General features: G+C 34.8%; 12 protein-coding genes and 2 long non-coding RNA genes across 38 annotated transcripts; 7 read left to right on the forward strand and 7 right to left on the reverse strand.

Moving 5' to 3' along the window:
- Positions 1–8,568: 8,568 nt before the first annotated feature.
- LOC112289348 (protein LURP-one-related 10) lies at positions 8,569–10,965 on the reverse strand. 2 transcript variants are annotated; one of them, XM_024534501.3, is made up of 4 exons: positions 10,072–10,390; positions 9,775–9,825; positions 9,426–9,511; positions 8,569–9,062 (listed from the first exon to the last, which is right to left on the reverse strand). In XM_024534501.3, the coding sequence occupies exons 1-4, from the start codon at positions 10,196–10,198 to the stop codon at positions 8,925–8,927; spliced, it is 402 nt and encodes a 133-aa protein (XP_024390269.1). In that variant the 5' UTR covers positions 10,199–10,390; the 3' UTR covers positions 8,569–8,924. The 2 variants fall into 2 exon arrangements, with proteins under 2 accessions (XP_024390269.1, XP_024390268.1); XM_024534500.3 differs by lacking the exon at positions 9,775–9,825 and having other exon boundaries at positions 9,426–9,638; positions 10,072–10,965.
- Positions 10,966–17,709: 6,744 nt separating this feature from the next.
- LOC112289559 (UDP-glucuronate 4-epimerase 1) lies at positions 17,710–22,914 on the forward strand. 3 transcript variants are annotated; one of them, XM_024534820.3, is made up of 4 exons: positions 17,710–18,471; positions 20,155–20,327; positions 21,078–21,752; positions 21,891–22,914. In XM_024534820.3, the coding sequence occupies exons 2-4, from the start codon at positions 20,283–20,285 to the stop codon at positions 22,509–22,511; spliced, it is 1,341 nt and encodes a 446-aa protein (XP_024390588.1). In that variant the 5' UTR covers positions 17,710–18,471; positions 20,155–20,282; the 3' UTR covers positions 22,512–22,914. The 3 variants fall into 3 exon arrangements, with proteins under 3 accessions (XP_024390588.1, XP_024390591.1, XP_024390590.1); XM_024534823.3 differs by having other exon boundaries at positions 17,853–18,471; positions 20,155–20,230; XM_024534822.3 differs by having other exon boundaries at positions 17,860–18,471; positions 20,155–20,905.
- A 371-nt stretch (positions 22,915–23,285) lies between these two features.
- LOC112289558 (guanine nucleotide-binding protein-like NSN1) lies at positions 23,286–27,410 on the reverse strand. Its single transcript, XM_024534819.3, has 9 exons — positions 27,213–27,410; positions 26,757–27,010; positions 26,448–26,565; positions 26,141–26,314; positions 25,631–25,845; positions 25,192–25,459; positions 24,734–24,913; positions 24,181–24,383; positions 23,286–24,056 (listed from the first exon to the last, which is right to left on the reverse strand). Exons 1-9 carry the CDS (start codon positions 27,229–27,231, stop codon positions 23,688–23,690), a joined length of 1,800 nt encoding a protein of 599 aa, XP_024390587.1. The 5' UTR covers positions 27,232–27,410; the 3' UTR covers positions 23,286–23,687.
- Positions 27,411–31,471: 4,061 nt separating this feature from the next.
- Positions 31,472–32,969, forward strand: LOC112289297 (nicotinamidase 2). The gene is made up of 2 exons (XM_024534415.3): positions 31,472–32,369; positions 32,498–32,969. The coding sequence occupies exons 1-2, from the start codon at positions 32,076–32,078 to the stop codon at positions 32,783–32,785; spliced, it is 582 nt and encodes a 193-aa protein (XP_024390183.1). The 5' UTR covers positions 31,472–32,075; the 3' UTR covers positions 32,786–32,969.
- Positions 32,970–34,381: 1,412 nt separating this feature from the next.
- On the reverse strand, positions 34,382–35,217 carry LOC112289298 (uncharacterized). Its single transcript, XM_024534416.3, has 2 exons — positions 34,713–35,217; positions 34,382–34,575 (listed from the first exon to the last, which is right to left on the reverse strand). Exons 1-2 carry the CDS (start codon positions 35,044–35,046, stop codon positions 34,523–34,525), a joined length of 387 nt encoding a protein of 128 aa, XP_024390184.1. The 5' UTR covers positions 35,047–35,217; the 3' UTR covers positions 34,382–34,522.
- Positions 35,218–39,226: 4,009 nt separating this feature from the next.
- LOC112289595 (xyloglucan 6-xylosyltransferase 1) lies at positions 39,227–43,268 on the forward strand. 9 transcript variants are annotated; one of them, XM_073537893.2, is made up of 4 exons: positions 39,227–39,244; positions 40,279–40,392; positions 40,676–40,773; positions 41,466–43,268. In XM_073537893.2, exon 4 carries the CDS (start codon positions 41,497–41,499, stop codon positions 42,796–42,798), a length of 1,302 nt encoding a protein of 433 aa, XP_073393994.1. In that variant the 5' UTR covers positions 39,227–39,244; positions 40,279–40,392; positions 40,676–40,773; positions 41,466–41,496; the 3' UTR covers positions 42,799–43,268. The 9 variants fall into 9 exon arrangements, 7 of the variants coding, with proteins under 7 accessions (XP_073393994.1, XP_073393993.1, XP_073393992.1 ...); XM_073537892.2 differs by lacking the exon at positions 39,227–39,244 and adding an exon at positions 39,657–39,770; XR_012218727.2 differs by lacking the exons at positions 39,227–39,244; positions 41,466–43,268 and adding exons at positions 39,691–39,827; positions 41,362–41,403.
- A 768-nt stretch (positions 43,269–44,036) lies between these two features.
- On the reverse strand, positions 44,037–46,506 carry LOC112289596 (monooxygenase AgnR1). 3 transcript variants are annotated; one of them, XR_016505747.1, is made up of 3 exons: positions 46,178–46,495; positions 44,664–45,889; positions 44,037–44,494 (listed from the first exon to the last, which is right to left on the reverse strand). XR_016505747.1 is itself a non-coding variant. In XM_024534930.3 (2 exons), the coding sequence occupies exons 1-2, from the start codon at positions 46,365–46,367 to the stop codon at positions 44,811–44,813; spliced, it is 1,272 nt and encodes a 423-aa protein (XP_024390698.1). In that variant the 5' UTR covers positions 46,368–46,506; the 3' UTR covers positions 44,524–44,810. The 3 variants fall into 3 exon arrangements, 1 of the variants encoding a protein (XP_024390698.1); XR_016505746.1 differs by having other exon boundaries at positions 44,037–44,457; positions 44,664–45,892; XM_024534930.3 differs by lacking the exon at positions 44,037–44,494 and having other exon boundaries at positions 44,524–45,892; positions 46,178–46,506.
- A 425-nt stretch (positions 46,507–46,931) lies between these two features.
- On the reverse strand, positions 46,932–50,754 carry LOC112289597 (nudix hydrolase 20, chloroplastic-like). Of its 2 annotated transcripts, none has more exons than XM_024534932.3 (9): positions 49,843–50,754; positions 49,408–49,472; positions 49,012–49,198; positions 48,646–48,726; positions 48,346–48,471; positions 48,086–48,165; positions 47,569–47,684; positions 47,355–47,475; positions 46,932–47,155 (listed from the first exon to the last, which is right to left on the reverse strand). In XM_024534932.3, the coding sequence occupies exons 1-9, from the start codon at positions 50,071–50,073 to the stop codon at positions 47,086–47,088; spliced, it is 1,077 nt and encodes a 358-aa protein (XP_024390700.1). In that variant the 5' UTR covers positions 50,074–50,754; the 3' UTR covers positions 46,932–47,085. The 2 variants fall into 2 exon arrangements, with proteins under 2 accessions (XP_024390700.1, XP_073393998.1); XM_073537897.2 differs by having other exon boundaries at positions 48,086–48,169; positions 48,346–48,437; positions 49,843–50,428.
- Positions 50,755–50,810: 56 nt separating this feature from the next.
- On the reverse strand, positions 50,811–57,978 carry LOC112289594 (potassium transporter 1). Of its 3 annotated transcripts, none has more exons than XM_090254700.1 (12): positions 57,258–57,978; positions 56,311–56,678; positions 55,487–55,724; positions 54,986–55,231; positions 54,783–54,833; positions 54,201–54,449; positions 53,901–53,953; positions 53,318–53,432; positions 52,920–53,174; positions 52,189–52,699; positions 51,677–51,935; positions 50,811–51,476 (listed from the first exon to the last, which is right to left on the reverse strand). In XM_090254700.1, exons 2-12 carry the CDS (start codon positions 56,359–56,361, stop codon positions 51,168–51,170), a joined length of 2,337 nt encoding a protein of 778 aa, XP_090110826.1. In that variant the 5' UTR covers positions 56,362–56,678; positions 57,258–57,978; the 3' UTR covers positions 50,811–51,167. The 3 variants fall into 3 exon arrangements, with proteins under 3 accessions (XP_090110826.1, XP_024390681.1, XP_024390683.1); XM_024534913.3 differs by having other exon boundaries at positions 54,201–54,464; XM_024534915.3 differs by having other exon boundaries at positions 54,201–54,464; positions 55,607–55,724; positions 56,311–57,813.
- Positions 57,979–60,727: 2,749 nt separating this feature from the next.
- Positions 60,728–62,133, reverse strand: LOC149988020 (uncharacterized). Its single transcript, XR_016505748.1, has 2 exons — positions 62,016–62,133; positions 60,728–61,391 (listed from the first exon to the last, which is right to left on the reverse strand). It is a non-coding gene; the product is annotated as an uncharacterized LOC149988020 (long non-coding RNA).
- A 20,119-nt stretch (positions 62,134–82,252) lies between these two features.
- Positions 82,253–102,403, forward strand: LOC112289839 (uncharacterized). 2 transcript variants are annotated; one of them, XM_024535485.3, is made up of 30 exons: positions 82,253–83,078; positions 83,623–83,855; positions 84,098–84,239; positions 84,726–84,860; positions 84,995–85,333; positions 85,625–85,807; positions 85,969–86,100; positions 86,204–86,404; positions 86,812–87,033; positions 87,223–87,632; positions 87,920–88,135; positions 88,637–88,807; positions 89,307–89,649; positions 89,925–90,113; positions 90,388–90,504; positions 90,690–90,825; positions 91,002–91,783; positions 92,002–92,097; positions 92,304–92,390; positions 92,670–96,200; positions 96,407–96,478; positions 96,693–97,208; positions 97,529–98,396; positions 98,699–98,849; positions 99,096–99,305; positions 99,572–99,683; positions 99,880–100,634; positions 100,841–101,187; positions 101,398–101,510; positions 101,774–102,403. In XM_024535485.3, the coding sequence occupies exons 2-30, from the start codon at positions 83,671–83,673 to the stop codon at positions 102,122–102,124; spliced, it is 11,112 nt and encodes a 3,703-aa protein (XP_024391253.1). In that variant the 5' UTR covers positions 82,253–83,078; positions 83,623–83,670; the 3' UTR covers positions 102,125–102,403. The 2 variants fall into 2 exon arrangements, with proteins under 2 accessions (XP_024391253.1, XP_024391254.1); XM_024535486.3 differs by having other exon boundaries at positions 82,774–83,078; positions 85,653–85,807.
- A 1,660-nt stretch (positions 102,404–104,063) lies between these two features.
- LOC149988021 (uncharacterized) lies at positions 104,064–106,734 on the forward strand. The gene is made up of 2 exons (XR_016505749.1): positions 104,064–104,204; positions 106,566–106,734. It is a non-coding gene; the product is annotated as an uncharacterized LOC149988021 (long non-coding RNA).
- Positions 106,735–111,810: 5,076 nt separating this feature from the next.
- Positions 111,811–120,362, forward strand: LOC112289175 (LRR receptor-like serine/threonine-protein kinase FEI 1). Of its 8 annotated transcripts, none has more exons than XM_090254704.1 (16): positions 112,437–112,558; positions 113,853–114,040; positions 114,377–114,512; positions 114,722–114,793; positions 115,175–115,246; positions 115,641–115,712; positions 115,840–115,911; positions 116,090–116,161; positions 116,283–116,452; positions 116,680–116,871; positions 117,106–117,447; positions 117,758–118,012; positions 118,241–118,374; positions 118,566–119,674; positions 119,803–119,919; positions 120,041–120,362. In XM_090254704.1, exons 1-14 carry the CDS (start codon positions 112,458–112,460, stop codon positions 118,815–118,817), a joined length of 2,130 nt encoding a protein of 709 aa, XP_090110830.1. In that variant the 5' UTR covers positions 112,437–112,457; the 3' UTR covers positions 118,818–119,674; positions 119,803–119,919; positions 120,041–120,362. The 8 variants fall into 8 exon arrangements, with proteins under 8 accessions (XP_024389934.1, XP_024389933.1, XP_024389935.1 ...); XM_090254705.1 differs by having other exon boundaries at positions 118,566–118,930; XM_090254706.1 differs by having other exon boundaries at positions 118,566–118,930; positions 120,081–120,263.
- A 19,708-nt stretch (positions 120,363–140,070) lies between these two features.
- On the forward strand, positions 140,071–141,437 carry LOC112289623 (40S ribosomal protein S15-like). The gene is made up of 4 exons (NM_001378883.1): positions 140,071–140,179; positions 140,316–140,458; positions 140,859–141,051; positions 141,206–141,437. The coding sequence occupies exons 1-4, from the start codon at positions 140,177–140,179 to the stop codon at positions 141,317–141,319; spliced, it is 453 nt and encodes a 150-aa protein (NP_001365812.1). The 5' UTR covers positions 140,071–140,176; the 3' UTR covers positions 141,320–141,437.
- Positions 141,438–142,460: the final 1,023 nt, after the last annotated feature.

Genomic DNA, 142,460 nt, shown 5'->3' on the forward strand with positions numbered 1-142,460 from the left:
TGCATTCAAAGTGTATGGAAATAATTGACATGTTTTTTTTAATAAAAGAAAATTATAAAAAAATATATGAAATCATATAATATCCCAAGTATGGAAGTTGGATTAGTAATGCATGTCTTTGTAGTTCACAAAAGGTAAGATTGTAGCTAATGTGTTGCAATTGGTACATGTAAATCTTAGATTTGTATATCACATACAAAATTCTTTTTTTATAATAAAGGTTTTAGCTTAGTTTCCAAAGTGTTTTTAGATCTAAGTAACGACACTCCTTTCTTCTTTTTAATAAAGGCATAGATGAACAATCCATAGAAAACCAATTTCTATATTATCAAAAAAGTGTATTTTTAAAATTAAGCAAGTTTAAGATTTTATAAAAACTTATGGATATTACGTCTATGTAAGCTTGTAGAGAAGCAAGGAGAGAAATAATGATACAATGTTGGTGTATAAAGCACTAAATAACCTAAATCTAACTAAATCTAAGAGAAGATGAAGACTTGTTTGCTACTCTCTAGTCACCTAAAATCAAAACTTGATATATGTTATAATTAAGTATCTCTTTAGCCATGTTAGAATTATTGGTTTTGTGGAAGGGTCAACTAGAAAAAAAAATTTAAAGAGTAAATTCAAATTGGAAAAAATAAATAAATAAATAAATAAAAAATGCTTTGATTTGCAATCAAATTTTTAAAATAGAATTAGAAATGTCTTAATACTATCACCATATAGAACTTTAATAGTTGGACACAATCCTATTGAAGTTCTATAGGATTGTACTTCTAAGGTTGTGACTCTAACATTGATTTCAAATCCAATTAAAATCTTAATTGACCAAATGGTTTAAGAGCTATTAAGATCATCACATGTATTATTATCAAAAAAATTATCAAATAAGATTCAAAAAGTGGACTCTTAAGTAGCAACCTACTTAGAACAAGTTTTGGAAGTTGATTCAAACAACCACAAAATTTATAAACTAAAATTTTATGTAGTCCTATAGAAGGGTGGAAATTAGAGGTACAAGTGCTAAATCCAATTATTTGAAATATATATATATATATATATATATATATATATATATTATGTTGATTTTGCATGGATAAAAAATATAAAATCAAAGAATGTACCATAATACAACAAATTAAAAAATAAAAAAAATAAAAAAATAAAAAATAATAATTAGAGTCAAAATAATCAAAGAGGTGTTAGAAGATTAATTAACTATTGAATATTAAGATCACTCATCAATGCCAACAAAAAATATGATAGTATTACAACACGCCTAATACAATTATGATTTTATCCTAATATATAAGTCTTGTAGTAATAAAAATCATTTGAAATAGACTTAAAAAAAAATACAAAGTTTCACACAATAGAAGTTTTATCTATTAATGACATAAGTTGGGAGATTTATAGGAAGGTGTGTAGTATTTACATGAGTGCTCTTGGCCACAAATCATAAAATTAAGGCTAATTGTAGACTCATTAGTGCTCTTTAAAAGATACGGTTTGGATTTGATATGTAAAGTGTGTAGTGTGATTACAATACAAGATTTATCTTCTAGTCTTAAGCTTGTAAAACATGCTAATATCATAGCAACAGCAACAACAATTGTTGATGATAGAATCCAATATGCTACTAGTGCTCCTATAAATTCTTTTATCATTATCAACTATTCCTTCTCCTTATTCAATTTTAAGTACTACTTTTTGTATAGTGTGAAAAAAACTTGAGCCTTATTGGTATTTAATGTAGCTAAATTTAATATACATCTAATTTCTTAGATTATTATTAATCCTTACACATTCAAATCTAAACTCACTACTAATAGATTAGAATTGAATAATTTTTTTAATAAACAAAAGAGTATTCTTATAAGCTCACTATTCACTTTAAAAAATTAGAAATCTAAAGATAATTTGATTTGATTATATCACACCAAATACCTAAATACTTTGGTAAGTAAATTATGATCTAAATTCCTCTATTACAATATTGATAGATCTATAAATAAATAAATAAAATAAATAAAATAAACAAACAAACAAACAGAAATAAAAATAAAAATTACTAATATGAACTTAGAAGACTTAGATATATTACATCATCAGTTTAAACCTTATATTGGTTAACTCTCTATTCCTTCTCATCTCCCATCTTTCAAAATAAGTCATTTTATTCTTTGCAATAAGTATTAATAAGCATATAATCTTTAATTAATGAAATTCAATAAAAGCAATCCAAAGCTTGATTAATAAGTAGTGCTCTTATTGATTATTGGAGATATATTTCTTTGGCATGTAACTCTTCTAAAGTAAATTGATCACATGAAGAAATGACATTCCTTTCTAATAAAGAAAACTTCTTGTATTCATATTTGATGTCAAAATGGTAGCCTCTGATAATCCAAATTAGATAAAATGATCAATGTTCAATCTTTTAAAATACATAGAGATTCTCCAATGTCCAACAATAAAGCTTGGAAGTAGAGCCAGAAGCCAAATCATTTTGAATGCACCATCAAATATTAAACAAATAATCTTACTTTAGAATTCAAAAAGAGAAAGCAATCTTCTTCTACAACTTCTATAACCAATCAATTTGAGGAGTCTTAGGCCATAGAAAATCAAAAGAAATTTTATCCAATTAGAAGTAAATCAATATAAGAAGTTATATTCAAAGCATTTAATTTAGATATGGTATATTATTGATTCAAGAATATAAGCTTTGCAATTTAAGAGCCCAAATTCTAAGAAAGTAACTTTAGATGTTAGTTGATTTTTAAATACTTGAAATTTTATCAAAATCCACATGATATAAGAGTTGAGAGATGAGACTTGCACTCAGGAGTTTTTTAAAGCAATGATCTATGTAGAAAATAATTTTATGTATTGGAGATATATATATATATATATATATATATATATATATATATATATATATATATATATATATATTAAAAAAATAAAAAAATACATATTAATATTTTGGCTTGTCTTCATAGATTTTATATAAGAAAAAATATTTTTTTAAAAGCAACATTCTTCTACATAGTATTAAAAGAGATGTATACATATCAAATCATCTACTTATAGGATTATCTATTCAATTTATTTATACTCATAGCTAAAGATCTTCCTATAAGCTAAAAAATTTATATTTTAATATCAAAAGGATGAATTACAAACAACCAAAAAGTAAATAAATTCTTATGCTACTAAAAAAGAATAAATAGTCATTCAAAGATAGTATAATATTAAAACTAAAATGGCTATTACCAAAGACAAAAAGACTATAAATTCTTGAAACAAGATTAAGAATAAAAAAATGCCTTGATAAAAATAAAGAAAACTTCACTCTTGTCTCTATATATACTATCCAATTAGAAGCTATGTGTCAAAGACAAGAACTTGATTAAAGCAAATAAACAAGTGAGACTCTCTCAAAGAAATATGACAAAATAGAAATAGAGAAGTCTGTATATTAAAAAAGAAATTAGAATAGCTATTGCCAAAAGATAAAGAAACTAGAGATTCTTGAAACTAGACTAGAAGCAAGAAAGGAATTGACAAGAGTGAAGAAGGCTTCACTCTTGCTTCTATATATACTATCTATCTAGAATCTATGTGGCAACATTCTATAGGACGTCCAAAAATATATTGATTTTGTATGACACTTATCTTAACTTGCATGACACATAGTTAACTTATTCTGCAAGCTACCAACACATGTGGCATGTGGTTAGTTTGTTGATCAAGTTTCTAACCTATCAATCAACTACAAACACATGTAAAGTCAAAACAACATCTAAAAAAATTTTAGAAAACTTTTTTAGAAGGTATTATGAAATTAATCTATTTTTACTTATTTCTATCTATTCATATTACGAAGATAGCAATTACAGTAGACGTATATCTATAACACTATATATCAATATTCTATAGGACTTCCAACTTGTATCCAACTTCTAAGACAAATATCTAACTTATAAGATAAGTTTTACATGTATGCCAAATAATGAACTTCTACTATAATTGATTAACTTATTAACCAAATCAACTACAAATATGTTTAAAGTTAAATCTACATCTATAAAGTTTCTAAAATATTCTTCCAAAATATATTATTTAGTTCTTTCTATTTATTTCTATGTAATTTTTTTTAATTTAGATAAATATTTATGTCCGCAACACTTAAAGACTATAGAATGAGGAACTAAATAAATAAAACTTGGACATCTTCTAAGTATAATAGCACCTTCCAAAACAAGTTCAAATAATTCATTATATTTTTTGAAAAAAATTTCAAAGACCATATCTATTAAAATAAAAAAAAAAAAAAAAAAATTAAGATCAGATCCATTGAAGAAAAAGAATAGAAAAAGAATTTAATTACATCTAGTACAAGCCCTATTTTAGCTTCAACACAATTCATAAGTCTTAATACTCCAACAATATCTTATATAAGCTTAAAAAAATTTAAACAAATTTGATGAATGAAATTAAGAAGGCATTAAGATGAAAGCTTGAAACATTTGAAAAATATTGGTGAAAAATGAACTAAATAATTTTTTAAGGAAGTTAAGATGAAACACATAAGATTTAAAAATATTAAAATCAACAATAGCCAAGGATTCAAAATTCATAGGCAAAGCCAAATAAAAAATGTTTACTAAGTCTTTTATTCTAATCTTTTCTTTGTCATTTTTAGAAGATAAAATTAATGTCATGTCCAACATCTTTATTATCCAATTTAAGATATTTCAATAAATAAACTCAAATCTCTTTCAACTAATCACTAAAAGAATTTAATCTAGTTATAAATGGCATTGCATTAGAAATAAACACCATACGTAGATAGCATAGTAGTAGAATTATTCAAACACTATTAAAAAGAAATTATAAATGACTATACAAGAATGGAAAATATAGCAATATCTTATAGATAATTCTTTTAAATCCTAATTAAAAGGATTATTGTTTTTATTTCTAAAAAAAAAGTATTAAAATTTCTTCAACAACTAAAAATCTATAATTATATTAAATACTTGTTAAAAGATTTTTTTTAAAAAAATATATAAAAATATTCTAATTTTTTTTTATGAAAGTTATAAAATTAAATCATATAATCTTTCTTCTCTTGAGATATATTTTAGAAAAAAATTTGATGATCCAAAAAACAATCTATTTAATCAAGAAATTAAACTAACTTCTTTTATTTCTAAAAGTTGATTTTTCAAATACTTTTGATAGGGTTTCTTAGACCTTTTTATTTTTAATAATAGAAAAACTTAGGTCTTATCAAAAATTTATATAATTATTTAAATTATTATTTAAATAAATAATAATAATAGTTTATAGAAATTAGAACTTTAATAATTTATTTTCACTTTTTCAAAAGGATAAGACAAGAATGCTCCCTTATTTCTTATTTCTTCTTAATCCTAAATAAAAACTTTAAAGTAATAATTTTAAAAAAATTAGAAGAAACCTTCTTAGAAATAAGATATTTTTTTTGTAACAAAATGAGTAATTTTTTTAATTGACTTACACATCACTTCAGAATGAACAACAAAACTACATAAAAATAAAAATATAATATAAAGAATCAAAGATGTTTTTTGCTATAAAACCAAATACTTCCAAATATTGTTTAGCGAGGTTAGTCTAAGATTTGACCATGCACACAATAAAGTTGGCATAAGTGTTGACTTTGAACACAATAAGATTCCTTGATATTCATTCTTGACTCTAACTCACAATCTCTTTAGCTCAATGATTGAATTAGACTATTTAGCTCAAATAAAGATTTCTTGTTTGACAATGTCTTCCAACTAAGCAATTCCAACTTGAATATCATCTCCAAGAACATATTTAATATGTGTAGACTATCAAAAATTTATAAATTTATAATTAAGAATTAATCAATATTCTTTAAATTAGGCAAAAATCTCTCATCTATCCAAAAGACAAGACCTCATGTCTTGAAAGAATTAAGATTGAATGGCAAGAGGATATGCAAAAGTAGTAAGAATAGTCATTGAGGCAATAGATGCTTATTAAGTTAATAAAAATACTTGTCTTTTTTTGACATGGTTGCAAGAAGAAACTTTGATTCTATATATATTATTAACAATGAATAATTAATATCATGATATACACCACCAAACTAGGGAAACAATTCTTATAAAAAATACCACAAACTTTAAGACCTTGATACATTCAAATAGAGAAAAAAATTAAAAATAAATAAATAAATAAATAGAAGAATTTTTGATTTAAACAAAGAGCTTGAAAAGGAATAATATTTATTTAGCTCTTTTATTATACAAGAATAGGTTTAAATGAATGCAAAGCACAAAGATACAAAAAAATCTCACTATATGTAATAAATAGCCATATTAATTAGTATATTTATATAGAGAAGTAGAACTATGTAGAAATAAATAGAAATAGGTTAAAATATTCATATCTTGTTGAAAAGCTTTTCAAAAGCTTTATAGACTTTATATATGTTTATAAGTGATTGATAGGTTGACAATTTGGCCAATAAATTGGTTGCATGTTAAAAATTTAGTTACAAATTAGTCAAGTGGCACACATATCAAAAACTTATCTTACAAATTAAACACATATCTTGCAAGTTGAACATATGTCATATGGCTTATATGACATTGTTACATAGTTCTTTAGTAGATAATACATGTAGAAGCAAGAATAGGGCCTTCGTCACTCTTATCAATGTTTTTTATGTACTCTATCTTAGTTTAAAACTTCATAGTTTTTATGTAATTGGTAATAGTTATTCTAATTGAAATTCTATATCTATCTTTTAATTGTCTACTTTCTCTCTTTTGGTGATATAAGAATATATTGTCATTTAAAAAAAAAAAATCATGTTCTTTACACTACTATGTCAACTTTGTAACTTAGGCCTCTCCAAAATGGTGTTTCACTAATTTTAGGACTGCCTTCAAGCCAAAAAAAACCTATGACTATATTACATCAATCATGTAAAAATTGATTTCGAGTCTCCAAAGATCTTGCCTATAGCTAATCTTCTCATAGAAGTAAGCAATTTTTGTTGGACATTCCTTCATATTTATAAGATTCAAAACTATTTGGTCTTCACTATATGAAACTTGTCTTATCGTAATATGGATGCAACAAAATAACTTAATCTTTAACAAAGAAGTATGGTGTAATTAGAAAGTATATTTTGAAATTTAGTCAAGTATTTTAAATTATGGTCAAACACCATGAAAAATCACACATAACAAACTAAAAGAACAAGTCAATAATAACAGAATTGTATTCTATAGCTAGGATAGAATAAGAATGGTCAAAAAAATAATAGTCACTTCACACAAAAAATCCATAGTATAGAATCCATTATTTCTCCAATGCAACATTACTATGTGTAATAGTCCTATAGTCTAACTTGTTGTAACATATAATTAATTCTTCTAATTAACATTTCATTCCTTGTCTAATCATTTGAATTTTAGGTCCTTGAATGTCTATATTTCATCCCTCTAATGAATGGATTGAATAAACTCTAATTATGTCAAAATAAAATGATTCCAACTACAAATACATTGGATGTAACCAACCAATGTCAAAAAAAATTAAAAAATAATCCCAATTACAATTAAAAGCACTAACAACCTATTGTTGTTTATCTATAGTGGTTTAAGTCTTGCAAAAACATCAAGTCCACCACTAGAGAAGTTTCTATTGAGATCAAGGCCACCACTAGAGAAGCCTATTCCATTAAGGGGGTTCAAACTTGGCAATTTTGCAAAACCAAATAAGTGGAATTCAAAACTTGATATTTTGAGGATTACTTAAAATATCAAATCCAAACTATCATTGTTCAAACTTTTTCCTAAAACAGAGGCATGGCATTAGGTGGTGTGGTATGGAGTCGAAGAGAGAAGAGGGCTGGGAGGAGCAACTCTACCTTCTTTTGATATTTCCAAATCACCCACCTTGCAATCTGGGTGGTTTGGTGAAGTATTAAGTGATATTTCAAAATATCACATTATACTTTGAGATTTCATCATGACTGAACTATCACCCGTGTTTGTACCCCCTATTGGATGAGATCATCCTACCAAACATATGAAACTTAGCTAACTCTTGAGGAGGCAGCTGCCCATTTGCTGGACTTGTGTCAAAAGGCATCATACAGAATGGGTCAGGTCCTCCGAAATGTGCACTCATGTTACCCTACTGACTCATGACACCACAAAGTCTCTTCAAATATAAGCGGTATTTCTGTTCAACCAGGTGAAACGAAGTATCTATGAGTAGATTGAGCACTTGTTACAAAGCACAACGACAATTCGCTTTGCTGCACAGCAATGCCAACACTCTTTCTCAATCTTTTTAATGTATACCACAGTCTCTTTAGAAAACTAGTCTTGGTCAGAATCTGAAACGTGGTGCGCAAAGACACCGTCGGAGGTAAAACGCCAAGCCCTGGACACAGACAAGCCTCGAAGAAACTAAGAGGTACTGCTATTTGAGGTCAAAATTTATAAAATAAATCATCAGCGATGCTTTACAAAAAGGGAAGCATCAACGCCACATTTAATTTTACTCATACTGTACAGTTGACAAAGTTAACATTTGTGGCCGTTTGAGAAGCCGCGTGTCTTGTACCTAAAGAAGTGAGCAGACCGATCTGATATTCATGGTTTATTTCAGCGGAAGATTTTTCCCAAAGCTTCTAACCTCTCAAGCAAGGCTGTAATTAGATCAAAACCCACTCCAAGCCTTTCATACACAGAAGCGACAAGCTACAAGGGAATGCCACCAACCATCACAGTGCTAACGAGGCCATATTCGCTCGTTCAGCAACAAAGAACCTGTTGAAGCTCACCTTTACCGGCAAGCTAAATCATCTGGTTCCAGTATTAATCGTCATGAACATAAATTTTGTCCATAATAATTATGATGGAGAAGATGAAGGCTACATCCACTCCAGGATGTATAATTACATTGAAAATACTCTTTGTGATAAGGATGTTTTTCAAAGATGCTTCTCGAGTCACCTGCGGAAGAAACAATTACAGAGATGCACACAGTACATAAGGCATTGTCTGTAAGACATAGTCACTGAATTCAGCACTTGTCAACCTGGCTCTAAAAACGAAATCACTTTTCCCTGGTGACAATAATAGGTAGGTAACCTCGGGATATGCTTTAAAATATCATGAGTTCATATTAGTAGCTCAAAAGTGTGAATCAATGCATTGTCTTCGACAAATGAACATGTCAACTTGGAACGAAAGTTAGCAATTTCATGATTCTTCACTTCGTCCTGTTGGCTGATTGTGAAATCAAGAGACGAGCCCAAATCTGTAAATAGCTATGTCAGCATGGTCTGCAACAAACGCAATTCCAAGACCACGTACCTCTGTTACAAGCTCTTCGCCGAAGTATATGAGGCATTTCTTGGCAAGGAAACTCCCCTCAATGGTGTAATCCGGCTTCTTCTGAGCTGTGTTTGAAGCAAGGAAGATGTTAACTTTGGGCTTGCAAGTAAACGCAGATAATGACTTCAATGTAAACAGAGCTTCCGATTCACCAGGTGAGTACGCTTTCCAAACATTCTTTATTGTCCATGGCTGAGAGACGCATTATGTCAGACAAGAAAAGAAAAATTAGTCGAAGATACTCGCAGAAATGGCTGAAATCGAGATTACTAGGTTCCAGCTGGAAATCAAATATGTTAGAAGTATTTCTTATCAGTTCAACATAGACCTAATTCTCGTGCTGCTACACGAATTGAATTCCAGGACTGCGTCCTACTCCCTGTACATAAACATATAATGTTTAGTGTTTCAACTCTACAAATTTCAGAATTTACCTGCGTATATTCAACAATGCTGAATTCATCATGATGCTCACATTGTCACATGAACCTACGTTCTCTGTGATTCTATGGTGCCTCACTAAATGGCTGAGTACGAACATTACACTAATTCTCACATCTGAGAACTGGAATTCACAACTGAACCGGTCTTTCCGTTCTCTGCACTTGAAATGCGGTGGACATACCTTTTCTTCCATATACACAACAACTTTTCCATTTTCGTCCACCAGCTCCCGCTTGGACTTGTACCAGTCCACCTTTTTTCCCCGCACACGAAACACGACTTCCCCATTTGCTTCTGTGATAATCCATGATTTGGAGAGAATCTCGTTCTCAAGCCTGTACTGTGCGGAGTTCGGAAAGCAATATCGCTGCCCAACCACAGCTGCGAAACTTTGAGTAGGGGCGTGAAGTTCTTCAAGCTCTAGCCACGAAAACTCTGATTGAAAATCCATTGCTGCTTGCAACTTTTTAAATTCACTGATATAGATTGATTGATTGATATATAAAAATAAAGGTGAGTCCTGACAACTCAATAGCATAAATCAAGCCTACACAATAATCAACTAGTAGAAATGATGCCTGTAACAACCCGATTCTATTCCATAAACCTGGATTTGAATAATCTCTGCAATAGAATTTCAAGACGCAGATCTAAATAAACTATGCAATTCTGATGATAAATTCCCTTTTCTAAGTTGACCCCGAAATCCCACACGCCAAGGACGATGTGCGGATTCCGAGTGACGTCCTCGAGAAGCTCATCGGCAACCTAACTCAATGATTCCCAGGTTCTGGCAAACTCAATCTTTTAGTATTAAAGAAAGAGACAGGACCACCAACACAACTAGGACCCAGCAGCATGAACATCGAGGGGCGGATGCTAAGAATTTATCATCCAAATAACGGAGTTCTTAAACACACATCTAGACCATCACAAAAACAAAGCTTCCCTTACATCAACCTCTCTGGAAATCCGAACGCGCCGTGGAAACACTGGAGCTTGAAGAGGAGCCAAGGCTGGATCGCGGCAAACAAATCCTATCTGACGCCATCCAAGACAGACAAAAACAAAAGTTGGTTATAACGCTCAACAGTGTGTATTACAATAATAGCCTGGGAGCACGAATCCGGATGGTGCACGGACGGAAGTGACGGAGGTTGAGCTGGACCGTGGTTCCTTAGTCATAAAGTCATCGGCACCACGTGCAAGACATACCGCTTTCTAATAAAGCACCGAGCATTACTGCCTCTCATGTGAAAATTTAACATGCAAATTATGTTCTGGCGAATGGCGATGCACGAGGGACTCACGGCGGCCAAATTTAGTTGATCGTACTTAATGCTAAACCAGGGCGGTGGCCTCCGCTAAACTAAGGCAATAGAATCGAGAGGCCGTGGCCATCGCACCACGGATGTCCAGGATCTACCAATCACTTCAGCCAGACCCACTGAGCAGATTCCACGTATCGCTGATTCCTGCTGCATTCTTTCCAGCCCCGAAAAATGTCGAAGTCAACTTCATTGGAGGTCACGACCGAGATGAAAACCACCACTTGATAATAAAATGTGTGCAAGCAAGCAGGAAGAGGTCTTGTCCAGGCGTCCGAAACCCAAATTAGGGTTTAGCGCTTGACGTGCGCAGGACTTTCATATTTTTTTTTTTTTTTTTTTTTTTGCAGCAGTCATTTGATGAACAACTCTTTCGGCAACCGTCTGCTCTCCAAGTTTTTCGAAATCTTGCTTGAGAAAACTAGGTTTTGAAGTAATTTAACTTTTTTGCATTCAGAAAGTGTGTTGACCAAGGATGATAATGTTAGAATTGACGCATGTATGTGTGTGTTAAAAATACACTTATTTGTGGAAATGGGATCTCTCAGGGATTCCTCCATGGGCCATATCTAGGGGTCCATGTTTAGTGGGGGTCTATTGAAGGCTTCTGAAATGATATTGTTTGCTACTGCCTAAAACCCCAATTGCATGCAACATGGAAATATTCACAAACAATTATATTCACAAACATTCCCAAGCATCAAAATACTGAAGATGTGTGTTGGATAGCATGTGCTTGTTTATGGGTAAGAGCCAGAAACCCATGCCTTTCCTTTTCAATGATTGAGCCTTTTGAGGGAGCTTTCACAAAAAGAAGCTGCTTTTACTTTCACTTTTCTTGGATAATGCACACAAACCATGCAGTTTTCTGTTCCATCCTTTTGTTTCTTCTCATGTTTTTCATGTGGAGTAATTAAATGCTTCCATGCACAGAAATGTTTCCTTTTCCATCCTCTTGGCTTTAAATCTACTCACTCAAATCTGGGCTCATTCTTGTTAACCACACATTGGCAAGAGAAAGCCACAAGTATCAAAATATTCAGAAGTGAATTGTAAACACTACTTTGAATTGAAGATTTTACAGTTGATAGAGGCAGAGAGGAAAAAATTTGACAGTGTAAACACAGGGAGGGGAAATTAGTTTGTTACCACCAGAGATTTTTTTTAAAAATTTACATATTAAGATTGCTCAAGGAAACAAGTAGTGGCTCTCATTCACTACATGCATCCCTCTTGGTTTTCATCTAAAAACTTAACATTGTGTGGAGTTTGAAAGAAAGCAAAAGTTTAACTGAAACTCAAGTAGAGTTCACAAGGAGTTCATAAGGCTCATTTTTTTTCTGCAATTTTGTAATTGAATGCATTCAAGTAGAGTTCACAAGAAGTTTACAAGGCTCTCTTCTTTTTTTCTTTTTTTTTTTTCTTGCAGTTCTACAACTAAATGTGATTGAAAATACAATTGAAGCTGCATTTTTTTTTTGTGATTGAACACAATTGAAGGTGAAGTTCAATAATTCATAGAAAAGTGAGCAATTGAACAACAACAACAACAACAACAACAAGGCAAAACGCAAGCTGTGAAGGGTGATGGAATTTTGCCAAATACACATCTGACCCTGATCTCTGACTGTGCCAATGAGAAAACAAATGGCAATAAAGCATGGCCCAACACATAGGCTATTTAGTGTTGCGTTATTTCTAGCTCAATGGTGTTGGATATTGGTTGAGTGTGCGGGGTGATTACTTATTTTCATTGTTACATTTGAGTACAAGGTAAGAAAAATATGATGGTAAGTAATATTTGGAGTGAGGTGGATGTTCAACATGAATATGAAGGTTGTTTTTTGCAATTTTTAATTGTGCATTCTCTTGTGTGACAAGGCTAGAAACATTGTCTTGAGTCATATAAAATTTCATTTTGGAACCATTCTAGTTCAAATCAAACTTCAATGCAAACATGGTAGATTGGATTGACTGTCACCAATTCATTTCATCACATTTTAAATCACGCTTCAAATAAGCTAAAACTTTATCTACATTGTTGTCAATAATATTATAATGAATGACATTATATTAAGCACATTGATTATCATCAATGATATTATATTATTGTAGCAATTAACGACATAGGGAGTTCATAAGGCTCATTTTTTTTCTTGCAACTAAATGTGATTGAAGACAAATGTGGAATTGAATGTGAGGTGTAAGTTGAGAGAAAAGAGGGATGATATGCATGTTGTATAATAAAAATATATATATTCTAATTTATTCTAATAAGTTTATTTTTCAAGCTCAAGCGTGCTACATGTTGTGGATTTAATTGATTTACAATAAAGGTGAAGAATGAATATTTGTTGCTACATCATCTCCACTATTGCAGATTTTGCAACTTGTGTTGTTGTAACCTCATTGTTGAATCATATTGACTTGGTTCTAAGTCAACAATACATATTCATTCAACAATGGAGTTATCAATGACATTACATTATGATAGCAATCAATGACACAAAGAATTCATAGGGCTTAATTTTTTTTTCTATAACTATATATGATTGAAGGTAAATGCACAATTGAATGCGAGTCACAAGTTGTGAGAGAGGAGTGTCACGGATATATGTAGATATACTAGTAAATACCTATATGATTAAATAGAAGTAAATAAAAGTACATAAAAGTAGGATAATTTCACAATATCTTTTAGAGAAGCTTCATAGACATTGCTTTGACTTTATATATATTTGTAGTTGATTGATAGGTAAATCCATAGTTAAAAGCTTTGTTATATATATTTTTTATTTATATTTATATTGTATTATATTTATATTTAAAATATGTTATTTGGCTCAAAAAATGATTCATTTAAATCACACTTTCCATGTCAACAATATGAGTTCATCTAATCTATATATTAAGATTGCTCAAGGAGACAAGTAATAGTTTTTATTTACTACATACACTCTTCTTAGTTTTCATTAAAAAACTTAATGTTTCTAAAGTTTGAAAAGAAGTTTAATTGAATATGAACAAGTTCAAGAATATCTTGCATTGCATCTGATCGAGGACTATGGTAATACTTTCTTTATCCTTTTATCACTCATCAAAATAATCGAGCTCATATGTAATATCTCATGGTTCTATGAATATGAAATTTTTGTAATACTTGCAATGTGATGTTAAGTAAGAACCATTTCTAAGAGAAATTAAAAATAGATTTATTAGTGAGTATTGGAAGTTGTGATGAAATTGCTTAATCATCTTTATTTATATACCGCTTCAAACTTTTGTTATCAGCAATTATATTTGTATTTTTATTCTTTGACTTGGTGGCTTAAACCTCAATATCTATGTATCATATGTCAAGTATAGTGTATGTGTAATCTGGTCACCGTCTGCACCTATACTTATGAGCTCAAGGATATAAGTTGGTAGTAAGATTATTTTCTTAGGTCTTCATATTAGAGTACTCATTGGTATGATACACATATATTTTGCAAACTTGTCCTTTGTTGTAATTAGAATGGCCACCAAAAATTGGTGAGGAGAAATATACGTATTAAATCCATTACTACATGAGATCTATGCTACTGTTTGATTTGCTTTATTACATCATGTCTTATAGGGCACAAGCTCGGATGGTCCTTTCTTTTACTTCTAATTGGGCTATATTGATGTATTAAAAGTTTGATATGTTTGCGATCAAGTTTCATCCTATTACAAAATAGGAGAGTGAACAAAAGTATGTTTTTATTAAAGATGTGATTTAGTGCATGTCCTTAGAACCCAGATCTATTGAATGCCAATCCAATTGAAACAAAGTGTAGGATAGAGTACAATAGGGCAAAGAAGAACAATGCTTTGTTTTTGGAAGAGTACATCAAGATGGAACATCTTTGGTTGGTAAAGCACCTATACCCTTGCCTTCTCTTCTCCATGCCTTGCCATGCTTCTCCACTTCTTCTTTCTATCACACAATATCCAATTCTCTCACTCTTTAGCATATATATATATATATATATATATACATACATACATACATATTTGTTTTTATGTACAAGTGTGTTTTCTCACATTATCTCATTCACTTATATACATATGTATGTATGTGTATGAATATATACATATTTTTCTGTCTTTGTGTATGTTTTCTCACATTATTCCATTCATTTCCACACACACACACACTTATATACATATTTAATTATATTTTCTTTTCTCGGGTAGATAATATATGCTTCACCTCTCACAAGATTAAGATCTATAGAGGCTTTAGTTGATCAGATTTGCTCAAGTTTATACAATTCTTTGGAGAGAAGCCCACAGTCCCAGCAGAGTGGAACTCAGAGTGCAATAAAGATTGGTATTGGATATTAGGGCTTTGTTTTAAATTTCAAATTCCTGAGATTCCATGACAATGGCATGGGTTCAGCAAGTAAATAAATAAAACTAAACAAATACAAGTAAAAAACAGAAGACACTCTCAGTGATGTGACACAAACCAATTTTCATGTTAGAGAATAGTTTGAAAGCACACAAAGATTGATGGATCTTGAAATTGGACAGCTTTCCATAATTGCCATTCTCTCTGCACTAGTGAACAAAAATAAATAAAAATAAAAGTCATATGAAAATCATAATAATAATTTCAGTTTTTTTGTAAATGATGTCAACTACAAGAAAGTTTTTCAACCAGTCACTTCAGATGGGTTGGTTTGAATGTCCTTGGATGTACACGTGGGTACCCCTTCCAAGGACAGTTGGTAACAAAAAGCCCAACAAACTCACAGTCTGAGATTGACTTATATGAGTGGGTCCTCTGATGATGCATCATTTTTCATTCCAATTGTTATTGGAATTTACAGTCTCTTTCAGATTCTTCAATAAGTCCCCCCCTCCCCCCCTATGACTCCTTTGAAACTGCCTGAAAGACCAAAATTTTCAATTCATTGGGTCTAGGATCCACCTGCCACATTCATATTTTGTTACATGTTACTGATGCATTCTCATTCCATGCATGATAATGTTGAAAAATGAAGAAGGTTGTAATATCTTGGCTAGAATTTGTCCTACCCTGGATGAAAAACACATAGAGTGATTTATTTAATTAATACATTATGCTCTTGGTTTTTCTATGCTATTGAAGTTTAATATACTAGACATATAAGTATGTTTAGAATTTTACACTTATGTTATATAAGTGGGTTATTTCCATTAATACATTTACCTTCAACCCAGAAAAAACATTGTTTGTTTGAAGTGCATTGGCAAATATCTTGTATTGTGTTGCTCTTGAAGATGTTGTTATATATATGTAATTGTTTAGATTTTTAATAACCTATTTATACTGATCAGAGTTGAATGACTGAAATCAAAATCTATGGGTAGGTACCTAACACTTTAAGCTGGTAAAAGTTTAAATTATTATTGGTGAATATAAAAAATTCTGAAAATAAAATTTTGAATATCATGTCATTAAATGTTCAAGTTAAAAAAAAATGGAGAAAGATTTAGGGGTCATGCAAAAGGTCAAAATTGGGCAGCTTTGTGTAGCACATGGTCCATGCTTGACAATGTTTCTTCTACCACAAGCTAAAAATGACAATAACTAAATTCTTTATTTTATATATTTATGCTGAGTAAATTCATAAATAGTTCGACTATAAAAGTATCCACCCGTATATATATATATATATATATATATATATAATGGTGTTTCATAATTTTGTTCATAGTTGATAAGCTATTTCAAAGATTGGTTTTAACACTTGTTTTTAAAATTTTAAAACTTTCTTTTTTACTTTGCAATATCTCTTTGAATAAAATGTAAAAACCTAAAATGGATTAATTTTATTGTTGATTATTTATACATTGACTTGTAGTTTTTTATTTTTTGATTTTTTTATGATCTAGTATGAACTGATGAAAAACATCATGTGCAATTGCTAAATTTGATATACAAACCTACATGTAAAAGTTGAATTAAGTTTTTTCTTTTATGTTTTTTTTTTTCTTTATGTAATATAACAAAACCTTAGTAATAATAAATTTCAAAATTGACGTTTTGATTTCTTGAAACCATTGATAAATGTATGCCTGTGTAACAAAAATGAAAATTAAGCTCATTTGCCTAGTTATTGTTTTCTAATCAACCACAAAAAAGCGAATGTCTTTCTTCAATAAATAAATGAATAAATATATGTATATATTACAAAATTTCTTCCTAAGAATTCTTTCATATAAGTGTATTATTTCTTCCTAAGAAATAACGGCATGGCCGTGGGGACGCTGCTGGCAGTGGGGGGGGATGATTTTCGAGTATAATTTCGTGCGGAATCTTGTCACAGCAGCCTCTGACGTTTCCCGAAACGAAGTAGCAGGAATGATTCCTTTCGATGAAGGGCAACGTTCGTTTGTTTGTCTTCGCTCTGTTTGTTGGCCTTTGTTAGGTTCGTCACAGGAAGAGGGCACTGCGCATATCAACCACACAGTCAGTCTGCAACAGATCTTCTCTCAACTTCCCTGGTATTTTGGGCCACGGGGGGTGATCTGTCCCGGGAGTTCATTTACATTTTTGAATTGCTCACGTAAGTGATTGGAAATCTCAGCCCTTTAAGTTGGCTATTTATGTGTGCCGCTACACTGTATGAAGCGGGAAAGCGGGATCTCTTGTGGTAACCTGGCCGGACTTCGAAGGGAGGGAGGGACTTGGAGGTTTCGGAGTCTTGGAGAGAGAGGCTATCCAGAGACTGTAGGGACTGGGAAGGTGGTTTTATTTTCACTTGGTGTGGAACAGCGCAGTCGTTTGTCCTTTAACCTTCTTCGCGCCTGCGACGAGCGCTCGTGAACGGTGCCGGTTTTGATGTGCTGCTGCCTTTCATTGTGTCGCTGCATGTAGATTGTAGATCTTGTGTCACTCAGGAATTGCGCATATTTGTGTTGGTTTGAACTGCCGGTCTCGCGCGGGGAGGTGGAGAGGAGACTTTTTCTGATTTCTCAGAGTGTAGATGATGAGTTGGTTTGGTGATTGGTGAATGCTGGTGGATCTGTCGTTCGTGCGAGTTGGCGGGCGTTTCGGGTCCGAATGGCTTGGTGAGAGCCAGTGGATGCGCGTCTGGTGTGCACAAACAGATCTTTTGTCGATCGGCCGACGGGGTGATGCTGTGACCGCGTTTTTTGTGGAATTTTGGAGTTCTCGCGCGGCTCTGACGAACTTCACGTCGCGCGACTTGTTTTGGCACAACCGTATTGCGAACTAGGTTGGTTATTTCATCGCTGTTTCTTATGTTAATGCTGTGCCCGGTTCGTATATGAACAATTTCTGATATGCTGCACTGCTTACCATCGTTTTACATTTGGATGATTTATTGTCTTGTCCCTGGCCAACTAAGAGATAGATTCCTGAGACCACTTGTCGTGAATTCTTCATGGATTTTACTTTTTCTTTCAGTTGTTTCCATGTTTTTGGATTACGAACCGTTTAATGCATCACTAGGAGGTTATTACAAATTCATAGGTGGAAGTTTATTAGACTTCTAGCTTCCCCCACGGAAAGGTTCGACCATTGTCAGAGCATAACTTCCTTGTGCGTGCTGCATTAGAGGCTTTCATGAAGCCGCAAGTTCGTTTCTCGTTCTACCGTGCGGTTCTCATGATCTATTGAGGTTTTATTTTATTTCATTTTCTGTGAAGCACTACGACGTTGCAGCTACTCACTGCTGCAGCTTCGCAGTTATCCCTTAACATCCATACCATAGTCCATTTTTCCTCCGTCTCCCCGTCTCTGGATCAGATGCATTCAGGAAGAGCGTGTGTCTTGCGGTTGCGGCATATACGGCCCTGTACTATTGCCTCTTGAAATAACATCAAGCGTCGTCTACTATACCTGTACGAACTGCTTGTGAAGACACTCTTACTTAGAAGTCCTTAGGTTTCCCTGGTTATTGAGGAAAAAACATTCTGACATTTTCTTCAAGTATTGGATGAAGATATCTTTTGATACAGCTCGTTTGAATATTCATCATCTCTGGCATGTTATCTGTCCGCAGTCCGACGATGTTTAGCCGGTACGATAAGCTATATAAAGCAAAAGCAAGTGTGCTTCCGATCACGTCACTTAGGTAGTTGTAATGGTAAGTGCAGATTATTTTTCAACAATAACCACATATCACTGCTCCAAATTCTCTTGCGCCGTATGGATCGTGATCTGACTGAGGACTAGGCTTGCGAGTGTCTTCGCATTATTTTCCACGTATCTCTTTCTCTGGTCTCGTACACGTCAAGACACTCGTTTTGCTGAAGAGCATATATCTCATTTTCCTTTCGTGTGGAGCAGTTTAAAGACATTGACGGTTTTGTAGCACTGCCCTTTCAACTCCAGGTGTCTTGTGACTTCATTGTCATTCAGGTGCACTGAGAGAGCTCTCTTTGTTACTCCGACCGAAGACTTATATGCGAAGTAAACGAATAGTTTTGATGGTGGATGATGCTCTTTATTCGGAATTTATTGTATTTTACGAAGTTACTTTGTCGACATATAATTCATTTGATTCCAATTTTAATCGCACACAAGTCGCAATCTTAAACTTATTATGAATCCGGGGAAGCATGTGAACCTTTCTGATGAGTCAGAAGTTGTTGTGTACTTGTTATTGTGTTCCTTCGCTCCAACATCATATCTCTGCTGTGCTTCTTCTGAATGTCTTGAGCTTCTCCTGATTCTGGTTGTGCACCGATGCTCTAAGGACCTTCACTGTTGCGATTTAGGGTGGGATTTTAGCTCAATTACCTGCACTTGAGCTTACGTGGGAAAAAATTCTAAATACAAACTGATAATATGGTTAACGAGGTTCAATAAAGTTCATGTCATCTAAGAGTTTTACCAAGTATTATGATTTTTATGTATCTATATACTTGTGTGTGTGTGTGTGTGTGTGGCGCAGTGTCTAAAGCGTTTCGGAAGACTTACTTCAGAGCTTTTTGGAGTGTGACGATCTGTAGAGAAAGTCTGTTTGAAAGGTAAGCGAGCTCCTGAAGTTCTGAGCATGCATTATAAAACCAGACTCTGAACATGGCTCCTTCGATACAAGATAATTTTCCGTCAACACCTGGCAAGGTTAGCACTCTTATAACTGTAACATGAACTGAGTATCGTACCTAGATGTTGCAAGGAGAGGGGGATAAATCAAAGGCCTAAAATGACGCTCTGATTTGAGATGCGGTTGTTGCTCGGAAGAGAATTGAAGTAAGTCCGTACATAGTAGTTCACACAAGTCCTAGACTTATCAATGTCTCAACCCTTTAGTCTTGTGTTGATCATCATAATACCACGACATGTGTTACCATATAGCGCGTTTGTCAGATTTTTTTCATTTAGAATAGCATGACAGCTGATGCTTGATATGTGTGTCCTCCTGATATCTACATACTTGCTTCAAGTGAAATATTCAACTTGTTGATCTACCGATGCCACCTGCTGCCACTTGTTTAAGTGTAGGACGGTGTGGAATAATTATCAGGTGATCTCGGGTGATTTGTAGCCCCGAGTTTTAGCTTAATTCTATTTCATGGTCAGCAATCAAGATCCTTCTCAATCGTGTGCTTGCATATGAGTCAGAGTCTCGGGAACAATTTCAGATCGAAATTTTGACTCGATGGTTTTTTCGGATGGATGGCTTGGCCAATCTTAACCTGGTCGGTATTATCATATTATCATATGATGGTAACAATCTAGGAAGTTACATTTCTTGAAAGGTCTTGAGTATCCTCGAAATGACACTTGATATGGAACACTTTTGCTATTGTGCTCATTAGTCGGATACGATTTATTGAAAGGCTACTAAGTTGGCGGTGGTGAATCTTGCAGGTTAAAATGGAGCGCAGTAACTACTTCGGGAGGGTAACAAATCGCTGGCACACATCCGCATCAGCCAAATTATTTCTTTTTTCTGTGTTCCTCCTCGCCGTCACGATCTTTATCTGCTTCCGAATTACTGCAAATGGTATGGTAGAAGGGTATATGAGTACAGCATACACTAGCACCAACGGTGGCACGATCCGCTCAGCTTTTAAGAGCGACAAGGTTTGGGACCAAAAATTATTACAGTCTTGTACTCCAGAGCGAGATGATGGACTGGTAGTCCTTGTGACTGGAGCAGCAGGTTTTGTTGGCAGCCATGTGTCGCTTGCTTTGAAGAAACGAGGCGATGGTCTTGTAGGGATTGATAACTTCAATGATTACTACGAAGTTTCTCTAAAAAGAGCTCGACAAAAGTTGTTGCTAAAGCAAGGTATCTTTGTGATTGAGGGGGATATCAATGATGCTGCTCTTTTAAAACATCTATTTGACAGGATACAATTTACACACGTTATGCACCTAGCAGCGCAGGCTGGTGTGCGATATGCCATGCAGAACCCAATGTCGTACATCCACAGCAACATCGCTGGTCTGGTTACGCTCTTCGAGGCTTCTAAGAATGCAAATCCCCAGCCAGCAGTTGTTTGGGCGTCATCGAGTTCTGTCTACGGTTTAAACTCGAAGGTACTGCAGCTACTTCCATCATATTTTTCGTACTTATGAGAATTTATCGTCAACAATGAATTTCAGTTGTACACAGTGCTGTTGCCCTGTAGGCTTCTGACAATCTACACTTGCATGTATTTTGAATGCGTATTTCAGGTTCCTTTTTCAGAGGCTGATCGGACAGATCAACCCGCCAGTCTATATGCTGCCACGAAGAAAGCAGGAGAAGAACTTGCTCACACTTACAACCATATTTATGGACTTTCCGTCACAGGACTTCGTTTCTTTACAGTGTATGGTCCTTGGGGTCGACCAGATATGGCCTACTTTTCTTTCACGCGGGATATTCTTAAAGGGAAGGTAATTAACATCTACAAGGGTCCGCATGATCGGGATTTGGCGCGGGATTTTACCTTTATTGATGACATTGTCAAGGGATGTGTTGCATCATTAGACACCTCGGGAAGAAGCACCGGAAGTGGAGGCAAAAAGAGAGGTCCTGCGCCGTTTCGTACATTTAACCTCGGTAATACATCCCCAGTCACAGTACCGATCCTGGTTGAATACCTTGAAAGACATCTCAAGGTAAATGCCAAGAAGGAATTCATCAAGATGCCTCGAAATGGCGATGTTCCCTTCACACATGCAAATGTGTCCCTCGCGCAGACCCAACTGGGATACAAACCTACAACCAACTTGGATACAGGTCTTAAGAAATTCGTGAACTGGTATGTTAAATACTACGGGGTTCCGTCGACTAAAACGAGAAGCCTGTAATCTGTTGCAGAAGAGTGTAAGCAAACGCATTGATGGAATATTTCCTGCTACCTACCCTTCTCCCATGACTTCTGTGAACTCGGACTGTCAGAGGATCACAAAGACAAAGATGAGAAAAATATGCGGAACTTCACATGTGAAATGACGAATGCTGCCAGCATAATCACCAAGGACCTATGCTTGTAATGACAATGTTCTGGTGAGGAGTGTGTTCAGTATCTGAATACTTCATTTATTTTATCAAAAATGCACAGGAAGTAAACTTTGACCTGGAGTGAAGTTAGAGCCCATAACCAATCATTGAGTTGACCTTGTATTGTAATTTTGACATCAAATGTACTCATTTTTTGGGTGCCGAGTGGCGCTCTTATAAACAATTCAGATGCCTATTTACCTCTTCTAATACCCGCGCTTTATCATTCTCTAATATAATAGGCAGTAGAAACGCCGAATCATACTATTAACTTTAAGCATGCTCTAAATATACTATGGAAATAATAAACCAACATTGTTATTACAAATCCAATCCTGCAGACAAAACCATCCTCTCTTTATGTGCACATTCTGTTAACCACTTGTCGAAAACTTGTGGATCTTTATTAATTGTTAAACTTTGTACACTGAACATGACACAAAAATGCCACATTCCCCGGTTCAATTTTAACTATCTACCAAATGAGTATCTAAATTTCGTAACATTTTAATCAGATTCGATGGTTTGAGAATATTCACACAATCACTATTTTCTCAATCGAAGAAGTTGCGACAAAGATCTCGCTCGAAATAGCTCGAGGCACTTCAGACAATTGTCGTTGTCACCAATGTAGCCAAAAATAAATCGGTCGTAAATTGCGTGGTTGACACACTTGATCTAACCTATGCAAAACCTCTGGAACTACATTAATATGTCCGCATTTTGATGAGCAGATGCAGAAACTGCAAGTCCCAGCCCCGCGCAAAAGCAGACAACTCTGCAACAGTCTTGACAGACTTGAACACAATGCCATAGGACCTTTCCAGCACTAATACCAGGGCTTAAGCAAAAGACTTCCGTCATGCCTTCTCATATAAAGACCTCAAATAAGGAAAAAAAGATGAAGGGCGGAACAAAACGCTCTAAAAACTCAATGAACTCAACGCTAAGCTTAAATTGCGGCGCTTCTTTGAGAAACATAACTAGTCTTCCATCGACTCCTCATCATCGTCATCGTCGTCCTCATCCTCCTCATCATCATCTTCATCATCATCCTCAGCTTCTCCGTTCACTTTGTCATCAGTGTAATCTGTGTTGAAGTCATAGTCATCAGATGCCTTTGAATCTGTTTTAGATGTCTTCCCGTTGCCAACATCTCCTTTGCTTTTCTTCTTGGCCTTCATAGGTTCGTCCTTGGCTTTCTTCGCCACTATTTTACCATTTGCCTGTTTGCCCTTGTGCACTGCCACTTCAGCTGTGTCCATCTCGTCGTCGTCGTCGTCCTCCTCCTCATCTTCAACTCCATACTCATCGTCGTCACTATCATCCTCCTCTATAGATTCATCATTTATCTGCACGGAAACATGAATCCCAGTTTGAGAACTTAGATAGAAAACCTTCAGTTAATAGAATCCGCATAAACCTAAACTGAGCAGAATAGTCACAAATCTCGAGTTCGCGAGGTTAAAAGAGTACCACAGAATCATCGACATCCATCCCAAGTGGAGTCCTTGATTGTATTTGAGCATGACGGCTTTCGACCAAGGATTTTAGACAAGCTAGAACTGCAGATGCCTCGTTCTTCAACGCTTTCTCAGCTTCAAACTCCTTTGACCAATTTTGATCGTCTGAATACCCTTTAGGTCGCACAGGTGGTACTGTGAAATATGGTATTTTCCCTGCGTGTATATATGTTATTAAAACGCACGTGTGAAAACATTTCGTTACAATGACTTACTCTAGAATGAAAAACCATTAAGTTAATAGCGCTTCTAGATCTAATTACTAACATTTTTAAAATCTTATCAAACGGCAACAGTCAGAACCAAGAAGCTACTTGCTACCAAGCCTATAGAATACGATTCTTCTAGTATGACTAGCACGCATAAATGTCTTCATACAGAGGAATCATATTCTAGTGCAGGAAGTGAGTGAAGACCTTTGACCAGTTCAAGGATTCCATAAATATCTAGCGGAATAAACTTGTACTGGAAAGAACTACATACTGCAACGCTGACCACTGACATACCTCCATTCCAATCATGAATCACAGAGCGGGCAGTAGCCGATTTATCTACTTCGCCACCCTTTTTCAATTTCCCACGTAAGGTTCCAACACTGGTCAGAAACCCGTCCACGTCACTGAATTTGGCAATTTTGTAAATGGTCATCAACTTCTCAGCAGGGCATATCCGCAATATTTCCTTCACTGTTTGAACAAATGAATCACGTGTTAAACCAGAAGAGGCATTAATACTTCGCAAAGCCCATCATAAAACTCGAAAATTCCACTAGATCGACAAGTCGTTTCAAATTTATCACTTCGAGGAACACGCTACGGGTTATAATAATAAAGCAACCGAATTTTATTCCAAAAATTCCTGAAGCACCCTAGAAATAACTCAACATCAGTTTTATCCACAATAACTTTCACATAACGACATGCAGTAAACATGACAAATAATCTTCATATCTGACTTACTTTACCTGGAGAGATAGAATCTGAAAGCTGCTGATCAACATTGATTAAGTTCAGCAGTGCGGCAGATGCTTCATTTTCAGCTGATGCTGAGATAACAATTCCAGGACAATCAAGTATCTTCAAACGCTTATCCAAAGGAACCTCCTGCATTACCTTGGTTACACCAGGATGCGCTCCAACAGAGACCGCTTGTGTTCTCTTCAAACTATTAATTAAGCTACTTTTCCCGACATTTGGATACCCAACGACGCCAATTACAAGTTCTTCTTTCTTCTGCACATTCAAAAAATTATGTATACCACGAGCACATCAACTTACAACACCGCTAATTTAACACGAAGAGCAATTTAAATCAAAGACACGAACACAATGATAACTAGTAGGTACGGAAAAGATGAATACATTCCCGAAGTTTCCAGGCAGACTGCGATACAATTTACTTACTTTCTGATTTTTGTAATAATTCTTGAGAAGTTTCAATAGAGTCTCTCCGCCTAAGCAGTTGCTAGTTTGCAAAAGGTCGCCATTCGTAGAATCCTTACGTAATTTCTTTCCTGAATTCTTTTGTTGCTCCTGCAAGTTACATTTGAATGCAACTGTAGGAAGCTCCCCCCTAAAGTACTTAAGCCATTGCTCCACCACTTCTCTAGGTACATGGTCTGGGAAGCACAGATCGGCATAAAACATGATCAGAATATGTCACGCGCCAGTTCATACACTTCTTTGAAGATACAAAAAAAGTTGCACATACAGCCTAGCACATATTCAGAACACTTGAAACGTATGCACCTTTTTCACTCAAACATATGAAAGTCATTTTAGCATACTCGCGCATTCGAGGGCAGATATGTATGCGTGGAAAAGGGGGTGTATAACAGGACTAAAAGCTTGGGTTGCAGATGGAAATCTAAATCAATTGTCTTGGAGAGCAGGAATACAGTCGAAAAGTCTTACCAATTTTATTGAGGACGAGAACTATACGCTTAGAAGGCCCAGCTTCATGAACCATACGTTCAACCTCTACACAGCGAGTACCAATAGGATCCCTTGCGTCCAGTACTTGAATAATAACATCCGATGCTTCTATCACTTTCATGCACTCCTTGTAAAATGTCCTTCGCGCAGCCTCTGCAATTAAGTTCAATTTTAAAACACTGAAAATAGACATTGAACCCCAACCAAATATTTCAGGACTTGCAACAGCTTTTCAAGGTATTATTGTACGAAGAGGGGACATGTGGATAACAAGAGAATGACATACCTTTCGGGGAAAGATTCTTTACTTTCTTCGTTTTTTCAAGCTCAGCAGCCGTTTTCAAAGCTTCAGCAAGTTCAGCATCATCTTCCTCATCAAGCAGTCCTGCTTTCCGCTTCGCAGCCTGTCACGAAAACTTGTGTCAAAGTCTGCAGAATCCAAACACGGCAGATTCCCCCAACAACAACGGCCATAATCCTTGATAAGCATGCATATACTATGAAACTTGTTGAAATTGTGACTCATGTACCGACATTCGCATTTCAGAGGATTTAAGGAGTAAGTACGTTAGGAATTGCAGAAACTTAAGCTTACCCTTTCCTTTTTCGCAGCTTTCTTTTGCTCAAGCTCTTCGAGGATCCGAGAGCGCCGGGCTTCCAAAGCAGCTAACTCCTGCTCCTTGAAAGGCCAAGCGTTAGGAATCCCTGGATCCTTCTCGATTTTCGTCCTAGGTTTGATACCTAACTTTGCTTTCTTCTTTGCTTCCTTCGCCTGCTTTTTGTGGTGCTCCTTCACTTTTTTTATGATTTTGTGCTTCTTCCTTAAGGGAATACGCTTGGACTTACTCTCTGCAATAACACACATCCAAATTAACTATAACTCACCAAAATTGAAAACAGCCGCCACCTTCCACACAATACCAAATAAGAACGACCCCCATAAGCCGAAATTTCATTAGTCAAACTATCCCCTCTATCCACTGTCAGTCATCGCTATGAGATCTCTTGCAAAAATCCTCAAAAGACCACGATAACGGAAAAAACTCCTCACTTTTGCTACGCTTCACCATCTTGGCAGCTGTTTGCTTTCCCCCGCTTCAGAAGAAGCCCTCCACAGAAGTTCGTTCGAAGATAAGCTGCAAAACAAACCAGGGCCACGGCCAACAGGGCAAAAATCTGCAAATCCTCGGCGCTGAGGCGGACCCTCTAAAACCCTAAACCCTCGCTGAGAATGAGCAGCAAGTCGCCCAGCCCCTTCTCTCTGAAGCGCCCCCGATATGATCCATGCATTGGAATGCCGAGGCGCCATAGCCGTCGATCTTCCTGCCTCCATCCTGCGGTCGAGGTGTACGAGATGGCAGGGTTGGTGCCGGGTCCGGATATCATGCCGCTTGGCAAGGCTTTGGCGGGTATCAACAGGAGATCTTTGCTCGACTTCGGTGTTTAAAAACGTGTATCTTACAAGCCCAAAAATTGAAGTGATGAATAGACTTTGATGTTTTATATATGTATACCAGCAGAAATCTGTACCTTTGGGCACAAAAAAGTCATAAAATTTTAATTTCCAAAAAATTCTATAGAAACATCAAAATTATATAAAAAAAAAAAACAAAACAAAACAAAAAACAAAACCAAAAACAAAACAAAAAACAAAACAAAAAAAATAATAATAGAATAATTATGTCTCTTCAGAGTTATTGGAAACGATAATTCTGATTCACTTCATTAATTTAAATAGCTAGTTTAATAAAAAAATTAGAATAAAATATATTTATTGTGGTGTCTTTGGATTTATAATTTTAAGGATAAATAATATTGTTTGAATTTGGAGAATTGCATTGTGAAAAGTCAACATCAATTTGTATATTATAAAAGAACAACATATATTTTTGGCTAATAAGAACACTTCTTTGTCTCAACCAATTATCCAATGAGAAGGCTTCTTTATCTCTTTGTTTTATAACTAAGCTTTCTTATTATTTATATATTAAAATATAAATTTTTAATTTAATATTTTCGAATTTCAAAAATCCAATATATCATATTTTTCAAAAAATTATAATATATTAGATTTTATATAATCATAAAATATATATATTGAATATATTTATTTTTGTGAATAATTTTCAATTGAAAATGAGAATAAACATATAAAAATACTTTTATATTTACTAAAATTTGATAATTTTTTTCAAATAGCATAGATTTTGGAACTACATCTACATATTGATATAATATGGATCACTGTAAGGATATATATCACTATTCTAAAAAATGAACATTTATTTTATTTTATTTTTGTTAAAAAACACATGATATTATTCTTGATGGATTTAATAAATATTTATATTTTCTTGTAATATTTTATATATTTTAGATTTGATCTTTTTTAAAATTCAATGATTTTACCTATTTGTTTGTTGTATTGAATTATGTAAATTTTAGAATTTTAAAATGTGATACCAAATTACTGGTCTTAAGCATTATATGTATTTGATATTAAAACCTTCAAAAAATTAAAATAATAAAATCTAATCATATTTTTATAAAATTTATTGAATAGAATGATAATATATATATATATATATATATTATCAATGTAAAGTATTTAAATATCTATATGGTTTATAATTACAAGGACTATTTGGTTATATTATGTATACAATATGGCCAAATTTTAAAAATTAATTACTTTTTATATTTTTAAAACATATTTTTTGAACATTAATTATATTAATTTTTTAAATTAAAATATTCAGAATTAAAAAATTGTAATATATAAGATTATACAAGTTTTGCAAATCATAAATTAACTTAATCCACTGATGGATACTTAGGCTATTTCTACTCTTAGATTACCTTCTCTTAGGCTATTCTCATTCTTCTTCTAAGATCTTAGACTATTACCAATCTCAGATTACTTTCTCTTGAGCTATTCTCATTACTCTAGGCTTTTTTCAATATTAAATTAAGTAAGCAATCTAATTTTTTTGAATCTACCAAAGCTCTTTGTTTGAATGAACATTGATTTCAAATATTTATCTTCTCTAATGTATAATTTGAAAATTTATTCTTAGTGACCTTTTGAAGATATAGGCACAAGTATTTTGAATTATAACACATAATTTTTAAATTCACATTCTTCATTATATTATTACAAGTCCAATTTAATATTCAATTTCCATACTCTCAATTGAATGTTTTCTTATTATATTAATATTTTATTTTTTAACTATCTAAATATAAATATTGTATAAATTTTTATTTTTTGGTTTTCATTAAAATATTTTATTTATGCACTACTTTTATAAAAATAAAAAAATTGTTGAATGATATCAATAACTTTTTTAAACTAACATCTAAGTAGATAAGAAATTAAAAAATAATTTTAATGATAAAATAAAAGTATACAAAAATATAAAGCTCTATTTTACAATAGATTTTGTATTAGCTTTTAATTATGAAATACAATATTATTAATACAAAAATAATTAAATCCATAAGTTTTGTAAAAGCTCCAAAAGTTGACTAAATTTTATTAGAAAGTTATAATGTTTTAATTATATATTTTAAAAATATTTTATATATTATATATTTTAAAAATATTTTATATATTATATATTTTAAAAATGCCATTAAAAAACATATGAATTCCATGTTAAAAAATATTTTTTTATTTTTAAAATTAACTTATAATAATTAAATTAACAATAAATAACAAATAGTAACATTCATTGGTCTATTTACTTTGATAAGTAGAATTACACAAAGGAAAAATAGAAGTAGGTTAAATTATTGATATCTTATTGGAAAGCTTCCTAGAAACTTTGTAGACTTTATATATATATATATATATATATATATATAAGGGATTTGTAGGTTGACAATTTGATCAATAAATTGGTCGCATGTTGCATATTTAGCCACTTGTATTATAAGTTTGTCATGTGAGGCACATTTTGGAAACTTTCTGTACAAATTAGACACATGTCATATTGCCTATAGAACATTGCCTCATAATTCTTTAATATATAGTATATATAGAGGCAAGAGTGATGCCTCCTTCATTCTTGTCAATATCTTTCATATGGTCTTGTCTTGGTTCAAGAGTCTTCAGGAATTGGTAATAGCCATTCTAATTCTTATCTTATATCTATCTTTGATTAGTCTACTTTCTCTCTTGAGTGTTGTAAGAGTGTATTATTTCTTTAAAATTTTGTTATGATTTATGTCTTTGACACTATGTACATATGTTACGTATTTTTAAAAATAAAAAATAAAAACATAGATATTTTGCTACTATTTAAATTATTTAAATATCCCTTAAAGTTATCCATTGGTTTGTTTAAGAATATAAAATATTTTTTCACTATTAGTCCTCTTGTCCTCTACTCATCTATTTTCAAACAATCAATAAGCAACTCCAATGGATATCAAAATAATCAAAAGAGGGTACCAAAATATCTATAATCTCAAAAAAGTACATATGTGAAAGGAGACATCTCAAGAAAAAATTGAGAAGAAAAGTAAAAAAATAAAAGAAATAAAACATAAAAATAAAAAACAAATATTTACAAAAAAGAAGCAATCTTGTATTTCAAAAAGAAAACAAATAATTGAATACCCTCCCTTGACTATTTTTGTATCAAATAGATAACCTTAATAAAATATTATGTCACCACTAGTCCTTTTCTCCACTCATCTACTCTCAAACAATCAACAAGCAGTTTGAAAGGATACCAAAATTGCCAACAAATAACATTGTAATATTTATGCACTTCAAAAATTTCAAATGTCACTTTCTACACAATTCACTTAAAGATATCAAAACAACTTATTATTTAAAAACAAATTGTCATAAACAGGATCACAAAAAGTTGATAGATAATGTACAATCAAGACAAAGTTTAAAAGAAAACTCTAAGAATACCAAGTGCTCAACTATTTCTAACCATGCATGCCCACTAGACTGTGAAAAGCTCGTAACGACAACAAACAGATGAGTTCAGTTGAAATTCGTTGGTCTTTTTTAGCAGGATTCTTGACACTAATCAGCAATGCATCAGTTACGTGCGAGCCGCACAACAAATTGCACGAAAGAGCCACAATCGTGCGCCAGATTACTCTGCTCACCAAGCCAGGCACGTCGATACTAACTTTGTGCTTCGAACTACAATCCCGCATACGTTTTACTGAAACGGATATACTGTATGCACTTGAGCGTCGAGAATGCGATATCCGCAATGTTGTCTTCGGTGTAACCTTGAGAGAGTTTTATGCAGGGAAGCAGAAGAGGACTAAATTTGAATTATCTAGACGCTAATCGTGGCTCGCGGAGAGTCGAGACAAGCGTCGCAAATAGAAATAAACAAGACATGTTCGTCGCGATAGGCGCAGGGTTGAATGCCCATGACCGTGGAAAGATTGGTTGCCAGTAGACAAGCATGTCGGAGTGGCAGATTCCCTGACGGGCTTCTTCAATGCCACCTTCCAAGGGTTGGTTTCTCTCTATCAGTGTAGGAAATCTGTTGCGGGTGCGGATCGTGATATTTCCTAAAGGGACCGTCAAAGAGGATTCAGCCCCGTATCGACCAGGCGAACAAGTCCTGACAACTATTCCGCGACGATCTTCGAAGGGTAGCGAGTTCGGGCTCTGTTTGGAAGAGGAAGACACGGTACTTTTTTCTGCTTCTCTTGAATTGGAGTTCTGTCATCCCGCTGGTAGAGTTGCAATTTCACATCGTACGAAACTAGATCAATAGAAGACTTGGGAGAGGTTCAGCGGAGAGAAAAAGTTGCCGAAGCTTCACCACGAAACCGAAGAAACGTGACTCTCTGAGAATTTGAGGAGGATTGCTGCGGCTGCCAATTCCTGCCACTTCTAAGAAGATTTTGCAAGCCGCAGCGCTTGATAATGGCGAACTCTTACGAGGAATATGCCATTCGAGATCGGGTTCCCGATGCTAAGAAAGCAGTGTTGTTAGTGATTGACATGCAGGAGTATTTCAGAGGTATGGCAGAGCCTATTCTGCCGGCAATACAGCGAAGCATAGACCTAGCCCGAGCAGCTCGTATTCCGGTTATCTTCACTCAGCATTCTCACAACGGGCCATCGGAATATGGTATGCTTTACGAGTGGTGGGATGGCAACCTTATTATGGCTGGAAGCCCAGAAGCAGAACTCATGCCGGAGTTGCCGAAGCTTGAAGTAAGTAAACCGTTGCGTAGTGGTCTGGCTCCGAAACCTTCTTCGATGTGGTTGGTCTCTTGATACCGTTTGTTTCCTGGTAATTTCTATGTCGCCCTGATGCTGCTGCCCTTGATTGCTGAAAACAGAGCGACAAACTTGTGCCGAAGCACACGTACAGCGGTTTTTATAACACAGACTTGGAGAGGCATCTCAAGGAGACTGGGAAGACCGAGGTGATAATAACAGGGGTCATGACGAATTTGTGCTGCGAGACCACTGCCCGGGAAGCTTTTATAAGGGGGTTTCGTGTGTTCTTTTCAAGCGATGCAACAGCCACAATTAATGAGGATCTTCACGTCAGTAGCTTGAAGTCATTGGCATATGGTTTTGCGTACCTTGTCAATGTCAACAGCCTTGCTGCTATGTCGAAGTGAAGAAAACTCTTTGCAAGAGTTCTCACAGCCATGAACAAAAAAAATGTGGTGTGCTTGTAGTACGAATATTTTTTCAAAATGTGGATTTTGAAGGGATTTTGCAAATCTTCATTGGCCTTCCATTCACTTCCACCCAACAATTGACCACAATAAATTTCTTCAAATGTAATGTCCTTGTTACCAATTTTTGCACTTATTTTTAAACACACCCTATCCATGAATTTTCAGACATCATAAACATGCAAATCTCACATATTTCTTTTAAAAGTTTTGCTGTGGGGTTTCATCTCATGATTCTAAACCGTGACATGATATTTCGTCGTCACCCATCTACTTCCACACCATTGTCAATACAGACCTATTGATTAAACTTTCCCATAATGTGAATTAATGGAACTACTCTATACCAATCACTGACCCATCCTACACCAACTTGTATCAAACCATTACCAAATCACAAACTCAGATCACACGAGAACCTTCGAGATCTATCAGCTATGGAATCTGCAACGGAATCTGGAGCTTGAATTACATAAAACCACCTCAATTCATCGGACCTTAAACCTGGATTTCTCTCCAGTTTGTTACTTCCGAACAAAACAAATCCTCCACAGTTCTTGCTAGTTTTGCGTTGCCTGTCCTGATCCGCTGTGTCGTCGTCGCCGTGACTTTCATCTTTGCTCCTCAGGACCTGAATTCGGGTTCTCATCATGTGTGCAAAATAAAGAGACATGCGATTCAGGTTAGAACTGGTAACCTCTTTGTTTGATAGGTTGGTTGTTCAGTGACAAGGGTGACAAAAGGCATGTTGGAAGCTGAGAACAGCGATGGACGAGCTCAACATGGAGGTGTTTCTTTAGAGGATGGTCATAATCGTGACGCCGATGGCAATCAACATCTAGAACTTGGTTCTCACACTTGTACCATGCTTGCTCCGTTGGAATCGCCTGAACCAGCGGAAATTGGGTGAGTAATTTAGCACCGCAAACTTGGCGTGGCTGTAATTCAAGTGATCACTTTACAAGTATGGATTCAAAGTATGGATACTTTGGCAGTAATCAATTGAATATACCAAATGGAACTGGAAGATAATGCTCAAGAACTTCAGCCCCCCTCATGCTGTGAGACCGAGAAGGCAAACAGAATCGAGTTTCATCAGAGTGAATCTGTTTTGGTGAGGATTTCAGTCGTGTTTCCAAGCAAACACCGTGATGGCATTCCGCAGAGTTCAAGCGCAGTAATGGATTTATTTCCTCAACAAGCCAGTCCAGATTTTGTGTGAGTGTGAACTAAATCAAAGTATTCTTTACTGTTCACCGCGAAAACGAACTACTGTTCCATTTAAATCACGAGTTTCGTATGCAGATGATAACATTGACATGCATACCAAGTGCAGACATGAAATACTTTTCTATGCAACTATCTCACATGAGTTGCATCCTTAAAGATGTAGTGTGCAGAAGAGAGCGTACGAATGCATTGCATGAGTACCATATTTTTCGTCTCTTCGTCTGCTTGATGTTATCGGTGCACACAACATTGTGAAAAATGACACGAGCACTTCATTGCCATGACTAACGTGGGAATAAGATCGAATGCAGGAAGAATTGCGTTGAGTTTACTTGTATTTAATTTCTTTTGAGCGCAAACTTTACATGACCAATTCTCATTAATCTGAAACGTGCCTCTTCAAACAGACGACGTTTGTGTTGACCAATGTGCTGGCCAGGCTCACGCCTAAGCGGTCATGAGCTTGCGGTTAGATGAAGCATAGGGAGGGATGACGTAGCCTGCAAAATGTGTTGCAACAACGACACAAGTCTGTCATTATCCAGCATAAACAGGCAACTCTCAGTCGATTTCTGCCATCATATATATTTTGAAAAATGAGGATTCATCTAGTGTTTATGATGCCAGGGAAATTTACCGCCACAAGTGAAACCAGAGGGAACGGCGCGCTTGCATTGTTTAGGCAAGAGGAGAGCGGCGCGCAGATTAATGCCCATGGCATCCGTAAGGTTGGCGTACGTGGTGACAATACTGCAAAGGCAACTTGCATCGGAGCCGCGGACGACATCGCAGCACGCAACAGATGGCGATTGAGGGTTTTCACCTTCGATCGCTGGCATGCACGCTGATAAGGAGGACAAAGTATTAGAGCAAGGCCCGTTTGCTGCAACACCATTAAGTCCGTCAGCTATTAGAATCACAGTCACTAGTGCTGCCACAGCGTGGATTTTCGATGCGAGGTTTGCTTCCATATTTTCCCTTGTTGCTGTGCTGAAGAGTCTACGTTGAAAGAGCTGATTGACGACTAGAATGATATGCGATCACGTCTCAACTGGACGGATTTAAACGTTCGGCTACAATGATAAAAACGTACACTGGTATATTCAATGCAGTTGAAGGAATGCCTGTAATTGTGAAGTGGCAACTTTGGTAGGCACCACATCTCCCCACGTTCAAGGGATCCGCACCTTTTTAACCGGACGTTTGAGTAGGTTTGACGAATTGAGACTGTTTGTTTGGATTCTCTTGGATTCTGCTTGTTGTAGAGGGTAAATCTTTGAGCGCCTCGTGAATGTACTCTCTACCGTGCCATCCATCTACTCGAACTCTCCATTTTCACTGAACTACGTTGGTATTGCACCAATGGAGTTGCTGCATAATCATTGTTCAGTCGTAGGAACCGTTTACAGGCTTTGTTTTGGCTTCGGGTTATTTTAGACGAGCAATGATGGGATCGGATGCAATAAATTCTGCAAGAATGAATTTAAGGATTCGGGAAAATCAGAACCATCGACTGTTCTTGCCTGTTCAGCTTCACTTAATTACTAACACTCGGCTCCAGTTGATAAGACTTTTAAAGTGTGGTACAATGCGGAACAGGTTCTATTTCCGTGAAAGTTGAAGGGCTTCAGTCTTGCTGACTGATGCATCTCATATCTGACGACCTCCGCATCACACGTTTTTACAAGATCGTCTGTTATGTGTATTACAAATATCATGAAAGTACTGCCACAGAGGTTTTCGAATCCAAAAAATGTGATTGAATTTATCCTTCCCAAAAATAATGGCATGCATGATAGAAAGTGAAACATACGCATTATGGTGAAACCTCTCGAGAATTATGCAGGGTGACTCCACATCGAATTGGCACCTTTGCAGCAAGTGGTTCATGTCCACTCACTCTCTGAAGACAATCCAATTATGACGTCACCTGGCTATTTAAAGAGATTCACTCGGCAATTCCCATTGAATTTTGATGGATTCCATTATTTCATCTAAATCAACTCTTGCTTACTCGAGTTTGATTTTGGATGTGCGATAGCATTTAATTGTAGGCTCGGTTCTTGCGATGTACAGGTCAGATTTGGTGATCAAGCAGCCGGATGAGCGTCTCAAGAACAGAGCACTGCTTGGTTAATCGTCGAATGATTCATCGACGACTGCAATTCCTCGCCATGAATGACAGTAAACCTGCCAGTGCCAGTGTTGATGCAAGACGAGAGTCGGGATTTCAAGTATCATGTGCGAGTGTCAGCTAGAAGTTACAAATAAAATCACACCTGTGTGTACGACACCTTACATTCTTCTAGAATGCACGTGCTCGCCATTCAGAATTTGCATTATAATTGTGGACTGTGCACGCAAAGCCAACCAGCTATTTCCTTAGAAATCTCAATTGATTACGACGTTGAATCAGCGTAACAGGTTCGTCATGGCCTCCGCGGGTTCCTACACAAATCGTTGTTATCATGCGTTCAAACCAATTTACGCCGCAGGTGTGAGGACGACAATTTCCTGCACTTCTAGAGGACACTTACCTCAAAATAATTTCTTAACGCTACAATTCAGATGACGTGTTCGCAAACCAGGCCGAGAACAAATTCCAGACTGCAGCGACATTTCTTACTTCTGCGCTCAACCGGGGGGAATGCCATCGCGCACTTGATTTCATAACCTTTCACAACACGCCTCACGACTATTTGCATTAGTGATCTCCGTGCACTGCATGTAGCCTAAACTTGAGAGCTACTTCAACTGGTCGAACTCTGGTGCAAGCGCAAGTCGGAAGTTACAGAGATGGCCTGCAACACAAAGCTCTGAAACCTGACATGGATCTAAAGAGACAGGATCTTCGAGTTCACGTGATGCGCTAATGTTACTATCGGGGGGAAGAAGTCATCGCAAGCCTGCCAGTATTGAACGACGCTCGATAGCATTTACGGGCGATGGCGGACCTAGAGGAAGACAACGTTGAGGAAGCATGGTCATGGAAACCCTAACTGCCCACGCTCTGAGTTCTACGAATAAAATAAACAAATAAATAAATAAACTAGAGTTGGATAATTTTTGCATTCTGGAGAATTCTTTCAATTTTTGGATGCAAAAATTTCATGAGATTCTACTAATTAAGGTGCAATACATTGTGTCGCCCTTTCAACTTGTGTCATAGTTTTACATGCCTTTTATTATTTTGCAAAATTATTTTGGTACAACACATATATTTATGTTATTGTAACTAAAAAAAAATAGTAAAAATGTAAAATAATTTTCAAATTGATGGAGACATGACTTACATTGTTGAACTTGATTTAATTCTTTTTTCAAAAACATCAACTTTGTATATACAATTGTCTTTGAAGTTCGTCCCTTGTTGTTCCTACTTTGATGGTGGCTTATGACTATTTACAAAAATAACAAATAATATAGGCATCTATGCATGTGTGTGTATATATATATATATATATATATATATATAATAAAAACCCAGTTTCAATATCATCTGTAAGTTTGTTTGTTTTTTTTTTATTTTTTTTTATAATATGTGCACCAAATCATCATTGTTGGAATATGATGTAAATGGCCTTTAAACTTTGTACAATGCCACCAAAGTGAGATGATATATTGTTTCTGATTGTAATTTTTTATTTTTTATTTTTTTACTGAATTATGGAAAGCTTATTCTACCAAAACGTCAAGTAAGATGTTACAAAGTGCATCTTCATGTCAAAGTGTGTGTATGTGTATGCCCCACAGACAGACACCATTGTTTACTTCGGTGCACTGTAAGTCTGAACATAATAAATGAATATTGTGCACCACTTATTAATATCAAGGAGTCGTGTATGAATACTTCTATCAAATTTCAAAAATTATGCATAAATGGGTTGGAGACAGATATTTAATATAAAATAAACCAAAAATACCAAAATGACGGTATAAAGAACAAAATTATGGGATATTCACTAAAAGAAGTCAACAAAGACTGCAACCCGCAAAAATAAAAGTTGCAAGTAAATAAATAATTGTATCCAATCATTCATTTTTTGTCCATACATGCAATCTGCAGTATTTGAATTGATTATGCAACACAACTGCTTTCGACACAGTGAAAATTTGCAATAAGTGAAACATAGTAAAACAAAACCTCATATCAGGTGATTTCAGATGTACCAAGAAGTACTATGAATGGTTAGTTTCAAATGATTCTTCCTTGAAGAAGAAATGAAGAACATCATGTTTGAGATAGAAATTATTTAATTAATTTTGGGTTTTCAGAAAAGGTTTTGTAAATAAACCATAAAAAGTTAAACAGACTTAGTTACAAACATGGGACGAAAATAGGATTGTATCTATACAAATACTTTGTTTTTACCATGAAAGCTGAAAAAGAAGAAGAAAAAGGAAAAACCTTCAAGGATTCCCGAAGGTCAAACTATACATTCCAAAATCTTTGTTGTGATAGACGTTAGCATTACAACTCAGCTTATTTGCTAGCGAAGAAAAAAAAAATAAGAAGAAAAAGAAACGGAGCAATAATCAAAATACAAACATCAAACAAATGGATCTTATAAACAACCTCGTAACCCATGTCACGTTGCAATAATTTTGTATCCAATTCGGTTAATATTAACCAACTCAAAAAATTCAAAGCCCATTGTTTTTGTGACCTGTACTAAGACATATACCCCTTTTCAAAAGAATACCCTAAAACACTGACATCTCAGCAAAACATGTACAGATCCACACAATCAGCACCCTTCCTCACAACGGCTAAAAAAAAACCCACACAGAACCACACACTGGGAACACCCAATCACTAAACAAGCCTAGACAACAAAATCAATACCAGGGGTCTGTTTTTAGAGCCTACTTTTATGAAGGTGTCAGCATTATTGCGAGCTTCGTGCCCACAGTGCGATGCCACATTGTAGCTTCGGGGCTACTACTCTGTGTGAACTAGGGCCCTACCCAGAGGGGGGACCATAGCCGTTGAGGCTCTCAGGCTATGGTGCCACAACAGACTGCTAATCGTGTTTCTTTGCAATAAATGGTCACTGCGTTTCCCAGAAACGCCAACAATACAAATAGTTACAGCCAAATATGCAGCAGGGGTGCTGTTTGCCGTGGAGCTGCAGCTTTGCCCATGGCGTGGAGATTCCGCGTCTTGGGGTGCGGAATCTTCATGAGAGAGTGAAGAGCTGTGAGCTGTTTTTATATCAATGTTTCCGCACATGGTTTCTGTGTGCACAACTAAAAACAAAACACTTTTGTTTACCTGAAATCGGCGACTTGTCCACTGCCTCACCGTTGTGAATTTCACTGTGCATGGTTCAGGGCTCTTTTGATTACACCCAAGGCGCAATTTGTTTTTGTTGTGGTGATTTTTTTCTAGAGTGGGTGTGGGTCGCTAGGTACCTGGTTCCAGGTCCAGCTGATCGGCTGTTTGTAGAGGATAAATGTCGGTGTATTTCGGGATTGTCGATCAGGTTGGAGCTGTTGGCTGGGAGTGATGTGTCGTGCCTGCTTGTGGCCGGATTTTTAGTAGCTGATGCTATCATTGAGTTCGCAACGGTCTAAGGAGCTGGCAGCTGCATGGATTTTGGCCATTTGATTGTGGTAACACTGCGAAATGACTGGTTCCGAATGGGGCTTAGTGCTATCTAGGTTTCAGCGCGAGGGCTAACCGGAAGTATATGTGAGCGCCGTACAGCATCTAGATTCGATCTGTTCGACCCCACGCTGACCACTTACGGTTGTGCTTGAATTTTTATCTCCTGATGTGCTGCTTTCTCATGTGTGCCATTGTTAGATGAACTGTGTTGAATCTGATCTGATATCATCCCGTCTCGTCCTGCCCCTTGCTTCCAGAGTTTCTAGGTGTTGGACATCCTTGGCGTCGAGTAGTTAGCCCCGACTCGACTTGTGTTAGAAGTGATTGCTTTGCGCGTTGAGTAGAGTGAATTGCGATTCTGGATAGTTGTATTCTTAGTGTGCACCTTGTTTGGTTCGAACTTCTGCGTCTGTTTTGTGCGTAGATCAGAGTCTGCTTACTGACATACTATCACAGTGTTCGACGAGTGGGCCTCGAGGCATTTTTTTCATCATTCACAGCAGGAAGTTTCCTGGAGTTGTTGATAGTGATATCCTACACTGGTGGCGGAAGCGAGCAGAAGTTATTGATACAATCTGGCTCCCCTTCACAGGACCTGGTCGAAGATTCTGATTATCGGAGTAGGTAAGGTTTCTAAGGGAAGGAATTTACGGGAAGCGTGCGCCGTGACCAAGTGCACTCGAGCTTTCAGCCAGTAGACTACTACGTGGGAATTCAAACCTTCTGTTCCAGTATCTTCACCATTCATCAGTGTGAGCGAGTGCCGTCATGGTTATGGTTGCGCTTCCCGCAGATTTACGCAATATTTTTTTCCTGGCTTCGTGGTCAATGATACTTATACTGCACCAGTTGAGCTCCTAATTCAAGAGAAGTCTGGGGATGACACTATAGTGCATTGATCCATGATGACTTTGTCTGAGCCCACTATAGTACCGTACCTGAAGTTTCGATTTTGAATGAAAAATGACTCGGTTCTGGGTTCCTTGCAGGATTTGCCCAGCTGGCGATTCAAAGTCGTCAGCAGGTCTAGCGGAAAGGACCCATTGTTGTAACGCATTTTTCGGTAACCAAGGCAACCGTTTCGCAGGTAGCCTTTTGAACTCATCAAGTCGGGGCCGTAATTAAGTCAGAGCTGCGCTTCTAGCAGGTCTAGTAGGTCAGCATGCGCCGAATAAAATTTCCGAGGCAAAAGGCTGGGTGAGGGCAATGATCTCTCTCAACAATTTGCTCATTGTTAAGTTACTCGTTTGTATTTCATCGATGTCAACACGGCTACAGAAAGAGTTAGCGTCTCAGCGTCACCTCTTAATTACCTTCACCGATTTTCGAAGGAAACTCGGTCATCAAAAACCGTTCCGGATCTAGCTAGAATGAACACGAACTAACAGAATTGAAACGAAGGATATCAGACATGCTGGAAATATCCTTACATAATTACAGCATTTCCAGGATTTGGTATCTTACGTCGGGCACTTCTACGGATGTGCCATCGAAATCTGATCCATGTCCTCAAAGATTTTAGTTACAGTTGGGGTAATGACAGTCCGCATTTTCGGCTATTCGGCATTTCGCTACATCTTGTGAGCCTAGTTAATTCTTTCGGTTGTAGCAAATCTAGTCACTGCACGCCACAATGAAGTGCACAGCTGTCTAATTGTCTTGATCTGATTCTCAGGATCCACTATATGTGATCTTCATGTTAAATCATAGGAAGCAAAGGGGAGATGCGATGCCTTAGATTTTGCCTGAAAGGCTAACGAAAAGATTGTTAATTCTCAGAGTACGTAGCAACAGTATATTCCTGAGCGAGATGATGAAAGACGACGATGACAAGAAGATTCAGGCTCCGGCCGACGATGTATGGCTTCCAAAAGGGCGAGGCTCTCAAACCAAGGTGGTGTACTGCTTGTGCTTTATTGCAGCAGCATGCACCATCGCTTTGTGGGGCTTGAACTCCTCCAAGTTGATCGTGAGTAGAAGCAGCGCTTCGAACTCACCGCCTATATACGGCCCAAATAAATTGACACCCGAGGAAGTGCGCGAGTATCTCGCCGATGTCGACAAGGGAATGAAGGCGTTTCTGAATAGTAGCACGCCTTTCACGAAATTTGGGCCCCCGGTCGTGGATTGGGACAAGACCCGCAGGGACGCTATTCGCCGGAGCACGAACTCGTCCAGTGGAGTGAATCCCAAGCCTCGGATCATGATCATCACCAGCTCGCATCCGAAGAAATGTGAGAACAAGCAAGGAGACCTAATGCTCTTGAAGTCTATCAAGAATAAAATGGATTACTGTCGGCTGCATGGGATCGAGCTATACTACAACATGGACCATGTCGACACTGAAATGACGTCGTGGTGGGTGAAAACTTTCCTGACGCATATGCTCATGAAGGAGCACCCCGAAATCGACTGGTTCTGGTGGATGGATAGCGATGCTATCTTCACCGACATGACCTTCGAGCTCCCACTGCACAAATATGAGAAGTACAACATGGTAATGCACGGATGGGAAGATGCTGTGTATGACAAGCGGAGCTGGTTAGGGCTCAACGCCGGCGTCTACTTGATCCGAAACTGTCAGTGGTCGATGGACTTCCTGCACGCTTGGGCACCGATGAGCCCGAAGGGCAAAATCCGCGATGGTGCTGGCGAGTTTCTGACTCTAGCTCTTCCCGATAGAGGCAAAAGTGAGGCGGATGACCAGTCGGCGATTGTGTATCTCATGGTGACTGACCGGAAGCGGTGGGGGTCCAAAATCTTCCTAGAAAGCTCTTTCTACTTCCAGGGCTACTGGAGACATCTGTCAGGAAGATTTGAGGAGATGATGGCGAAATACAAGCCAGGTCTGTATGGTGACGACCGATGGCCTTTCGTCACGCATTATTGTGGATGTGAATTTTGCAGTGGGTCGATTAATCCTGAATACACTAGGGATCAGTGCCTGATGCACATGGAGCGGGGCATCAACTTTGCTGATAATCAAATCATCGAGAGATATGGCCTCCGTCACAAGTCACTAAAGACTCCCGAGGTTGAGCTGACGAGCAAGGACCAGCCCCACAAGAACGAAACCTCTACCGCCAAGGCAGCTCATTCGAAGAGGACATAAAGTCATGTCGACCATCCACCGTCCAGTGTTGGATCATTAAGTATATTCCGAAATCTCCATGGTTGCAGAACGTTAGCTCTGCAGAGAAGCTATCCAGATATAAGAGAAACTAGCATATTCGCTAAGGTTTTCTCTCTGGTAGAGCAGCATCTGCCTAGTGATAACATGGGCGGTGGGCCCTCCATGTCGAATTGCGACAATGGACAATTCGGCCCGAAGTGTTTATATGATGTTGTTATTTTACCGAGGCCATTGAGCACGAAGTAGAGATGGGATGAGTATAAAGCTAAAGGTGAAGAGGAGCCACCATATTTACCACTCAAACTAAAGAAAGGTGAAGACCTGTACATGCTTGAGTTGACATTTCATCACGTCCCTAAATCATTTGTGGTTGGAGTCCTGATTGACGATCATAATTTTTATTCACTAGATTTATGAAATAAATGGGCGATGCTGTCATGTTCATGCTTCGAACTTCTGAATTAACTTCTTTTAAAAGAAGCATGATGTTGCAATACTTTCTCGCCTGTTTGTGAAATTGTAATCGTTCTGGTCATCTGAAGAGGACGTGTCACCAGGTAGAACCGGGTGTACAGGAAAAGGAAAAGGCCGATGCCGATGAAGTACTTAACAGGCCGAGTGCAACTATTATTTGAACAGATTAGGCATCTAAATCCTACTTAAGAATTCCCCCGTTAATATCGTGTCTTATTAGAGTTGCCCCAGACGGTTGTGAAACTTGCAGGTGTACTCAAGCCCCTACGCTTGAGTACACTTCATTTGTTGTCATTCAACGGAGTGAATGTGCTGGGAAATATATTGGTATAGCTGCCTTGCACCTCCGTGCGTGGGCTCTTTCAACAACTTCTAGCTGCTTTTGTGACGCGAAGTGACAGATCTTGCAATTCCGGTCATTAAGGGAAAATTTCAACTACTACGGGATACATCGATTCTCTGATTACTAACTCATTCCCCTACCAAACCAATCAGGCAGACTTGATGTACAACCACATCCATATGCTGCAGACGTTAAGGTCCTCAAGGCCGAAGCGTTGAGGCGGAATGACAATCTCTGAAAGAGACAACGTTGACAAACAGAAATGACGAGATGAGAATTTCGGATCTGATGGTGAGGTGCTTAATTCAGCAAATCGCGCTAATACCAGAGGTGCACATTCCCTGGAAATGCCAAGAAGGTGACAGAGAGTACTGCCAGACACACAGAAAACTACTAGATGTACAAAGAACTTAATCACCCCTGTAAGTGTAGACATAAACATTTCAATCCAGAGACTCAGAACCTGAAAAAACGAATCAGTAAAAGCGCAGATGGGAGGTGTTATCCCGATAATAGATTTTTCCGCTCTTCCTCCTGATTTTGTTTCGTCTTCACTATTCTTATAGCATTTTGGCTTCCGGAAAAACTAAATGCATTACGCAGACACATCCAACACTATTCTGTGGATGTACGCAAACTTTCTAGAGTGATTGGGTTCTGAAATCGTGAACTTGAGCAAACTTCAGACACTTCAGACACTTCAGATTTGTTGCAACTTGCCGCGAGTTTAATGATTTGACTTGAAACTCCAAGCTCCGCACAGAATTGGTTCAACGCTATTGCAATTTCCGTATTGAAGCATAGTCCCATGCGTTGTGGGCCTGATTGAAGGTTGAAACATGTTCAGACAAACCTGGACTGCACTTATGACAATAGAGAACTTAAACTTGTAAGTAAGCCTGCCAAAGTTTATTTTTGGAAAAGTTGTGAAGAAGCAAACTACAATTGATAATGTGACTGTCAAACATCTGCCTTGAGACCGCTATATCGGAGTCAAGCACAACGTTTTTGGGTCAAATGAAAATACCTGAACTAAAACTTCTCAAAGCACTAACTTAAGTAACAGTGCACATTGACATGTTTTGGATCGCATCTTATTCAATGGCCTTGCCTTGAAACCTCGGTCACATCAGAGCTGTAACATGTGTTGGGGGTTTTCAGATAACCAGGTGTACTACAGCAAATGGGAGAAATGCGTTGGAATCGTAGCTCGAGCGTAACGCATAAATTTCCAAAGCCCTACGGCAAGCTCTCGATTGCCATAAGGATCAGTGGTCTGTTCTGGAAACGCAATTCCATATCCAAAAAGACCGTCTGCAATTCTGCCATTCAGTGGATCGTATTTCACATCCACGAGCTCTTGTCCGATGACGGTAATTTTTGGCAACACATTGCGACAGAACCCTACCGCTTGAATGAGTTTTGTACACCTTTGCCAATGCGCAATCTGCTCATCCAAGGTTAAACCTTTCACACAAACCCGGGTTACTATGCCCTTGTCCTCCAAATTCCCTGTATCGACCTCTTTCACAGCCCACTCCGCTACCTCTCCTTTGAGCCCCGTGTTGTCGTACAAGATCCAATTGTCCATGTATTGGGCATACAACAATGGACTTCGATAAAAATTAATGATTTTCTTCGGCTGCACCTTACAATCAACAAGGTTCCTTAATGCAAGCATGGCTGAATGGCTACTGCCTACCACTCCTACAGTGTCACATTCTGAAACAAGACCAGCAAGAGAGGATGGCTTGAGGGCCAAATCCAGGTGAATGTCTTCCACTCCGCTTTGTGTGTCATATTTCGAAGGCATAGAACCAGTCACAAGGTATACCTGGTCCACTACTTCCCCTGAATCTATATGCCATTTGCCATCCAAAAAACTGAGCTCCTTCACAACATTTTCAGAGCAGCGCACCCGGTTGACGTCTTGTTGGCGGATACAATCTGTTAGGGTTTTGACCATGCGCACGGCAAGGGAAAGAGAGCAACCTCGATCTGGATCCTGCCCATTGTAATGCTCTAAAGCTTGACTTGCGAAGCGGTTCAAGGTGGGTGACGTTGTGACAAATTGCTGGAACAGTTTCACTTTGGTGTTGGATGGAACCTCAGTGTAGGAGGAAAGACGGCCAGAGTTGAAGCGTGGATCAATCCACAAAATGGAAGTACACCCATGATCCAAAAGGGTTGAGACTACAGCAAGCCCTGCTGGTCCAGCACCCACAACAGCCACCTTGTAGTGGTCAAGTCCGCCTGCTGATAAAAACAACAGAGTCCACAGCGGAAAATGCGCAAGGTATTAGTCCAAAATAGGATAAAGATTGTTTTGAAGCTTCGCAATTTGTCTCGTCAATAAGTCAAACAATCTCACAGGTATACCCACAAGTTTCCGCAGTATACCTTGCAGTGTTAGGGGTTAAATCAAAGCTACGCAGACAGAGACTGCGCCATCAAGAAAGCCATCTCCACTAATTGTATCTAAAAATGACAGAACGTGATGCGCATAATACGCTTGAATTGGAGAATAGTAGCACATCATACCCGACGCATCTGAATGGATCCCTTCGCAACGACGCCCCACCCGATTCAATCCGGCGCAGCTTAAACCCTCCCCGCTCCATTGCGAGCTTTCAACAACAGATCGATTCTCAACCACCCCCATTCCACTTCGCAGCCACAAGCTCGACAACCTCCGAAGAGCAATTGAGCCGTTGCTACGCAACACGGCCATTGCCCTGATCGAGGAGACCGCAATGCTTAAATCCTTGACCCAGCAGAATCGCAAGGAACCAAAGACAATCACAATATGCACAGCATGTGCACAGTCACTGCGTCAGAAGTCATGCTATATATTGGTCACTGTGGTGATCGCCGACATTGTCATGCTTCATCATCCTGTTCTCGGAACCTGAACTCAGCCGTCGCTACCCCCATGGCCATGGTTTTCCCATAATGCCCATTTCTGTTTTTGTGCGTGATTGACTGGGCTTATGTCACCAGTTTGGATGGTTTTGTTTCACGTTGGGGATCCAACAAGATGCATAACTTGATGGCAAAAGTTTCAACATTCAAATACCAAATACCAATCTAATCATTTGGGCCACATATACACACGCACATAATTATATATATATATATAACAAATTTCGTTCTGATTTATTTCTAGAATAATTTGAAGTTTACACTTCATGCTTTGTATAAAGAATTGGGACCCAGTACTTGTCATAAAGACCAACCAACTTACAAAAATTCTAGACAATTGTGCAGGAGCCAGAAAACTTTTGAGGAATTCCTGTCCTCGAACCAAAAAATTACTCGTGGAAGAGATTGATTAGCAAGAAATTGATACATATTGCACGGTTTTCTTTCAAATTTCAAGAGCGGAAGACCAATCCAGCCAAGATTTCTCTTCCCTATGCAGCAGTTCTCCCCCAAGTTGCTTACAATTGTTATTGACATTCACCACTTCGCAAGCTTTGCAGGAGTTGCAGATAACCTGGTTGATCTGGATGAATATATCTGGAGAGGAAAGACAAAAACGGAAGATTGTGAGATATGTTCCATCGACATGAGACTCAAAGCCAAGCCGACTACTTGAAGAGAGTCTCATCAATCTACAATACCTGATCTCTGAACCCATTTTTTAAGGATGAAGGAGGATAACGAGACACGAGTGAGGGACAAATTTAATTTCTTAGAAGGAGAGAGAAAAGTTCACCCATTTCGGAAAAGGAAATCAATAACCACAAGGGCACAGTTAGGCTTGTAGCGCTGGCTAGTGCGGATGATTTCTGCCACTTCCGCAACAGGCACCAGCTCAAAGCTTTCAACTTCACCGTCTGCACCAACACCACACAGTGCATATGCGATAATGAGCGAGAGTTATTTTGCATTGGCCGCTGCTCGACACCTACAGGAATACTTTCTGATACCTTTATTAGAAGGTTGGAAATCCGCGGGCAGCTCCAAATCATAGCAAAACAGAACGTCCCTCTTGAATGCTTCTCCCTTGATCTGCTCATAAGAAACAGCTCCTACAGCAGTTGCTCTATACACATTGCACATTACAGGTTTAGGAGTGGGGAAAGCCAAGGCGCTGCAAGAAAATCCGTGAGGACTCCCAACCCTGTAGGATCAAAGTGGCTGGAAGAACAGAAAGCCGAAGACAAAATATTAAAAAAAAATTAAAAATTAATGAAATGACAAAAACGAAAACGAAAATGAAAAGGAGTAAACAAAAACACCAAACAACCAAAACAAAATACATTTTTAATAAAACTTATATGTCAAAACTCAGGAAAAAACTTGCGATTCTTGGACACTTCGCATAAGTAGTGTAAGTAATCTAGATTTACTTTAAATAACAGTGTATTGATCCCAAGCAGTAGAAAAGATTTAAGTCCACACCAGATGATTAGCAAGTTTTCGGACAAGTGGTAATCGACGTACTTTTCAGCAAGAAATGCAGGTATTGCAGCTTCCTCATCACATTCTTTGAGAAGGTTCTCCTTGCAGCCAATCCCTTCAGACTGGCTTAATAGAACCATTAAAAGGAAAGAACTGTAGTCAGTAAAGCTCTTTCATGCTTGAATGCCAGGAAGAGACGATCTGGATTAGAGGATTCGCAGCGAACTTAGCGTGCAAACGTATTCTGTACATCACAAATAAAGAAATATAATATTCGAGAGCAGCGAGGTACAGGATCTGACCTGTCCGCCAGCGACAAGATGGTCGAGCATGCCTGGGAATGTTTGCTTCGTTGCACTACGCTTAGCAACCCAAAGATGTTTCTCTCCATCGACTTGAACATAACCATTCATGTGTACACCATATGCCTGTTCAGTTTTGATTGCATCAGACTGACGGCAAGTTGGAAGGAATAATCAATTCCTTGCCAGAAAGAACCCTGAAGTCTGATTCATTTGAAGAAAGTGACAGCTGAATTCCGTGAAGCATCTTAGACCTGAAAGTTACGATATTGTTTCAAATCGCACACGTAGTAAGGGTACCTTAATGCCAAAAAAAGGGACAGCGGCACGCTCTAGACTGAAGAGTGAGCGTCCTCCAAAACTGATCACCACTGGGTAATGCTGCATGTGAACACACGAAGCACCAAAGAAACAGGGCTTTAGTGTACTATGCATTAAACTTTATCAACAAATTTGGGTTGGAAACCTACATTCAATTTGAATATATCAAGGATATTTTCAAAAATGCTATATTCATGGATCATCATTATTTGTTGCAAAATTGGCACCTTGCAGTTACAACGGATCACATGCCTCCAAGAAAGTTTCAAGATTGCCAGCAATAATATTGAATGGTGAATGAACAAAGTTGTACATAGTCTAGAAAATGAATACTGGTTGAATTACCTCATTGCGCCAGCCAGGAATTAGTCCCTCCATTTCGAGAGAGAGCAACACAACCCCAATCGCATCAGTGCGTAATTGAGGTGTCTGAAGCAATTCGTGCAACGTGACCCAGCCTTTACTCATGCCATTGACTACATCATCTCTAACAATAAAAACCTCAGGAAACCGTCTCAAATGTTTTAAGAATCTGCCACAACACGTAGCTTCGTAAGTAACCACAGAACCGCCACTGAAAACCTACGTAGGTACAGAACAAATTAAGCATGCATTCCGAATGTCATATGCAGATTGAAAGGGCTGTTGATCAATACTGAAATGAAGTGGCTCTTCGACACAAATCTACCTTGCACGGCCACAAACACTAAAACAAAATAGTGCATATATCCCGTCACATACTTAGGGTGGATGTAACCAATTTTACTGTCTTCGACAATAAAGGGCAAAAACTCCACCTGCCTTTCCTGCAAGGTTCAACGATTTTCAGCATACAGAGATAAGATTGGGGATACAATTCGTTCAGCATATTTTCAGGAACTTCAAAGCCGTTTCAAACGCTTGTATGTTTGAGAAGGGTATACAATTCAGACAAAAATGGCAAAAATAGGCGGAAATGAGTAAACGTCCCAAAGTTGGCGACAGAAATTTAAAGAGTGATATACTTGGTTGAGCGACACTCGAGCATGAGAAAATCGTATTCTACATATCAGTCGAGGGCTTCATCAGAATTAACACCCAATTTATAAGTTGAGGACAAGACGAAAACTGCGTTAAGAATTGGAAAGCAAGATAATGTACAAATATGAAGTGACGGAAAAGAGATTGAGTACCCACCCGCCCAGAATTGCAGATATAAACATGCTTCCAATACCCTTGAAGGTCGTTCTCTACCGCTCTAGAGGCAGCCTGTGCGCTTGTGATGCGCGCCCACAACCTCGGAACGACGTGATTAATCGATTTACTGACTCGGATGAAGTCGCTAGTTGTGCCATGGCCGTTCAATGCTGGTCTCAAGTGAGGAGATGCCAAAAACCGGGAGATACACGGCATGAGCAATGTCGCCATAGCTGCAGTTGTAATGACTATCAAGAATCGCCTCCCTCAACAATCTGCTACAAGCGTGACACAAAACTGTGCGGTATCAAAACTCAATACCTTAAACCCTGCAAAAGATGCTCAGGGTGCGCAGACGTCATTAATTCCTGCGAAACCATACCGTTAAGACCTTCGACAAATTGGCGGGACTCAACCAGAGGGGCAGGTTTTCTGTCTTATGCCAACTCGCATCAGACTGAAATTCTAGCAAAATCAGACAGATTAAATTGCCCGAAAGTAATCTTCTATTATCTTCTAAGGTGAGAGGTTCAATGACACCTGCACTCCCTCAAAAACTCATGCCATGGATTTCACACAACAGCAATTAACCCTGGTCAAAACCATAGTGAACCAGGATGAGCGTCGAAGTGTAGCCGATTCATTTCCAGGAAATTTTCCCGCTTTGACATAATAAGGAAGCTGTGGGGCCCTTATTCTCAACTGAAGCGCACCGGAGAATGTCCAGAACTTGTACGTAGCTGAATTTGTTTCTCAACATACGAGTTCAAAAGAAAGTCCATCGCTGTTGTATGGGAACGAAACTATGCAGTGATAGTCACAGCAAACCCTTACCACCTCCGCGTTTCATGCTCAAAGGTACTATGAAGTGTCAAGTGCTACAAAACCTTGCGACATAAGCCAGTCCATCACACGGAAGTGCAAAAATGAAGTAGAAAGTGTTGACACCACAAAACAACCCCCACCCAGAACCAACAAATAGGAATAGATTACAGATTCAAAGACTTTGTAATATAAAAGCATGTCAAGGATGTAGCTGTACACTACTCTAGAGAGAATTTTCTAATCTCTTTTTTTACACTCGCAAGGTTCTCATGTGGACATTTTGAAAATCTGGGTTTCCTCAATCACATACGTAGAGTCTCCCAGAATCCTCAGCTCAATAGTAGATTCGTGCTTGCTACCTCGTACCTAAGCAGCCTCGTTTTTCTTCTCTCTCTCTGGACGGAACAAATTCCTTCGTACAATAGGATGGCCTGAGTTGGACCTATTCGAACAAAAACATAACATACAGGTGAATGCAGGCTAGGAAGTGCTTCTATTATCTACACTCTGTAGACTACTCCAATTTCAATGGAGGATGCTTGCGGTATATGTAATACAACGGAAGGTCCCCTGCATATCCGCCTCAAGAAGGTGTAGACAAAGTTGATTGCAAACTTCTTCACCAATGACGACGCACCGGTTGCCTCCACGTAAGAGTGACCAAGAATATAGACCACGCCCCTCTCCTTATGTTCTCGGAGCATTTCAAACTCCCGCACAACCGCTGGATGTGGTTGCTGGCGCTCAGGACTTTCGAAACGAACGCGCTTCTTTCCACCCCTTCGCGAAGGAGGTTCTCTGCAAGCGATCTTCACAAACCAGCACGGAAAAGATTGAAGTCAGCTTCATTTCGACAAAGGAATTTGCCGTTGAAACTTCACATCTCATTTGCAGGTTGCATAAATAATATTAAGGATTTTGTCCGTCGTGTTGATTGGCGTCATGAGCAGGTTTTGATTCAACTGGAAAAAGGGAGAGTTATGACCTAATGGAGGAAGCAGAGTAGTACCTGAGACATTTCCAGTGGTCGGTCCCTTTCCTCTAGTCTCTCCATGATTACTGATTCATTGTTCACAGCGTGCACTAGACATAGTGATCGACTGATTCCTGATGACTGCATCACTCCGCCGGCTCTGTCGTCGGAACTGAAGGATTCAGATCCCGCATCGTCCTCTGCCAGAATAAATTCACCTAGTTTTTTTATGAGTTTATCCTCGAACGTGTTGTCATCTTTGTGGGTATCTTTGTATCCATAGCGAACGATGCACCTGTCCAAAGCACCAAGAGTTTAGTTACTAAAACCCAAGCAAACACTTCATTCAGTAGCTTGTCACTGGCTGAATGACATGAATGGCTGAGTCTCAATAAAAACAGAGTACCAACATTTATCATTCATGCATTGGCCTGGTTTTATCGGCAAGACGATCGCAATCTCTTCGATTACAATGCACACAAGTCCAAACATCAAAACCACCATGATTTGCAGCACAGGTAGGAGTAGTCTAAGGAGAAATCCTAAACCTGTACAAGCGCAGGTCCTTTGAACCAATTCGCCCCACAAGATAGCGCTCTTGTGAAGGAATATAAGGTACTGGCACATGCTTAATGGTGACAAGCACCAGGAACTCATGCAGAGCCGGCAGATTTGTGAAAAAATGGGCCAAAATAGGTGGAACTCCCGTGACAAGCTCTGTATAGTAAAGACCAATACCAGGGACACGGACGCCTCCCATGGGCGGCCCAATCTGCATCAACGTTTGCATTGCGACTTTGTTCTCTAGATCATACTGATACTTCTTCGAAGTCCCGTAATTCCATATGTACATGATGATCACGAAAACGAAGGATATTACCAGCGGAACCCACCCCCCTTGAGGCACTTTCAGAATGGTCACGGAAATGTACATCGCCTCAATGGACCCGAAAAATATGAGGAAAGCCAAAGCCAAAATTATGCTTCGTCCCCACACAATCAAAATGACCAAAGCCATGAGGCAAGTCGTCACAAGCATCACCGTCATCACTGCAAGACCTGCAATACTCCTGAGCGTCAATAATAACCAACAGTTGCTCCATACCAGCAATGAATTCAACAACTTACCTGATCTTAAGATACTTAGTACTAGGTTTACCTGATCAAGCTCAATCGAGGGACTACGCAACTGAGCAGCACCTAATCAACGACATCCGCAGGTAAAATAGAATTTCTGAACAGATACATTGCATTTTAAGAGTGGAAGTCAAGTGCATACCATATGCATTCCCAATGGTGGTTGTATCTCTGAATCCCACGGTAATGGACAAGCACAAAAGGAACAATATCCAGTTGACCTCAGGTATGTAGATCTGGCCATGGATTTCTTTGGACGTGTGGATTACTTTGACTCTTGGGAAACAGCAGAGCGATACGCATTGCTTTACAATTGAAAAAGTTGCTGAAATAACAGCTTGGCTACCCACAATAGCTGCCAGTGTAGCGATCACAAACACGGGCCAGAAGACGGGTGCTGCACGTTGCCAGTGTAAGAAATTCAATCCGAGTGTACTTACATAGAAAACTTGGGTCATCTTTCCACATGCTGATTCCTACAGCAAGCTCTATGTTACAAAACTCAAGCATGAAAATAAGGAAAAAAATAAGTTTGCTTACTCGGAATTGACTTGTAAAAGCTTTCTGACACATCGTTTCGGTTCTTCGACAAGTAAGCGGCTTGCCCAAAGTACCCTAATATTAAAGCTGGATACACAACGGTTGTGAAGGCAATCTGCAACCACATTGGCAGTGATGAATTTACTAGTCCCAATCTGAAAGCAGGCTTAGTTCAAACCACTGCTGATGTTAATTAGGTCAATACGTTTTCACAATTAAGTCGACTTGGAGTTCCCTGCTCGTATGACACTCCTGAAACTTCTATTTGAAGTTCGAAATGCTGTAGGAGAAAGGTTTCTCCCAAGTCCAAGAAGTAGGAGGCATTTCTCACCGCAGTTCTTACGGCCTTACACATGTAAGCAACATCTAAACATGAGAATGCAAGGCGGCAAACTCCGCACAAACGTTCTTCTCAGTCTTTGCAGCGCCTGGGGTGTTCAAAGATATGTCACTCACCATTTCCAGGCCGCTGAGATGATCACAAGTTCTGACTTCAACAAACCCTAGCTCAACTTCAACAAACTAGCATACCGTGCGACTCCACAACCAATTGCAATTACTAGTTCTACGGTTGAAATAGCACCTTGATCGAGAGTTCGTTGAAGTGACCCAGATCTGCAAACATAGCTTCAGTACCTGTGCGCGTATGCCAGAGAAACTCGTCATTAGCTAGAAGTTCACCGTGGTATATCAAACAACAATCCTAGAAATTTCATATCCAAAACCTGATGAAATCATGAAATGAAATGTCCTACTCACTCAGATTCTGCTAGCAACGGGGTATTGAACATATCACTGTTTATTCCTCAAGAATCCTCATAAAGTTGAGAACTCTCGACTAACATTTCCAGAAGACGGAAGAGGAAAGAAGAAGGTAACCTACCAGTAATACACAGGACAACACCACCAAGAGATATCCAGCCATCCTTGCCAGCGCTTTTCAAGAATTTGTACATGGACACCGGGGACAACGCAGCCCAGATTCCTCGTGGATTGTAAACTATTATATTGTACACTCCAATGATAGAGATGCAGAGCAGCCACGCAATTACAATGGGTGCGAACAAGAACGCGACTCGACGGGTGCCGAAATGTTGCAGTACGAATAAGCCGAGCAGGATACCGCATGACACTGCAGTCACCACGCCTATTGTCACAACCCACCGATCAGCAATCTATCAACTGTGACAGAAAATGAGTATCGACCCTTCGCCTAATCTTATAATCAGATCTGGTACAGCAACATCCAGCCAAGGAAATGACCAGATTCCTCCCTAAACTGACCGCAGTCCTTACTACTCAGTACAATCTGAGTGAGTTCAGACACAAAGGTGATCTTCAATTTGCAGAGCATTGTGACCCATCTGAAGCACAAAACTTTTCGGAACGATAAACTGTCTAGTGTTCATTTTCATGAGCAGACTGTTAAGGAGAGGGTGAAGAGAGCAACAAAGCTGTTACTTACTTTCAGGGAGGTCCGGTGCTGCGACTCGAATACCTGTAACCGCTGATAACACTGCAGCAAACGTAAATGATCAATTTAAGTAAAAATTATGTTACGGAAACTTCCGCAAATTATAACGCAATTGCATGCGATGTCGACTTCAAAGGATCGCAAAAGATTGACATAAGGCGCAACAGCAAGAGAACTGTGTAGATGCTGCGCACCAGAAATGGCAGGTGTAAAAACACCATCCGCTATGACCATGCAAGTCCCCAGCAGGACCACTATGAGTAGCCCTTTGCGAAGATGAGGGTGCTTCTCAAACAGGTTCTTCACTCTCAATCCTACTTTTGTCTGCTCTGGCGTCTCCACCTTATACGTAGACAAATTCTGATCATCATCTTGTTGATTGGGCAACAAGCTGAGCTTGGCATGGCGGCACAAGAGAGAGTAGAGAGCAAATGTTCCACCTGTTCAGCCATACATTGTTTCAAACACAAAGCACATGACCTGACTTCGGCTCAAAATTCTCATACTGATCCGGAAAAGTGGGGTGGTATGAAGTAGCAATACGTAGACATCCATCATCTTGCAAATGAGTTTGATCACTTGCAGAGTCCATCACCCTGGAGCAAGACAAAAGAGGACACTAAACACTACTCGAAGAAAACTCTTGCTGTGAATATGAACCTTTCGGAAGCCCTCAACAAGATCGAATTACACACCTTCACCATTGTCACTTGCATTCAGCACGATAAACACATATTTGAGAAGGGGAATAATAGTCAATGTATAGAATATAAAAGATAAGACGCCAATTATCTCGTCATCACTTTCATACAAACCCAATCTGCCTGAGAATGTGCTGCGATACACGTAGAGAGGTGAAGTGCTTAGGTCTCCGTAGACTACGCCAAAGCTCTGGTATGCCAAAAACAAAATCGCCTTAATTGGTACATTATCCTGCATTATAACAATGCCCACCATCCCTTTATTAATAGCGCCAGTAACCTTTTTTCTGAGAAGTCCCATGTCGGATGAACTCCCTTACAAAAAGAACAGACAGGAATAAGTTAACTTTCATAGACTGTCCATGACTTACATCCAGTATGTGCATACAATACAACAGTTTCTACCATACAAGACCTGCTCGCATTTTGGAGAAATCACCCAATTAATTCACGCGACGTAAGCGATGCAACGTTCATTTCTAAAAGATTTAAGACAATCGCTTCAATACGATTTCAACAATAGACGAGAGTGAAGCATCGGAATGCGATTCCAGTGCTCTTGATGCACCCCAAGCTGCTAGACCGAATATGTCGCATTGTAATCCTTCGATGTCCTCGGAGCTTAAGAGCCAAAGCTAAAGTGCTAACCGAATTGCGTAAGTGATGGTGATAATTAAAGTTAATACATCGAAATTATATGACCTGATCTATGCTAACGAATCTATCACCACACAAGTACGAGCTCTATCTCGAACAGATGTAGAATGAGCACCTGCACCCAGTAGTCAAGGTTAAGATCGGTGTGAAAGATGAAGTACCTGATTTCTATATAGGGCGAGACGCCCAGACTCCGCATCCACGGCTGCCATGGTGATTACCCCACGTCTGGTTGTTCAGAGACGTTGTACCGAGCAATGGTTTCGAGCTCGAAGGTGAACTAATCAGCGCCTGGGTGGAGAGGGTAGCTTGAAAAAAGTGACGTGAAATGCTTGCACTACATTATGTGCTGCATCTAAATTATTCCCTGCTTCTCCGACATGCACACTCCTCTTTCTGATCGATGCCGTTTCGGCCGACCCACCGTTGATAGCGTGAATCTTGTCCTTGCGGAAAGGTGTCTAGTACTCAATCTGACCCACTCCACTTAGCATACGGTAGAAATGCAGACAACTTCTTCGTCATCCTCCTGAGTGTAGGCACACTTAAATTTAGCAGTTACAAGAAACCTTAAATCCCGGTGCAGCACAAGCACGATCAGAAACGAAATTCGGCCGGAAAAGAGCGTGTAAAAAATGATGGCTCAGCAATTCGCAAAACGTGGGGGAGCATGAAGATGGGGCGAGAGACAAGGCTAGAGAGGGTGTGGTGAACGCAATTGACGTTCGTGAAACGCAGAAACAAACAACAAGGTCTGCAGAAGAATATCAAATGATCAACAGAACAAGCCACGAAATAAAATTCAGAAGGGCCGAAACGATACATCATCGGAACAACCCCTCAAAGACCAACTCACGCCGGATAATCGTATTAAGAATATTCGACGGTGGCTTACGCCGCCACATTGTCCCGATCGCACAAGGCAGCCGTCAACTGTCCCGGAAGAATCCTAACTACCACCAGAAAAATTCGACAGAACCACGACGACAACAACAACGTCGCTAGCCAGCGGGTCTGACAACTTCAAACGGAATCTAAAAACCACTATTCCTGTCCAGACCAAAAACGTGGAAAAGGACACAATCAGACAGGGAGTACGAGATGCAACCTTGAGCCGAATATAGGTGTGTCAGCGGTGCGGCAAGCCCCAAATTCCATATGAGATACCAGCATCCAAATCTGCTCACCATTCGGACTAGCTACCCGCAACTCATACCAGCAAATGACTAAAATTGCAAAGGGACATCATGGAATCTAACCCAATACTAGTCCTCCTCTTGCGAAGCTAGCTATACTAGACGGAATCTTCCGCTGCAGCGCTACGCACCCCCTTCAAACACTGTCAACAAGCTATGGCCGAAAACCCAGAAACAAACTCTACCACTACAAGGCACGAAGCCAGCAACACACACACTCACACTCAGACCGTCTTGCAGACGTATCTCGGTGATCCAGCACACCAGACTAGGAGAACATACGACGATCGACGTCGAAGACAGACGTGTGAATTGAGGGATTCGCTAGGAGCAACGGATATTGTGAGCATAAGTGGAGTCAGCGCTGGGAGCTATTACTGCCTGGGCCATGCTTTCCTCCGGCCGAAGCGGTGACGCTTCGTACCCATTCCGCTAGATGCTCACAACTCCCTCTCAACCCGTTTCCAAATCTCTCTGACATGGACGCAAGTGGGATCATCATACGCGCTGTAAAATCTGGTGGCACTTCAGCCTTGTGGCGATCCCTGCATTGTCATTCTCTCACGATGCTCGGTCAACTCGACACCCTGCTGGCCCCACAGCCACACCGCTTTACCCCCCGAAGTCTCGAGCCCGCCGTTTGCTTCACCACTGTCATGCGGTTGGAAGATCTTCGCAACCCAGCACGCAGTCCTGATCGAACACCACCCCCATGTGCTCGGCATCTCCCTCAGCATATCCATGTCACTACTGCTTGCATTCTCACGTGACCAGGAGTTCCATTGAATGGTGCAAGTCCACCGAGCTCACAATCAACGGTTCCCGTCCCGGCCGTCGGGACACACCATGTCAAATCTCATGGCCTCGCTTCGAGACTGCTCCCCGTGGGTCCTACACAACGCTGCGAGATATGCTGTGAATTCCACACCAAATGACGACGACGACGACGACGGAGGAAACGTGCTCCGACGGCGTTGTGGACAACGCAGCTGGAGAAGGCTAGTAGCTGTACACCCAATTGGAAAGCTCAGGTCTTTAGTTGTTTCTTCTGCTGTTTGGTTGTGTTTTGTTTCGTTTTCGGTTTTGTTTTGATTGATTGTTGGAGTGTGATGAGGGACGATTTTGGAAGAATGGGTTTTTATGGGTTATATTTAGTAAGTGCTGTGGTGTCAGAGTATAGCGGCGCTCTTTTTTCTTTCTTTTTTTCCTCCCTCTCTCCCCTCCCTTCCACACCCTCATCTCCATGACCCATAATCATTCTCGCCCTAAAGCCACGCCTTTCTGCTTGGAAAGTGCAGAGTTGACCATGTTGGGGCACCACTTCAGGCATCCTTTTGCTTTGGGGACATTACTCACGTGAAGTTCATTCGTTCCTTCCTGGTGGGTAGGTGGGTTTGATTGTTTGTTTGTTTTTTGCATGTTGGTGTGTTCTTGCACTTCAACTGGACATTTCAACAACAAGCTGCGTCAATATTGGCCGAGTTGATGCATATGACTATTTGGAGTGGATATTTCTTGTGTTCACAGCTCATTTATGAATTTTGAATTTTGTTGATTTTGAGACTTTGGTGATAAATTATTATTGTTATTATTTCCTTTTGACATAAAAATGGGTTTATTCAATGCATTGATATAGTGAACAAAGTACTAAAACAATACTAAACTCTTTATGCCTATGCAAGGCAAAGTTAAGAGTACAATGTGATGAAATTGTTGCTGCTCTTTACACTTCTACTCTTTTGTATATTACTAAGTCAGATTGTGGTACTCTAAAGTTCAATTTGATTACCTTGTGCATTCTAGAGTTGACTAGGTGTTTTGCCTTCTTGTACTTATTCCATTTCTTTAAAAGACTTATTACATGTTTAGAATATTTTGCTAATGAATTTCTCATAATTTTTCAACTAATTTGTTTATATTCTAATAAAACCTTCCAAATTATACTTATAATATGGAGGTTACTTTATACTTCGTTTTACAAATATAGATTTGTTTCTTTCAATCCAAATAGTTTAAAAGCAAAGGCCTCTTAACAATGACCATTTTTTTGTGAAAACATTTAAATAAATAAGGGATATTATATGAAAAAATAACTTGCATTAATTTAAAAGCTTTTCAAGGCCTTTGTTTTGAAGGATTAGATCTTAATTCTATACAAAATAGAAGTAGAATAGTTCCAAATTCTATGAACTTGATTGCACTTCCAAAATCTATGTAATTTCTACTTTTAAATTTTGAAGGATGTGTAAGGCACAATAAATGTTAATGTTTAGACTAGTTTAACCTCTCCACATATTAAAAACAATACTCTAATGCCATAAAGACCAAATATACATTGCCTCTTTGCAAGCACAAGGTTTGATCCAAATGTAATATCATTTAAAAAAAAATTATGTTCTACAAAAGAAATTTATTTATTTGTTATCAAATTGGTATGTTGAGAATTTTTTTAGATTGTTTCTTCTTAAATTTGACGAAAGTAGGTCAAAAATTCATGTTTTGTTACCTAAAAGTATGAGTTAGAATCAAAGATCAATTTTCTAACAAAGCTATAGAATAGGTTGATGTATTTCATTTTTATTTTTTATTATTTTAATTAGAGTTGTTTTTAAAGTTGTTTTAACCATTTTTTTTTAAAAAATAACCACTTAATTCTAATTGTAACAAGAATGTTGGTTGTCTAGATCTTTTATTATAGTGGAAGATTGATTTTAGACATCTACTCTAATTTTTTATTTTAATAGATTAAAAAAAAAAAAAAAAAAAAACATCTTTATTTTCTATAGTCATTTTATATTGAATGAAATAAAAGACCATGAATAATCATTTTTTCTTCAATATATATACAAATCAATCTAATTTTAATAGTTTTGTAAAGCTCAAACTTGTTGAAGTATATCATTCTATATTTAGAAAAGTTATTAATAGAAAAATTCTCCACTTAATTAATGACAATTGTAAGTTTGTGTATAGATCCAACTATTTGTAAAGTACTTTGATGCCATCTTTTAAATCCCAAAACAATATACTAGGATGTTCTTTCTCCAATTGTAAATAATATAAAAAAATAAAAATAAAATGATTAATTGATTCATGACATAAAGATAGAGAAGGCGTTTTTTGATGTTTTATTTTTTATTTTTTATTTTTTTGCTTTGAAAAGATTAAGTTTAGATGTTGAAGTCATCTACAATGCATAATAAAATAATTCATAAGAATTCCTAATTACCATGTCAAAACTCGATGCATTTTAATAATATAATTTGAAATTCATCGTGATTACATAAATACAAAAATTGATGCATTCTTATGCACTCAAGATCATCTTTATGTGAAAGAATACTAGTTATCACATTTTATCATAAAAAGTTTTGCAGTATACTTTTGTAATCAACAATTTTACATTATTATTGCAAAAAATATTATATTACAATTCGGAATTAAAAATTCCTCTTACACATAAATATGCACTATTACAAATATTAACATCTTTGTTAAAAGAACACTCGTTTCAATTTTATCTCTTTCCATTGATGTTTACTTATTTTAATGTAACTGTCAAATTCACATAATGCTAAGGGGTTCACAGGAGAAATCAAGGTTCTTAAACATTAACCAACTTCCTTAACATGGTCCCAAGATTCAAAGCTGATATATTTGATCGGCCTTGGAGCCATGTCGAACCTTAAAGTGTGCATTCATTTATATTTTGAACAACATAATGATTTCATAAACTGCACTCTAATGTAAAACCTTAAGGCTGACTCTGATTTTTTAAGATGAGCAAACTGGGTGCTTCATTGCATGCACTGACCTAATTCAGAGAAATGGCCCCCACTGGAACTTGTCGACAGGACCGAATTGGATACGACGAATTGTAACAGCAGCCCGCTCAGCATCGCATCCGCAACATCACGCATACCAATCGTCATGGGCTTGCGAAGGACGATTTTTTGTTTTGCATCAGTTGTTCCAACGGCTCAATTCCCCATCGGCTGACGAACTCAACACCACGAGAGAACGCCACACCATACCACACCATCGCCCTGATGACAGGGACAATTTTGTGATCTTAGCCCTTCGAGGAGCACCAAAGTATGCGTGGCAGCAGAAGAGATTAAAGCAAACCACTCAACCGATTTCGCCGCCATGGGCCACTCCGACTACCGATTAGAACGCACCCCATCACGCTTGTGTGGATCCACCTGAACGGCTCAGCATTCCCTCCCACGTGTGCTATACCTTTCATGCTCGTCGACATGCAATTCAAATGCGCATATCTCACCGCGCCTTTAACAACGCTCTAAAATGGGCAACAAACATTTAACTCACACTCCAACAATCGTCGCACGAGTTGAAGAGCAGTGGCGCCGCAAAGAAACGGCCAGTAGGAATAACACCCAAAACCCACACGTATGCAATCTCGAAAAAATAAGCTTCCAGAGATTACAACTCTCCATTCTCATTAACGGTGCACACTATTCAGGGCCTCGAAGTGGACATGGGGGATCGATTGCACAGCAGTGATGGTTCTTCGCAATGAGCATGTGGCTGCGAGTTCGACAAGCGCACGTGAAGCTCGGCCGCAGCGCTGAAGCAGCAGACAACCCTCTTGAATACTGTGACAAACTATTCCGCACAGAATAGAATATAACAGAATAAAATCAAACCTAGTTGATGGTTGCGGATGCGCACGGGATTGACTACTCGGGATGCCTAAAGTGCAAGTTCCAAACCCCAAATTTGTGAAGGGATCGTCGCGGAAATCGTGCAAACAGAGCTCTGGGCTTCAAACCTAGAAATAGGGCTTTCGACACGAAGGTTCGCGTAAGCACCGCGGCTTGAGTGTGCTGACGTGGAGCAGACAGGAAAGTGAACGATGGTCCAGGTCATGAGACCATCGGGATTGGGGCACTTCTTTGGTGATGGGGCACATTTCATTGGAAGCTTCCATGTGAAAGTTTTACACCATTCTCTTTTAGACCAAATTCGTGTTTGTATGAATATTTATTCGTAGATATTGTCTCAAGATAGAAAAAAAAAAATGCTTGAGGCAAATGCAAGCTTTTGATACTTATCAAAAAGTAGACTTAGAGAATAGACTTCAACAATGTTTTACTTGTGTAATTCTTCCTGAAATTTAATTTTTATAAAATTTAAAAGAATTCAGAAAATATAGATTTTTTGTAGTATTTAATATCTATATTTATGAGTAGTAAATTGGTGTCTACATTTTAGACAATGTTGTCAATTCTGTAACAAATCTACAAGTGAAACTTTGTGTGTTTGTGCAGATACTTGTAATGTATGTATGACTTAGATTTGAGATTAGTTGATTGGACAAATTTGAAGTTATTGGAATTAAAGTGCATCTGAATATTAGTAGTTAGTAGTTTGAGGAATGGTAAGGATTGCAATGATTTACAAAGATTTGTTGATTAAAATTGAACCAAAATTTAGTAGGATTATAGCTCATGTAAAGACCAATATCCATACAAATTTTGGAAGAAGAAAAACTTGGTGCTAAGAGTTTAACATCAAGGTTAACAAAGGAGGTTGTCTAATACTTGAGCAAAATTTTTGTCTTTTCTTTTGATCTATAAGTGCAATTCTTAAATTTCTTAAATTTATTACCAACTAAAAGATTAAAAAAATAATATTTTTTTTAAAAAAAATCAATGATTGATCAAAAAATAATAGAACTTTGAATTTGCTATTAAATCCACTTAAGATTGATTATGATTTGGTTAAGGTTTTTTAGGATTTATTAAAGATTCATTAGAATTTGGTTAGGATTTTTCTAGAATTAACTTCTAATTTTCTTACAATTTTTTAAATTTTTTTTTATAATTTTCTAGGATTTTTTGTAAAATGAATTTTAATTTTCTTATGATTTAATAGGATTCTTTTAGGATTAAATTTAAATGTATTTAAGATCTTATCAAGATTTAATATTTTTTTAATAATTTATTTAGCATTTATTTAGGATTTATTTTAGATTTTTTTAGAATATTTTAGATTATTTATAATTTGATTCAAGTTGATAGGATATACTTAGAATCTTTTTAGGATTTAATAAAATATATTTAGGATTTTTTTGACTTACTAAAGATTTTATTTAGGTTATTTTTTCTTAAATGGATTTATTTTTTTGGATTGATAGAAGTCAAAATTAATTGACTTAAGGATTTCTACAAAGATTTAAATTGGTAGGACTATGATTTTAAATACAAAATTTATATATGGATCATAAAAAGAATTTTTATATTTAAATATAATTCGTCCATACTACAAGTCCAATGCATCCTTAATCTAAACTTTACATACTACAAAAATTCTTACATTTGATATATTTACAAATAAAAATTCTTGAAATAATATATTAATTAATGGCTTTTTATTGTGTAAAAAAATTTACTTGTATAAAATTTTGAAAGTCAAATAAAGTCTTTTGCAAGATTTTCATAAATATATTTGTTCAAAGTAATAAGTATATTATATCATAAATTATAAATTAATTCAAATGGTGATTGAATTCATATTAAAGACAAAAATTTAAAGATTGTTAATAAATAAGTAAGATGTATCTTAAACAAAGATAATAATAATAATAATAATAATAATAATTTAAATTTTTATTTATTCAAGAGAAAATTAAAACAACTATTATCAAAGTTTAAAAAACTAAAAACTCTTAAGGCTAGAATAGAAGTAAGAAAAGAGTTGAAAAAAGTGAAGAAGGCTACACTCTTGCTTTTATATATATTAGACAATTAAGAGCTATGTAGCAGTATTTTATAGAATCTTCAACACATGTCTAACTTGCAAGGCAAGTTTCCTATATATGCACTTCATGACCAATTTATATCATAAGTAGTCAAAATGTGTAACAAATGGCTAAGTTTTCATCGTATCAAACACCTATTGATTTATATGAAGTCAAATCCACATTTATAAAGTTTTTAAAAAGTTTTTTATCAGATATTATATAATTTATCAATTTTTACTTATTTCTACCTAATTCTATTTATTTAGATAATTATTAATAATGATTATATCTTTGATAATACATCTTCTTTTATAGATGATTTATATTAGAATTAGTGATTACATGTTGACAAAGTCAAAGATGCAACAAATTGTATCTCCTATAAATTGTAAGCTTTATTTTATTCAAAAATAATTGATAGGTCCTTTGAATCATTTATAATATTCTATATCAAAGCAAAAAGACCACCCCTTTATTTAATCATTATTAAGGCCTTTGTAACTTCTTTAAATAAAGCATTTAAAATATTATTAGAAGTGGCCTCTACTTTTGTAATATCACCAAATATCCAAAATTTCTTTTAAGGTTGTAATATCAAACATTTTGTATCTCACTATTTTTTTTTAAAAAATAATTCAATGTTTTAAAAGATATTAATCTTTATTGTATCATCTTTAAGGTTACTAAAAATCTCTTTACATTAACTCCAAAGTCTTATTGTATCTAAAATTTCTAGCAATTACATAGTTGTGAGAAGCTTAATGAGCATGTAATTATGCTGCATCTTCTAGAACATATAAGTATCATTTAAAATATAATAGATTATATGAGCATTCAAATTTAGAAATATCACGAGTTTTAGAAGGATATTTTTGAATATTATTAATAAGAGAATATGAAAAAATCTTAATTTGACTTGATGAAGAAAGATTAAATCAACAATCAATATTGATTTTATTACTTGAAGATGAAATTTCTCTAGCTTTAATAGATTTATCCTTTATTGATCAAAAGTTACATCTTTTTCTTTTGATACAAGATAAAAATATGTAGAAATGGTATTTAACAAATCTTATTGTTTTTTTGGCCAATAAGTCATATTGAATTCAAATCTCGATGTAGACATGCTTTATCAAGTTTAGAAACAATTCAAAATATGTATTGATATTAAATAGTTAAGATTCTTGTCACATATATAAATAATTATTGGACTAACAACACCTATCAAGGGCATGAACTAAAAGAAGATGTATAAACTTGTGAAATTTGTGTTAAAAGAAAAGTAACAAAATAGAAATAAAAAAATTATGTATATTAAAAGGAAATTAGAATGACTATTATCATAAGATAAGGAAACTAAAGACTCTTGAATTTAAACTAGAAGCAAGAAAAGAATTGGCAAGAGTAAAGAAGGCTTCATTCTTGCCTCTATATATTCAATTTATCTATGATCTATGTAGCAACATTCTGTAGGACTTCCAAAAACGTATTGATTTTGTATGACATGTATCTTAACTTACAAGGCAAGTTTTCTATATAAGTACTGCATAGTTAGCTTCTTTTTCAAGCTATCAATATATGTGGCTCATAGATGGCTTTTTGACTAAGTTTCTAATCTATCAATCAACTACAAATACATATAAAGTCAAAGCAATATTTAATAAGCTTTTAGAAAGCTTTTCTAGAAGATATTATGAAATGAATCTATTTTTATCTAATTCTACTTATTCATATTACTAAGTAAAAATTACAATATATATATTTCTATGACATTATTTCTTCTTCTAGAGATGAATTTCACAAGGAATGGTGATTATATGTTGATGAAATGTAAGATGTGGTAAATTGTATTTATCATGTATTTTGATCTTTGTTACTTTCAAAGGTAGTTCATAGGTCTTCTCAGCCATTGGTAATATCCCATTTAAGGACAAGAAAATCACCCTGTCATTTGATCATTATTGAAACCTTTATAACTTCCTTCAAACAAAACAATATTGATACTATCAAAAACTGTGCCTACTTCCAATAAAGTTACTAAATATTGAGAACCTATTTTCAAGTCGTGATACCAAACGCGTTGTATCTTGTCATCTATTTGAAGAAGAATATATTATTCTTAAAGATCTTTATCTCTATTACGTCATGATGAGGCTGTGATAATTATAATATCTCATCATATAAGTCAACAAATAATGGTTATTGAACTGAATCTACTAGCTGTTGATTCTCCATCTCTTAAATGTGATAATTATATACTAACTACAAATAAGAATAAAAGGTAGAATACAATCTTCTGTAGACCTTGTTTCTTTTATAGCAAAGACTTACTATTCTTCATCTTAATTTTAATAGATATCATTGATAAAAAGCCTCCACCATCTTTACTATACTTATAAGATTCTTTACTGGCTCCCATGTACATTCATTAATATCATATCCATACTAATATACAAGATATTCTAACTTATTTTGGCACCGCTTTGAATCTAAAACTCCTTCCACTTCAAATTCTTTATTATTGTCTATTTCTATAAGAGAAGGTGGAACTTATCTTCTTTATAATATATTCACAATCTTGTATGGTTTTAGAAGAGACACGTAGATTATATAATAGATCTTCATTGACTTTGATAGATATAATCGATAAGTAATTGGATTGATTTGTATATAAATAAGAAAAGGTCCAAGCTTGTGGTAGTCCAATTTATGACAATGATGAGTAATCTTGATATTGTGACAAATTAATTATAACTTATTACTTACATTGAATTGTGGTTGTTCTTTTCAATAGGCATGTGTATTGATCTTTAGTTGTTCTTGAGTTTCTTTTAATTGCACCTTCATTATTACATGTAGTACAAAGAAACGATTTGTCAAATCTTTTGCTGCAAGATTATTAACTTTTGAAAAGTCAAGAGTATCAAGTCATTAATGATAACCATAATTAGCAAAAAAAGGTGTTTATTGCATAGAAGAATGCATTGTATTATTATAAGCAAACTCTATTGATGGCAAGAAGATTGTCCAATTGTCTTGTTAATAATTGATAGTATACTTTAAGTATTGCTATGAGTCATCAAATCGACTCATTAGTTGTTTTAGAATAAAAAGATGGATTAAGAGTGCTTAGAACTACAATACATGGTGAATAGTATAGAAATCTTCAGACAAATAGGAAATTCGTGTGTTAGTTGTAGAATTGGAGTCTTAGTAATTCTTAGAGGCAAATATCATAGTTGATTTAGTATTTTTTACTTATTATTGATTATTGAAGAATATTTATTAAGATAAATATATATATATATATATATATATATATATTACATGTAAGAAAAACTATAAATATTAGTTAATAGTTAAAAGAAGCATCAAAAAGAACTTCATGTCTTTTAAGTCAATTATATAGAAAGTAAGATTTATAATAGATTTAAATTGATTTTATTACTATAAAAATCATCAAGATCAAAAATTAAATCTTTAAATTGATATTAGTATTATAATACTATTATAGAAATTTTTAGAATTTATTTAGAATTTTTTAGAATTTTTTAGAGTAATTTCCAAAACTTTGGTAAAAATAAGTTTTATCTTTTCGAGAGCTATTATGAAGAAATGGAGGAAGATTTGAAGGCCAGAAAAGGTCATTTTGCTAATTGAGTATTTTTAAATATCATGGTGAAGTCAAAAATAAAAAATTATGGATTTTACTAATAGAAAATAGGAGGACTAATAACTAGTATAGTCATTATAAGAAGAGAGGTGCACAAGTTCCATATAGATTATATCACCTTGAAGGTAGTTAGAAAGATAAGACTAAGGCTTCGTGGCCTCTTTTAAAAATCAGTATACACTACTTATGAACCTTGGTGAGGCTTGAATTCCCAATCTCTTAATTAAGTTATTCTTGAGATAAAAATTATTACTTTATTTTTTATTTTTTATTTTTTAAACCTTTATAATTTACTTATAGTAATTCGAATTTATATGTTTCTCACACCATTGGAAAGATAAAAAAATAAAAATTTTAAAAATATTTTTTTACTTTTATTTTTTATTTTTTACTGGGTAAAAATTCAATGAATAGATTGTGACTAGTTTTGTAGTGTACAATTGCTTGATTGCACTTGTTCTACTTGTTTTATATTTTTCTTCTTTTTTTCTTTTTTTTACTACTTCCACTTCATACTATCTATTACAAGCAACTCTTAATTGAGGCCATCTTGTAATTGGGTTGAAAAGTGAACTTTACACTCACAATATCTCCAAAACTTGGTTTATCTGCTTTGTTTGTTCATCAGTTTGGAGATGAAAGGCAAAGAAAGCTTTATATCTACCTTTAAAATTGTAAAAAGGATTCTCTAAAATTTTGATTTAAATTGAGTCCTCTTATCTGATATAACATCTTTTGGCAATCCATAATACCAATAGATATTGTCAAATAAAAGCTTGGCAATTTATTCACTTATGATAGATTTTATGCATAGTATAAAATATGCTATTTTGTTAAAACAAACTACTATCACAAATATAGAATCACATAAATACAAGATTAAAAAAATTGTAATAAAATCTATAGAAATAAAAGACCGTGGTTGTTCTGGAATAGGTAATGGCTAAAGAAGTCTATAAGATCGATAAAAAGGAATTCTTGACTTTGAACAAATATCAAATGATTGAATAAAGTCTTTTATAGCCTTCTATATTTGCGGCTATGAAAAATCTCTAGATATTAGCTCCTAAGACTTATTATATCCAAAATGTCTTCCTATAAGAAAGCCATGACATGCTTCAAGAATATATAAATGTGTTTTTTCTTATGGAACATATACGTGTCCTTTAAAATAAAGTAAGTTGTTTTTAAACTCAAACTAAGAAGTATCATAAGACTTAGAAGAAGTATTCTTGATATCATGAACAAGAGGATTACAAGACATATTTGATTGAATTTGCTTGAGAAAAGTTGAATCAAAAGTCAACGTTGATTTTATAACTCGAAGTTGAAATTCTTCTAGCTTCAATAAAATTGTTCTTTATTGATTAAAAGCCACATTTCCTTCTTTTGATGCAAGACAAGAACATTTATAAAGAACATTGGACAAACCTTATTGTTTTCTTGGCCAATAAGTGATATTGAACTTGAATCATGACAAAGACATGTTCCAACAAACTTAGCGATAATTAAAAATGAGAGCTGATATGAAATATTTGAGGTTCTTATGATCTGTTGTCATATTATAACAGAACTATATGGTGAGAGATAATAATATGGATCTTATTATAGAAGAGCCAAGTAAAAAGATAAAGTAGAAAAATATAAATATAAGATAAGAAGGTAGTAAAACTTTTAGTAGTAATACTATTTTTTTTTTAAAAAGTGACTTCTACTTACTTTGTAGGACTATAAATAAGGCAAAATAAGGTAGATTAGAAAAATAAAAGATATAGAAATATGTAAAAAGAAGTTAAAAGTTGGTTTTAGTAGAATTTACTATAAAAGAAATAAAAATTGATACCTTGAGAAGACCAGTTACTAACCAGGGTTGAAATCAAATTCCAAAATACAAAATGAAATCTCAATGATAATTCGAGGGTTTTTTGATTAATTAAAAAATAGAATTAAAAAGCAAACTTGATAAGGTTTCTATAGACATTGATTTTGAGGGATTTTATTTAATAATAACTTTTTAAGAGCTTTGCAAAATTGATGTTGTATTCAATGACTCTAATTTTTGGAAAATAAAATAAGATTGATATTTTGGGCAATTTCAAGAGTTTGGTAATAGATCTACAAGTGAAATTTTTTGGGTTTGTGGATGTAATTGTGCTTAATGTGTATTATGAATTTGGATTTGATTAAATGGTTAGATTGAAAAGCATGAAGGTTTTTGTGGATTATGGTCTTAGAATTTAGGAATTAAAGACCAGTGAGGTTTTCTTAGATATCTGCCAATATGCCAATTAGATTGAGGCAAATGTTTTTTTACAGCAGTAATCAGCTTGATTTTTAATAAGTGTGTAAAGTTTGAAAGCAAAGAAATGGTTCAATCCGGAGTAATTAGCACTAGGAAATTGGCATCAAGGTCAGAAGAAGAGGCCGGCCGACATTCAAGCACATTTTTAAGGTTATTATCTATTTGATAATTTTCATTATATTTAATTTTTTTTAATACTTTTTGTCAATTTAATTATTAAGAGGTTTGTAAAATTTGAGTTAAAATCAATGGTTTGTTCATAAGTTACTAAGGTTTAAATTTGTTGTAAGAATTATTTGAGATTAGTTAAGGTTTGATTTAGGATTTGACTATGGTTTGACTAAGATTTGATTAGGGTTTAGATTTGATTAGGTTTTAGGTTTTGGTTAAGTTTAGGATTTGATTGGAGTTAGAACTTGGTTAAGATTAGGATTTCATTTGGTTTAAGGTTTGGTTTAGATTTTTTTAGGATTTTTTTAGGATTTTTTAAAGTTTCTTTAGGATTTTTTTTTTATATAATTATTTTTAAAAATAAAATAATAATAATAATAATAATAATAATTGGGCTTAATTGATGCTTAATTATGGTTATTAAGCTTCTATAGTAATTTATATACAATTTTATTAGACTGGTTATGACTTATTGTTACAAATTCCTTTTATCTTCTGTAATAAAGTGCCTACCACATTCTAAAGCAAGATTTCATATAATACAACATCATATATACAATGATTAGATTGGAAATGCCTTTTAGATAATGATACCATTCTTGAAAAGAATCTATAATTTCAAAGAATTTTTTATTCTAAATTTTATACTTAATCTCAATTGTTAAAAATTTCTTAAAATAAAAAACTTCTAGGTGGAGCTTATCATCTTCTCTTATTTGTGAAAAAACAACATCCATAGCAAAATTTGATGCGTCTGTTTCTACTAAAAATATCTTTGAAAAATTCAACATGATACAGTTTGGTGCAAAAATAAATGCCAACTTCAAGGCTTCAAAAGATGCTTCAGCTTCTTTACTCCAATCAAGTTTGTCTTTGCATGTAAGATATGTAAAAGAAGCTGCAACTTGAGAAAAACTCTTGATGAAGATCTGATAGTAATTAGCAAAGCTCAAAAATCATTACTCATCTCTTATTGTTCTTTATATCTTTCAATCTATAATAGTTTGAATCTTCTTCACATCCATCATAACTCCTTTATTAGAAATCATGTATCCTAGGAAATCAACTTGAATAATGTGGAATACACACTTTTCCAACTTGACATATAATTCTACATGTGAGTACAATTAATAACTCCAATAGTTAATTATAATCACTTTTGTAATTTTTAATATATTTTTATTAATTTTAATGCTAATATGATTAATTTATGGATCCAAATTAGTTTTTTAGTTAATTATGACTTTATTTGTATTTTTAGGTTATTAATAAGGTAAATAACTTTAATTATTAGATTGATTGATTATTAAAAACTCTAAAAATAGCTATTTTAGGAGGTCTATAATTTTTTTACTTGATCTAATTTATATTCTTTTTAAGTATTAAAATTAAAATTATAGTAGAATTTCTCTTTTAAATCTTAGAAATTATATCTTGAATTAATCTACAATCTTAGTTTTTAATCTCTAGGTTAATATCTAATTTGCCTATGGTTAAAAAAATCCCTTAAGTCTAATTGATTTATCTTCCTATTTAATTTTAAGATTTTTTTTATAAGCTTAAATTTCGTGCTTCAATTTAAATGAATTAAAAATATAAAGTCTACTTTTTAAATTAATGATGATTTCTAGGAGACCAAGCTGAGCTAATTGTTGTAGTAGAATTCCTCTCTTAGTGATTTTGATTACTATTTAAAGTTGAAAATTGAAAAAAAATAAAAAATAAAAAATAAAAAATCACAAGTGTATAAATTCAAGGTCAAATTACAATTAGGTCTCGGATTTGCAAAGATTTTATATTTAAGGGAGTTTAAATTGAAGAATGGTGATCATTATTTTATAGCACAAATCCTTGTTGATCTCCAAGTGGACTAAATAAAATTAAAAATAAAGTTAAAACTTACAACTAAATTAGCAAATTAATTGATTTTTATGATTTAGAATTTGGATTTGGACTTATAATTAGTCAATCTTAAATAAAAATTCGTTTTAGAAACAATGGTGGTGTTAGTTTTGCCAAAAAGGAGTTATTTTTTGAGTTATAGATATTTTAATCTTAAAATAGGATTTAGGCTTAGAATGATTGTAGATCCTTGATCTTGGTTAGGAATTTTTTGATTTTGATGGTGGAGATGTAGCCACCACTTTTAGGCCTCCTCTTATCTGGTTAAGAGGGCTTGGGTGGCCGAGCTCCCTCTATCTCTTCTCCCTTTTGCAAGGCAAAGCCTTGCCAAATTATTTTTAGGCTTTTAATTGAAGGAATTTTCTTCCACCTCATCGCTGCTTTAGTATTTTTTTTCTTCTTAGCCACTCAATTTTTTTTATAATTTGAGCAATATTTGGTACTCATCTTTTTCTAGTTACCAACTTTTGAACAATGGAAGCCATGAATAATTTGAAGCTTAGATGGATTTTTGGCAAATTTCCAAGACATAGGGGGCTATTGCCCTTGGCAGCATAGGAGTGTCAACTACAAAAATTTGTAACTGAGTGACCTCTAATTCAACTTTCATGTACTCAGATATTATAAATGCAATTTAAAGTCTAGTTTATTAAAAAAAATTAGTCACTAACTTCCAAATTATAAAAAATTGTTGATAACTTCTAAAATAAGGATGAGTTTGCTGCCTTAGTAGTTTAGAATAATTCACTTTGGAAAAACGTAGCTTAGTACCTACTGATGTTTTGTCATTAAATCTTTTTTTGGAAAAGTATCCTTGCTAAGTTTAGTATTTAAGAAAAATTTAGAATTTTAAATTATGAATCACTAATTAACTCTTAGTGAAAGGAGAGTGTGGCCAAGGTAGTCTAAGTGGTTCTACTTTGAAAAAACCATATTTCAAGCATTTCGGATCAGATTGCTACAAGATTTAGAAAAGTAAGAACATACTAGAGTTAAATTTGAACACATCAAAATTCACATATATGGAAGTCTTAGGAAATTTTTAATGAATTTTTGAGTGGTAAAGGTTGGCTGCCTGCAACTTTGCATACTCAAGGTATGTTATTTTTTTTTTCTTCTCTAATCATCGTCTAATCATATTTTTAGCACCTAATCTGCTCTATTAATTTTTAATTATGTTATTATCATTAATTAATATTATAAAATAATTTCTAAGAACTTTTTCTTCATTCTAATAATTAATGGTAAAGTTTTATCTTTTCACCCATCTTTATCTTTAAAAAATATAAGAAAAAAATGAATCTAATCTTTTCATTTTTATCTTCTATTCTAAATTTTAGTTTATAACTTTTACTTTTTATCTTAAAATTTTTATTGTGGTTATTTTAAACTCTTAATGCAACTTTTAGTTATTAATTTTAAATTATTATATTTTAATTTAATTTATTTTTATTCATATTTTTTAGAATTTAAGCTTGATAATATAAACCTTGAAAGGCAATTTATTAATTAGATCATAATATTTAAGAAATCATAAAAATTATGTACTTATCTTGTTGTGATTGGTTGAATTAATTTTAATTATTATAATATATATATATATATATATATATATATATATATATATATTATTTTATTTTATGATTTATGTGCCCACATTAGTTAATATTGAATTTTGATCTAAGTTACAATTGAATCAAATTGAACATAAGTGAAGGAAGAAAAACAATCGCTCATATCATATCTTTTAGTTTTTGTAATACACTACAAATTTGAATTTTATACTCTTTTATGTTCTTAGAATAAATAAAAATATTGTCTAAGTAACAAACTACAAAATTATCTAGAAACTCACAATAAACATCATTCATAAGATGTTGAAAAGCAATTGGTGCATTTGTGAGTCCAGTAGGCATGACATTATATTCAAAATATCCATATCTCGTTCAAAATGCAATCTTCTATTCATCTCTTTCTTTAATGCAGACCAAGTTGTATGCTCTTTGTAGATCTATTTTTGTATAAATCTTAGCTTGATTTCATTGAATAAAAAGTTTAGATATTAAAAATAAAGAATGCTTATTGTTGATGGTAATCTTATTGAATCTTTATTAATTTATGCACATTTGCACTGATCCATTATTTGTTTTTCACAAATAAGATTGGAGCTCTAATAAGGAATTTTGAATGGCATATGAAATTCTTAGCTAAGTTCTTGACAATGTAGTTCTTGAATTTAGTGAAGTCATTTTGTCATAAACTGTAGATTGGATCAAATGTTGGCTGAATTCCCTTTTTAAGGTTGGATGAGTAATCATATCGACGAGGCTCCAAGAGAATATTTGCATTCTTTTTCTCAAAAACAACTTAAAAATCTTGATATTGACTTGAAATGCAACTTGAAGTCTTTTTATCATTCAAAATGGATGTGGTATAAATAACAAAAGGTGAACCTTCTTTTGTGATATACAAGAAAGTTTTTGTGCCTTTAAGTATGGATTTGATTACACTAAATTCATGGCTTTCCACAAAACTCTTAATAATACTCTAAGAAAAGTCAAATTTACAAGAAATCCAATCTATCAAAGATTATATTTTTCTAACCACAATAAACTAAAATAACTAGATTAGAAGGAAATTGAATTATATTAAAAATTATGCAATTATTATGACCATTTATTGCTATATTTATAGGAATTTTTTCATGAGTAATATCTTTAGAAGATAATGGATGGCTATCTATGACTTCTACATATATGGATTTAGTTTTTTTTATACTAATAGTATTTTATAGCTTTTAACAAATTCTTCATTAAAAAAAGAAGATGAGGCTCTTGAATCTATTAAAACAAAGGCTTTTTGATTATTAGGTCTTAAATATTCATCTATTGTAAAATAAAGAGAAGGTTCTAAGGAGAGGATAGGATCTTTATTTATATAAGATTTTAGACACATGGTTTCTATTGTAACTGGATAAATTTATTTTTTGACATTTTTTTATCTTTGATAGTTATTCTCTTCATTTTGTAGTTGCGTCATTTCTTTGGACAATGTTGAGCAATATGCTTTATATTTTTTAAAATATAAACATAATCCTTCTTGATAGTAATGAGTCTTTTCCTATTCAGTAAGAGGTTTAAAACATACCACATCAATTTGTATGTCTTTTATTTCCAAATGTTTAGATTAAGAAGTCATTGGTATTGACGTTGAATTTTAATAATATGGAGGTTCTCTTGTACGATTTTACAGATTGAAACTTAAAAAATTATTTCTCACTTTTTACAACAAAGCTAAGTGCTTGACTCAATATCTAAGAATCAGATAAATTTAGCATTGATTTTTTTATCTCATATTATAATTTGTAAAAAAATTAGCTAATAATGGAAACATCATTTCACTTTAAATGAATTACTAGGTATCAAAATTGTGAAGCATATGATGTCACTAATTGATTGTCTTGTCACAAGATATGGATTTTATTAGTTGCAATACAAATCGCATCATGTTTTTTAAATATAGATAGAAACTCTATAAAAAAAAGCCTCCAAATTATTTAATATTGAATCTCGTCATTCTAAAAAAGATGAAAACCATAATTATGTCGAACCTGAAAGAAGTGTACCAATGAATCTAACTTGTGATCTTGGGATTGAATAGCTTTGTGGTTGAAGTTCAATCATGAATTGTACTTAGTTGATAAATCCTCAAAACTTAAATCTTATGCCATCAAACTTCTTAAATAAGGTAATTTTGGATTTTCTAACATTAGAAGGGTGTTCTATTATAGAAAAAGTAATGTGATTTAGTGTAGATGTTGAAGTGGCTCCAATCATGTCTGTATCTTCATTTATTGCCATTTTTGTTGCTTCTGGTGGCAATAAACCGAATTAATGCATGGAAAGCATCAAATCTTTCAATTTTTCTTGCATTTGTACCATTGCACTCTTTATTTCAAGAAGTTTTGCCATGATAATACTTAGAAAAAAAAAATCTAATATCGCCCAAGACAAATAGGAGAGAAGACTTGAGAAGAAAGAAAATACTAAGAATAATATTAGTTTAAAAGAAGGTAATCTTCAACTTCTAATTTGTTTATATCTTATAAAACAAAAGAGATAATCTACTCTTAATCAAGAGAAGATAAAGCTCTAATATTATAAGTATACTTATCAAAGATATGAATTGAAATAAGATGTATAAACCTAAGAAATCTATGTCAAGAAAAAAGTGACAAAAAAAATTTAAAATATATATATATTAAAACAAAACTAGAATGGCTATTATCAAAAGAGAAAGAAATTAGAGACTCTTGAAACTAGACTAGAAACAAGAAAAGAATTGACAAGAGTGAAAAAGGCTTTATTCTTGTCTCTATATATACTATCTACTTAAGATCTATGTGGCAGTATTCTATAGGACCTCTAAAAACATATTTACTTTGCATGACATGTATCTTGACTTGTAAGGAAAATTTTCTATATAGCTACCACATAGTTAATTTTTTTTGGAAGCTACCAATATATGCGATACATGGATAGTTTGTTGACCAAGTTTCCAAACTATCCATCAATTACAAACATGTGTAAAGTCAAAACAACATCTAAAAAGCTTATCTAGAAGGTATTATGAAATTAACATATTTTAACCTAATTTTATTTATTCATATTATCTAGATAAGAATTATAGAATATATATATGTGTGTGATAATACTCTTGTTAATTTATCAAAGGTATGAATTGAAAGAAGATGCATAAACTTATGAAATCTGTATCAAAAAAAAATAACAAAAAAAAAAATAAAGAAATATGTATATTAAAAAGAAACTAAAATGACTATTATCATAAGTCAAGGAAACTAGAGACTCTTGAATCTAAACTAGAAGCAAGAAAAGGATTGACAAGAGTGAAGAAGGCTTCACTTTTGCCTCTATATATACTATTTATCTAGGATCTATGTGGCAATATTCTATAGGACTTCCAAAAATATGTTGACTTTGCATGATATGTATTTTGACTTATAAGGCAAGTTTTCTATATAGATGCTATATAGTTAGTTTCTTTTGCAAGCTACCAATACATGTGGCACATGGATGGCTTGTTGACCAAGTTTCTAATCTATCAATCAACTACAAGCATATGTAAAGTCAAAGCAACATCTAGTAAGGTTTTAGAAAGCTTTTCTAAAAGGTATAATGAAATTAATCTACTTTTATTTAATTCTATCTATTTTTATTATCTATATAATAATTGTAGTAGATATATATATATATCCAAGACAATACCTTCTAAATAATAATTCTATTCTTAAAATAAATCTAAAATTATAAAGAGTTTTTTTTGTTAATCTTATAATTGATCTTAATTGCAAAAAACATTTTTGAATTAAAGGCTACAAGATAAAGTTTAATATTAGCTCATATTTATGATGATGTTGCATCAAAAAAAAGTTAGATGGGTTTGTTATTATAAAAAAAAAAAAATTAAAAGTCAATAAAAAATAAGATTGGTAAAAAAGTAAAAGTTGTATTCAATGCTTGAGATGTTGTTTTAGCATTTTTGCTCACTCAAGTTTTTCTTTATAAGTAAAATATATAAGTAGAGCTACAGCTTTGATTTTTTTTTTTTTGATAAAGATTTAGTAGTAACTAGCAAATTCCTAAAAACATTAGACATCTCTTATTGTTTTTAAAATCTTCCAATTCATAATAGAGTGAATTTCCTTAGAGTAAGGCCATCATTAGAAATGATGTATTTTTTTAAATCAATCCAAATTATATAAAATATATATATCTTAGCATAAAATCTTTTATTTTTTAATTATTGTAGCATATCATAAATATAAATTTAATACTTTTTTTATTCTTAGAGTAGATTAAAATATTATCTAAATAACAGACAAAAAAAAAATCATCTAAAAATTATTAGAAGACTTCATTCAATTGTTAAATAATATTATCAAAACATATTATAGAACATCTTATCATATATTAACGTATGTACCTATCATAGTTGGATTTATTGCATATTTGGATTATAGGGTAATAATATAAAGTTATAATTCTAATTTCTACAAAATATAAGAATAATGTGAGTGTTTAAAATAAACATCAATAAAAATTAATAATTCAAGTTTAACTTCATTTTTGAATTCAAGTTTCTATTCTAAGTAGAAAATTTTATTAATTTATTTATTTTAATCTTAAGTTCTTTTATATAATTCAAAGAAAGTATAATAAATCAAAAACTTTACATATATTATAAAACTAAATTTTACTATATATATATAATTAAAAAATAATATATCAAAAATAAAATCTAATATATATATATATATATATATATTTTTTGAAAATAAAAATAACACAAAATTTCTTTTATGTAAACTCTAGAAATAATCATTTTTATGTTACTTTCACTTACAAAGTTCACAATATGATTACATTATTTATAACATATTTATAAACATGTTTACAATACTAAATATGGTTTCTCTCTTGCTTTAATTCCAATGTGACTTGCAATTGCAATCTCACATTTAGACTCCTCTCGCCATTGCCATTGCACACAAACCTTGCACTATTCAACTTTGAAATGAGTTCTAAGTTGTGTTTAGTGAGGATAGAATACATCATTCATAAGATATATGAAACTTTGACAGAAACATCCAATGCATTATCATGGAAACACCTATTCATGAACTAACCATTATTTAAAGGCTAATAAACACCACACACGGCCTTAAGAACTTATGCAGTGTGCATTGAGATGATGCTGTAAATAGATTGATGTGATCTCACTCAATTTATTACTTGCTGTAGTATTTTAAAAAATTAAAAAAGATTCAAATATATATATATATATATATATATATATATATTAGTTGACATATTTTAACCATTAAATGTAGCATTCAATTATTTACAATTCAAAATTGATTTTTGCTTGAAGCAAAAGGTTCTGTCAATGGTAGAGTTAATATATGTTCTACAATACTTTTATTTTATTACTAACTCGAATATTCTTTAATTATATTTGATTTCAATAAATGTAGAGAGCAAATCAGAAGTTAATTTTGATATAAAATATAAATTTATAGTACATAAAAAAAAAATCAAAATCACCAATTCAGAAACCATTCTAGAAAATAAGGCAAATGTTTTGAAAACATGTACAAGTTAGAATTACCACCAAACCGACAACACATCCAACAGTTTATGTTTTTATTGTTATTATTTAGTAAGTGCATTTAGTATCAACAAAAGCTAATACTACTAGCCTATACTTGTGCACTATGAAGCACTGAAATTAGATTCTTCTATTCTTTAGTAGTAATATTTATGTCTTTTCTAAAGCTTATGCATAAAATACTTAAGAAGAGAAAAAAAATATAAAAATGAAAATAAAATATGTTAAAAAAAGTAATAAGATATCATGTTTTTAGAATGAATTGAAGACATCAAATATTCTCTCTTGAACAGATTGAATAATAATAACAAGTTAATATTGTGGACTCAAAAATGAAAGATAAAGATATGTACAAAGCAAAATATTGTGTGAAAAATTGCAGTATTAAACTCTTGAACAAGTGAGTTATTGTTTAATATTAAATAAGGATAAGAATAATTCATGTTCAAACCCTATAAATTCAGTAGAGTGTTGAGGGATCATCTAAGTATCAAGCATGAAGTAGACTAGCATACTGGGGTTTCAAAAAAATTGAAGAAAATGCACAATTTTTTTAACAAATGAACAAGAATGAAGAGATAAATCTCAATAATAATAACAATAATAAAACTCTGTACAGTAGTTACCAACATGCTATCTAAAGGAGACATGTGTGAGGATCATAAAACCATATATCTTATTCAAATTGCATCCAAAAAAGAAGAAAACAATATTGTTAAGTTTATATCATGATGAAAAAGCAGAGGTATAAATCTGATGAGTAATTATCAACAATAGAATCAACTTCATCAACCCTTTTTATTTTAAGAATCGCAAAAAAGAAACTAAGAAAAAAAATAATAAAATAAAATAAGAAACTAAAAATAGCATTTGGGATATAGGTGATTAAGTAAGATGATTTGCAAGGGAGATTTATGTGTGAATTGCTTTAAAAAAAATATATAAAAAACCATCTCAAGCAAAGGTAAAAGCAAAAGATGATGTAATTTATTAAAGATTGTAATGACTAGCAATGTTCATGGTTTACCCAAAATATGCCAAGTGTTTAAAAGAACACAATTCTCCATGTGTTTGCATTCAAAGTTGCAAGAAGAACATGTTGCTTTAACAAGATTCACTAAGGACCAAAATTGGAGAGACATCCAACAAAGGGAAATATTTTAAAATAAATAAATAAGAACTTTAATTTAAAAATAAGGATCTTCAATAGACTTTTGGCATGCTTAGATAGAAGGGGGCCCAACCCAATTGCACAAACTCCTTTATAAGATATCTCAACACTTTTATTATTACACCCAAAATAAATTTCTCAAGGTGGTATTCACAAAAATAATTAACATATGGTTATGTTTGACCTTGTTACATGAAACATTATATGCTTCGCTATTCTCCAAATTGGGCTATTCGATTGGGTGCTTCTTAAAAAATATAAGCTTAGAAATGTAATAGTTGATTGATTGACATCCCCAAGTTGCCACCATACATTGCCATCACTTCCAACAATTAGTTTTATTATTTGCCTTGACCCAGTCAACACAAGTGCGCTCTCTCCCATAAGGGCAGCAGTGGCAACACCATGTGCAGCTTTGGTAGTGATGTCAAAGTGCACATGTATCTGGAAAATATTAATATGTATTTAATTTTTAATTTTTTGATTCTGAGGCTCCAGTTGAGGGTGGATGCTGGTGCAGAACATGGGTTCTGAATGGCATCTTCAGGATGAGAGAGTCTCTACTCTACTGTATTCAGTGTAATCAAATCTATGAGATTCATTTTGATCCATATGCCCCTCTTCATTTCTTAATGATTTTAATATTTAACAATGAGGCTGTATTTCTCTTTAATTTTTACTTCAAGGTTGAAAGCACACACTTAAAATAATATATATATAGTCTGGGGGAACAAAAGTTTTGTGAATCCTTATACAGCTTCTGACTTTAGGCATGTACTGTGCTTCTCATCACATGAACTCAGTTTTGCTTGGAATTGGGAATGTCTTATCCTCTTCCCCTTGTGTGAAGAGAAGACATTTGGGGCTGTGTGCCACCTTGTATTCTTAGAGAAAGTAAAAGCAGATTTAGATTTGTTTGAAGTCCCTCTTTCAAAATAAAAATAAAAATAAATAATGATCTCTAACTTCTATTGCCTTACAATGGCAAATTGGAAGCTATAATGATATAACATTCTCGACAAGACTTGGTGCACACAAACACAACAAATAACACACGAGTACATGTGCATGTCAATGGTTCTACTTATTGCTTTATGCAAGTGGTATCTTATTTTGAAATCCCACCCATTGATTCTTCCCTTTCTTAACATAAGCAAATTTTGATTGAGGACCAACCAAGAATCATATCAAAAATATTAACCTAAAAGAGTCACACAATGAGCTCATAACACATGTCAAACTAACACAACTCTACAATAACAATGCAAACTTCCATGCTTCAAGAACAAAGTCAATAGATAATGACCAACAATATTGAAACAGCATCCCGCTATTTGAGGAAGTGAAGTAGAAGTTGATCAAATTTTATATTCTTTTATATCATCAAATGATTTGATGGCTCTCCATTTCCATCTCAGAATGAGACTTCTAAACTATCTACAAGTATTGGTGCACGAAATTAAAAACACATATGACGTGGACGAATTCGCGGCTGACATGCGGACGTTGGGTTTTATGAAGCGAAGATTTTAAATTGTACGGGAAAGTGGCAAGGTACGGGAAAAGTGCCGGGATGAAGAAGGCGGGGCAGGGGAATGAATGAATGAACGAATAAATGAACAAATGCATGAATGAATGAACGAATGCATGAGCGGAAGAGAGAGAGAGCGAGAGAGAGATGCTTGAAAAAGGTGCGAGATAGCGAGAGGCAGAATGTGCAGCAGCAGCAGCAGCATCAGGTGCGGGGGCAGCATTTGTTGTTGTTGTTGTTGCTCCGGAGCTTCATTTGTTCTGGACGCTGCGAAGAAGAGAGAACGCACGCTCGTGCACTCATGAATTTGTTTCAATCGTTGAGGACTTAGCAGCTCCACTGTACAAGTCTTCCTCTCCTTCTTCTTTCGCTTCTGCCTCTTCAGCTGCGGTTGCTGCTGTGTACAGGATCTTTGCGGAAGTGGATCAGGAATGCTTCCGGATAGCCACCTTTATAGCAAGTAAATCTACGAAAGGAGAACGAATTCCCTGGGATGAACGCGGGTGGACTGAATCTGGCGAGGGGATCCTGTGTGGTGGAGCATCTCGCGCACATTCCCATGCTAAGTCTGCCCCACGCGGGATTTATTTTTGGAAGGCTGCCGTCATTGAAGTCAGAGGCTGCAATCTGATGTAATTAGGAGTAGACGGGTAGAGGATGTGGGAGGAAGCCTTTGCTTGAAACCGCCCGTAGACGAACAACAAAGCTGCCGCGGGCCTGCACTGTTGAATGGACAGGAGGGGCTCGCAGAGGAGCTCAGCGTCTCTTCTGCATCTCACCTGTTGGAGATTTCTTTTCATCCTTTTTACTGCAGTCTGGTCCCCTGACTCCTCCACCAGTGCGAGTCTCTTTTTCTTTAACCCGAAACTTCGCAACCCTGTAGCTCGTGGTGACTGGCTATAGATTGCTTAATTTTTCTTGCGAGGTGTTATTGCTTCGGTCGCTTTTTTAAAACTATTTGGTGGCGAGCAAGGAGGAGACGTGATGGGGATGGAGAGGAGATGTTGTGATGTTGGCGTAAAGAAGGTAGGGATGAATTTTGAGAGGGCCAGGTGGTTTGGTTTTGTTTGGGTCGGAGAATTATGCAATTTGGCGATGAATCCTGGCTTTCCCGATTTTTTAATTTTTAATTTGCAAATGCTTTTGGTGGTCTGTTTGCTTGGTTACTTCGGGGGTGTAGCAGTGGATTGCATAATTGCAATGACGAGGAGAAGCGACTCCAATTTAAATTAGTGTTTAATTACAAGAGTTTGTGGAGATAGTTTGAAATTGTAGAATGCAGACTCAGTTTTGTGATAATGAATTTGTAGTTGATTGTAGAGGAGGATGGCATCGTTTATTGAGATCTTTCGAAGAATGCGCTACAATTGTTCGCTTGACAGTTTACAATTGTCAGCTTCATTTTCGTGGAAATTGTAATCGGTCTGGTCTTTGCTAGTTTAGCGTTGATCATTGGAATTACCGCTGGTATAACTAAGCTGCGAAACAGCCGTGGTATGACATTGGTGGAGTTAAATTTGAGAGCTGGATGGAATTTTTTGACTTATCAAGGGTTTAATGTCTGAATTAGATTGAGGTAGCGGGAGGAGCTTAAGGTCAAGCTGGATCGTGACATGAAATGTTAAATGGTGACTTAGTAAAACGCGGCGTTGAAACCGTGAGTACGGGTATGGCTCCCGAAGTTGCGACAAACGAGGGAGATCCGGAGGCCTTGTTTGCTACTGATATTACTAATAATGTTATGATATTGAAAAATGTCATCCTAAATGAATTTCACGTCCTTCGCAAGTTCTCGTTCATCAGGTAGAGTTTCTTACAATTTCCTCTGTTGTTGTCTCAATTCATTTCTTTATTCATGAAGAAGTGTCACCGTGCACAGGGACGTTCAATACTGGTGTTGGGGTCAATCTGTGAGAAAATCGTCTCCATCCTGTTTGATCGTGCTTATAGAGTGCATTTTTTACAATCTTTATTTATTCATTTATGTGTTCATTTATGTATTGATTAATTTACTTTGATTTGATCGGCGGTTGTTATTGGAACAGTTTTTGCAATGAAACGCTTCTCGTGAAGTTAGAGACCGACTTGGGATCACAAATTGGATTTCAGATAGACAACGAAAACTTTGATCATGAAAATATTGCGGAGCAGACAGTTGCGACCTTCTTAGCGGACGACTTCAATCAAGTACGTTATGTTTTCCCGAGGATCACTTACAGATAGTTCAACGAGTAGTCATTTGTAAGTTATATATCTTGTGATTCCATTGATTCGTGTCTGCTGGTATTGGTTATCCTGTTCGTACACAGGGTTTAGTCCCTCAGTTTCAATTATGGTCGCATTACAGACTATATTTTGGTGGATAGACCTCTCGGGCGAGCAGGCTCTTCAAAATTCTTAATCTCTTCGCTCCTTCACTCCTAAAATCGGGATTATCTATTAATATAGCATGAGTATTTATACCATGGTGCCTTGCGGACAATGTAGTCTTTATGGTTGTATCGTTTTGCATTAACAGAAGTTGCCTAGTGAATTAGTCGCATTAATGAAGGTTGAATCGTCCAGTTGGAGATCGAATGATATAATGATCTGGCATTTCATAAAGAAAAGAGGCTTAGGCGTCAATTGATATTTCGTGTCTAATTTTCATATATTTAAAATTGTGGCTCGCAGTTGTTCAATACTGTGAATCTTGTCTCCGAGGTTGTACTGCAGCCAAGGCAAGTCCAGCAAGTGATATTGACTTTTCGGCCTACTGAATCCCTCAAAGGGTTTTCCAAAGAGAATGACGCGAACAACATTAATCTGGTTTGCTATATCTACTTTGACCTCATTCATGTAGAAGATGGTGGTTTTGTCACATTTGAAAACTGTTGATCATGATTCGGATTTTACAAGTTTTACCTCATGTACAGAACTGATGTGCTTCGTACGCTGTACAGATTGCGGGGCAAAATGCGTCGACAAGCTCTATGAGGCGTCTTGGCTCAAATGTAACTGAAATTTTTAGGGTCGATGGGAAGCTCAGTTTTACTGCGAGTGTTTTAGATGGCAGTGTGGAAGCCAGGCAAAAGGAGACTTCTACTATCAACCATCAGAATATTATCGTGCAGTTTAATTCAACAGTATGTCGATCAGTCCTGAAGACAGATGTTTCAGAAATAGTATTAAAGGATTGTGTTCCAGGAGGTGTTTTTGTCAAAGACTTCAGTATTTGGAATCTCTCTGAAATTCCAGGATCCTTTGAACTCAATGTAAAATGCGGACCTTCTGTGAAGCCGGTATGCATGTTCTGAACACTGTCTGTTACACTTTCTCGTTGTTCTTCTCATGTCCCACTTTTGTTTGGAGTCTTGACTAGTGAGTGTACTGAGCTTGTTGAATGAAAAGTTAGATTCTTGCAAAACTTGAATAACATTGTCTGTTACTATCTAGAGTACCTTCGTGATGTTGACAATGTATTTGATTAGATACATATGTTATCACATTTACTAAGATCTATTCAGGTAATCTTTCTTCATTTATGCTCGCCTATGTTCTTGTTGTATTTATTTAGTCTACGTGAGTTACAGGAGTTGGAGCTTACAGATTATGATACAGGCCTTCCTGTTTCAAGAGGAGATATCAAAAGCTTTTCTCATCGTCGTATTCGTGTCACGTACACGCCAAAAGATGTTGGAGACTTCACGCACATCATACACTTACAAAACAATTATGATGAAAAAAATTCCAAATCTGTTCCCTTCCGGTGCATAGTAAGCTTGGACATTTCTTCATTTGTATCTAATTTTGTTCAAGGACTCTACCTATTCTTATGGACGAGTTAGTTATTGTTAGAGAGAACTCGTGATGCATACAGTACCACTTACTTGATTTTGCTTTCGGGTCTTCCTACTAAATATCTTTATCTTTGTAGGTCAACCCTGAGCAAAAGCAAGAGGGACTTTTGGTTACTGGTGTCCGAGAAGATGGAGTACTAGATTTTGGCGATTGCTACTCAGGAAATGGGACGTGTCAACTTTTGACCCTTAGAAATATTACTCAGGAGGTACGTTCAAATTGGAACATAAAAGGCTTACGTAGTTTGAGTTTTTGGAATGCTAAGAAGATTCTAATGCATGAAAATTCTTACCCGGAGTTTTGAATTGCAGGCATTGGTAGTCAACCTGAGCTCAGATCATGCTTCTGGTGATAGAGTGGCCTTTTATCGACAGACTGAGTTGGATCTTTTGTCGGCAGCTTCGAAGGCCCGTCTTAAGGATGTGATCAGCCCTGTTGATCACATCCTTAAGGACGATGATATTGTCAGTCTGGAGGGAGATAACAATGAAACCCCTGCACTTGATAAATTGGTTCGTTTTCAAGTTGCCCACCAGTCCGTCAATTTATTTAGAGGTCGTAAACAGTTCTTTCATATCACTGCAAAGTTCAGATTTTCGGTGTTTGTCTATGGTTATTATCGTTTGCAGTGTTCGATACACACCTCTCCCATTCCTGTGTGGTATACTGTAAAACTACTTAGATATGGTGAGATTTTTTAGAAGACATGTTTAGCTCAGAATAGGATGCGGACTTAATTTCTCAACATTTTATAGCTCATTCAGCTCATTTAGTAACATGTGCCTTGACCCTGGGTTTCTTCTCTTTTCAAGAATGAGGCAGATATTCTCGGCTGCTTTCATCATGTAATCCATGTATTTAAGTAGCTGATATACTCCGTAATTTGCAGTACTTACACTTCCATATTTCTAATGGGCAGGGAAATCCTGCTTGTCCGAGTGTCACTGTGAACAAGAAGAGTAAGGTAGACATGATTACTTTAGCAAATGGAGAAGAGAAAAACCTCCTTGTCTGGTTCTTTCCGACCGGCGCATCCGACGAGTTGAAGGCCGCGAGGTTGCAAAGACGTAATTTTCGATTGTCACTGAAGTGTGTCGAAAAGAAGGGCTATGGCAAGCAGCGCTTCTCAAAGATCATTCAGGTATTTATCGTATTGTATTAGATTTGGTGAATCGTTAGACAACTGGCTGCTTCTACAACACAACATCTTGGGATCGGAAATAATCGATTGCTAGTTTGAGTGCCTTTAACAATTCCGTGGATAATCTACAGACGACAGCAGACATTGACGATGTTAGATGTTCTCTAATATCGTCTTCTACGGTTGCAGTGCAAATCTCAAATATGCACATCTATTGTGAAGCTGTCGACCCAGGAGCTTAACTTTGGTGATTGCAATGTTGGCTCAACAAAAGCATCAAGTGTGCAGATTCTTAATCTCTCTGACCTCCCAGCACTCATAACTCCATATGTTACATCAACCGTACTCAGCATTAAAAGTCAAGCTGAGCGAGTTTCCATCCCGGCTCGTCAGACACACAGTTTGGATATAGATCTTGTTCCCCTCAAGATCAATCATAAGTATAGGAAGCAAATTCGAGTTGACAATCTTCTGAACAAGGAAAATAGTCAAGTACTGGAGGTTCGAGCAAAAATAATGGATCGTCATCATGTTCTGTTCCATTCCATACATTACAAATTGCAAACGCCGTCTATGAGCAACTTTCTTATATTTGACAGGTGACCACTTCACAACGTGATGGAAATATCAGTAGCAAGCTCCTCTGATCTGTCTTCTAGTTTGTTTGTTTGTTTCTTTTTGTTTTGTTTTGTTTTGTTTATTATTTTGTTTTTTGTTTTTTGTTTTTGTTTTTTTTTGTTTTTATTTTTTATTTTCACTCTTTTAACTACTTTACTGTTCATAGTGGCCTTCATATATTTTGGGTGAGGCAGGGGTGAACTGCATCACTTTTGGCTGAATTTGTTGGTAGACTGGTTTTTTCTAATCATCTGATGTTGTGAACCAGTGCGGTTGTCAACAACCCATGTGTCAAGATTTTGTCAGTTGAAAACATCACGGCTAAAGAACTGGTTTTGGCTTTTAATACCAACATGCCGGAAGAGCTGCGTATCTATACTCTACAAGGTAGCTCTTCGTCAGAGCATGAGGACCTTGGTGTCGGCGATGTATGCAGCCTTTCTAGTGAAACAAGCGAGGAGGACAGTCACGAAAGTCGAAAGAGGTGTGTTGCACTCTTATAATTTGGGTGTACTTCAGGTTTCAGGGTACAAAAATGAATTTCTGATTCTACCTTTCATAGTATTTAAAGATTTCTTGTGTTAAATTACATCCCATTTAGTCCAACTGTGGTTTCATCCCTTTACAAGTTGAAACCGTCTTTCAAGCATTGATTTTGGGCATTACCTAGTCAAGGCTGAATGGACTAGTAGCTTGATGTTGTTGGTAGCTCATGGTTTAGTAGTTCTTATTTCTATGGTTCTAATGCTAGTTACCAAGTAATGTCCCCTTTTATTCTGCTTTTGGTCTCTTATTTTGTTCTGAAGATCACATATCAGATTTCAGATACTACCATAGTTTTGGATATTATGGTCCCCTTAAACATGGAGTGCTTGCGGCATTGCTGAGCATGTAATTCATTAATGGGTATAGTGTGTTGCTATGTCATTAACTGAGGAAACTGCTAGAAGAGAAACTCAGCCTGTGTGTGATTTGTGTTGTTAAGAGCCTATGCTGCGACTGTCAACAAGGAGAAAATTCTTGAAACTCTTGAAGAATCTCAGCCTCGGCTAAGCAAAGCAATTGTTGATTCAGCTTCATTCCCTTTGCAGCAGGGTCATTCAAAGATGGCGACTTCCAGATCGTTTTTCTCATCAGAGAAGAGGACAAGGATGAGGTTGGTGCTACTTGGTTGAAATATATTCATGACCTTGATGCAATATGTTTTAAGCTTGTTCTTTTAGGTAGGAATCGCTTAGCAATTAGTCACCTAGCCATCTTGGAAGCATGAATAGTTGAATCGAGGAACCCACATATTAGAAGAAGCCAATAGTAACTGTGTTTTAGCAATGCAATGGAAAACTAATGGATATGTGATTACTGGAGGTCTTAGACCCAGAACCCTCTCAATGGCCATGCTATTACTTTCCTTGGTCTATATATAACTTCTTGCTGAACATGTGTTGAATAACTTGCTAAACTGACCGCTCTCAAAACTCCATTTACCTGACTTTCGTGCTGAGCGTCAAGAACCAGAACAAACGCATTTTTTTTGAGTTATAAATGATGAAGTATTCAACTTCTTACACGGAACATCGGCCTGAGTAACTGATGCACATGCTCTAGATGTTGTACAATCTAGCTTGACAGCTCTCTTTTTTTCGTTGTCATGTCAGGATGTCGTTAGATCTCTCTTCGAGTCCACTATCAACCAGTCTCACAGGTTTTCCGATTCTGGACGCTGGCCCACTCGCTACTTCAGCAATCACCAACAAATCGACGGACGAGGTTGTGGCTGACGTGAAGTCATTCGGAGAACCTGATCAGGACTCTCAACCAGGAGCGTTAAAGAGAGTACAAAGTGATGCAATGCTCAATGCTGCTGAGGACGGGTCTAAAATTCTTAGATCTTCTCGGAAAGGTTCTTCTGACGACGACTATCTCGAAGAAGTCCTAACTCGGCTTGGATGTGAAACGGTTTTAGACTGCTCCTCCACGGACGAGGATGAAGTGAAAAAGGTGTGCTTTCGTCCAAGTACTTTGAACTTTTTTGTAAATACTTAAATTTGCTAACTTTATGTTTTACTTCTGTCATTTTGTGGATAACGGATATATCTTACGAGACGAAGCTCCATCATAACCCTACTCGTTTGTAAAGATGACGCCTGGCTAGTCTGGCTTACTGAAATCTGCACCCGGATAGTTCAGATTATATTCAGTTTTGCGCTTTTACGACGAAACCATTATTTTTCAAATTTTAATGGATATCATCGCTGCTGTAATGTGGTCGATAGTTCATTGGCAGTCACATTAGAGATAGAGAACGCATCAGGCACGCCAGAGAAGATATTCCACATTCATTGTCGCTTTTGGGAAAGCTTGAGCTCTTACCAGGTGAATCAAGGAACCTGTATGTTATACTGGTTGTAGATGGAAAGTCGCACGCTGACTTGCAAGGGAAGCTGCAAAAGCTTGAAGCGAAGGTGGGTGTGCCTTTGATACATGAAGGTGTCAATAAAAGACCATTTAGAATTATTCAAAATTGGAATTCTTTATACAGTTTCTTAATGCGATTGGTTTTCTTATATGTGTTTATGATTATCACCTAATGCAAGTTCCGGAAGTTCATAATTAAGTCTCATAATTTCCTCAAGATGATGTTGTGTAAGTTACACAATATGTGGACATCTATATGTCAAATTCGACGCATCGCTTCTTTCATTTCTGAATGGTGCTGGATTGGGGATTTCTTGTCAGGTCACCATTCAAATGATTGAGTATGACAAAGAGCACCAGGAACATCTGGAACCTGGTTTTTTGGAGCCGACTGTTGATGATGACCTTCTGACTCGAGAAATTCCTGTGGAGATTAAAGTAGGTGCAAATGTTGTGCCAAACTTTTGAAGTGGTTTTACATGTTATTCCTTTAAATTTGAGTCGAGCCAACGATGCAGAATTGTCACATGGCAAGATTGGAATATAATGTCTGGAATAGAGTTAGTGGAATTATGTTTGTTGGTGGAATTGCTCGATCTCATCCTTTTTGTGTGGTAATGCAGATCTGTCGGGCAGTTCTGTCCCTCGCTCAGAAGAACATCAGCTTCGGTAAACTTTTTACCAACGAGCATCGAGCTAAAACACTGGTACTGAATAACGTGTCAGATGTTCCCCTACCGTACAAGATCAAGAAAACAGGTATAGTCCTGAGACTTGCACTTGGTTGAGGACTTTTAATATTCTCATTTTTCACTGTTTCTTGTAGTCGAAGAAACAGTGAACAGATGAGAATCTTGTAATTGAAGTCACAATTCTGTTTACATTTTCCGACTAACTTGAGAATTTCCATTGCCAATTTCCGAAATACTTCGCAGGTTCGATTGGTTCTGGTGATTTGCACATCATCGATGGACGCACTGGGGTGCTACAACCCCACAGCAGCCAGGAAGTGAACTTTGTGTTTCAGCCTTCATTAGGTGGATCCTTCAAGGAGACACTAATAGTTAGCAATGTATATGATCCTGACAATGACCAGGTAGTGACTTTAAAGGCCACAATTAATCGGGCTGAAACGTTCTGGCTCAAGAGTAACAGTATCAACTTTGGAGCAGTTATATCAGGACAGTGGTCTTCCCCTCAAAATTTTTTGTTCTCAAACACTAGTAAACAATCAAGAACGTTTAAGTTGAGGGAAGTTGATTGTGGAGTTGAGGAAAGTGGACGTCCTGTGCCAGCTAGATTGCAATTTTCAAATGCACAGCCTGCTCTGAGAAAACTGAAGTTTGTAATTGAGCCAAAGAAGCAAACCCTTCGTTGCCATGTGCGACCTGAGCAGGAAGCAATTGAAGCTTTAGAAAGAAAGGCTCTAGCTTATGAGCGCAAAGGCAAGATAGACAAAGTAACCAAAATTAGAAAAGAGATCGAAGAGCTAAAGCTCAAAGAAACAGGAAATGGGAGTAGTGAAAAGCACGAAGAGGTAGCTAGCGGCGAAGGTTCGGATCGCGTATCTGAGCTAAGTAATAAACAATGTTCCTCAACTTATCAGTCGAATTCTGTAAGCTGTGACGTCGCTTTTAATGCGGATAAAGAGAAGGACTTGACTTCGAAAAGCTCAGACGGCTACATCAGTTTCACTTTAAAGCCAAATGAATCCCAGGTATGTGATTGGATGCTGATATGATGCCTATGTAGCATTATTATATGAATTGTGGCTGCTTGAAAGCTTCTCAATCAAATTGACTTATTTGGCTTGTTACTAATTTTAGGCACATTGGTTTGTAATATAGATTGAGTGCTGACAAATTAGTTCAATTGTTCCAAGTGAATCTTGTCCGATGTCATTATCTTTGATTATGGAATCTTACTGCTCTTCAGGTTGTACTTGTGAGCTATTACGCATGGATGCCAGATCCCACGCCATTGGGCGAACATGTTAGAGGGGCTTTTTTCGCCTATGAAAGCAAAAATCAGGTACTATTATCTAACGTATATTTTCTTAGAACTCACTTTGCTCGATCGCTATGATTACTATCGTTTCATTCGAATTTCGTACCCATGTGTTTACATCCCTTGTTTTTATCTTCCTATTTTTACAGGTCCTGCTTCAGGCATTCGGGAAGATTTTGAACTAGTGTCAATTTATGGTTTGTAAATTTTTTGTGTTGGTGATGAGGCAGGATGTAATGAAACGTGTAGAGTTTGAAGCAACAATTTGCTCTGATAATAGTTTTCATGACGACCACGCTCTGAGCTCATTGAAACAGGTATGTACAACATTGCTTGGTTTATTTCAAATTAGGAACCTTTTAGCTTACTTTTGCAGGATGCAACATCACAGGGCCTTTAAAATGGTAACTGATAGATCTTTTCAATTTAAAGTACGAAATTTATGATTGTATCGTTAGTGAACTAAAACTTCTAGTTCAGAGTTTGTTGTTAGGTTTGTGGTGTTCAATTTATTCATATTTTCTAGACAAATCAAGTTTTGTAAATATCACTATTTCAAATTTGTTTTGACTGACCTCTATTTTTTACACGCTCAGAGTATTCAAACTGGGGAAGACTCTCCAAGTTCTTTACTTTCACTATCTCCGACTATTACACCTGATAGCTCTGCTCCAACTTCTCCTAGCGGTGGTCAGACTCCGCAGACGCTATCTGGTCACCGAGCTTCAAGGAAGATATTCGCATCAAGTTTGTTTTCTTCTATAGAGCCCGTTGACCTTAATTTCGATAGCGGTATCAGTACAACAGCTGCAACTTCTTGCAATTTATCGGATGGTTCTGAGCACTCAACTAGATTTGGATCTTGGAATTCGGAGAAGGTTTCTTTTCCTGCCAGTAACAGGATCAGCGTTCTTATGGCTGGAGGTGGCCTTCCCAGTCCCAAAGCTCTTTTCGAAGTAGATCTTCTGCGATTCGGGGAACTAGAGTCGTTCTCAAAAGAGGAACAACAGATACATGAAGCCAAGCAAACATCCCCAGTAGCACAGAGTAACATTCTTGTTGACACAGAGCTTGCCGGAGAAGTTGTTCTGGAAGATCATGATGGTGGAGATATGATGGAGTCGTCGTACTTATTGAGATCATTGTGCCCACAAGATATTTGGATTCGCTTTGTTCTCGATTGGCCGGGTTCCCATGACCTTCAGTTGTGGGTTAGCGATCTTGGTGTCGATCTTGATGGCAATACTAGCACTGGTATCACTTGTGCGTTAGCAGGAGCAGGAGCTGAAAGTGGAAAGTGGAATGAGCCTTCTACTCTTCGTGAGCGAACACAACTGCAATGGCACAAGCTGGAGTTCCAGGAGTTAGAAACGGTTTCCACTGGCACACTGAAATTTGTGACTTCCTCGTATCTTAAAGGAGGCATGGGCCAGTGGATTAGTCTTCGTATGCCTAATGATGTTTCGAAAAGGCGTGTTTATCCAGTGAGACAGGATAATTTGACCGCGACGGCTTCTGAAATGCCTAACGATGGGATTTCTGGTCAGGGCTTTGGAACGGGAACTTTAACAATGCAAACTCAACCAAATGGAAAACCAAATGGAAAACTCAACCAAATTCAATTACTGCTGCGTGCTAAGCAGCTAGAGAGATTTCTGAAGGTTACACCCACAGACATTGCGTTTCCGGAAGCAGACCTTTCGACTATTCTGATGAAGGAGATTACCATTTTTAATAGATCGAGATTTGAAGTTGAATATGAGATAGGGGTGTCTCGTGTCAACACGTTATTCCCTTCTAAAGTGCCCGACAATTCACCAGCGGAAAGTCGACTTTCATCCCTGGTCGACCCAGTCATTTCTGTAACTCCTACCCTGGGACGAATAGAGGGAAATGGATCTTTGACCGCCAAAATAATCTGCAAACCCGTAAAAACGGGGAAACAGGCCTACACTATTCACGTCCGAAGTTCCATTTGTTTGATTGAAAGTCAGGTAAACGTTACTATGGCTCCTCGCAAAGTTCATCGACTGCGGCTGCCGGATGTTCCATTGGGATCTATTTTGGATATGGGTTATTGTTTTATCAATGCACCTGAAGGTGCAAAAGTTGTCCCCTTGAAGCTTGAGAATCTCCACAACAGTCCTCTTACCTTGGCATTTCGATCAAACTTGGCTAAACAGGTTTATATCTCACAATATCCCACTGGTGATTCTCGGACAGATGAAATGCAAATTCAGGGGACTAAGTCAGAAACTGCATATTTGTGCTTGCGACCTGGTGGGGATGCTTCAGCTTACAGAAACGGACGTTGCAGAGAGGTTATTGGAGGGATGAGGATTTCTGTTAAGTCAACAGATTCTGCTATGGACCCTAATGATTATCAAGATGATGTCCAGGATGAGATAATGGTGAAGTTTAGGGCAATGGTGGGACAAAGCCTTCTTCAGGTTTCTACCTCGCTAGTCGATCTTGGGCGATTGAAAGAGGTTGGAGGGTTTATGTCAGGGTCCTTTGTAGTATCCAACCCCAGTGATCAAATGCCCTTATGCTTTTCTTTATCAGCTGGTCGGACATCATTGTCTCTTTTGGGGGGGTATCTAATCGGAAAAGAGGCTACTATATCAACGGGCAGTCAAGAGAAGTCGGAAATAGCCATTAAATACTGTTTGCCAGTAACGGAATATGGGCTTATTGAAGACCGTATATTAGTGCAGAATCATTCTTGCCCAGAACAGAATGCTGAAGTGATGCTGCGAATTTATGTGGATTGTGGCAGTCTTAAATGTCACGTCCAACCTCCTATGCAACGCTTCCAGAGCTCCAAGTCAGAAAGAGTGGGCGTTCCCGTTGATACGAATCTGTCTTCAAATGATTCTCACAAATTTTCAAATCAATCTACTAGAGGCAAATTAACTAAGGGTGTCGAGAATAATTTGGCTTTCGAAGGGTTGTCACCTAGAAGCATATATTTATGTCCTCCAGAAGATTCGGAAGAAAAATTTCAAGGCAGACCCACTTTCAATGTGGACAAAGTAGATAACCACCAGCTTGACATAGGGATTGTATATGTATCACTTGATCCTAGTGGGATCCAGATCGAGAGTCGCAGTCCTACTGAAAGAGAAGTAATGAGTTCGGCTGAATATCCTATATTCAAACGTTCATTCCAGTCGTCTCTGCTTCTCACAAATTCGTCGGACGAAGCGCTCACTCTGCAACCTGTTAGTACTCTGTCGTTGCAGGTTTTTGTGGGAAACCAGGATGTGAGTCAAATGTCTGATAAACTAGTTTCAAGAGCAGAGTTGAAATCCGGGCAGACCACCTTCACTACTACTTCTGGTATTGTGACGCAGAGTTTGAAGCAAACACCTGAAAGTCCGTCTGGATGGAGCGCTTGTGGAAACAAATTTAATATCTTACCTGGAGTTACGACTCGATTGCTAGTGACTTGTGATGGAATTCAGCCTTTGTTGTCTGTAGACGTGTCTCATTTGGAAAAGGGGCAGCTATGTGCTTTTGAGGGACGTCTGGCATTTTGCAAGTCAAACATCACTGAGATGACAGAGGATGCCCAATGTGAAACTATTGTTGTGCAAGAGGAGTGGGACCTTTCTCAGGCTATGGAGCTTGTGACCATCACAGGCTCAATGTGCGTTTCGTTTGGGGAGGTTGAGACGAAGGTGATAAATCTCGGTAAAGTTGGTGATGCGAATGGTTGGGAAGATCTCGAGTTTGACGTAGAATTTTATAATGTCAGTGATGCTGAAATGGTTTTCCAGATCACTGATGCCCCAGATGTTTTCTCGTTTTCATTTCAAGGGTTGGAAGTTGTTCCTTCAGCAAACGGGTTTACACCTTGTCGTATTCCTGCGAGGGAATCAAATTCTATCCAGGTTGTTTTGCACACATCAAAGCTTGAGCATAATAAGCAGGCTAGGACATGGTCATGGAAGCTGTGTTTTGTGAACTGCAATAATGCGAAGAACAGCATGAAAATCATTGTTGTTGCAGAAATGACCGTTCGCAACCTGAGATTTATAGGTCTGACGGAGTCAGCACTAGTTTTGCCACCTCTCACTGTGCCGTTACAATCCAATGCGCAACATTGCAGCAGGAGATTATCAGTAAGTTTAAGGCACAAAGTAGATGATAATGCTGTTGTTTTCAGTTCTGGTGCATATATTCTTGCGATTGATCATGGATGATGAGTTGAATGCTCATTTGATATGCGCACCTTCGACTAGAGGGTAGACATTTTGGTTTTATGTCATGCACTTGAGGATTGTCTCTGGTTTTATTTTTAAAAAGTTTAGTGTAATTCTTGTTGTAGGTGGAGAATCTGTCGACAGAGTCGATTGGTGTAGCACTGGAATTGCATCAAGTGGAAGATACTGAGTCACTGGTAAATTCAAATGTTCACTGATGAGAGTTCTTAAGATCTAAAACGTGTAAACGAGTTTAGACTTCTATATTAGTGAATTGAGGATGCTTGCCATTGCCTGTAAATGCTTTGGGTTGTCGTCAACAATGGTATTTATGCACCACAATGCTTGCCATTGAATTATTAACTTTTGTTCGTCGCTCTTTAATTATTCTCGTGGCTTGTGATTTTGTAGGTAATGCTGGAGGTCACATCACTCGCAAATAATTCTTCAATTACTGAGCTGACACTGCAGCCTGGAGAAACAGTGGAGGTGCAGATAGGAGCTCGACTGGTCTCTGATTTCATCCCCCATGCTGTCAGAGTAGATGATGCGGAAAGGCGCAGCAACATCTTTACAATCAGCCCTAGAAGCTCACTTGAGAATGATGACAAACCTTTTGCGACATCATCATTAACGAATGTAAAGCAACAAGAACCCTCTGAGAAATCCTGGACAACCATTTCAAATTCTGATTTAATTAGTTCTAATGTATTTCGGATGGTCAATGAGAGAAATACTACCGATAGCACTAGTTCTCGAGAAGATGCTATTTTTAGCAGCGAAGAAAATATATCAGAGACGTCGGCGTTGGTGTGTTTAGGGCATTTGTATTTATATTCATCTCCTTTACCTGACTGCATCGATATTTTTGGAACTCTGATTCAAGGGCCAATGCTTGATGTGTCCCCAAGTTCCTTGCAATGCCAGGTGAGTTTAATTCACAGTTTGACCATCGTTCCACTTAAATTGAAATCTAATTTCATGACATTTTACGTGTAGTGACATTCTTTGGCAATGAAGACTAAATATTACGTCGACTCTTTTGCAACTTCATTATTATATATTACTTAGTTGCTGGTAAACCGGTTTACTTCTTTAATATTTGCCAAACATGGTTTTTCCGATTTCAATGTGTCAATTCAGCTAGTTTTTAGCGCCTTTCAAACAACCCGCACATGAATAAGCCGCTTAGAGAAAAAGGAGTCTTGCAGATGGACTAACCTACGCAAGAATCCTGTTTGGACCAGGCAAATTTTTCAGACAGAGAAGCTCTTTATCAGGCCGATGGTGCTGGAAATGGGGTTGACGCAAATCAGGCTATTTCGAACTCAGATGTGGAACGTAACACTACAAATAATCGACTTGGAACATGGGAAGGATTGCATGAGAAGTCTAATTCTTCACAGAGGATAATTGTTAAGAATTATCTTGCTTTCGACCACCTGCAACTGAAGGTCTGGGATCAACAAACACTGTCGGATGACTTTGGTACCCAATTGCAATACCTGGAGATCTCTTCACGAGAGGCGCTAGTTCCTCCTAATGGTAGTATTGATATTATTGTGAAATTCCCCTTATGGTCAGATGAAATGTACGAGGCTTTCTCGAGGGAAGTCTCTGAAGGTCTTTCCACTGCTGAACGTCTGACGGTACCTGTATTTATCCAAGATGTTGAAGAACGTGCCAACCGGCAAAAGGTTGACGTCTTCATTTTACCTCCAGTGCTTGTACAGAGTTCACTTTCTCAGGCTGCAGGACTTGATGTACAAACTGGGAGTGGTTCAAGTAAAACTTGTGACACCAATAGCAAGGACCTCGTCAAAAGTGTAAATCACTTAAAACCAAAGTTACCAGTTCTTGGTCTTCGGGGTTGTACAGCAGTTAACGGAAGTTCACTTTGTTACGAGTTTAACCTAGGTCAGCAGAATATTTCATCATGTGGCCATCGACATTGGAATTTGATTCTTGTCGGAGATCAAGAACGGCCGATCTCTTATCGTCTTTGCACAATCAGTGATGGGGACGCAGGGTGGCTTAGTATCAGCAGTTCATCAGGAATTGTGCAAGCCTTGCGGCAGAATATTGTGAAGCTTTCTTTTTCAACTAAAGCGATGGGTAAGTGAATTGCTTTAGTTAGCGATGTGTACTAATTTCTGTCTGTTCAGTCTCCCTTTGCTATGTTCTAAATGATATTCGGGGAAATTTCAGCTACCTCTTTCATTTGTAACATCAAAGGGCCTTCAGCTCTGGACTATTTTGTGTAATTTATTCTTTGAAACTTCATCAACATAGTTGTGAAACCACTGGAAACGTGTAGTCGGCACGAATCGTATGTTGGTATTCATCGAAACCCTTATGTTCAATTTCTGACCATGCTGATGTGTACTTGATGTTAACATTGAATTCTTTGTTTGCAGGGGTATACTCAACTTATCTTGTTGTAGAGAATTTCGACAATCCAGCAGACATAAAAACTGTTCACCTTAGCATGGAAGTAGTAGCTTTGAAAAATGCTCGACCGGAAGCCCCATTGGTTCCTTTCTTTGATGTTCTTGTGCAAGGAAACAGGTACATCATAAGAACTGGGCATTGTTTTTCCATCTCTTTTTGTGATCCCTTGAAACATCCGTGATGGACAGGCTTGGTTCTTAATAAGACCACACATTTAAGAAGCAGTAATGGTGTTTTGAGACTTTTCCAATAGAATTCACATAGATCCAAAGCAGTGTGGAAAAGAATCAGCAGTTCTCTAAAGTTCTTAGTGCTGTCACTAAATTCTCTTGCTCATCATGTTGAATTCTTTCCATGTTTCAGGGCAGAGGGTGTTGCCATAGACATGGCAGAAATCTATTACAATTTTTGGTATCGAAATCAGTCTTTTGTCATACTGAATGAAGCCTCGGTTGCCATGGAGTTTCTTCTGTCCTCTACCTTGGACCATAATGATTCTACGGAGCTAAACTTCTCCCTTGAAAATTCGTCTTTGAAGCGCTTCAGCTCTGTAACTGTCGATGCTAAGAGCAGGTAAGTCTAACAGCCGGTTCTTTGAATTAAAAGCATGATTCCAACCGGCGAAGCAATCAAAACTGAGCAGTTTTGATCTAACAGTATTCCTGGTCATGTTTTTAATGCGTGATGATTGGTAACAATCTGAATTGCTATCCAGGAGTAGTGTCTTGCCCTGGTTGCATTATCTGTCTCTAGGACTCGCATAATTTGTATGTACCAAACATGGCATCGTTCACCTGTGGAATTAATCATTGTGAAGTTTCTGGGCCGTCCCCATGCAGTATCCGGCTTTGGATCCACTTTTGCATTGCTGCACCCAAAGAGGAGCTACTCATGGAAGACGTGTGCGATGAATTGCGTGCCACTATATTTGTCAATTGCCGGCTTGTTAAGGTAGATCTTTTTCATATTTGAATCTCGTGGTTTCTCAGCCGAGCATGGTTCCGATGCACTTAGAACAATACTAGTTTGCTCTAGCGCAGTTACAACGCTTTCTATACTTTTGATAGTTGCTACTTTGAATTCCAAGGTATTTTGTCTTGATTTGTGCCGCGCAAGGAATTAGAGTTTCCTCATAATGTATGTGCAGGATTACCAACGTTGTATACCGTTTCGGGCAAAATGCCGGTACCCGCAAATTGGAATCTCCTCTACTGACGTTGTCTTTTCGAAAAGAAGGCATGAAAGTGGTCATACTTTTACAGATATTTCCAGTGACGCAGGGATTTGTTCCATAGCTAATGATGACTTTTGCGGCACGGATGTTCCTGTCAATGCCCCTATTATAGAGAACGAGGTCTTGGTGGGGTCTAGTGGAATTCAGCAGCTGGGACGCGTTCCAAGTGAACCGCCTTTAAAATCCTCTGGCGCAGTTATTGATTTTTCAGATGATTCAGAGGTTCTCCACGATGTTCTGCGTTCCTCACAGCAATCAGGTCCAGCACACAAAGTGCATCGCGATGATGACCTTGATCTAATTCCTTCGTTTCAGATTCTTACTTTAAGAAATTTGTATCTACACCGGAAGCTAGAGTATGTCATCAAGAATGATTCTCTTTTCTTTAGAGTGGACGTTCCTGCGTCGCAAGAGATGTCAGGTACTATTCCTCAACGGTTACATGTGGATGTGCCGGCATTATCGACAAGAACGACTGAAAAAGCCTCCCACAATATTGTAGTAAGACCAAATTTTGATACTTTGCGAGAGAATCGGAAGATGATAATGAAGCAAAAGTACATTGAGGAGCATCTCACCATCTACAACCGATCCAATCCTCGTGAGAAATACACTGTTAGCTTGCGTCTAACAGCTGGGCACCTTCGCAATTTCATTGCTGCATCTGGGTATGTTAGCAAAATTTTCAATTCAAGCTATCTTCAGCTAGCGTGTGCTAAACCAAGCACAGTTAGAATTCATTGGCATGGTTCACGGATTTTTATCAACTTTCTATTGTCTTCATCATATACTGATCATAGCAAGTAGCCTGTTTGCTATCTGGTCACTGGCGGTGAGGATGTTGCTGACCAGCACACGGATTGAATTTTTGCAGGCCCAAGAAGTCTTATATCTTTGAGCGCCTCGAACTCGAAATTACGTCATTCCTTAGCACTTTTTACTCCTTGATGGATTGGTTATTGAAGGGTCTTCAGGAAAAATCAACCATGCGACCTAGGTTGGATCTACCGATATTTCCCAACAAAAAGGATCACGTTGCTACAGGAAGTGGCAATTGCAGAGAGGTTGACTCGGTATCAGGGGAACTAGTGAAGCCGGCAAGCTGGAGCATGCAGAATCAGGATGCATTTATAGAATTTGAAAAGTGTTTGGAGTCCTTCTCAATTAGAAGGGAGGGCTCGAAATACGACAGTCTTTTCTTTGATGTGCAATACCTTACAGGTGAGCTTCTATTGTAGACGCTGTTGATTTCTGAATGTAGCTGTGATTAAAGGGCTCCTGACGTGTCTTGGTACTTAAGCGGCTTGAGACATTTTCTGTGGATTTTCTTTTGATCTCGTGGTGTTTTCATGTTGTTATGTTAGTAATTGGCTGCTACTTAATTGCCTTACTATTTCGCTGATATATCCCTCTTCACAATTGTGAATGCAGACGAGCTTGTGTTCTACAGCTTGAAGGAGCGCTTGAGCAAAGGCGGAGCTACACTAGAATTACCCACTGTAAAGCTTGCTAAGCTTTTGTATTGTGCCCTATATCGCTGCCAGGTCCTGATTTATTTTTCTGGTGTTTTCTTGCAGATCGGATTTCAATGTAATCTTGGTTTATTCAGCGTTGTTGGGTTCTTCATATATTTCCCTTTTAGGAACAGTTTTTAGCAGTTATCTAGTGAGTTTGTGCGCATATGGCGTTTCCCCGCCCAATTATTCTGCAGTTAGTGTGTTTCAAGTGAGGCATAGCTAAAATCATGTGTAATTTTTAATGTTTTATCATAGATATAGTTATTAACCCATTTGCTCGACTGTAACAGATATTTCAACTTTGCTTGAAGAACTGCCAATCATTCACTGCACACGCCGCCCATGTAATAGCCGAGGTCATGAATGGTCAGTCGGATGTATCAAGGTTGTCTCGCAGACAATATTCCTCAAGATCTTATTTCCCAAACGAGGGTCAAACCCATCCGCTCGGCAAACTTATACAAATGCCACCAGTACATAGTTTCAAGTTCGTGGAGAAATGGACAGGGCAGTTGAGACATTTTTTGTCCTTTTTTCCTGACACAAGGGATGACCTAACCTCTCTGCGAGACCTTATTCAGCAATTGCAGGAAGTGTTAGTCTCGTATAGGATTGCTTTAGATCAATGTTCATCAGCTTAGTAGTGAAGAAATCTGTACATTAAGCTTTCAGAGTTAGCGAGGTTTACATTGTATACTAGAATTGTTATTTGACATAGCTCCTAGATTATCCATCAAATATAAAATAATAGCATTCTGTGATGTTTATCTGGGGTTTAACTCATGTTCATCAAACTTCCCTTGTCTCCAAAGTTGGGTGGAGGAGTTCCAAATTATTTTTGTCCAGGTATGGCTATCTGGACAAAGATGGATCACAGAGCAAGATGAGAGAAGATGAATAAAAGTTTTATTTTACAGAAAGTGCTTTACCACAAGGACATTTTTTATTTCCACTCTGAAGAGGCCTTGAGATAAGATATAAGAGAATAATATAGAAATAAAGTAAAGAATTTCAACTTCTAATTATTTGTATTTTTCACGCTTTCCTTCTAAGCTAATAGTTGAATTTTTTTGGTGCTTTGAAAAACAAGGTAAGGTGCTACCTATATTGAAATAGAGAACATCCATTATTTTAAATCTTAATTTCACTGACAATATTTACTAATAAGATTCAATATTGAAAAACTTAGTTCATATTATACATATGTATAGATATCTATTTAGATTTCTGTCTCCCATAACATAAACTTTTGGAATAAAATTCTACAAAATTTGAATTCATGGACAGATACCAAAAATACAAAAATAATCATGATTATATTTACAAAGGTATTGAAACTTAAGAAGTAAAATAATTATTAGTCACCTTATATTACAAAAAAAAAATAAAAAATAAAAAAAATCATAACATTGCTCTATGTTATAGTAATTTAAAGCCGATAGCTTTATTTTTATTAGCTAACATTTTGATAATGTGTTTGATAATTTCTTTTTTATTTCTTTTTCAAATTTTCAAATATAAAAGACAGACACATATGTAATATTGTTTCTAAATTAGTGCATAGCTTTGAAGTCTCTTTTTTAAAAAAAATAAGGAGTCGACAAAAGTTAATAAAAAAAACAATAAATGAATAAGATAAAGATTTTTTAATCAGCTGTATGTAATTAAATCATACACTTAAATACTAAATACTTATAATATAATCGTTTTTTTCATATTTTTAACTTTAATTTTTTTTTAAATATGGTATAGGTTAATAAGATATAATTTATTAATAATTTTTAGGAAGCCTTTTTTTTTTTTTTTTTTCTTTTTTGTGTTACCAGAATGAGTGGCAACTCAGAAATATTACTTCTTCCTTGAATCAAAAAAACTTGTAAACTTAACATGTAATTAGAAATAATGCTATAAATTTCTAATACATTATTTTATATAATGGAATTTTTTTTATTATGGTCTTTATTTTAATTTTTTATTTATTTTCATTTTTAATTCAAAAATAAATATGATAAAAATTTATATAACAAATATGTCACTAAAGATTTAATAATTTTCTAGTTATAAGATTTTAAAATAAGCAAAGTATCAAATATCAAAATTCTACATTTTTCATTTGAATATTCTTTCAACAAAGTAAAAATATAATTATAATATTTATTTTAATTAAAGTTTTAGAGATCCATTCATTTTATTACTAATATCATTTTAAATTAATTAATAAATATTTTTCAATGTCTATAACATTTTCTATGAAAATTTTAGAATATTCAAAAAAATCATTACTATTCTATATAAACATACATACATACAGATATATATATATATATATATATATGTGTGTGTGTGTGTGTGTGTATTATTTATTGATAAGAATATTAAATTGATCCATTTAAAACTAAAATCAATTCACATGTCTCCACTATGCTCTACTCTTTCTATTGATGCATTAATTGTGCTAGATGGGAAGAAGAGCAAGCAAGATTAGTGTCTTGGTTTGTTTCTCATGGACATAACATAGAGCACTTATTGCAAGGAATTTAAATTTGAGGGATTAGTTACAAAGATGGAAACATGCAACAAAAAGACTATTTTACATTGGAGGGAAGTTGAGGGGGCATTGGAGGCAATTTGTGAAGAAGGATCAAAAAGAGAGGTATGGCAAGAAGAGAAGTTTCTAAGGATACTAAATGATGAAAATGATTAATAATTATTTTAGTTGAGGTAACCCTTCTACTCTATTCATAGTGGATCAATTTAAGAGTGGAGGGGTCAATTGAATATTCTCTTATATATATATATATATATATATACACACAAGTGTAAATAAATTTACCATAGCTTAGTTATTTTCATTGAATAGATTCTTAAAAACTCTAATTGATAATTTCGAAAATAATAGCATATCTTAGAATCTATTTTTTTAGGTCATAATCTACTAATAAGATATTTAAGAGTGTAACAAAAAAAAATTAATAGGAAAAATACATGACATGTTTTAAGTAACTAAAATCATTTGATTAATGTGTTTTTATAAATTATAAAAATTGGTATTATTAAACTGGAAATAAAATATAAATTTTCGTCATTTTTTCTCTTTACAAATTTTATGTTCACATCCAAAATATGGATTACTTTTTATATTATTTATAGTAATATTTTGTTAATCAATTATATATATATATATATATATATATATACACACACACACACACATTATTATAATTTTTTAATGATTTATCTTAACAAAGTATTGTGACAATGTTTCATATGATTTTGATAATCTTGAAATTTCTTAGAAAACCATTCATTGCATTTATTAGATTTCTCAAGCTCTGATTCAAGATTCAGTATAATATTATCATGTTTTGAAAATTTATAATTTTGTTGTTCAAGTTCATTGATCTTGTTTTGAAGTTTTTTAATGGGATTACGTTGCATTTCAAGTAAACCTACATATTTTTCAAGTCTTTTTATTTCACTTTCTTCTGATTTTAGTTTTGATAATTGTATTTGCAGCTTTTCTTGGTCTTTTAATTGATTTTCTAAGTGCTGTATTCTAAGTTGCGATCTTGTACAATTCAAGCAATTATTATAATGACTAATTTTAGGATTTTGGCTTTTTAATTTGATAGTATTAGGTTCTTCCATCATCATGTCTTGTAGATTATACTTTGCAATAGGATTGTCCTCCATAAAAACATAACTTGAATATTTTAATAGCTTTGTGGGCATTTTTTGGCTTATTGGTAATACATCTTTTTGAAAATTATTATTTTTAGCATATTCAAGTAATTTTTCTTGATGCCTTTTATAATATTGCTCTCTATTTGATGATATGATTCCAATTTTGTTACTTCCATACCAATCATTAATAATTTTATTTGTATCCTTATTGAATTTTGATTGAAAATGATTATTAAAATTAGAAATAACTTTCTTTGCATTACTTTTGTGAAACTTAAGATGTTGTTGGGTTTCTGAGTGTTGTATATTTGACTCATTGTTATGGCCAGTATTATTTTCATTACTACTTGATATAATGTTATCAAAATTCAATGGTTTTCCTTCTTTCAAAAAATATTTTTGAATTTCGGATTTACTGGAAATCTTTGTTGAATTTGTCATTGTAACTTCTTTTTTTGATTTTGTATCTTTAGTAATTACGAAAACCAAAAACGTTTTAAAGCCTAGTTTAAATTTAAATACTGTGTTGTTAACATAAATCAAGGAATTGAAACTTTATATGTAATTGATTCACAAACACCAATCCTGTATGCTTTCTAGAAAATGTTGAAATTGAAATCACTTTCTTTTTAAGAGAAAGAACTCATGGTGGAAAATAAATTCATGGTAAAAATGAATGACGTACTTCTTCTTTTTATGTTCTGTTCTTTAATTTTTGATGTGGCAAATGCCACTTAACTTTAAAATTAAATTTTTTTTTAAAAAAATTCAAATGAACAGCTTCAGAATCTGTTTTATTTACAACTTAATAATTTAATTCTTAAATTCATCTCCTCAAAAACAAATTTTTCTTAAAAAATTACAAAAATACAAAAACACAAAAACAAATAGATTTTTTTCATAATCCCCTTCAAACTTAATTCGAAATAATCATGAAAGTACAGAACACAAAAATCTTTTTGAATGGAAGAACAGATAAATATTAATTTGAATAATATTTTCAGTTTTAAAGAGTGACTCTTATTATTATTACACTAATAATATTATATGAGAAATTATCAGAAAGTGGCATTGTCACATTGGTAAAGTGAAGCTAAAAATAACTCATTCATATTTCAAGACTAAGAAATTTATGATTTTTAACTAAATTATTTAAAATAGATTACTCTTTTGATTTAGAATAAATTGAAACTAAATAATCGAACTATTAGATTGCATAAGTATAATGAATGTGAACATTTTAAACAAGTTAAAAAAACTCAAGATCAAACACATGAAAGTAATGTAATAGTGGGTTCTGGCCCATTGTCATCATAATTATCAAAAGGGGATCTGCAGAGAGGCATGCACATTTTAGTATTAAAAAAATGAAATTAAAGCTTTGTTGATGTGAACCAGGACTGAACCAGGATGGGTGAAGTAGTGGACTTTTAATTAAACTAAATCTGATGGTTGGTATCACACTGTTAATGTTATTAATCTTGTGATCTGATGGGCGTAATATGGCAGTGCCCATTATTGTACTGGTGATGTGCAATTCAATCTTTTTCAAGGTTCATTTCTGAGATGTGTAATGTGTTTAAAGAGGAGGAGGAGGAAGAAGAAGAAGAAGAAGAATACAACAAATATTATTATCCCCCCCACCCCCTCCACTTTCCTGGGAGGGGGTGGGGGGGATGCACCCCTCCATACACCTCTCATCAGGGACTTGCACTAAATCGCATGATTCTCTCTTCACCTTCCTACCATTTAGGCAAATTACCAGGCTTGCGCCAATTGGAATCCATACCATAAACCATAAACATACCATAAACCAACATCAACTTTCCATTCATGCGCACCCTAGTGCACACATTGGAATCAAGGTTTTCAATATCATGTAAATGTATCCATTCAAAACATTCAATTATACTAAGCTCTTATTGTACACATTTACTTTCTGCTATTCCATGAATGCTTTTGTTCAGAGCAACTTGGTTGCATTCATTGACAACCCTCTCAATCATTTCAAAGCCTACACATGCAACCACCTTCATGCGGTTCTTGATTCCACCAATTGAGATCATCCACCCTTGGGAGTTGCTACATTCTTAAAACCACTTGCACCATAATCATGAGACTTCTAGCCATTTAGTGCACTATCAAGACATGACCATTGCCCCTTCCACTTGTACCTCATTCTTTTTAACCTTCCTACAAGCCAATTATTAAGGACTTGATAGTAAATTCTACAAAAGCAACATTATTCATGATGGATAGCATGTCGAGTGGATAGGAAATGTGTTCTAATCTTGTATTTAGAGGATTGAACTTATACAAATCAATGCAAGGATCATCATTTATATCCGTGTTTACTATTAATTTTTACATATTTACAACAAATAAATAATATTGTGTCATGTGAGCTTTTCAAGGGTAAGGATTTTACAGGCCTGCAGACAAAGTGTGAAATGACACACCTTCATCAATGTTTTTTGATTGAATGAATAAGACTGAAAAACACATTTCAGCTAGATGGCATATTGTGGCAATAACTAAAACTCTGTGATTACATGTGGTAGATGGCAAATTGTGATGATCATTGCAAAAACACTTGTGGCATTAACAAACCTTATTATTTATTTATTTATTTATTTATTTATTTATTTATTTAACTAGAAATTCTATGACAGCTAAATCTCTCTCTCTTCCTTTGACATTATTTATAAATCTCGGAAACAACAGTCATCTGTAGTAAGCATATTAACATTTACAAATTCAAATACAAAACAAATAAATAACCCCTGTAACTCCACTCATCGATGGGTATTCTATGCATAATCGTTGTGTACATAATTGGCAATTTAATGAATAGTTGAATGTTGTGATGATTAAATGTAAAATCAATTCAACTATTGAAGTTACTTTACTTCTTTCTAGCTTTAATAATAGGACCCATAAAATTAGAAGCATACCAAAGATATTAATTTTACCAAGATTTAGTGCATTATTAGTTTACTCTGGAAAAAAATTTACAAAAACATTTTTTGCACCTAAATGTCATATTAAAGTTGGGTCACAACTTGACACAATTTCATATGTTATATTGCATGCAAAGATTATTTTGCAATGTATTTTAAAAGAATCTTTTGATTGTGTGTTACATAATAAACCTAAGTATGTTACCAGACAATAGCAAAACTTTCAAACCTAGATCGATTTGTTGAACAAAAGAAAAAGAATGCAATAGTTTAGATCATGTAACATGCATAAGTGTGTATGCTAAGCTATATCTATATATGTGATATATATATATATATATATATATATATATATTATCTTGCACAAGTATGTATTTATTTGTTGATGATCAATGACTTTAATTACCTTGTTCAAAAAATATTGAAGTGCCTAGAGTATCTTTTATGTATTCACGTTAGTAAGAAATTAAACTAATTTGAATCTTAATGTGTGATCATTTATGTAAGAATTCATGATTTTATTCTTATAATTTACCTTTAGACAATAAGTTGATAGAACCTATTTACTCAAATGCATGAAATACATTCACCATTATAAATAATGAATAAAGTAGTCATAAAAATATTTCACCATCATTTATAAATTTATGAATTCATATATATATATATATATATATATATACACATACAAACTTGCACCTTTCTATTTTATTTTATGAGATAAAATCATAATGAATAATTAAGATAACACAGCATGAAACAATGCATTGTAAATAAATAAAATAGTAGTGATTTGGTGTTGCAAAGCAAGGCATGAACGAAAATTTGAGAGAAAAAAGCTAATATAAGAGCATTTATTACTTACAAGTTATTCAAAACAGTGATCAAAATAATCCTATTAGAAATGAACTAAACCCAAAATCTTAATTTTATTAACAGAAAAATTAAGAATTACACTGAACAGCTTTGTATTTTTAGAAACTATGAGAGATATTTTAATATTGAATTTGAAAGCTAAAAAAGGAAAATTTGAGTCATTTTTCAGAATTAGTCACAACTTATTACGTACTTTGTACTGAAATAAAAGCATAATGCGAATTAGCAGATTTCCTTTTTGATAATTTTCCAGATTGAATCACAACCATGAAATTTTAATTTAATTATTCCAGTTATTACGTTTTTTTTTTTTTTTTTTTTTTTTTTCTCACTAAAGACCGATATTTATGTATTGAACGGTTAAATTTTATTGTTTTTGAAATTAATATTATAAAAAATTCGTCTAATTTGACATGTGTTTTGCATGAATACCACTCATATGTGCCAAGCATGTTAGTTAAAGCTAGTCAATGCATTGTTTCATGCTGTGTCAAAATCAAATCTTATTACATAATTCAAAACATTCCACAATTCATGTTTTAAAATTTCAAGATGATACATTCTTTCCTCACCATACTCTTTTTCACTTATTTTTGTAGGAAAATAATTAGCATGAAAGATGTATTAAATCTATGCAAGCATATAATCAATACAATATTTTTATATTTCTTGAAGTTTAGAATTTCACGTAGGTATGAATATATATATATATATATATATATGTGTGTGTGTGTGTGTGTGTGTGTGTGTGTGTAATTGTTACAAAAAAACCCTTGTAAAAATTATTTTAAACTTACTTATTTTTCTGAATTTTATAACTCCAATTTAAGGACAAGAGGTGTTCAATTTCAACATGTTTTATATGGAAAAGTATTGTATTTTAAGAAAATTTACTTGTAGAAAATAATGAAGCAATTACACTCAATTGTATTGAGTTACTTTGAGATTTCGAGGATAAAAGCCAAAGAGAAAGATTTGGCTTCTTAAATTGTAACAATAATTATTGTTATTTGGTCTATGATTTTTTATTTTTAAAATTTTTTCCCTTATTTTTCAAAGTAATTAAGTTTTTTAAAATCACATCTCCGTCATTCTTATTTAGTTCACAGGAATTTTCTAGCAGATTTTTTTTTAATCTAATAGGCTCAATATATATATATATATATATAATGTCATTATCAGTTGACATATCGTTTGTCCAGATGAATAGGTCAAGTTGCTATTCATGCATTGTGATATAATAGAGAAAATATTATCTTCATAGTTCAACAAGTTTGCTACTTTTCTAAATTTAGACAAATAATTAAAAAAGAAAACATTACATGAAACATAAATATGTTAATAAGCAAATTCTACTTGTACATTATGTTTAATTTTACTCTTGTTTTTATATTTGAATTATGAGGTGATAATTAAGTTTCTAAATCATCTAGTATTCCAGCTTTGGCTCTTTTCAATGGCAATTTGTTAATTTTAAATGTATGTGGAGAACCAACTTTTGTGCAAATTAGCACATGAGTTAGCACACAACATACCAATCCCAATGCTACAAAGCAATACACATATTTATATAAATAAACAAGCATGCTTGAATTGTATTTTTGGGCTCAACACACATTCATAACAAAATAGAAATAGAAAAGAGGTAAATGTATGAGACACTACACACACTCAGTCTTTGCCCTAGAAAGCTGGGTCAAACCATTCATTCATTCCAAGTACATTTCATGAACCCTTTTTTAATGAAATGGATTGAGAAGACAACAATAATAACAAGAAGAAGAAGAAGAATGATAATTATAGAGATATTCTGCTACTACTCAATGGTATACAACAACAACAACAACATCCCTTAAGACTGACTCCAACACCTCCACACAGCCAATAACACCCCCCTGAAAGCGCATGGGAACAAGGATACAAAAGGAAAAGGGGGCGGGGGCCCCTTTATTTTTATTATCTCACAGACAGACAGACAGACAGACAGACCCAAGCCCGCACCACCCCACCACCCAACCCTACCACCATGCCTACGTGGCATGAATATGGAGAAGTGGGAGAAGAGTGTGGACTCTTCTCCCACTATTAACACCACCACCACCACAACTCAACTCAACGCAACACATGCAACTCCTACAACTCCTGGTTGAGGGGGGGAGGACCTTTTGAATATGACAGAAACAAAGAAGGATCCATTGATGGATTGATTGGCAATGATATGAACCCCAGTTGACCCCACTTCCCTTAATTCCATCCCCCTCCTGGCTTCATCATTAACCAAGCCTTGATAGGGGAGGGGAGGGAGGGGCTCTCAACGCCCTGCATGGCACACCAGAGCATACTTCTTCTGTAGAAAGGAACCCACTTAGATACATACAACCTTTACTATCGAAGGTGACCACGCCCCCCTCTCTTTGTTTGGTGTTATTATTCATTCCTTTTCTTTACATATATTCTATGCAACACACGACGACGTTCATAAGTGTACAATTATTCAATACTTTACCCCCCCCCCCCAGTATGGTTCGATTGATTCCTGGGCCCGATTCCCCATTGTCGTCCCCCCAGGGATACCGAGAGAGAGAGAGAGAGAGAGAGAGGGCGGCGTCCTTGGGTCGTTAGAAGAGAAAACGGCTTACGACAGCTCTGGGAATTTGTCGTCAGCCGCCAGTTCTGATGTCGCGGACTAAAAGGCGGCGTCCACTGGAGATGCAACTTGTTTGTGACTCCGTCGGAGGGAAGCAGGGAGGGAGGTGACAACACTACTACGTCGATGGCTTCTAAGCCAGCCAGCCATCCCGCAACTGGCAGAGCGGCAGAACACAGCAGCGGCACACAGCGTTGGAGGCTGGCTGGCTCATCGTCGTGGAGTCAAGCGGAGGAGGAGGAGTAGGAGAAGGAGAGCAGGAGGGGAAGAGATGATTGGATTGCAGCAGCTGCTACGCTCTCATTGCTGCTGCTGTTGCTGTTGAATCTGCAACTGTAATCTGCAGGTTTTTTGTCAGGAGTGAGCGCCATATCCAGCAGCAGCGTCATTGATTCTGTGACGTTAATGCTAAGCGCGGGGAGAGAGGGAGGGAGTGGAGGGGGGGATAGCTGTTACCATGTGCGCCATCTCTGCCTCAGCGAGTAATACCTCTTTTCTGTGGGCATACCTCCTTGGATTGCCTGCCTGCCACGGTGTGGTGCGCGTTCCTGTCTTTGTCGGAATCGTCTTGGCTTCTTTTCTCGAGGCTGCTCTGATGGCGTAAGAAAGTAATCAGCACGAGCGTTGGCGAGCAGATCGCAGAACCGGGCCGGGTGACATCAGGTGAGGGGGCGTGGAGGTGATAAGAAGGCGTGGAATGTAGTTGGATTCTTCTATGTGAAGATGAATTGGACGTTTCCTTCCTGTTTTCTTCGTCATGTTATTTTTTTCATTCTTTGACTCCCGAGTATTGCATTTCCAGCTGTAATGGTTAGTGGATCTTTCGTAAACTCGTTCTGTTTGCTAGACTTCCGTTGGAGGGGAATCGTGCATCGCGCTGTAGTTTGCCTCGTCGCCGGGTCGTTGAGGTTGGAAGCCTCTGGTGTAATTTGTTGTTCTTGGTTTTGGTCTTTTCGATTCCGCTGCGTCGGTGGTCACAGCTCCTTTCTGTTCCTGGTTTCTCTCCATTAGAGTAGAAGACTCACTAGGAGACCAGCGAACTTGTGTCGTTGTGTTTCAGCTGGATCTTTCCGATTGATTGTCATTCTTTTCTTTTCTTTTTCTTTTGTTAATTTCAGAGGAATTTCTCAGTTTAGCACCCTGGCGGCAGACTTGTACGTGTCATACAGGAATGCCTTGTACATTGGCATTCCACACAACAGAAGGAGATGTTGACACTTTTAGTGTTGAAGCTGAGTTTGTCGTCCTTCTCCTCTCTTATGTCATTATCAATGGTTAGCAACATATGCCCAAAGCATTGAAAGCCATTTAACCTTGACGCTGTGCTCTCGTGATCATGGATAGAGACAACACTTTCCAGGGTTGCATCATTCGCATCCGAGAGGGAATATACCGCAGCCTGAACGCAGACATTGGCGTCTATTACTACTGTATCATTGGCGTCTATTGATCGTGTCGAATTCTACCAACCTCTGATAGGAACTTTTCTGGAACTCTGAACCATCGATTTTGGAGAATTCCTGCTCATAGCTGGGAATTGCTGCTCTAATATTCCTCCTTGCCCCCACTATTCACCACTAAATAAAGTTTTAGAGAGTTGCTGAAGACTTATACCTCCATCACGTATAGCACCCGCGCATATATTTACCTGGAGGATATGGATAGAGCTGTAGCATAGCCACCGATTTGATTTCGTACTCCATATACTGTCCAGGCAGCCTGTGTGGAAGTGAGGACAATCAACTCGTGACTTATTTGTCATTCCCTCTCAGTCTGAGAAAGACCACGCAAATCATTGAAAGATCTCTTTGGCCACCGGTGACTTCAACCGTTCCTTGTCTTGAGCGGTAATGAACACCCTGGAGGCAGAACGTTGGATCGGGATCAAAATCCTTTCAGTAAGGAGGCCAGGTCGTAAAAAAGACTCCTGATTCACAAGAGGATAGCCCGTTGCAATTGCACTTTAAAGTTGCTCGTTGAAACACGAGACGAAACATAACTACCATCTGTGTTCTAGTGAAGGTCCACCTAATCTTCCGTTTAGTTGCCTCCAAGAATTGTCTTCCGGGTTTTATTTTAAGTCTATTTTGAGGAGCAGAAGAGCTCTTCAAGCAATCATCATATTTAGTTCGGAGCAATTAGTGAGCCTCCCTAGTGTTCTACGTGTCTAAAAATTTCATTTGTTACCGGATGTTGTAACAGGCCAGATCATGCAATGTTGAAATCAAGAGTAATTCTAAGTTTTGGAGCGGAGGAGAATGCGAAAGTGAGGAGCTCTTTCTTATTTTCACAGGGTGTTTGTGTCATGAGACGCGCGATCTATCATATGCTTCTCCTGTTTGTGCTCATATTGAACTTGCTATCTTCCACTTTGGCATTGTCGTCTGATGGTGAGTTTCATCCACAGTTCTTCAATTTTCTCTTCAATGTTCGTAACAGAAAAGATTTGATATAAGTAACGTTGTCATCAGATTTTTGTTTTGTTTTGTTTTGTTTTGTTTTTGTTCTTTTGGTTAAACTTAAAACTAGTACTTTTAGTGAGAAGAAGTGGTTTTAAGATAATAGTGGGGGTTAAGTATCATGTTTTTCAACACTTAGACATGTGTTGTAAGCGTGGGGAATTCGTTACCTTTATGGAAGAAAATCGCCTCTAATTTGTAATTTAATGTCAGGGATTTGAAGGGTCTGTGAACGCAAATACTCATTATGGATTCTTATGTCTTCAGGCTTGGCGTTGTTGTCGCTTAAAGCACTGCTTCACGATCCTGATAACTATCTTGCCAACTGGAATGAATCTGATGCGGACCCGTGCAGATGGTCTGGAGTTAGGTGCCAGTTACAAACTAGCCGCGTTGAGTTTTTGTAAGTAGTTATTCTGTGGCAACCTCATACTTTTTTAACTTGGACACTCCTTTGGTATTAAAAATCAGAGAAAGCAGGAAATTTGCCAATGACTCGCAGTCTTAGTGATAAATGTGTAAGCCCATCAATCATGATTATTTTGTTTTTATTTTTTTAATTTGGAGGAATAGTCGCGTATTTATTCTTGCATGAAAATTTATGTTTTCCAGGGCACTTCCATCCAAACAATTGCGAGGATCTATATCACCGGAAATTGGCAAGCTCGACCAACTCCGTAGACTGTATGGCCTCCATCCAAAAATCTTCTCTTGAGCTACTGCACACACTCTCTCAGAACTCGAGGGTTTGCATGTCAACCTTAATTCGATTGTGCTTGTCATCTGGGTGTGAACGAAAGCTGCTTATCCTCTACCAACATCTTTGATGTCAGCTTAAGCAGCTCTCCCTCGTGGACAGAATCTTTCTAACCTTCTGGAGAAGATCATTGTGAATGGCCTCTCAGGTGGTTTGGAGGGACTCACGGCAAGCAAATAGATATTTGTGCGCGTATCCCCTGTACTGTTGGCTGAATTTGAGCACTCCGTCTGGTGGCAGAAGATGAGTGAGCAGCTGTAATCTTTTCCATGTCTTAATCACAGTATCCTTGAACTCATGTGCTGCAGGAGCTTACATTCAAACGAGCTCTACGGACCCATTCCAAAGGAGCTCGGCAACTGTTCATCATTAAGACAATTGTAATTTCATAGCGCTTTCAGAATGGATGAGTTTAGATCACTACATTGGTACCGGAGTCTGAAATAGTATGGACATCGGTACAACTGTTATCGTTGATAAATCTTCAATTTAATAGTACATCATTCGATTTTGCATTTCAGATTAGATTATGAACTATACCAAATTGCTATAATATTCTCTTATCCTCTACTACTACTACTAATAGTACCAATAATTTCAAATAACAATAATATGCCTTTTGATTTGGATTTCGATGGTCTTTTTGTTCACTGTGAATCAACCGAGAACGTTAATAACCTGAGCAAACCAACCCACTATGTGATTTTCATGATATCCCTCATATTGTAGCTTAGCAGTGAATTATTGGAAGTGACAGCTTTAACATCTCTGCAGGTATCTACATAGAAATTTTCTCACTGGGAGCATACCATTAGAGCTTAAAGATCTGAAACTTCTTGTAACGTTGTAAGTATCCTCGTTCACCTTATTACATAAACCTTCTGTCCTGGATTTCTATTGCAATGACCTAAGAGTTTTGATCATGAGACAGCAAGTTAATTGAAGTCAGATCGAATTTTCTATTCCTTTACAGGGACTTGGCGAGCAATGGACTAACGGGTAGCATTCCCAGTTTCATCGGTTCGCTTTCTAGACTTGGCTTTCTGTACGTATCTCAACCTTTTTGTGTACTGGGTGCTACTGAAGCCTTATTTTATATTAAGCTCATGTAATGCAAAAATATCTGGGAAGATAAAGTTTGAGAACTGAAACATTAAGATTAGGAGGTCGCACAGCTTCGGCATGTTCAGAAATATTAAAATCGTCGTGGGCTTTCTATGCAGAAACGTTTCCTCCAACTTTCTGACGGGCGAGATTCCAACAAATGGGATCTTGGAAACCTTCACTGCACAGTCGTGAGTGTCCATCCTTCCTAAAGGATCCTTCTTCTATTCTGACGTCTAAGCAGAACTATACCTACATACTTGAATAGTGTCGTGTATGCAATCAGTTTGATGGAAATTTATTGTCTTGCAGGTTCCTGGAAAACCCAGGGCTTTGCGGTTCACAAGTGGGAATTGATTGTCGGGGTGTCTCCCCTGCTACCGCTCCATCAAAACCATCTCCAGCAAGTCCTCCACCATATTCTGTGCCCCTGCCTCTCGGAGATGGAAACAATCCTGCACGGTCTCCAGGTGCAGGTTCAGGTGATTCTGGATGCTGCTGGCTAACCTCTTCGAACAATATTTAGTAAAATTGGTTGAAATTTGGTGGATAAGTAATAAAACCTTTCAGACTTTGCTGAGGAGCACATTTGTAGAGAAGTCCGCATGCATCTTCAAATACCGGATGACATTCGTTTTGTAGTGGTGATTTCTGAAGTAGTCAACTGCAAAAATGCGATATCCTTAACAATGGCCCTTGTTTTTTGCAGCCGCTGGAGAATCTACACCAGGAACTAGCACAAAAGCTCAGAAGCACGGTTACTCCAATGCCCTTTTGATAAGTGCAATGAGTACTGTTTGCACTGCCTTACTACTTGCTTTAATGTGTTTTTGGGGCTGGTTCTTGCGTAATAAGTACGGGAAACGGAAACTGAATCTTTCCAAAGTCAAAGGTGCCGAAGGTGCGACCTCATTCTGTGTTACACAGATTTGTGTTGTGCTAGTTAGAAAGCTGTAAGCTTGGAAAATGCTAATCACAGGGTTGACCATTGGTTTTTCTCATTCAGTTTGGTTTCAAGAGATTTCATTATTAAGCAGCTGTTCTCGAGAGCGTTCACCTTAGTTTGTGTGACCATTTTCAGTAATCCCCTTGTCCTAATGCTAGAACATTATTTGTTTCTTTTCTCGTCATGCAGCATACAATGAAGAAAAGGTGGTTAATTTCCATGGCGATTTGCCTTACACAACCGTGAATATCATAAAGAAAATGGACCTACTTGATGAGAAGGATATGATTGGTTCTGGTGGATTTGGCACGGTGTACCGCCTGCAAATGGACGATGGCAAAGTTTATGCTGTAAAACGTATTGGAGTATTTGGATTGTCTTCTGATCGTGTCTTTGAAAGAGAGCTGGAAATTCTGGGTAGCTTCAAGCACCGAAATCTTGTAAATCTACGCGGGTACTGCAACTCTCCAACTGCCAGGCTCCTGATATATGACTATTTGCCCTGCGGAAACCTGGAGGAATTTCTACACGGTGTGTCTGACTTCTCTGAATTCCTTTCACCATAACCCTTAGCTCTGAAATGTTTAGGGGCCACACGAACTTCAAATGCAGAAAACAACATAGGCAGGTCTATGTTCTTGCATCGCGATGTGATTACTTGAACCGAAGTTAGATTCTTTAGAGAACTTCTTTGTACGTAGCAAACTTCTGTGCACTCGTGTTTATGCGTATCTCATCTGTTTACTTTCTCGAACTTCCTTCAACTTAGTATCATATAAGTGGGATTTCGACTTACGATTAGGGTCAAGAACCTCACAGCTGCTTGCTTCCTGTCTAGCAGATAGGGAGCCGCACGAAGTTTTGCTAAATTGGGCAGCACGTTTGAAGATAGCCATTGGGGCTGCCCGGGGACTTGCGTACTTGCACCATGATTGCACACCCCGTATCATCCACCGCGACATCAAATCAAGCAATATTCTCCTGGATGAAAATCTTGATCCTCATGTGTCTGACTTTGGTTTGGCCAAGCTGTTAGAAGATAAAGCCTCTCATGTGACTACAATAGTTGCGGGCACCTTTGGCTACCTTGCACCAGGTGATTTCCGCGTTGGAACAATGTTTGAGACAGATCTTCAGTCCTGTTCGATAACCTGAGTGATTAGAGGAGAGCGATTGCTTGCAGATGATCACAGCCCTAAAATGATTGTCCTTGTCCTGTCATGATTGATAGACGGAGGTTCGTAAGCAGGGAGCATTCTAGGTCTCTGTCCTTATTCAGAACGTCTGGTGACTTCGATATTAAACTTTGTCGTGTGTATGACAGAATACATGCATACTGGGCGAGCCACAGAGAAAGGAGATGTGTACAGCTATGGTGTCGTTTTGTTGGAGCTTTTAAGTGGCCGACGCCCCAGTGATCCTTCCCTCATTGCAGAAGGCATGAATCTAGTTGGATGGGTAAGAGACTAGCAAGTATCCATTTTACTCATCAATTATATTCTAAATTTATTCTAAACACTGGAAATTTCTTTCTTCCCCTAAGTATGGTTAGGATGTTATCTATTATAATGAAAGTATCAGCTTTACCAAGGGATTCCGACTTAGTGAACTATTCCGGTGCTAAGACCGATTTCCTTTCGAGTTATCAGGTTACACTTTGCATCAAGGAGAACATGCAGTCGGAAATTTTTGACCCTGAGATCTTGGATGGAGCTCCAAAAGATCAACTGGAGTCAGTTTTGCATATTGCTGTGATGTGCACAAATGCTGCGGCGGAAGAGCGCCCTACGATGGATCGAGTGGTGCAATTGTTGGAGGCTGATACCCTTTCCCCGTGTCCTAGCGAGCTCAGCAACTTCTACAGATCACCTCATTCTGACGACGAAGCTCGAGGCCGATAGATGACTCACAACAAGCTTGTAATATCAGCTCAATACCGCTGGCAGCGGGTTTCACCTCTGTACTATAAAGGCCAATCTTCATCAACACGCATTTGATACTACTGCGTTGGCGGGTTCGAGCTTGAACCTTTTGATCTGAGTTCATTTTGTCTCAGTTCCTATAAATATTTATTTTCTCACAGCTGTGGCTATGGAGATGTTTCTTGACACCCTAAGCACTTTTAGCCCACTCTCTAGGGGGTTCACTGTACCGTAGTGGCACACCCGTCGGACATCTGCCAAAGGATTAGGTCGCCAGGAATTTATCTTTGTCACAAAGAATACAAGTCACTATTTTAAGAACATCGCGGTAGCTTTGTGGGCTTGGATGTGAGTAAACTTTCTTATTCTTGTACCCACATCTGTACAATTCTATCTTCAATATGGTGACAGCAAGGCTCACACTTGTTCAAATGCTCTATGGACTGCTCATGCTGAGCTTTATCCACTTGTCCACCTTTGATATGTATTCACGTAGTAATGATTTAGGGATAACTGCTACGTTCTCCCTCCGCTCTGATTTCAGTAGATCACAGAGCTTCGTCTCATAAAGGAAGATTTGGCAAAGGACGGGAGAGCTGGAGGATAATCCTCAATAGCTGTCAGCCGCCAATATAGTTAGGAGCAGGAAAGGACGACAACCAGTCTCATTTCCCTTGTTACCATAGAGGAATGTGTTAGAGTAATCTGAATACACGACTAAGAAGTCATACATACATTTGAATACAATACTCGAGACTAAGACCGTACACACACACTGACATGGATTGAGTACGGTGTCCTTACATATACTCCTCGTGGAGTCATAACAGACGGAGGTATGTCATTCATCCAGTACTTCTAACAAAACCTTGACACTTGAAGTGAATATCGCCAACACCCCCCGCACTTAGAGTTTTCTATGAGTCGGATTTTGATGAGGAATGTGTTTTGACTTTGTGCGCAGGGATGTATGGCCGTCGTGATCCAGCGCCCTTTGATGGTTCACATTGACTTGATACTCAGAGATTCTCGGTGGCGAGTGGATTTTTTTCTTTCTTGGTTCTTTGCTATGGTGGCTATGGTGAGTTGATAATTTCATTTGGTGGGGTACTGATGTCTCATGTATGTAGCTTCAGATGTTTTTGCTTGGTTTTTGGTTCTTGTTGTTGGGCCTTCATTGCTTTTTCGGTTGGTGTCTGGAGATTTGCTACTCATGGATGCGAATTCCTATGGGTGATGGAGATGCTGATGGGAGTTGTCGAAGAAGTCGATTGCCTTGATGGATAATGGTGATTGCCCACGTTTCTACGCTGTTCGACATGAGCGTTGTCCTGAGATATACAGTAGATGGTTGGATTGTGAGAGGTAGGTAACGGGATTTAGGGGTGATGTTCACAAGAAGTTTGGTACAATAGAGGAAGCACTGTGTTTTATGTTGGGGATCTAGATTCTCTGAGCTTCATGTGCAAGATCTATTGCGTCCTACTGGGATGCATATTATGAATTCAGATTTTTTTATCCCCATCTCATTTCTCAAATTTGTGAATTTGTTCTTCTCAAGCACTTTGGTGAATATGTCCGCGATCTGGTCCTGTGTTGAGATATAGAATAGATCCACTATTCTTGTGAGCATGTTCTCGCGGATGTAATGTAGCCACATCTCTATATGTTTCAATTTTCCATGACATACTAAGTTGCAAGCTGATTTCAGCGTGCTTGGATTGTCGCATAATAGGTATATGGGTCCCTGATCTGTTTTGTGAATCCTTGATGCTAGGATTTTGAGCTAGATGGCTTCTCGAATGCCTGCAGCTAGGACTCTTGCTTCTACATTTGTGGATGAGATGGCGACGGTGTTGTTTTTTTTTGGAGGCCCAAGAGATTGATTTTCCTACGGATTTAAACACCCACCTAGTTATCGATTTCTTATCAACCTTGCAGTTAGCTCAGTTGGAGTTTGTGAAGCCCAGGATCGTTGTACTGTGATTGCATTTATAAAAGATACTAATGTCTAATACACCTTTTACGTAGCAAAGGACATGTTTTATGGCTTGCAGGTGTGGCACGGGAGGATTGTGCATGAATCTGCTAAGAACTCCAACCGCAAATGAGATTTCAGGTCCTGTGTTCACCAAGTAGATTAACATGCCAACTAGTTTCTAGAATCTATTATTGTTGACTGGGGATGAGTTTTCTTGAGTGCAGAGGTTTAATCCTTCGGTCATTGCTGTGGAGACCTCCATATTGAATTCTCTGAGGATCTGTTTTTCTTAACTTTGTTGTGAGAGAAAAATTCCATTAGGGCTACATATAAACTCCTCTATTAGGTAGAAGTTGATCTTGGAATTGTTAGGATCATCTTATTACAAATTCTATTTTATCTTCTACAGCCAAGTGTCTAGTACATTTTCAAACAAACTTCATAAAATATGATACTAGATGGCTTCTATAATCCTTCAAATTCCAATAAGGTTTGTCCGTTGTTTTTTCTAGTTGAAGTTAATTGGAATATGTTTAAGATTCCAATTAAATTATAACAATGTTAATCAATCTTTAATTAAATTCTTAAAGAAGTCTCAAGAACTTACAAAAGAAACATAAAAATATTATAAATTAATTTTAAAGAATTATATATAATAAAAATATCCTTAAAAAAATTTCAAAAACAAAAATCCTAATTGAATCCTAACTAAATCATAATTTAATTCTTAACAAATCTTAATGAAATCTTAAATCAATTCTAATCAAGCCATAAATAAATCTTAAATCCTAAACAAATCCTAAATCCTAACTAAATCCTAAATTAAATTCTAATAAAATTTTCATCAAATCTTAAAAATTAAAAAAAAAAAAAAAAAAAAAAAAAAAAAATCCTAATAAAATCCTAAATCTTAATCTTGCATCAAACCTAATAAAATCCTAAATCCTAAACAAACTCTTAATAAATCCTATAGTAGATTAAAACTTCAACAACTAATGATTGAACTATTGATATCAATTCAAAATTTACATACTTCTCAAGAACTTAGTCGAAAAAAGTACAAAAAAATGAGATCAATTGTACTTACCAATCAAGAGAAATGTAAAATAATTCATTTAGGTATTGAGCAACCTCCTTCTTCAACCTTGATGCTAAGCTTCTAATACCAATATTTCCTTTTCAAACCATTGTATTACTCTCAAAATTCACACAAATGTTGAAAATCAAGTCTAAAAGCCATATAAATAATTTTTATTTTAATCCAATAAGCAAATTGTTAAAGATCTTAAAAACTCTCACTAACCCTTAAACTCAAATTTGTATACTCTCAATCCACTTGAACTTCAATAACTGTCAATATAAAAATTCAATTAAGCTCAAATTTATAACACAACTATACTCAAAAACTTACAAATTTTTACTTGTAGATCTACCAAAAAATTCATAAAATTTTCCAAAATATCAATCCTATTTTATTTTCCAAAAACCAAAGTCACCCAAAACAACCCTGATTTTGTAAAGTTCTTATAAAGTCATTACAAATTCAAATCCCTCAAAATTAATATTCAAATAAGCCTTACTTGCTTTACCTTCAAATCTCACTCATCAATTTGCAAAAGAACCTCGAAAATGGAATAAATGCTTGATTTTGTGCCTATGGATCTGATTTTGATCATGATTGGCAATTGATCATCATTAGGTATCAATTCTTATTTTCTTGAGGTATTTTTTTCTAAAATCAATTCCTATCTCTCTTTTACATATGTTTATATCCTCTGTTTTTCTAATCTACCTTATTTTGCCTTATTTATGGCCATACAAAATAAATAGAATCTATTTTTATAAATAAATAATTCTAACACTACAAGATTCTATTATATGCCTATCTCTTATCTATATTTTTTTACTATATCATTTTAATTAGGTCTTCTATAATAAAATGCTTTCTTTTTTCTTTCATCTAATGGCCATGTTATTCTATGACACTAAAATAATCATAAAGACAATTTCCTTCAAGTTCCTATTGAGAAATGCTGACTTAACATCAAGATGTAGTAAGAGTTAGCCATGACTTGTTGCTTGGGCTATGATAGAGTGAATGATCTTTTACTTTGTTACTAAGGCAAAAAATTTGTTATAATCTACTCCATGTATTTGTTGAAACTCGTAAACTATAAGGTACACTTTGTGTTTGATTGAATGACCATATTTGCCTATTTTGATATTTAAAATCTACTTGGAAATGACTATCAAAGCTTATAGAGGGAAGTTGCACAATTCACAAGTATTATTCTTAATGATGGATTCTTATTCATGTTAAATAGCTATTTTCTACTCTAGATTTATGTTAGCAATGGCAAAGATCAAGGAATTTGTTGGTTCTTTGGTGAGGCCAAAAAAGTAATTGAAGTTGTTAGTATATTCGTAATTTGTTGATTTTAAGGGCAAAAAAGCCAAATGAAGTTAGTCCTAGGAGTAGATTGTATTGTTTCATAGTTATGAAAATAGTTTGTAGATCCAAATAGGGAGATGTCAAGGTTGTTCTTGATATGTTTGTATTGTCATATACATTGATATAAGAGTATTGGCTTAATCAAGTAGTGATAATTTAGGATTTTTTAACAATTCTCCAATATGTGCTCTTAGATGTTCGGTTTTGAATAGAAAAAGAGATGTTAGTAGAAATGAAGCGGTAATAGTATCATTACATGTATGTATTTGATATTTCATGTTTGGCACTTCCACAAAGTTGGTGTCTATATTATTTATAGATGAATGTGATATTTTTTAGTTTAGTATAAAGATTTTTCAAATTAGATGTTGTATAAAATAAAATAAAAATATATTCTTTAGAAAGTTGGATTTGATATTTTTTTAATTTTAGAATCAAAGCCCATTAGCATATTATTGGCTTATATCAAGAGCTTATTTTATTGGTCATTTTTAATCTATACATAGGTATAAGATTGAATAAACAATTGATAAACAAAAGATCTGGAGTAGAAAATAGCTATTTAACATGAATACTCCAGATTATTTTATAAGATCTTTTGTTTATCATTTTTAATCTATACATAGGCATTATTATAAATAATTTTTAGAAAAAAGTTATCTTAGAAGAACTTTTGTTGGTGATCACTTTAGTAAGAATGTGATGGTATTAATTACCTTCATTGAGAGGAATGTTAGAATTTCAATGTCAATTGTGATGGTCCTTACCATATTAAATAATTTCTAATTTGATCTTTCAACAACTTTGTTCTATTTTGGTATAGAAGCATTGATGAATTGACTATATGTGCTATTATTTTGACATAAAGTGATGAAATCTTCTAAAAAAAGAAATCTTTTCTACAATCACTAAGGATTGATTGGTTTTTTTTTTAAAAAAATTAGAGTTGAATCATTTTCTTGAATTTAATGAACTTTGCAAGAATTTGTGACTTGTGACAGAAAAAATAGACCCATATGTATTAATTGAAATTATCAATGATGACAAGAAAGTAATTTAAACTGCCAAGAGAAAACAAAAATAGGCCACAAAGGTGCATGTAAATGAGCTTAAGAGTCTCATATGCACATGTTGTACTAGTTTGAAAAGGGCTCTTGCTAAATTGCTTTGTAATTTGACAGAGGCTGCAAACTTCACTATGCTTAAGAATGTGAACTAGTCTAAATACTATATTCTATGCTCAAAGGTTGTAAAGCCTTTTGGAGCTTATATGATATAGAAAATAGTACTAGAGTTTTACCATGTAATGTTCAAACTAAGTTAGATTGGCAAAAAAGTTTGTATTTTTTGATGTGAATTAATACAATTTGTTGAGCCAATTTTGAATTCCTTTAACTATGATCTTTTTATGACCTTTACTATAAAAAATACATTTATGGTTTTTGAAATAAGCTTTGATTCTATTGTTAATAAAATATTCTATTAATAATAAGCTTTTTTTAGTCTAAGAATATAAAGAATATTATATATTTTTTATTTTATGAAATAAAAAAATAAATTACACAATTTCTTTTCCAATAATAACATGGTTTTTACTACTTATGGTTTTTATATTGCCTCTATATACTTCTAGGCTATTAAATACTTGGCACTTTCTAGTGATATGTTGTGTTGTACCATTGTTAAGATATCATCTTAAAACTATGTTATTTCTATCTAATTAGGATATGATTGTCTCAAAGAGGTATTGATTTTCTTAATCTGAGATAAGGACATCATTTATTTTGAATGTAACATCCCTTGAGTTTGGCCGATCTTGATTGTATTGTTCTAAGGCAATAGATTGGAATTTCAGACCTACCTTCTCTATCTGTGAGATTCAAGTTTGCAGATGTCAACAAGTCTTTTTGGCCACATGTACTTTAGATGGCTTGTCTTTTTATAATAATTATAATAATTTTTTTAATAATTTTCATTGAAATGACTATAGTAAAAAAAAGAATGTATGTGGATTGGCTCTAGTATTTCTAAGATACCAACCAAAGTTTTCCTGGATTTGGTTCAAGTTGAAGTATACTACTTTATTTCTTGATTTTATTTTTAATTTGGTATATTGGTGACTCTCTTCAAACATAAGGATAAATTGTAGCTAATTCAATGTGGGATATGTATTGCTATTAATATAATGACTAAAAAAATAATTCTAAGATTATTGTAGTGCTTTCACAACCATCTATAGTATATTTGAATCACTAGCTTGACTCCAATAGTTGAGAGTTCTATCATGATGTACTAAAACTAAGAGATGTAGTGTTTTATTTTTAGATTTTAAAAAAATAAAATTATTTCAAGCAAATTTTTTAGATCAAACTTCCTATTATTGTTGGTACTATCAAATGATCTTTTTAAGAAATTCTACAATTGTTTTGAATTGTTATAGTTAGTTAACAATGCAAGTAATGTCAGTTTTATCAACATTGTTATTATAAACATCATTTCTTTTGCATTATCTTGTGACTTATCAATATTTGAATCTCAAGGATCTCTCTTGCTTTGCAATAAGGTTCTAAAAGTATGTCAAGTGAGGATGTCCTAGAGCTTTTTTCTCTTGACTATTCTAGTTATCATATACTTCTAAAGATAAAGTTGGATAATCCTACAAGCTTTACTTCATCAAGAACTAATGTAGTCTTTGATATTGTAATCAAGCTATAAAGGGAGAAAAGAATAGTGAATAGAAGATCTATTGAGGTCTATTCTTGCTCTGATTGTATATAAGAATAATCTAAATATATAATTAAGAAGTCATATATATATATATAAATATATATATAAATATGATACTTGAGATTAAGAGCATAAACATACATTGACATTAATTGAGTATTGTATATATACTCTTAGAGTTATAATAGAAGGAAGTATGTCATTTGTCTAGTACTTTTCATAAAATAGTATAACATTCAAAGAAATTTTTCCAACAAAATGTTCCATGCAACATTGTAGATAGACTTCATTATTAGTATTGATTAATAAGACCTTAGAGGCACAATTTGGTTTACTACATGGCATTTTAATTGATGAGCTCATTATCATGTTGTATGAGGAGCAATACTTGCCACTAAAAAATTCACCACCTACAATAAGCATCTCATTATGATTTGTGGGCATTGATGAGCATGTTGTAAGGAACCATTATGAATCTGATTTGTATTAAAATGAATAATTTAATTTGAGTTAGAAGAGACAATCAATAATTTGTACTCGATGCAATATTCAAATTGATCATATTTGACAATTTAAAAGGTTTTTTTTTCTTACAAATATATCATAATGTACATAGAATATATACAATTTCTAAGATAAATAGAATGATAATATGATGCATTTTGTGTATTTTTATGAAAATTTATAAGATATTATAATGGAAAATGAAACTTAATATACAAGAGACAATCATTTTATGAAATGCTATTTTTTTTAGTTTTTTGGTATCTATATATAATTTAAAATCTAAAATTTATGGAATTTATTGGTATATGTATTGTCTCTATATAAGTGATTTTTCAATTATATAATTAAAAGTTTATTTAAAGAAATTATTAGGTGGATCCTTCTTTTTATTGTGTTGATAAGCCCTTTCATTGTGTTAACCTCTTTGTATTATATAGCCCTAAATACATACTTCTACAAATAATAATAATAGTAATAATTATTTTTTATTCAATACTGATAGATAATAAAAGAAATAAAGAATATTTTGTTTATATTATTCAAAAACTTAATTTAATATAAGTTTATAATATCAAAAGAATTGAAGATTGAGATAATATGGAGCTATCAAATACATATGAATAAGGGCATGTTAAATTTTTGTATAAAAGAAAAAGATATAATAAGAATAAGTATAATAAGAATCATGATTAAAAATCAAAAACAGTTATTTTTTGTGAGGTGTATATATGAAGGTGCATAGCACTGAGATATATATAATAAAAGAGAGGTGTTCCCCTAATAATGTTTTTACTTATTATAATTGTATTCATATTTTTTATGTATTTTTTATTTTTTTTATTTTATTCTATGTAATTATTTCATTTTTTCATCAAATTTTTTATATAGTCTTCTTTATAAAGTCTTCTTTTGTTATATTTTAAAATATTATGTATTTTTTTAATCAATTTTTGCAATTTTAGGATTAAAACTTGAATTATTTTTGTAGGTGTTTTCTTCATCGTTAATTTGTATAATTTTTAATGGTAATAAAATATGATTAGGTGATTCTTTGTTATATTATTTACATTATAACTTATCATTATATTGGATATTAATTATTATATATAACTGTAATTACTAAACATAAAAAATGTTTAAAAAAGATTGGTTCACTTTTTTTTACATAATTTTTTTTTACTATCGATTATTATTCTGTTTTTTCTGAACTAAAATTTAAAATATAAATTCATCAAAAATTGAGTAGTTAACATTGCTTATTTTATTTTTTCTTTTAATTATTTAGTATAATATACATATACTAATTTTTTTATTCATTATTTTTTAATTATTTTTGCACATTATACTTCATGTAATCTAATATATTGTACCTTATTTTTTTACTTCAATTTAGATGTATAAATGCATATATTAAAAAAAATTATTTTAAAGTCCAACTAGCTAAACCTATGCTCTTGCCATGGAATTTAGTGTGATTGCAAATGAAGTGTAGAAGTCTCTTAGTGATTTTTCAACTTTTTTAGAATTATTATGCTTAATGAAATCAATACCATTTTCCTTGATACATTTCTATTGTTTACTTTGCTCAACAACTACATACTTTTATACAAATAACCAATTAAAAAATTTCAATCAGACAAGTATTGAAAAAATTGTTCTGAATTACCAATCTTGCTATTAAGATTCATGTAAGAAATTATTAATAATAATAATAATAATAATAATAATAATTTCCAAAAATAAAAAAATGACTAGTGGGCTCTTGTTAAGTACTAAGCCTACATCAGACGTAAAACAAAAATCAAGAAAATGGTATCACCCAATTCAAATAGCAAAATACTTGTAATTTGATGTTTTCCTTTTGGCAAATCCTTAAGTTCATAGTTTTTAGGAACTAAAGCTATGATTCAATGCTATTAGGTTCTATTGCCCCATAGTCTATAAAAATGAACATCATAATCAAGTAGAGCTTAAGATCAATCTTCCATGGTCATTACCAAGTCGATTTCATCTATCCTCTCAAATTTAGTATATAATTTGTATATGAGATATTCAACTCATAAAAATTTTGGACAAAGCAAATCAAAATTTGAGTGGTTTTTCTTTGCTATAGTCTTTCTATTTAGCCTAAGTTAAGAAATATATATATAAAAATATACACATTAGATTTAAGGTTAGCTAGGATTAAAATCACAATAAGTATCAACATTCCATGTGTCTTTTTCAAGCTCAATGCTACACATGTAAAAGATATATTAATCTACATAAATTCATAAGCAAGGAATCACCATTGAAGAGACCATTCAAAAGGTTCCCTCTCAAAAACAACACTCTTAGAATATATAAAAGACAGTGTTTTTGTAGATAATGCTTTTGTTTTTGATTGTACTTTTGTCAAAGTAGGTATCACAACTACTACCTTGCCAATTCCTCCTCCATATTATCTACTAATAAGAAACTTTAAAAAATTACTAAAAATAACCATGCTTCTCTAATTATAATTAGATTTGGCTATTATGGCTTGTAGACATGAGCTCTAAATGGTGTCAACTTCACAAAGCTCTCAATTAAGTTTTGGACTTGCTCTCAATGATAAACAAAGAAAACTATTGCACATGCATGTCACTACTCATAATGTTTAAGTATTGAAATAGAATTATGGAATTGTTTTTCTTTCATAGACATCTAAAAATCAATATTAGAGTGCATTGAAGTAGAGATCAACTATCATTTTACTTGCAATTGTGACCACTTAACCAATGACTACTTGTAATTTGAAAAAATTTAAGAGCAATTGGAGGATGAAAGAAGTTCCAAAGCATAGTGAGAGAAAAAAAAAAAAAAAAAAAAAAAAAAAAAAAAAAAAAGGGCCAAAATACAAACATTTTTTTTAATGAAATGTAACATGCCAAATTTTATCAATTCAATTTTATAAATTGATTCCACTTAAAATTATATGCTTGAAACCTTATTATCTATTTTAAACTTGAAGGCTTGATTATTCATGAAGATCTAAAAAATGGTTCAACCATTAGGTTGAGCATATCAATTGACTCATTGATAAAAAAATACACATTGGGTGAAGACTACATATATAAGTGCTCGAGCCGTGATGAAAAGCTAATTTTCCATGTTGTTTTTGTCATTAGCCATTATAAACTTGCAACCCATATTAGTATTTTACTTGAAAAAATATGAGTTGAGCTTTATAGTATTGTTGTGATCTTGTTGAGTGAATCACCATGTCTTAGAACAACTAGTCAAGTTGCCTACTTCATTTCTTTTGGTACATATAAAGCATCCAAAGCATATAGAAACCATCAAAAATTGTATTATGAAAAATATTTTATATAACCATGAAACCAAAAAAAACTTGTAAAATTGAAATGATTGAGATATTATCCAAAAAAAGTAAAGAAATCAAAAGGCCTCACCTCCTTTATTGCTTCTAATTTCTAAATTTACAAATGATGTAAAAAATCAAAACTTATTTTAATATTTAATTTTTCTTCTTTTTAGTTAAGCTTTTGTTTCTTTTTAAGAATCTCTAGGATTTCCTACAAATCTACACACAATAACAATGTCACACTACTTTTAATCATTGAATCAAGAGTCTAGTATTAATTATGGGAAAGGTACAAAGAGAAAAGATCTCTTATTAGGAGGTTTTTATTGCAATTTTATTGAATGATTTGCACCATATAGCTTTTGTTGTATGTAGTAGTAGGTAGATTTCTACATGCAACATATTATTGATCAAGAACCATGGTTTTGTTAAAGGCCTATAAATTCCAAACAACGTTAAGTTTTTTGATGAAAACAAAGAAGGATGCATGTAGTAAATAATAGCCACTACTTATCTCTTTAAGCTTAACATTTAGATTCTTAATATATAGATGCAAAGCTCTATAAAATAAACTATAAAACGGCATGTGAACTTTGTAAAACAACATGTAATTCTGTAAAATAACCAATGAACTCTAAAAAAAGTAAACTTTTTAAATTAAAACAAAATTCCATCCATGCAACTATAGAGAACTATTACTTCTCTCTTTGAATGATCTTAATATATAGACTAAATGAACTCGTGTGATTGTTACAAAAATTATGACTCAAATGAAATATGTTTTTGAAACATATGTTTGTGAGGCAATGAATAATTTTTAATTTTAAAATATATATATATATATATATATATATATATATATATAATGGATATTTCATCTACAAAATAAGATAGCTAAACTTATTCCATTGTAAAGGATAATATACAAAAAAATTAGTTAATTTTGTTTAAGAAATTACTTGTAAAATATTTTTAAAAAATATTAAATTATATTAAAAAATCATAAAAATGTATTAAAAATTTCAAAGATATATTAAAATCGAATTTAAAAGATACGAAGTAATTTATAAAAATTTCTTTAATAAATTATTTCATTGCATAAATTTAATTTAAAAATATAAAGTTATAAAATTATAAATTTAAAAATATAAAGATATAAAATTATAATATTATAAAAAATATAAACTATAAAATTATAAAAATTAAAATATATATATTGAAAGTCTTTTTATCAATATAATCTACTTCAATAATAAGCAATTAAGGTTTTATGGTTCTCAAAGAATATTTCACAATAGTTTGAAAACATGTAGGAGTTTGGAAACTCATTTGCCTTTGTGAAAGTAATATCTAGATGGTGTGAACGCACTCTATTCAAGTAAACTTAATTGAATTCAAGCCAAAAAATAAGACTTGCTTCACCACAACTCTTTCATATAATTTCAAATAATTCTTTATTATTTTTCACCTCAATATGTTATTATTAAGGATAATAAAAGTGCCTTCAAAATTAGATAAGTTGCATGATGTTTCTTGCATTGGCCTACTTCCAACAAAGTTAAATGCTCTACTTTTGAATAATAGCTCACTACTTATAATAACAAGACAATGGATTTCTTTAGCTTGCAATCAATTCTACATTGGTGATACAAAAATTAAAGTAAAAAAGAAAAAAGAAAATAAAAGAAAATAAAAGAAAATAAATCAAGCTTTGTTCTTCAATTGTTGAGTGTTTTCTTTACCAACTTTCAACAAATTATAAGTTTTTGGTGGTAAAACTCATTGTTATCACTTCTACATACAATGCCTTCAAATACCTCTAACCTTGTATTTTTCATGTAAGTCAATTAACATAAAAAGATATACTATTTGAAGCTACTTTGAATACCTCAAATAAAAGATCTTAAATTAAGAATCAAACAATTTCCAAACTCTTTCTAATACCATAGTAATATATAATGTCATAGTGACTTTCAATAATGAGCTTTCATTTGATTGTTCATCAGTTGTTTCTAAATCTAAATAATTAACTATCAAAATGATAGAGCATATAATATTCAAGCCATTTCACCTTTATATATTCACTCTAAAATTTCTAGAAATACGCTCACTTTGCAATGCAAAGTACAATGAAATTTTTGTGTATTTCAAAAATTATACAAAAATATTTTCGTATAATTTTTTATATAATATTCTACAATGCAAAGCACAATAAAAGTTTTGAAATAAAATTCAATGAAAATACATATAATTTTTTGAATCTTTTGAAATATCTAGAAATATACTCACTTTGTAATATCAAGCTTGATAACATGATTAAAAAAAAATAAAAAACATGGTTTTTGAAATCTTTATTCCCTCAAGTTTTTCTATTAAATTAGATCATAAACTTACCCTTATTCTATACTCTCACTTATAAGTTCTTTGACAAATTCTTCAAAAAATGCTCAAACACAATGCATAGATACCTTATATTTAAAAAAATAAAAACTTTTCACAGAAGCCTATTGCGATTGTAGAGTGAAACTTCAAGAAAGCACAAAAAAATTACAATTATGCTTTCTTCTTTGTCAAGGACCAAACTTCATCTTCAATTGCATTACATGCATGCAAAAAACAACACATTGCTAAACATGTCCACTTTTATTTAAATTCTAGCATTTCACATACAATTAAACTTTAGCAATGATAAATCTATGCAAAAAATAAGAACTACTATTTCTCTTGGTGGTTTATTTTAAATTTGCATCACACAGTATTATTTGTATTGTAAGCCTTAAGTCTAAAACAATCAAGTGTTTGATAGATCTATTCTTTATTAAACACTTTTTATTTGGGCAATATTTTGAGAGAATCTAAGGCCATGTGAATCAAAAGCCATTGTTGCTTGTTAGTTAAAACGTCTTTCAAAGCTTTGAGCTCTTTCTTGCAATTTATGATTCTTTATGAAATGCCTTGATCAATTATAAAATGCATTGTAGAATGCTTCGATCATTTATAAAATGCCCTATGGAATGCCTTATGAATTTCAGAGAAGGTAACTTTTTTTAATGAAAACAAAGATCCATCCATGCAACCATCAAAAACCACTATATGAATCTTATAGAACTCCTCAATCAAGTGCAAAATGCAATGATGAACTATAAAACATATTGTGAATTCCATAAAACATGAACATTTTTGATGAAAATAAAGACCAATCTATGTAGTAAATGAAAGCCACTACTTGTTTCCTTGACCAATCTTAATATATATATTTATATATAATATTATTTATATTATTTATTTATTATTTATAAATATATATATACTATATAATATATTATATAATATACTATATATTAATATATTATGATATATAATAATTATATAACATATATTATGATGTAAAAATATTTTTAATATTATAATATATATTAATATTATCATGTCATAATATTAATATATTAATATATAATATGAAGATACAATTATAATGATATTAATATAATATTATAATATTATATAAATAATTGCTATTAAATTTATATAATATATAATATTATATTAATATATAGTATATTATATATTATATATTTAATTCAATTTTACATTAGATTTTAAATTATAATGTTAAATTAATGTTATAACATTTTCTTGATGTCATAACTGGTTTATATTGTGTCATTATAAACCAAAGTTCACCTAGATGAGCCTTGTGAATCCTTTATAAACTCCTTGTGAATTCCTTATAAACTCCTTGTGAGTTCTTTGTAAACTCTTTGTGAACTTTGCTTGAGTATATTTAGTTGCAAAATCACAAAAAAAAACAATTGAAACTTGTGAATCCCTATGAACTCTTTGTGAACTCCACTTGAGTTTTGGTCAAGCTTTTGCTTCCTTTCAAACTTTAGACAAAAATAAGCTTTTTGATGAAAACCAAGAGAAGAACCGAGATCAATCCATATCGTTGTCACGGAAAGTTTGATTCAAATGAAGCATTTTTTGAATCAAAGATTATTTTTTAAATATAAATATAATAAAATATAAATAAAAATAAATAAAATATATAATAGAAATTTTAGCTATGAAGTAGGATATGTTAACTTGTAGCATTGTCATGGATAATATATAAAAAAAATAATAATAATAATTTGATTCAAGGAGCTACTTGTATAAATATATATATTAAATAAATAAATATTAAATTATATTTAAAAATCAAAAAAGTATGTTAAGACATTCAAAGATGTATTAAAGGCAATAAATAAATAAATTATTAATATTTTTTAATTAAATTTTGTTTTTAAAATAATATTTAGCATAAAAGTTAATTTTTCATTTTTATGAAGAAGAATCTTGATAGAATGGAAGAAAGTGCATTAAGAAAGTGCTACATAAAGTTGACCATGGAAAAAAAATAGATTGTCATAGATTTAAACCAACATGCTTCACCAATTGTCTTTAAAATTTGTTTGTCATTATTGTAAATGCCAAACAGATTGAAAATTACTTTCTTTTTAGAATGAATGGAAGTTCTTTTGTTGTCGAAGTTAATGAAATTTGCATAATGAATACAAAGTTATTAGCAAATTTTACTTCAAGAATTTGATCCATTAGTTGTGTAATTATTAATTGAGTTCCATTGCAAAGTCTTAAGTAAGGAATAATATTTTTTAATAGCATCATTAGAATTTCAATCTTTAGGCAAAATCTTCATTTAGATATTCCAGATGGATTAAGAGACTTAATGAATTCAATTGGATAAATACTATTGTTTTTGACATCATCTTTGATAACCACTTCATTGGTGCTTAAATATTCTTGTTCTTCCTAAATATTATGGCCAAAATCTTTTCATTATTATTATCTATATTATCATTCTAAGTAGATAAAATGTTTTTATTTCTAAAAAATGCATCATTTGCTACACTATCTTCTATCAATCTTAGATAAATAACATCAAGTAAAGACATTAATTGTTGATCAAAAATCATGTAAGCAAGAAGCATAACTATATTATCAAGCAACAAGCTTTTATCATTTTCAATCTAACAAGAGACAAATAAAAATATTAGTGAATAATAATGCAACCATAAAGAATTCAAATACACCACAATGAATATATATAATGTGTATATACATTCTATACCTAAAGAAGCCAATTAGCAAATTTGATATCTGCTTGAAGTGTTGTTGAATTCAACCTCATATTTTCTTTTAATATATAGATTTTTATTTGAAGGAAAAGTGTTGAACATTAAAAAGATTCTATTACAATTTCTTCTCAAGTTCCTTTCATAATCATTGATAATATTTGGTAAAAATCTCCACCAAAAACTATTATAGGTCCTCCAAATAGACAATCAATATCTCAAATATCTTTAAAAGAGCAATCAACTGCTTTTGGAAAATATCAATGTCACATTAGAAGTTCATTTCAAATAATAAGTGGACTTTGGCAAATAAATTCAACATAGTCAAAATTCTTAGTAATTGAACAAAAAGTGTCTTTGCTACAATCTAGTGAAATTTTCAACGTAGAATGAGCGGTTCTTCTTCCCTTCACTAGCAATGCAACAATTCTTGAAGATGCAACTTATATGATAATCTTTAGCATCAATCAAACTTTAGTTGTCAAAGTATTGAAGACAAATGACTTACCAATTCTTACAAGTCTATTAAAAAAAACATGCATCCATGTTATTTGAACTTTTAAATCTTTGAACTTTAAATCTAGATTTAGACTTTGAAATCATTTAGATCATATATTTTATAATATAAAATATATTATAATATTATTTATAATTACAATTATTATAGTAATAAAATAATATATATAATATATTATAAATATATTATTTTTATAAAATTTAATAATATATTATAAATATATTATTTTTATAAAATTTAATAATATATTATAAATATTATTTTTTATTTATTCATATATTTTTATTCATTTGAGTTACACTTTTTGTAACAACAATATGAATTTATGTAGATTTAAAGTTCAAAGATCATTCAAAAGTCGTTTAAAGTATGATGAAATGAGTTGGTCACAAACAATTCAATCCACGATGTTTAAATTGGAATTTGATTCAAACTAGAATGGTTCCAAAATGAAATTTTGCATGACTCAAGACAAAATTTTTAGTCCTATCATATGGAAGAATGTACGATTAATAGTTGCAACAAACAACCTTTACATTTACATCAAATATCCACCTCAATCCAAATGCTCCTTACTAGCATATTTTCCTTACCTTGTATTCAAATGTAATATCAAAAATAAATAATCATCTAGCACATTCAACCAATTTTTAACACCATTGAATTAGAAATAATGCAATACACAACAACTTGTACATTGAGCCATGCTTCATTGCCATTTATGTTCTTATTAGTACAATCAGAGATTAAGATCAAATATGTACCTAACAAAATCCCATTGCCTTTCACAGCTCATGCTTTGCTTCACTAGTGTTTGATTGCCTACTTTTCTCTAAATTATTGAACTTCACCTTCAATTGCTTTCAATTGCAAAAAAAAAAAAAAAAAAAAAAAAAAATGCAACTTCAATCACATTTTCAATTGTATTTAGTCACAAGATTGCAAAAAATAAATAAATAAATAAACTCTGTAAATTCTTTGTGAACTCCCTATGAACTCCACTTAAGTGCATTTAGTTGCTAAATTGCAGGAAAAAAATGAGCCCTATCAACTCCTTGTGAACTCTCTATGAACTTTGCTTGAATTTTGGTCAAGCTTTTGCTTTTTTTTTTAACTTCAAACAATGTTAAGTTTTTTGATGAAAACCAAGAAGGATGCATGCAGTGGATGAAAGCCACTACTTGTTTCCTTGAGTAATCTTAATGTATAGACTAGATGAATCCATGTCATTGTCTTAAAAAGTGTGACCTAATATTTTTTTTGAAATATATGTTTGTAAGCTAATGAATAATTTTTAAATATTTTTTAAAAAAGAAATAAATAAAATTCATCATAGAGCTTGGAGCTACAAAGTAAGATACCTAAACTTATATCAATGTCAAGGATAATATGCAAAAAAAATAGTTAATTTTGTTTAAGGAACTACTTGTGAAATATTAAAAAAAAAAAAAAAAAAAAAAAAAAAAAAAAAAAAAACATTAAATTACATTAAAAAATCATAAAAGTGTACTAAGATATTCAAAGATGTATTAGAGTCAAATTTAAAAGATATGAAGCAATTTATTACGATGTCTTTAATAAATTATTTTATTGCAAAATTTCAATCTATAAATATAAAGTTATAAAATTATAAATTTAAAAATAAAAAGAAATAAAACTATAAAATTATATAGATAATTGATAAAAATATAAACTATAAAATTATAAAGATTAATATATATATATATATATATATATATATATATATAGAATCTACTTTAATAATAAAAAATTAAGATTTCATGGTTCTTGAAGAATAATTCATAATAGTTTGGAAACATGTAAGAGTTTGGAAATTCATTTTTCCTTATAAAAGTAATATCCAGATGGTGTGCACGTAATCTATTTAAATAAAATTGATTAAATTCAAGCCAAAAAACAATACTTTCTCAACCACAATTTTTTGGTGCAATTTTAGATAAATCCTTATTCTATTGCACCTTACTATATTATTACCAAAGATAATAAAAGTGCCTTCAAAATTGAATAAATTGTATGATATCTCTTGCATTGGCCTACTCGCAACAAAGTTGATCACCTTACTCTTGAAGAATAGCCTATTACTTATAATAGTAAGATAATAAATTCTTTTAGCTTATAATTGATTCTATAAGGATTTAATTAAATAATAATAATAATAATAAAAATAATATAAATAAATAAATAAATAAAATCAAATCAAAATTTGTTCTTTAACTATCAAGTGCTTTCTTCTCCAACTATTGACAAATTATAAGTTTCTAATGGTAAAACTTATTGTTATCACTTCTATACACAATCCCTTGAAATGTCTCTAACCTTGCACTTCTCATCTAAGTCAATTAACATAAAAAGATACACTATTTGAAGCTACTTTGAACACTTCAAATAAAAGATTTCAAATTAAGAATTAAGTAACTTCTAAACTCTTTGCGATGCTATAGTAATACATAATATCATAGTGACTCTCAACAATGAGCTTTCACTTGATTGCTCATATATTGTTATTAAATCTAAAAAATTAACTACAGAAATGATAAAGCACACAACACTCAAACCATTAAACCTTAATACACTCACTCTGAAATTTCTTGAAATACACTCACTTTGCAATACAAAACACAATGAAATTTTTGTGTATTTCAACAATTACACAAAATATATATATATATATATATATATATATATATATATAGTTATCTATTTTTTTGTGTAATACTTTGTAATATAAAGCACAATAAAAATATTGAAATGCATGCAATGCCAATACATATAGATTTTTGAATCTTTTGAAATATCTAGAAATACTTTCACTCTGCAATGCAAAGCTTGATAATATGATTAAAAAAAAATGGAGAGCATGGTTTTTGAAATCTTTGACATTTTGTTAAGTTTTTTTCTTAAGTTTGCTTGTAAACTGACCCTTGTTCTATATTCTCAATCACAAATTCTTAGATAGAAGCTCAAACATAATGCACAAATACTTGGGATATAAAAAATAAAAACTTTTAGCAAATACCTATTGCGATTATGAAGTGCAACTTCAGGAAAGTATAAAAAAATTGCAAATATTCCTTCATCTTCATCAAAGACCAAACTTCATCTTCAATCACATTGCGGGCATGCAACAAAGAACACATTACTAAATCCATCCACATTCAATTAAACTTTTGCAATGATGGATCTATGTAGCAAATGAGAACCACTATTTGTCTTAGCCATTTATCTTGAGTTTGCATCAGATTGTACTACTTATATTATGAACCTCAAGTTTGAAACAATCAAGTATTTGATAGATCCATTCTTTGTTAAACACTTTTTGTTTGAATAGTATTTAAAGAGACTCCAAGGCCATGTAAATCGAAAGCTTTTGTTACTCGTCAAATAGAGCGTCTCTCAGAGTTTGAGCTATTTTTTGTGATTTATGATCCCTTGTGAAACGCCTTGATTAATTGTAAAACATCCTATAGAATGCCATGATCATCTGTAAAACGTCCTATAGAATGCCCTATGAACTTTAAAGAAGACAAATATTTTTGATGAAAACAAAGATCCATCCATGTAACCATCAAGAACTACTACTTGAATCCTATGGAACTTCCCAATCTATTGCAAAACGTAGTGATGAATTGTAAAATGTGTTGTGAACTCTACAAACCATGAACTTTTTTGATGAAAACAAAGATCAATCTATGTGGTGAGTGAGAGCCACCACTTGTCTCCTTGAGCAATCTTAATATATAGATTGTACAACTTAGTTAAGTTGAATGCAATAAGATTATAAGAATTACAAAATGAAATATAATTTTATAAATACATAAAATCATTTTTAATAGATTTGTCTTAAAAGTGATAAATTCAAAACATTGAAAAGTAAGAACATATTATATAGGTTTTTGAGCTTGTAAAATTATGTCCAATTGAATGATTTCTTAATGTGATTTTGCATCCTTGATTTTTTTGTTTTATACTTTTAAACTTTGAGAGATATTATGTAATTTTACTTAAAACAGATCTTATAATATTTTCATGCAGTAATGAGCCTTAATCCTACACCTCTTCAAATGGAAACATATTAGTTCTTGTTAACATCTTTTTATCCGAATTTGTGTCAAAAGTTCAAACAAAGTTGTCCAAATTTACATGTCTTACAACAATATTTTCAGGTTTTTAATTAAATGCAAATATATATATATATATATATATACACTAACACACACACTCTGAACGTTCCCAGACAACAAATAGCTAATTAGAAACAACCTCTTCATTTTATGAAGTAAAAATATGAGTATATTAAGATAAAAACAAAAAAGGCAAACAAATGGGTTAAATCAAAATCTAAAATCCTCCGAAACCCTAATGTCTCAAGTGTCAGCACTTCAAAAATCACCCCATTCACACTCACGACCGAAATCTACCTAGCGAAATCATCCATCCAACGAATGTGGACAGAGTTTCCCCCTGCGCTCCGAAACCCTAATGCTGGCTGCTGCGGGGGAAGAGAAGCCTGGCCTTGTAAATGTGGAGCTAGGGTTTCGAACACTCCCTTTTCCTTTGCTCCTCTCGGGTTCCCTTCTTCCCCGTGCTCTGCCCTCTTCTCCTCTCTGCCGCCGTCTCCATCGTCCTCCTCCCCCCTTCCTCCACTGTCCATTATGGTATCTTTGCTTCTTTCTTCTTCTTCTTCTTCTTCTTTCTGGCTGCTTCATGCTGTTGCTGAGTTTTTGTATTGTTGCTTTCAGTCGATGGAGAGTTCTAAGTTGGCTCGACTGTGTTGGTGCCGTGTTCGTGTAGGCGGAAGCTGCAGAAGTCGAGATTGCGCAGCCCAAGAAGAGAACGTTTAAGAAGTTTACCTTCCGAGGAGTGGATCTCGATGCTCTCCTTGACATGAGCATGGATGAGCTCGTCGAGCTCTTCCACGCCCGGGCTCGCCGCAGGTGTGTTTATCTCTCGCGTCTCTCGTTCTTTTTCGGAGGTTTGTAACAGTGGCTTCGTGTGCGTGCCTCTTTTCCAGGAATTTGCTGTAAGGTCTGGTCATTCGTATTTTCTTGCCTTAGCGGAATCACCAGTGTTTCTATTTGCGTCGAAGCAGTAAGTGTTTGTGCTAGGGTTGCCGAAACCTGTTCTTACCATGGAGCTAAGTCCGCACAAATCTCTATGTTTCGTGATTTGAGCTTGTTGATTTGGCTGTTGTACATATATGTCCTTATGCTTCGAGGTATGTCACCTTTCTGTTTGTTTTTCTTTTAGATTAAACAAACGGATTCCAACCCGCCAGGCAAGTATCACTATCTAGCTGGAATGTGTTGGATTGTAGCTGAAATAATCGGTACGCAGGTTCCAGCGTGGTCTGAAGCGCAAGCCTATGGCGTTGATCAAGAAGTTGCGGAAAGCCAAGCGTGAGGCACCAGCTGGCGAGAAGCCTGAGCCCGTCAGGACTCACCTCCGCAATATGATCATTGTCCCAGAGATGATCGGTAGCGTCATTGGTGTGTACAACGGGAAGACTTTCAACCAGGTCGAGATCAAGGTATAATATTCGGTCACGCTATTTTTGACTCTCCATCAGTCCGTGCTATAGGGAAGAATTGATTGAATTCAATACTAGCTTGGACAACGGAGTAGAGGGTGGACTGGTTCCATTTGCAGCGTGAAAGCCTGACCTTGTAAATGTCTTTGTGCAGCCTGAGATGATTGGGCACTACTTGGCTGAGTTCTCCATTTCGTACAAGCCTGTCAAGCACGGTAGGCCCGGTATTGGAGCTACGCACTCTTCGCGATTCATCCCACTTAAGTAGAAAGAGAGCAACGGGAAAGGTTGGCATTTGTGTCTCTTTTTGTTTACTCCAATCTGGCGTGAACAAAATGTTAAGGATATGAGGGATTAATAGAATGCTTGGTGTCGGTCAATCAATTGCTTCCCCTCGGGCTTAAATTCTTCCTTCCTGTATTTGTACCTTGACGACGTGATTTGTCCTGTACATCTGAAGGTTTCTTATGTTGAATGTGTTTTGAGTAGCTTTGGTCATCTTCACATTCTTGGTGAAGTCTGTGTTCAACATGGTTGTGGCACACTCTAAATTTTGGCATCTTATGCAATTGACTTGATTTTTATATTCACCCTTTTAATTCTTTTTATGTCTACATAGTTGATAATGAACTAGACATTTGTATTCATGAAGCCTCGTCTCTGAGGATTCGCCTGAATCCGCCAGACATATTGTCTCGTTTTCAGCAATCTTGTTTCTAATTAATGATTTTGCTAGCTGGGATTTGGAATGGTACCTGGTTTTTTAATGGAACTTGCTTGGTTTCAAAATTCAACCCACTACCACCACAGAATGTGTTCCTCATTGTCCGCAGGCTTGTATTCACGTCGACTTAATGTAACAGCAATGCCGGCATCACTGTGAGGTGATTGTTTTACCTTATCCAACCTACACTTGCCACTTAAATATGGCATTTGGGATTATATCACCCACGCTGAGAAGTGATTACCATGTAGAACAACGAATAAACAAAGTGAATGAGTAGTGTACTGTAGCCCAATTCTGAGGTATCATACGTTCTGTCTAGATTTGATGACGCCCTTGATATGAATCTTGTTGGACGTGGACAACTTCATAAAAACCTGAATATATGTAGAATGCGAGTTGCAAAGCATCTCACGAAAATACGTTGTTCTATGTTTCCCTGCGATCAATCTCTAGTCACGTTGCTTACTCTGAGCAATTAATTATTCTACGTTAGCTGCACGAATACTCACATTCAAATTGTGTGATGCAATTGACACAACAGAAGATAACATATTTGTTGTAACAAATGGTTGTTGCCTAGCATTAGTTTTATTCTAGGATGCAAGCATTCATCACACAAAAATTCCTATCAATGTATAATTCACAAGTCACTCGAGTATATTAATTGGTTGATGTACTAAAT

The sequence above is a fragment of the Physcomitrium patens genome, chromosome 12 (genome assembly GCF_059467195.1).
Source record: "Physcomitrium patens ecotype Gransden chromosome 12, ASM5946719v1, whole genome shotgun sequence".
NCBI classification, from domain to species: Eukaryota; Viridiplantae; Streptophyta; class Bryopsida; order Funariales; family Funariaceae; genus Physcomitrium; species Physcomitrium patens.

Coding starts and splice junctions, on each gene's coding strand:
- LOC112289348 (XM_024534500.3), bottom strand. CDS start 10,428: ATGCTATTGAGTTGTCAGGACTCACCTTTATTTTTATATATCAATCAA. Junction 9,639..10,071: donor TTGTGTATATGGAAGAAAAG/GTATGTCCACCG, acceptor TGCGTCTCTCAG/CCATGGACAATAAAGAATGT. Junction 9,063..9,425: donor GCGAAGAGCTTGTAACAGAG/GTACGTGGTCTT, acceptor TTTCTTCCGCAG/GTGACTCGAGAAGCATCTTT.
- LOC112289594 (XM_024534913.3), bottom strand. CDS start 56,361: ATGGCAGCCGTGGATGCGGAGTCTGGGCGTCTCGCCCTATATAGAAAT. Junction 55,232..55,486: donor TGCAAGTGACAATGGTGAAG/GTGTGTAATTCG, acceptor ATGGCTGAACAG/GTGGAACATTTGCTCTCTAC. Junction 53,954..54,200: donor TGTTGTCCTGTGTATTACTG/GTAGGTTACCTT, acceptor ATACGCGCACAG/GTACTGAAGCTATGTTTGCA.
- LOC112289839 (XM_024535485.3), top strand. CDS start 83,671: ATGTTAAATGGTGACTTAGTAAAACGCGGCGTTGAAACCGTGAGTACG. Junction 87,633..87,919: donor AACTTTCTTATATTTGACAG/GTGACCACTTCA, acceptor GTTGTGAACCAG/TGCGGTTGTCAACAACCCAT. Junction 96,201..96,406: donor ATTGCAGCAGGAGATTATCA/GTAAGTTTAAGG, acceptor TTCTTGTTGTAG/GTGGAGAATCTGTCGACAGA.
- LOC112289298 (XM_024534416.3), bottom strand. CDS start 35,046: ATGGAAGCAAACCTCGCATCGAAAATCCACGCTGTGGCAGCACTAGTG. Junction 34,576..34,712: donor CTCTGGTTTCACTTGTGGCG/GTAAATTTCCCT, acceptor CACATTTTGCAG/GCTACGTCATCCCTCCCTAT.
- LOC112289595 (XM_024534917.3), top strand. CDS start 40,849: ATGCGCCGAATAAAATTTCCGAGGCAAAAGGCTGG. Junction 40,884..41,465: donor TTTCCGAGGCAAAAGGCTGG/GTGAGGGCAATG, acceptor GTTAATTCTCAG/AGTACGTAGCAACAGTATAT.
- LOC112289559 (XM_024534820.3), top strand. CDS start 20,283: ATGGCTCCTTCGATACAAGATAATTTTCCGTCAACACCTGGCAAG. Junction 20,328..21,077: donor TTCCGTCAACACCTGGCAAG/GTTAGCACTCTT, acceptor TGAATCTTGCAG/GTTAAAATGGAGCGCAGTAA. Junction 21,753..21,890: donor TCTACGGTTTAAACTCGAAG/GTACTGCAGCTA, acceptor TGCGTATTTCAG/GTTCCTTTTTCAGAGGCTGA.
- LOC112289596 (XM_024534930.3), bottom strand. CDS start 46,367: ATGGCCGTGTTGCGTAGCAACGGCTCAATTGCTCTTCGGAGGTTGTCG. Junction 45,893..46,177: donor GATCCATTCAGATGCGTCGG/GTATGATGTGCT, acceptor TGTTTTTATCAG/CAGGCGGACTTGACCACTAC.
- LOC112289297 (XM_024534415.3), top strand. CDS start 32,076: ATGGCGAACTCTTACGAGGAATATGCCATTCGAGATCGGGTTCCCGAT. Junction 32,370..32,497: donor CGGAGTTGCCGAAGCTTGAA/GTAAGTAAACCG, acceptor TGCTGAAAACAG/AGCGACAAACTTGTGCCGAA.
- LOC112289623 (NM_001378883.1), top strand. Junction 140,459..140,858: donor CACGCCCGGGCTCGCCGCAG/GTGTGTTTATCT, acceptor ATCGGTACGCAG/GTTCCAGCGTGGTCTGAAGC. Junction 141,052..141,205: donor TCAACCAGGTCGAGATCAAG/GTATAATATTCG, acceptor GTCTTTGTGCAG/CCTGAGATGATTGGGCACTA.
- LOC112289558 (XM_024534819.3), bottom strand. Junction 26,315..26,447: donor AAAGAATCTTTCCCCGAAAG/GTATGTCATTCT, acceptor ACTTAATTGCAG/AGGCTGCGCGAAGGACATTT. Junction 24,384..24,733: donor GATTCATGATTGGAATGGAG/GTATGTCAGTGG, acceptor ATATACACGCAG/GGAAAATACCATATTTCACA.
- LOC112289597 (XM_024534932.3), bottom strand. CDS start 50,073: ATGGCGACATTGCTCATGCCGTGTATCTCCCGGTTTTTGGCATCTCCT. Junction 47,685..48,085: donor CCTGCATTTCTTGCTGAAAA/GTACGTCGATTA, acceptor CAATGTGTATAG/AGCAACTGCTGTAGGAGCTG. Junction 47,156..47,354: donor GATTTCCTTTTCCGAAATGG/GTGAACTTTTCT, acceptor TTTCCTCTCCAG/ATATATTCATCCAGATCAAC.
- LOC112289175 (XM_090254702.1), top strand. CDS start 112,458: ATGGTTAGTGGATCTTTCGTAAACTCGTTCTGTTTGCTAGACTTCCGT. Junction 115,912..116,089: donor CTTTCTAGACTTGGCTTTCT/GTACGTATCTCA, acceptor CTTTCTATGCAG/AAACGTTTCCTCCAACTTTC. Junction 116,162..116,282: donor GAAACCTTCACTGCACAGTC/GTGAGTGTCCAT, acceptor ATTGTCTTGCAG/GTTCCTGGAAAACCCAGGGC.